General features: G+C 33.1%; 9 protein-coding genes, 1 long non-coding RNA gene, 2 other non-coding genes and 2 pseudogenes across 14 annotated transcripts; 4 read left to right on the top strand and 10 right to left on the bottom strand.

Moving 5' to 3' along the window:
- Window positions 1–9,033: 9,033 nt before the first annotated feature.
- Window positions 9,034–9,366, bottom strand: LOC125839220 (uncharacterized). The gene has a single exon (XM_049518189.1). It carries the CDS (start codon window positions 9,364–9,366, stop codon window positions 9,034–9,036), a length of 333 nt encoding a protein of 110 aa, XP_049374146.1.
- Window positions 9,367–11,390: 2,024 nt separating this feature from the next.
- LOC125839219 (uncharacterized) lies at window positions 11,391–13,581 on the bottom strand. Its single transcript, XM_049518188.1, has 2 exons — window positions 13,146–13,581; window positions 11,391–11,623 (listed from the first exon to the last, which is right to left on the bottom strand). Exons 1-2 carry the CDS (start codon window positions 13,579–13,581, stop codon window positions 11,391–11,393), a joined length of 669 nt encoding a protein of 222 aa, XP_049374145.1.
- An 8,678-nt stretch (window positions 13,582–22,259) lies between these two features.
- Window positions 22,260–22,736, bottom strand: LOC125839218 (uncharacterized). Its single transcript, XM_049518187.1, has one exon. The coding sequence runs from the start codon at window positions 22,734–22,736 to the stop codon at window positions 22,260–22,262; it is 477 nt and encodes a 158-aa protein (XP_049374144.1).
- Window positions 22,737–44,305: 21,569 nt separating this feature from the next.
- On the bottom strand, window positions 44,306–44,617 carry LOC125839216 (uncharacterized). The gene has a single exon (XM_049518186.1). It carries the CDS (start codon window positions 44,615–44,617, stop codon window positions 44,306–44,308), a length of 312 nt encoding a protein of 103 aa, XP_049374143.1.
- Window positions 44,618–46,057: 1,440 nt separating this feature from the next.
- On the top strand, window positions 46,058–52,052 carry LOC125839215 (uncharacterized; annotated as a pseudogene).
- Window positions 52,053–55,036: 2,984 nt separating this feature from the next.
- LOC125839214 (uncharacterized) lies at window positions 55,037–55,402 on the bottom strand. Its single transcript, XM_049518185.1, has one exon. It carries the CDS (start codon window positions 55,400–55,402, stop codon window positions 55,037–55,039), a length of 366 nt encoding a protein of 121 aa, XP_049374142.1.
- Window positions 55,403–62,665: 7,263 nt separating this feature from the next.
- On the bottom strand, window positions 62,666–63,028 carry LOC125839213 (uncharacterized). Its single transcript, XM_049518184.1, has one exon. It carries the CDS (start codon window positions 63,026–63,028, stop codon window positions 62,666–62,668), a length of 363 nt encoding a protein of 120 aa, XP_049374141.1.
- Window positions 63,029–70,071: 7,043 nt separating this feature from the next.
- On the bottom strand, window positions 70,072–70,559 carry LOC125839339 (uncharacterized). The gene is made up of 2 exons (XR_007443672.1): window positions 70,465–70,559; window positions 70,072–70,392 (listed from the first exon to the last, which is right to left on the bottom strand). It is a non-coding gene; the product is annotated as an uncharacterized LOC125839339 (long non-coding RNA).
- A 7,109-nt stretch (window positions 70,560–77,668) lies between these two features.
- On the top strand, window positions 77,669–81,022 carry LOC125839321 (uncharacterized). 3 transcript variants are annotated; one of them, XM_049518316.1, is made up of 3 exons: window positions 77,669–77,871; window positions 80,348–80,399; window positions 80,482–81,022. In XM_049518316.1, exons 1-3 carry the CDS (start codon window positions 77,691–77,693, stop codon window positions 80,912–80,914), a joined length of 666 nt encoding a protein of 221 aa, XP_049374273.1. In that variant the 5' UTR covers window positions 77,669–77,690; the 3' UTR covers window positions 80,915–81,022. The 3 variants fall into 3 exon arrangements, with proteins under 3 accessions (XP_049374273.1, XP_049374272.1, XP_049374271.1); XM_049518315.1 differs by lacking the exons at window positions 80,348–80,399; window positions 80,482–81,022 and adding an exon at window positions 78,223–78,816 and having other exon boundaries at window positions 77,669–77,923; XM_049518314.1 differs by lacking the exon at window positions 77,669–77,871 and having other exon boundaries at window positions 80,100–80,399.
- Window positions 81,023–81,304: 282 nt separating this feature from the next.
- Window positions 81,305–90,386, bottom strand: LOC125839301 (ubiquitin carboxyl-terminal hydrolase 15). Its single transcript, XM_049518290.1, has 14 exons — window positions 90,265–90,386; window positions 88,135–88,571; window positions 86,210–86,600; window positions 85,653–86,073; window positions 85,425–85,576; window positions 85,215–85,303; window positions 84,963–85,048; window positions 84,710–84,872; window positions 84,436–84,559; window positions 84,170–84,327; window positions 83,975–84,059; window positions 83,384–83,602; window positions 82,239–82,300; window positions 81,305–82,075 (listed from the first exon to the last, which is right to left on the bottom strand). The coding sequence occupies exons 2-14, from the start codon at window positions 88,425–88,427 to the stop codon at window positions 81,418–81,420; spliced, it is 2,901 nt and encodes a 966-aa protein (XP_049374247.1). The 5' UTR covers window positions 88,428–88,571; window positions 90,265–90,386; the 3' UTR covers window positions 81,305–81,417.
- A 2,938-nt stretch (window positions 90,387–93,324) lies between these two features.
- Window positions 93,325–118,011, bottom strand: LOC125839212 (ankyrin repeat-containing protein At5g02620-like). Its single transcript, XM_049518183.1, has 4 exons — window positions 117,899–118,011; window positions 100,489–100,908; window positions 99,752–100,281; window positions 93,325–93,948 (listed from the first exon to the last, which is right to left on the bottom strand). Exons 2-4 carry the CDS (start codon window positions 100,754–100,756, stop codon window positions 93,325–93,327), a joined length of 1,422 nt encoding a protein of 473 aa, XP_049374140.1. The 5' UTR covers window positions 100,757–100,908; window positions 117,899–118,011.
- On the top strand, window positions 109,268–109,428 carry LOC125839371 (U1 spliceosomal RNA). The gene has a single exon (XR_007443677.1). It is a non-coding gene; the product is annotated as a U1 spliceosomal RNA (small nuclear RNA).
- Window positions 118,012–121,576: 3,565 nt separating the features above from the next.
- Window positions 121,577–121,736, top strand: LOC125839372 (U1 spliceosomal RNA). The gene has a single exon (XR_007443678.1). It is a non-coding gene; the product is annotated as a U1 spliceosomal RNA (small nuclear RNA).
- A 17,300-nt stretch (window positions 121,737–139,036) lies between these two features.
- LOC125839211 (ankyrin repeat-containing protein At5g02620-like) lies at window positions 139,037–143,468 on the bottom strand (annotated as a pseudogene).
- Window positions 143,469–144,179: the final 711 nt, after the last annotated feature.

Here is a 144,179-nt window from a genome sequence, read left to right as displayed (position 1 = left end):
TAGCAAGTCCAAGTCGAACATTACGGGGTTCGGTTGCAAATGAAGGGTGAAGTTCATCGAATGATTTCCATGCCATTGAATCAGCTGGGTGCCTCATTATTCCATCATTAATTCTTTCATCCTTATGCCATGTCATTAGAGAAGATGTCTTTGTAGACATAAACAACCTTTGAAGCCTAGACTTTAATGGAAATAACGCAAACTCTTTGAGGCTATCTTTTTACCCTTTTTATCCCTTGTTTCCCCGGTATGTTTATTCATTTTCCATCTTGACGCACCACAAATTTTGCAAGAATCAAGTAAGCTATCCTCTTTCCAATATAACATGCAATCATTGGTACAAGCATCAATTTTGTTGTAAGAAAGCCCAAGATCGCGAATAATCTTCTTTGCCTCATAATATGAATTTGGCAAATCAGCCCCATTAGGCAATAACTCCTCTTTTAACATTTTTAATAACATGCTAAAAGACTCATTACTCCAATGGCCCATACTCTTGATGTGAAGCAATTTAATCAAAGATGAAAGCTTTGAAGCCTTTGAATTTTGGTATAGTGGCTGCTCCAAATCCTTCAATAAGTTGTAAAATCTTTTAGCTTCAACATTTGGCTCCTCCTCAACTACATCTTCATAACTAGTGTGGGTGGATGCTTCATCAACATTAGGATATAAATCTTTCAACAATTCATGTACTTCATCTTCACTCTCATAACCTTCTACTTCATCATCAGTTTCATCTTCAGAATTTGACACGAGCTCACCTAAATGTTCTCCGTGGTGATACCAAAAAGTATAATTTTGAATTATTCCATATACTTTCAAATGTGTATCAATAGTCTCACGAGTTCCTAATGTTGTATTACAACATTTGTAACATGGACATCGTATTTCATCCTATTTTCCTGATCTCTGAAAAGCATAATCCAAAAACTTTTTCACACAATCTAAATAGGCTTGGTCGACCCGATTATCAAGAGAAAGTTGCATCCATTGCTTACAAGGCGCCATAACCTTGGAGAATACATAAAAAGAGGTTAAGAAAATATGAACGATAAAAAAAAGCGTAAGATGCGCACAACTTGTGATTCTGTAACCAGTACCTTAAGGAATTAGTTGCAGGTACCTACACATTTGGATCAGTTTTAAAAATGCAACCACTTTCCAGCTTGCTCTATTAGCCTTAATAGTTAAACAATAGTTCACTTGTAATTTAGAATAGATTTCTTTAGTTGAATAACTCCCTCTATATTCTCTCTGAACATGGTCTTAATTCATAATCTGTGAGTGTCTATGTTTAATAATAGTTCACTGTTCAGTTTCTTTAGGACAAAAATAGTGATTCAGTTACACAAAAATGGAAGAATATATGGTGCAACTATTAGAATGTATCTTGAAAATTCTCGAGTTTGCAAAGTTTTGCAGCCCAAATGAAACTATTACTGTTTCAACATACTATAAACAGCATATACAAGAGTTAATTTGCATCAATTCTATTATACTTCTTTCATCTTTCATTAGCTCAAGTTAATTTCATTGTGAAAATATGATCGATTCTTTAGGCACACACTATACACTACTATGTAAGAAGGAAAGAATCAACAAATCAGATTTAGAGAAGAAAGAAACAACTCGCAAAAGAGGAGAAATAACTGAGATACATGTCTACAGAAATAAAAGATAGATCCCCTTTATTTTTGGGATCATAACACACTTGTTCTGTTAGGCTTAAAAGCTTAAAAACAATTCACTTGTAATTCATAATGGATTTTCAACTTGAACACAACTCTCTTGATATTGATCATATTGTTTTAGCTCGTCTAATTGTTAATGCCTCTTTTCAAGTTTAGTTCACTATTCTTGACCTTTAAGAACACTTAGTTCTTTAAGGATATACCCCCTTCATTTTTGGGAGCATAACACACTATAAAACTGAATCGTTTTTTAGAAATAATGATCAGCAGCTAGTGTGATCAGCGAACAAAAGTAACGTAAACAGGAATAGTTATAACTTGAACAAAACTAACAACAAATCGGTTTAATCGAAGGAAACAAATAAATTGGAAGAAGTGGAGTAATACCTGAGGTTCTAGTGAATAGAAGATAGAGATTGAGTTGAGATCGGAGCTAGGCAGACCTGTGCTTTCTTTGTCCTGAAAAACACAGATGAAACACTGAAACCAAGCTGCTGCGACTGCTTCTAGGCAGACCTGTGCTTTCTCTATTTCGATAAATAAAATATTTTCAGTTGAGAGCTACTCTTAGATTTAGAGAAGAAAAAAAAAACTCGCAAAGAAGAGAAATAACTGAGATACAACTAGAAAGAAATAAGTGAACCTGTTAGAAAAAATGGATTAATAATGCTTTAACAAACTGTTAGAATGCATCTTCTTGAAAGATATCAAGTTTTCCAAGTTTCAGACCCAAACGAAACTATCACTTTTTCAACCTTCTATGTGCATCACCACATGAGGTCATTTGCATCACTTCTATTTCGTTTTACATCTTTTATTAGTTTTTAGAACCAAACAAAACTTTGATTTTTTCACTTTTCCAATTGTAACATACAACAATAAGTTTTCTCACTTGCTCTGTTAGGCTTAAAAGCTTAAAAACGATTCACTTGTAATTCATAATGGATTTCTCAACTTGAACAAAACCCTCTCGATATTGATCATATTTTTTTAGCTCGTCTACTTGTTAGTTCCCCTTTTCAAGTTTTAGTTTATTGTTCTTAACCTTTAGGAACACTTAGTTCTTTAAGGATAGATCCCTTTCATTTTTGGGATCATAAAGCATGCACTATAAAGCTGAAACTTTTTTTACAAATAATGATCAGCAGCTAGCTAGTGTGATCAGCGAACAAAACTAACTTAAAGAAGAAGAGTTATGACTTGAACAAAACAAACAACAAATCGGCTTAATCGAAGGAAACAAATAAATCGGAAGAAGAGGAGTAATACCTGAGATTCTAGTGAATAGAAGATAGAGATTGAGTTGAGATCGGTGCTAGACGGACCTGTACTTTCTTTGTCCTGAAAAAACACAGATGAAACACTGAAACAAAGCTGTTACGGTTGCTTCTAGGCCGACTCGTGTTTTCTTTATTTTGAGAAATCAAAGATTTTCAGTTGAGAGCTACTCTTAGATTTAGAGAAGAAGAAAACAACTCGCAAAGAGGAGAAATAACTGAGATACAACTAGAAAGAAATAAGAGAACGTGTTAGAAAAATGGATTAATAATGTTTTAACAAACTGTTAGAATGCATCTTCTTGGAAGATATCAAGTTTTCCAAGTTTCAAACCCAAACAAAACTATCACTTTTTCAACCTTCTATGTGCATCACCACATGAGGCATTTGCATCAGTTCTATTTCGTTTTACATCTTTTATTAGTTTTTGGAACCAAACAAAACTACCAATTTTTCACTTTTCCAATAGTAACATACAACAATCAGTTTTCTCACTTGCTCTGTTAGGCTTAAAATCTTAAAAACGATTCACTTGTAATTCATAATGGATTTCTCAACTTGAACACAACTCTCTCGATATTGATCATATTGTTTTAGCTCTTCTACTTGTTAGTTCCCCTTTTCAAGTTTTGTTTATTGTTCTTAATCTTTAGGAACACTTAGTTCTTTAACGATAGATTCCCTTCATTTTTGGGATCATAAAGCACTACAAAACTGAATCTTTTTTTACAAATAATGATCAGCAGCTAGTGTGATCAGCGAACAAAACTAACTTAAACAAGAAGAGTTATAACTTGAACAAAACAAACAACAAATCAGCTTAATAGAAAGAAACAAATAAACAGAAAGAAGTGGAGTAATACCTCAGATTCGAGTGAATAGAAGATAGAGATTGAGATCGGTGCTAGACAGACCTGTACTTTCTTTGTTCTGAAAAATATAGATGAATGACTGAAACAAGCTGCTGCGTCTGCTTCTAGGCAGACTAGTGCTTTCTCTATTTTGAGAATACAAAGATTTTCAGTAGAGAGCTGCTCTTAGATCGCTGTATTGTGAAGATCGTTCTTAGGAAAAATCGCTGCTAGGGTTGTTCTATTTCACGTTAAGTTTTGAGAAACAAAGGTGTTTTATTTTTTTATCTCCTTTTACAATTTTAATAAGTAATGGACCTTTTGGCGCCAAGTTTTGGTGAAAATAGATTTTTTTTTAACATTTCAGTACTTTCCCTCCTTAATAAATTTCTCAAGACCCCTAAATTTTATATTGGGACCAGTTTATACTTTCTCTAGAGACCACATTTAGTACCTTCACAATAACACAAGAAATTAAAGACCGGATTAAAATCTCGTCCCAATACATTCACCTTTAAAGACGAGATTATTAACTCGTCTCTAAATATTGGTCTTAAATAAAGCTTTTTCTTGTAGTGATACTATAACATATATTTTCTGAATTAATAATCACATGCAACGCACGTGTCGAAAACTAGTATATATATATATATAGAAGCAGAGCTAATGAATTAACTTGGCAGTTACATTCAAGGTAGGGATTTTATATATATGCATACAATATATACCTTCTACTTCGATCATACTTGGCTACTAACACAACACTTACATTCAAGGTAGGACTAACTTCCACTATCCATACTAGGCACTAAGAATAATAGTATACATGCTAAAGAACAAGTAACTGATCTGACTAAAGCCTCATTTATTTTCATTAACATCAAGACGTTTAAAGCTGAAGTTGGTCTTCTAATAAACAACACAGTTGTCATAGTCACAACCATTATCACTGTCAACCACTATTGTTATTATCACCGCTACAAAACCATTGTAGCTATCGCTACACCACCTTCAAGAACAGCTCGTCCAGTGTCGGCCAAACCAACGATATTCCTCTCTCTTAATCCGCGGGCCCCACTACCTGCAGCCATTTCGACATCGCCTCCTCCTTTATCCTTATTATCTCGATGGCGTTTGTAGCGCCATATGGCGCACGAAATGATCGAAGTAGGCATCACTACAACGCAGAATACGATCGCAAAATTGGTTAAGTCTCCCATAGTACAAAATATGGTCGTCAACTATTTTAGAGGCTATTTATAGCCAGTCATCGACCAATTGCGATATTATATTTTCCTCCTTGACCAAGCTCATAGCCTATAGGATTAAATTTTTTATGTACTCAAGTTGTAATTTATATATAATCCTTAAATCAAATCATCAACGCTTACTTTGGAACTTATATTTTAATATATTTTTAGTTCCTTTGAAATTTAGTATCATGAATTTATATATTGATATCTGAGCTCATATTTTGTCCTAGTAGATACTTGACATAAAATCATCTAATTAATCTATAATTTAAGTACCTTTCTTTCCAATTCTAAAGGGTAACCTTGAATTCCAAATTGGATTGATTAGTTTATTCCAAAACTCAATTTCTTATAAGTTTGGTGTACTGCAATAACAATATATTCGATGTAATAATTCACAAAAGGTCTTCAATACAAATATAGAACAGTAGAAAATCAAAACAAAATATTCACAATTGAGTGATTTTTCAAAATTACAAATCAATTCGAGTTAACCACAACCACCTCCGCAACCGCCACAACCACCACAACCACCGCCGCCATCACCACCACCGCAACAACAACCATTGTACACAACAACATTTGTAGTAGTGCCGGTTCCAGTCGCTGCCACTGCACCACCGGCACCAGTCAAAGCAAGTAATTTCATTTCCCTGTCTCTTAATTTGCGGGCTTTTAATTCACGAGCTTTTAATTCGCTGGCCCAGTTATCCATTTCCACATCGACTCCTCCTTTTTCCTAATCCTTATTGCGCATGCGACGATAAATTTTGTAAGAAATAACCGAAATAGGTATCATAAGAACGCCAAATATGATCCCTAAAATGAGTCCGTTCATCGTAAATATGCTTAACAACTATTTTAATTAGAGGCTATTTATAAGAAGCCACCGACCGATTACGATATTATTATTTTTCCTCTTCATAGACCATATGATAAATTTTTTATATGTACTAAAGTTGCACATTTTTTGGCTCTTTATGGTACTTAAAACAAATCGCCAACGCTCCTTCATTCATTTTTAGTTCCTTTGAATCAAGGGGTATCATGAATTATTCTTTATAATTTAAGTAGCTTCCTTTTTAATTCGATTTGCGTGTCAGCCAAATAATTAATCTAGTTGGTGATGGTCGATGGAAGCCTAAAAATAGAATATGTTATCTCTAATTAGGATGTGTTTGGTATGAATGAAAATGTTTTGCACGGAAAATATTTTCTTGGAAAGTAAGTGAGTCCTCTTGGGCTCTTACTTATTTTATAGTGTTTGGTAAGTAAACAAGAAAATATATCATCCCAAGAGCATTTATATGTTATGTAGCAAAACGTTACAAAGGCGGATAGGAATGAGAAATGGGATTTTGGGGTGGCAGGGGATGATAGTTAAATGTGTGTGTGGGGAGGGGGCGACAATAATAAACTTGGAACTCACTTATGCAACTTGTTTTCCCTACTTCTATTAGAAAAGTCATTTTCCTCATTTTTAAGGAACTTGTTTTCCTAGAGAAATATTTTCCAAAAGTTTAAATCTAACTAGAAAAACTGAATAATGTTTGCCTCGGTGCCAAACACACCGTTAGTCATCGTACAATATCCAAGGAAAAAGGAAGACCTAATCTTTGATTTAATGGTACTGTTTGAATTTTCTAAGTCAATATTTATGGTTGACCTTGTTCTTGGATATATGAACAATTTTTTTTTTTTTGGAGTAATTACATAATCAAAATGATTACGTGCATACAGAGTGAAAGACTAAGTGAATATCAATGAATGACACGCATATGACTTAAAACCTTATCATAAATATTAACTATTAATAACAGCAAGTTTAATTTTACTTGAAAAGTTGTAAGAGTATTCTTTGATAATTGAGACATAATTTTTAACTTCTCGAAAATTTGACCAAACATATTATAGGATACATAAAATGAAAAGAAGACAATAGTATACATACCCACCTACATAAAGTTAATTATCGCTAAATATTTTTATAATGATATTAAAAGAAAATCATTATTACTAAATGTCTTTTTTTGTTATAGTAACTCTTCGCAAAGTTGTAAGCACGTCTTGATAGGGTCAAAGGCGGATATGGGTTATCTAAATCTATTACTTTTGGCGTGTAGTAATTAATATAATTCTATGTTGACAAATCACAAAAATTGAGATGATAAAAAATAGGAATATAAACTCATAACATTAAAAATATAAACCTATTACACATAGTACGAGATCAGAGAAAAGAAAGATTGCATATTTTATTTTAAGGCTATTTCATCACCGACTAGCTTAATTATTTTGCTGACATACACGAAATCTAATAGGAAAGAAAGGTACATACGTAGTACTTAAATGTACTTTAATAAACTAAATTTGATTAAGTACATTGATTGATAAATTAATCGCATGTCAAACATTTGCCATGTCAAATATGAGCTCGAATTCAGGAACTTAAAAAAAATGAAAAGTAAAATTCCGTGATAGCGCTGGTGATTTGATTTTAGGATTATATATGAGAACCAAAAAATATTACAACTTGAGTACATAAATAATTATTCCTATATATGGGCTATTGAAGAGGAAAAAATAATGTCGTAATAATTGGTCTGTTTGTCCAACTATTTTTTAGTTCGTTCAAAAGTTGATACATTTTTTTTAGTTTTGATAGCTTTTTAATTTCAATTTTTCATTGTAATATGTTTAATTAATATCATAAGATTAAGGGTAGTGAGACATTTGACATATCTTTATTTGAGGATTATGAGATTCAATTTTTTTTAGTTTCTTAAATTAACGTGTCAAATCAACAAATAAATTAAAATGGATTGGAGAAAAAACTACTCTACAAGCACCTACGATTTGTAAGTTTTTGAGATAAATTGATAATAACTCACTCAATATCATGCTTAAGGTAAGGAGAGGTGAAGTGAACCAGAATTTGAAGACTTTGGGTGTATTAATATTATCTTATATAATTTTAAAATAAAAATAATGATGTAGCGCTCAAGCTGGATGAAATTTAATTCATGTGTCGCACATTATATACATCCTAAAAAAAAGAAGATGTCCTAACACGGTAGGAAAAGAGACAATTAGTAATAATGTTTTTTTCTTTTATATTGTCGCAAAAATATTTAGCGGCAACTGAGTTAATATTAATGCATTCAAAATTACCAAATCGTCTACCGGCATTTATATAAACTGCAAAACCACGGTTTCTAGTGTGCCCGGTGGGTGTCGCCGTAGATTAACCACGATTTTAGTTTTTGTGGCAACATTTAGTAGCCACGATTAGTGCAAATTACCTACGGTCACTTCGTGGGTAAATCTGACTCTGAAAAAAAAACTAAAAATAACCTATGTTAATATTACATTTAAAAATATCCATCAAACGTCAACACGCGGTTACATATACTAGTATATACAGAGGGTGGAGCTAGGGTTAAGAGTTTGGGGGTTCTAAATTTCATTTTTTTGGGTTAAGAGTTTGGAGGTTCTAAATTTCATTTTTTTTTAAAAAGAGAGGGGATTTGAACCCACAACTCTAGCATAAGAAACATTTCCACAGTCCATCGTCTCATACCACCGGATTGTCCATCAATTTTGTTAAGGGTACACAAGTTATATATATATATATATATATTTAATTTTTTAGTACAAATGCAAGGTCTACATACATATATATATATATATATATATATATTTAATTTTTTAGTACAAATGCAAGGTCTACATACATATATATATATATATATATTTAATTTTTTAGTACAAATGCAAGGTCTACAGAAAAGCTACTAGCTAGGTTCGTCCAAACCTACAAATTAAACCCTCACTTCATAACAGTAGGGAAAAAAACTTCATACATATATATGATCTCACTATGGTTCCAAGAGTTTTACAAGTGATCAATCAACACTATGGGGTCACAAAAAGTTCACAACTACCCGTCAAGACTGCATATTAATCTCCACAACCACCACAGCCTCCACCATCATCACCGCCACCACCACAACAACTGCCACCGTCACAACCACCGCAACAGCAACCCTGGTAAGTCCCAGTTGCTCCTCCACCACTATTGTTATTATCAACCACTGTCGCTGCCGCTGCACCACCATTGCCACCGTCCAAAACAACCATATTCTCGTCTCTTAATCTGCTTGCACCACTACCTATTTCGACGTCGCTTTCGTTGTTCTCTTTATTGTGGTGGAAATAGCAGCAAGCCCCAATGACAATAAGGATAATGGGTATCTCACAAAGGCCGAATATGATCCAAAAAATGGAGTCCATAGTAATTATGCTTGTCAACAATTTCAGACAGTTATATATAGGAATTACTTTTCATATATTCAAGTAGTAATATTTTCTTGGCCTCTTATATATAAATCTGAGCTCATATTTGACATGGCAAATGTTTGACATGAGATAAGTATATTAATCTAAGTACTACTTCCTTTCCTTCCAATTCGATTTGCGTGTCAGCCAAACAATAAGCTAGTTGATGATGGAACCCTAAAAAAACATTACGCGGTGTGGTTTACTAGTTAATAATAGAGGTTGAGCATCATAAGGTCTCAGGTTCAATTTTCAATATAGATAAAAACACTGGATGATTTCTTCCTATTTCTTTTATCCTTAGTAGACATAGTTATGTTATATTTGTTGATTGTAGAAGGTATTGAATATCTCATAAAATTAATCAATCTCATATTTACAACTAAATTAATCCTATTCGCCATTTCTAATATACAACGACAACTTGGTTCACAACATAACTATCTTCCGGCCATATAATTAAAAAAAACAAACTAATTTCACAAACAAAACTTTATGATAATTAATAGCCGTCAAAAAGTGAACAAAAAATACTATTTGCGCTTCCCCCAACTCCTAAAAAAGGAGGGGGGGGGGGGGGAGAAGGGAAAATCAAGAAAGGAAGGGGGGAAAAGGGTCTATAATGCACATTAATTCATAATGGAGTTCTCAATAAGGTTATCAAACACTAAAATATCTAAACGAAAAATTCACAACTACAGTAATTCATAACTGAGTTCTCAATACGGATATCAATTTTGACGTTGTCATTTAACTTTTTTGCATGTGTAATTGTGTACTCACTTCGAAACGACCTCAATCGTATGACTTAGAAGTTAGTCTTCATAAAATTTAGCTTGTGTTTAAAGTTTCATATCAGACACAAATAGCTGAACTTTAGTATTATTACCTCACCTTTGTCATGTTTATCAAAAATTCATGCACTTATGATTAAGTTCAAATTTAAAAAATTTCCAGTTCAATTACCAGATGGGCAACAGTTGGTTCAAGCATTTTACATGTCCACAAGTCCTAACACCTTTTTCACCTGATAAATAACTATTTTTCTGCCGTACAATTAAAAAATCGACTATTTCACAAGTAAGTAAAATTTCATGATAAATAACATCAAAAAGTAATTTAGTGAACACTAGCTATTTTCGCTGTGCCCAAATCCTAGAATGAAAAAAAACTTATTTCCACATCCCCTCGTTCTCTATTCTTCTCTTGGCGCAGCATGCGCCGCACACAATAAACAAAATGGGGAACACAAAAATGAAGAGGAAGGGCACAACAATGATTGGGTCCATAGTAAATATGGTTATCAACTATTTTAGGGGTTATTTATAGGAAGCCACCGACCAGTATCGATATTTTTTTAAAAGGTATAAATTTCAAATTCATTATAATACCTACTCCAACCTTTTTTTATTGAGTTGACCATGATTAGGACTTAGGAGTATACATGAATTGTTCTATTGAAACTGAGCTCATGTTAGCCCTAGTGGATGCTTGCACTTAAAGATATTTTTGTTAATATATGATTTAAGTACCTCATTTCATTCCAAGTCAACAGAAAAAAATTGACATTATAAAATAAGAGAATCTAGTTTAATTTTTTTTTTTATCAAGTCGATGTAGGCATATATTAAAAGATTATGTTCCTACAAATTCTTTAGCCAAAAAAAATAGGCGTATTGTACTTAAATTCCAAATAATTTTTTTCATTATTTACGATTGAATTTGTCTTATTCACCAATTTTAATACAGACCCTTACAAAGTCATCAATATGAAGTTTCGTTTAAGTAGTGTTCGCTTTCAGTATTTCTATTCTACCTTCTATTTTTGTTATATTATTATTTAGATATGTATATCTAATAAAAAAAAATAATGAATCAACGTAACACTTCTCGTATTAAAATAAATTCGTGTTCAATATATGCACGATAGAAAATCGAAACAAAAAATTCACAACTAGTACCCTTATCAAAAGTGCAAATTAATCTCCACATCCACCACAACCCGCGCAACCACCCCCATCACCATCACCGCAACAACAACCCTGGTACGTACCAACAACTCTCGCGGTGGCTTCTCCGGCCCCAGCCAAAACAACGATATTCCCATCTCTTTGTTCTGAGGCCGGAGTAGCCATTTCGACATCACCTCCTCCTTCATCCGTATCTGTCTCGCGTTTGATTCTGCATATGAGACACAAAAACAACGAAATGACTATTGAAAGAAGCCCAAATGAGAACCACAAAAACGTTAAGTCCATACTAAATATAGTTGAAAACTATATGTTTTACATTTTAGAGGCTATTTATTGCAAGCCACTATTATTTTTTCCTCTCTGACGTATACTTCATAGGGCATATAGAAATATTTTTTATGTACTCAAGTTGTAATATTTTTTGTTTTTCATATATAATGTTTTAAATCAATTCACCAGCGCTTACTTTGGAACTTTAATTTATCATTTCATTTTTAGTTCCTTTCAAGTCTAGGAGTATCATGAATTGTTCTATGATGAATCTGAGTTAATATAATTGGCCTGGAAGATGTTTGACTTAACATCATTTAATTAATTTATGAATTTTAGTACCTTTCTTTCGACCAAAAAGATGTTAAGGAAATATGTGGATGAAATTTTATCTATGTGTCGCACACTATATATATCCTGCAAAAAAGATGTCCTAATTAACACGGTAGGAAAAGAGATATTTTGTGGCAATAAAATTTCTTTATATATATTGCTACATAAATATTTAGCGACAATTGAGTTAATGTTATTGCATTTAGAGTTGTTAAATGAAAGTCATTTAGTGACATTTGTATACTGTAAAATAAAAATAAAAATAGTGTTTATCATCCGAGCAACTCACTCTTGTCGTTTTATTTTGATGGTTGATACTTTTTCCTTTTAATTAAGTTTTGCTTCAATTTGGAAATATAATTTTAGGCTTGTGAGATTTATTTTCTAGTTCAAGGAGGATAAATATACATGGGCCTATATATTATTTATTTTATTATATTTTATGTGGCATAGATGAAATTTGAAGAGTCACTCAATTTTTTAATATATATTTTGTAAAAAAAATAATTTTCTAATTACTGTAACTTATAAAATTGACATAATTTTTAAATAATATGCTATTTTCTCTGTCCCAATTCATGTGGCACGGATAAAATTTGAAGAGTTTTATTTGTGGTACTTTTAATTTTTCAAATTCAATGACATGTTTTTTACTAATAATATTAACATTAGAAATAAAAAAGTGATTTACAGATAAAAGATAGAGAAATAAAATAGTTAAACGTATTACTTATTAAGCAGTACTTCTTTGGTATGTTTTTTTTATTTTTATATTTACCTATGTAAATAAGGTTTTTTTAAATAATAATAATATTTTTAACTATATAAAACAAAATATTTTTGATGACATTTAAAAATTAAAAATATTTTTATGTAAGAGTGAAGATGGAATAACTAAAATATGAATACGAAATATATTTACGTAATACAAAATAATTAACACTAAATTAGATAAATGATGAAACATATGTTGCTTGGGTTTGATCTTGGGACCATATGCATGAATTGTCATGCTGCAACCAGTAAGCCTAAGCAGCTAAATATGAGGAAGAGCACATAGCTGAAGCAAACATGTAGACGGCCGCTCTAGCCTCTTCTATATATTAAGTATTAGTAATATAGGTATATAACAATAAATTCACAACTAGCCGCAACCACCTCCACAACCGCCGCCACAACCGCCGCCATCACCATCACCACCACCGCTACAACAACAATCAGCGCCACCATTATCACCAACATCATCACCGCCACTGTCATCACCACCGCAAAAACAATCTATCAGCATCTCTAGTACTGCTGATTCCGGTTGCTGCTCCACTACCACCCCCTTGTTCCTATCCCCGCTACCAACCACTGTTGCTGCCGCTGCACCACCGGCGCCGACATCTTCTCCAGCGCCAGCCAAAACAACCAAGTTCCCGTCCTTCAATTCGCCGGCCCCACTACCCATTTCGACATCGCCTCCTCGAGCTTTATCCTTATGCTTCTGCCGTTTGGCACGGTGTTTGGCGCGGCAGTTGCCGCACAAAATGATCAAAATGGGGAACAGAATAACGCCGATTATGGGCGGAATAATGGAGATTAAGTCCATGCTTAATATGCTTGCTTCAAAACTATTTTAATTAGAGGCTATTTATAGCAAGCTAACGACCAATTATAATATTCTATCCGTTTCAATTTGTTTGTCTAAACTTCATGACTTGACACCAAATTTAAGAAAATAAAGTATACTTTTTTTATGTTAAATTATAGATATGTAGAATGTTTCAAAGTATCTTTAGTTTAAAATGAGTGTGGACAAGTAAACACTTAAACGTATATAAAGTTGTACAAATAGATACACGCATCTTATATGATAATTTGAGTTGTGGCGTCCTACGTGTATTATGTACGTAATTATAGGGCATAAATATGAAATAAAGCCAAATTAAAAGACATATTTATGTATTATGCATTTTTTTAACATAAGAAAAGCAAAAGTAAGATAAACCATATTAAGACGGGAGAGTATTATTTTTTCCTCTCTGACGAACTTCACAACCCATATGATTATTATTTTTATGTACTCAAGTTGTAATGTTTTTGTCTCTTCATAATCTTTAAAACAAATCACCAGCGCTTACTTTGGAGCTTTTCATTTTATATATTTTTAGTGCCTTTAGAAATCCAGGAGTATCATGATATATTTGATAATAAAAAATATTATATCGAGCAATATTTTATTTTGATAAAGACAATATTTGATGTCTCGATCTCTGTGAGATATTTGACTTGTCTCGCCAAAAAATTATAGTATCTCTTTTTATAAGCATGTTTAGAATAGAATAGTTTCCTAGTAGATCTTAGGGTTTAAAAAACTTTGTATTTGTATTAACATATTTATTGAATTAAAGAACATGTACAAAATATATTACTACTTGATTATTGTTTTTTTATGTAGTCACGTATTAAATTAAATCACCAGCATTTTCTCAGAACTTTTCTTTTCATTTAATTTCTAGTCCCTGAATCCGAGCTCATATCTGACATGACAAATGTTTGACATGAGATTAGTTTATTAATCTATGTACATAATTAAAAATATTACTAGTACTAGTTTATTAATCTAGTACTCCCTCCGTCCCTATTTAGTTGTCCATTTTAGAAATGACACACATATTAAAGCAACAATTAGCATAGTGAAGTTATAATTTTGCCCTTATTAATTATGATTACAAAATAAATTTATTCAAGATAACTAATCAATGTTGGGAGAAGTTTAAATTTTCAAGAAGTTTAAATGAGGGTATAATAGGAAAAAAAAATTGTCCTTTCTTGATTTGTCAAAATTGACAAGTAAATAGGGACATCTAAAAGAGGAAATATGGACAAGTAAATAGGGACGGAGGGAGTACAATTTAAGTATCTTTCTTTCTAATTCGATTTGCTTCAGTCAAATAATTAATTCTAGGGTTTAAATGAAGAACAAAACTACTATTGACTTGGCACATCCTTAAGAAACAATAAATAATAGGGGTAATATTACTATATTATCCTTTGACTTTAGCAAATTTAATGTTTTTAGAAATGTGTTAGATGATAAATAGTATTTAATAGCAAGGGTAAAATAAACACAAAAAGTAAATTATCTCTTGATTTTCAAAACTAGATAAGTATTATTGGACAACTATCATAGTATAGTAGACAACTATTGTTGAAGAGTAATAAAAAGTCATTGCGTGCAGACAAACTAAAAGAACATAACTTGAATATAGCTAGGGCGCAGGATACTTATATAGATAATTAATTAATATCTTGTTAATGTTAATAACATGTTTATTTTATTTCGAAAATTAGTTAGTGTAATACCCACAACTTAAGACTAATATATATTATCACAAAAAGTGCAAATTAATTAATATCACTACTAGCTTGTTATGCAATGCTTGTGTTGAACCAAACGTTGTGGAATACTACAATATTGTGTCTGAAGTTTTATATGGTAAATTTTGAGAAAATAGCCAAAAAAATCCTCAACCTATTAGCCAATTCTCAACTGCACACTTATTCTATACGGGGTTCTATTATCTTCCTGAATTATTTAAATATGGAATAATCACCTCCCTAAAAAGGCATAACCAATTTTATGTCAAAGCTGTGCAGCACACGCGATGAATCACTGTACATTCATTTTTTTATTCTTTTTCTTTTTTTTCCTAGTAAATTATAATCCTAATCAAAATAATAATTTAATAATCTCATGTAAAATTATATAAAGTATCCATTTTTATCAAACCTAGAAATTGAAATTTACAAAAAATGCTTTCAAATAGAGATTGTTTTTCCAAAATACTAATGATTTCTTTAGAGAATAATAAGAGAAAATGATGAAAAAATCTCTACACCAAATTAAAGAAGAAGAACAACTCCATAGCTAGTCTACATAAACTTTCAATTTGAAATCCAACCCAAAAACAAAATTTCACAAATAAGTATTCACAAATGTGGGAGTGAAAAACAAATTTGGTAAGAATGAAATTAGAAAGTGAAATTTCAAATTAACCATTGTTGGTTCATTGTGATTTGACTTCTTTTTATTTATTTATTTTGTTGAAATTATGAGGGATTTAAGAAAAAACTTGAACTCCATTTTTGAGCTTCATATATGAAAGTTTCTTATGAGTTAGGTGATTGACGTTGTAACTAAAAACGGTTGATGTATGATTAACTAAGCATAAATCAGTAGCTATAAACTGATTTGGAGCTCCTAGAGACGAAATATAGAAGACCACCATTGAAGGACTTTGAGAAAAACTTGAAGAAATCATGAATGAGTATAACAATTTTGTGATATAAAAAAAAGGGAAAGAATAAAAAAAAAATGAATTACTTATATAATCTCCAATGAGATACTGCCACATGGATTATTTAGTTCAATTTTAGTCATTTTGTTGAACCCTTACGCGCCTACAAGAGGTGTATTCACCTTCTTGGATAGGTCAGCGTTTAAAGGTCACAAAATATCGAAAATAAAAAGTTCAGGAGGTAATAGGACCCCGTGAAGTATAAGTGTGTAATTGAGAATTGACTAATAGGTTAGGGGGCATTTGACTATTTTCTCGTAAATTTTAGACCCAAATTAATGGCCAAACATTACTATTTTTGCTTGATGATTGAAATTCAGATGACACTCAAAAAACTTCAATTTTATTTTGTTGGCTAATTTTTTTTCTTTTTCTTTTAAAAGTTTTATTTCTACTTGAGAATATATAGATAGCTTTAGCCTTTAGAGATTTATTTCCTAGTTCAACTAGATAAAGTAGGGATTTTACATGTCCACACGTTCAGTTCTTCATCGTTCAACATCTTTTCCACGTGAATAATGCAAACTTATAATCAACTCTAAATTACAATATACAAATATACAAGAGAAATTCAAGAAAGAAAGGAGGAAAAGGGTCTATAATGCACATTAATTTATAACGGAGTTTTCAATACACTTACAATTATAGTGAACCTCAAGCGGCTTTAATTGATATTTCATGGTGCTCTAACCAATAGTTTGAGGCTTTTTAGAAGTTGAGTTGGATTCCATGATAGTGGTTAAAATGATCAATGGAATTTGTAAGCCTCCTTGGAGGATTCTAGCTAGATATCATTGATGAAATAAAACTCTTAATTAAACACAAAATTATAACAGCTAAACACTATTATAGAGAAGCAAATGAAGTGACGGATACTCTAGCAAAATATGTCACTCAAATTCATGTCCTGAAGATTTTTTTTGCAAGAAGTTGATCTTCCAGAAGTGGCTAAAGGTCTTCTTAAGATGAATAAATTGGATTTTTCCACTTTTTGAAGAAGAGACAAGAAGATTAATACCTGACAATTTGATCCACTTTGAATACTTTTCTTTATATGCATTAATAATTGTAGTTTGACTACATTAGTATAGTTGTTTCGTAAAGATCTATGGATCAGAATCTTAATAGGATAGGATCTTTCTTGTTCGAAGATATAGAAAAGGAGGTTAGGCTCTATGTCCCCTCCATTTGGTTGTTAAAATTATTTAAAATAAATTACTTATATAAAAGGATTTCAATGCAAAACTAATTATTCAGATTAATCTCCACATTCATAATATCACAACCATCATCATCACCACAACAACAACGTTGATATGTACCACAACCACAATGCGGATATTGCCGCCGCTGCATTGCCGGCAACTGCAGCTCCTCTAGCGTCGACGAAAACAATTTTTTTTTGATTGACTTGACCATGAATAAGAGTATCATGAATTATTCTACTGAGCTCATATTAGGCCTAGTGTATACTAGCTTGTACTTGAGATAATTTTGTTAATCTATGATTTAATTGTACCTCATTTCATTCCAAGTCAACAGAAAGAAAAGGACAATTTATAAATCTTTTTGGTATTTTAATCAAATTGATGTGGGCATCTATTATTAGAATATTATTTTGAAATTGATTGAGTACATGTACGAAAAAGTACTATATGTTCCTACAAATTCTTTCAACGAAAAAAAAAAGAAATAAAACATTACATGGGTGATCATGGAGAGCCTGTTTGGTCAAACTTCTTAGAGGTCAATAGCACTTTTTTATGGCTAAATTGTCAGTTCTTCATCGTCCAATACCCTTTTACACAGGATAAAATTCACAAATTATTAGTAGTATATTTTTTCTCGCAAGTTTTGCTTCTATTTGGAAATATAGTTTTAGCCTTGTGAGATTTTAGTTCCTAGTTGGTAGATATTTGTATAAGTTAATCATTGTGATATCAAAATCATTATTCACTAAACCTTTTAAAGAAAATTAAATAAAATTAACCTCTTTCTTAGGAGCTTTTACATTTTACTTTCTGACTCGAACTCACATCTATATATAGGTTATTTTGTTTTCTCTTAAATTTTTTTATCTCAAACAATAAGGCAAATCCAAGAACGGAGACTTGGCATTACCTTCGAATACAACACACGAATAATCCTTCACAGAAAAAAGAAGGAAGGAGATGCTAACATTGACAATTCAACCCTCACAAAAGGCCTAAAACCCACAATCTATAGGTTTGTGGTGAAATATGCCTAGTACTTACCATCTAAGCAATACCCTCTCGTCAGATTTACTACTTTAACATTCGAGGTTTGACCATTTATTTTGTGCACCCCCAACTCCTAAAAAAAAAAACAACCCTATTAATTTGCATTATCACGCACCCGAGCAATCTCCTTTCGTCTTAATAAAAAGTATAAATCACTTTAAATTATCCGCCACATCCACCGCAACCACCACAACCGTCACCATCACCACCACCGTCACCAGAACTTTCCTTTTCGTTGTTTCAGTTGAAAACATCCAAGCTCATATTTGACCTAGTAAATGCTACTCCCTCCGTCCATTTTTATATGTCATTTCTTTTTATAAATAGTTGATCCATAATATTTGTCATTTCATAAAGTCAACGCATAAATTATCATATTGTTCCTTTTTTATCCTTGTGAGTAAGCCTTGAAAATATACATTTGACCAACTTAGAAAAGGTAAGTAAATGATTCATGTTCATTGGTTAAATTAATTAATCAAAATAAATTAATTCATATTCATTGATTGAAAATTTGAGTTCCAAAAAAATTAAATAAGGATAAAAGGGTAAAATTATTTTATTTCTTCATGCAAGTGCAAAGTAAAAAGATGACATATAAAAAGAGACGGAGGAAGTAATAAGATTAATTAGTTTAATTTACATACCGGATCAAAGATTAGTTTATTAATGAATAAATTTAAGTAGCTAGCTTTCTTCCCAATTCGATTGCGTGTCAGCGAAATAATTAATCTAATTGGTGATGGAATACCAAATGTAGAATATGTAATCTCTGGGTCAATGTTGTCTTGATTTAATGTTACTGCTTAAATTTTTAAGTCAATATTATGGATTAACATAATCAAAAGGATTACGTTGCAGACAAACAAAAAGAATGTCACATGAATAGATAGTAATTAAATAAGTTAAATAATTTGGATTACAACATTATTACATGGATATAAGCTAATCTTTTTTCCTTTTTCATTTAAGTTCTACTTCTTTTGGTACTATAGCTTAAGTCTTGAGGCTTTGTGAAAATCCGATTTTTTATGGGATATTCGAGATGTCTAGAGAAATATGTGTCTTTTTTTATAAACGTAATCTACAATTCAGGATAAAGTAGCCTCCAGAAAATCTCAACGGGGTCTTAGGGTTTGAAAAACTTTGTATTTAATTTGTATTAAAATATTTATTAAATATAAACAAAGTATATTACTTCAATAATTTTTATATATACTCAAAGTTGTAATTAATCATATCACCAGCGCTTTCTCGGAACTTTTCTAATTCATTTTTTTTTTTAATTCCTTAATCCAAGCTCATATTTGACATGGCAAAATTATTAGTTTATTAATCTACAATTTTAGTACCATTCTTTCCAATTCGATTTGCATGTCAGCCAAACAAACCTAAAAATAGAAAATGTAATCTTGATTTAATGCTACAGCTTGAATTTTTAAGTCAATATTATGGTTGACCTTCTTTTAGGGTTTAAATAACAAAATTATCATAATAAAAAAGGATTACGTGCTGACAAACTAATTTAAAAACCATCACCCTGAGTATAGCAGGTACTAATATAAATTAAATTCTTGCGGATGTGAATAACATGTGTAATTGCCACAATTAGATTCAATATTACCACAAAAGAAGTGTAAATCAATTAATATCAGACTATATCAAAAATGATCTTTAACGACAATTAATTGATGATAATAGATAAATTATTGTTAAATATATATTTTTAAAGGCAATTAACACTCTTTGTAAACAATGGTGAATCCATAAATTTTATATCATGGGTGCTCAAATTTTTTTATCTCAGAAATTGCTACATTAAATGAGTGCTCAATTAATACATTTCAATGGAATACTAAATTTTATACATAAATAGCACTAATGTTTGTCACAAAAGGCAGTGGATGCTTAAGCACCCATATGCACAAGGTAGGACCGTCATGGATGGTAAATGTCCCTTAAGCCTATAACGACATTAAATCAAATGACAATTGACTAATACCAATAAAAATTTTAACTGTCTTTATTAATGTACATATATATTACTAAGACTTTTTTTGGGTTATAGTGTCACTACTAGCTTGTTATTCAATGCATATATATTGTGGATTTTTTATAGTCTATTGACATGATTAACTTGTCCCATTTTATAAACTTTTCTGCACGTATACTCACTCGATCAGGAAGTTTGACTTGTGTTTGAAGTTTAAAATACCCAAATTAGAAGTTTTATATAGGTGAAGTTTAAATATAAAATTTAATAAAACTTCAATATTTTTATCGAAATTTTATTATTTCTATCAGAAGTTCATGCTAAATTTCAACTTTATTTAAACGGCTAATTTTCTTTTTCCGGTTAAATTTTATTTCTCTACTTAAAAATAAAGCTTTAGCCGTGAGAGATTTATTTCCTATTCAACCAAATAAACTAGAAATTTTACATCGTCCTAACACCTTTTCCACATGATACTATTTTTCAGCCACACAAATTAGATAATTCCATAAATAAAATTTCATGATAAATAGCATAAAAAATAATAAAAAAGGAAAAACCTACTATCCACATTAATTTATACTCCATATACAAATACAAAACAGCGAGTAAAAAAAATTCAAAATTAATGGTTTCAAAACTACAAATTAATTCAAATTAACCGCCACATCCACCACAACCACCGCAACCAAAATCAAAATCAAACCAACTTAATCGGTTTTAAAATTATCAAAACCAAACCAACTTAATCGGTTTTAAAATTATCAAAACCAAACCAAACCAAATATAATATACATTTATCGGTTTGGTAGTTTTCGGTTTTGGTGTGGTTTGGTTCGGTTATTCGGTTATTAACCATACATAAAAATAAAAGAAACAATTCGTTCAAAACGTGAAAAAAGTGACAACAATCCATTCAAACGAAAAAATAGTTAGAATGACTGGCATTACAGAACTTTGGATTATTGAATTTACTGAATAAAACTTCAAAATTCACTATGTTGGCATAGAAGGAAGAGTCAATGACATTTTCAGTCCCACAATGAATTTCATAGACACTCATATACATGAAACCAATAAGAAAAATGTTCTCACCTTGGACATTTTTTCTTTCATAAGTAAATTATAAATAAATTTTGTTGAAACATATATAAAATCTTTAAAATTGTTTATGAATATAATATATTATGTATGTATAATAATAAAATTTATGTATATAATTTGTTGGTTCAGTTCGGTTATTTCTTCGATTTTTTTCGAACAAAATCATAACCAAACCAATAACTATCGGTTCTTAACAATCTAAAACCAAACCAAACCAAAACCCAAATTAAATCGGTTTGGTTTGATTTTCCGGTTTGGATCGGTTTTTATCCAAACCATGAACACCCCTAATCAGCATAAGAAAATTATTTACACCATAAAGTTACATTTTAAGAAGGTTTATATGTAAATATCATTCAAATATAACCTAATACCGTAAACAAAAAAACAGATACACACTAATATGTGTATAATTAACCTCAATCTTCAATACACAATAAATCATGTAACAAAAAAGAGAGGAAAGAAGAAAAGATTAACGGTGAGAAATATTGCACATATAATATGGATTGGAAGAAATTTAAAACTTCGATCAATCGAATGCATCGATCATGCATGTGATACTTTCTCATGCACTCTCATAGTCACCACCGCGGAAACTACTCCCACCATCTCCGCTATAGTTATCGTCTCCACCATCTTCCTCTCCTCCATTAGCACTAGCATATCCATCATCACCATCATCATCATTCTCATAGCCACCATCAACGGTTGGTGTACTATCAACCCCGTTAACACTATCATTAATGGAGTTATTCTCACCATTCCCATAATAAATATCTTCATCATGACTAATATATCCACTATCAGCACCACCACCACCATCATCATCATCATCATTTGTATAGACGACTTTAGTGGTGGACTCTCCTAAAGCAATTGTATGCGTTGCACTTTTTTGTGTGTACGTATAATATTTATCATCATCTTCAACATCAGATAAATCAGGATCTAACGGAGGGGAATGAGCAAAGCTCCAATCGCGCCTTATACTTCGATCTTTTTCGAAGCCTCCGCTACATAAACAAGAGAAAAGGGATGTCATGTTGAGTTCTAATTAATTGTTCGTATGAAGAAGGATGTATGACATTATTAAGTAGCACCAAGTAGGATTAAAATAATATTGGAACTTATCAAGTTGTTTAATTAAAATACTAATAAATGTGCAAATAATGGGGAGATTTTTTATTTTTATTTGGTAAACTAGTTAAGCCCCACGGAGTTTGTTTATAATTTTATGATTTATATAAAATTAGAGTGGTTGAAAGCTGAAAACTACTTCAGTAGAAAATAATATAATACCGAAGCTGGAAAATTTTATCCTATAGTCAACAAAAATAATATTAGTAAAATATATTGGCATATATATATCACATTAAATAAGTTCAACCACATTTTATCAGCAACTTGTCACCAATTTTTTGTCACATGATTTGGCATATGCTTCTTGGATATACTACAATTAAAGAATTTTAACTTATATGTATTTTGTAGTGTCAGCAATATATTTTATATCTTCATATTATGAAAAAATATTTATGTGTAATTTTTTACGTAAAAATGAGATTTATATATAATATTGAAAATAAAACAGGTTATTAGCTGCTATAACATGTATGTAAATGTCTTATAAATATAAAATATCATTATATTATATTGGCGGATATTAATTTTAATTAATTCAATAATCAAATAGAGGAGTACTAATTCTTTTATGGGGAAATAAGAAGAAGAAATTCAATTATAACATTTTGTACAAATCACATATCTAATTACATAAATTCTCACCAAAATAACATAATAAAATAGGGAAAAAAAACTAGCCACATGCATGTGGCACGTAAACATTATCCTTACAATATTAGTTTAATAGCTACGATTTTAACCAAGTCAACTTCCTCCACCACCACCACCATTACCACCATCACCATCTATAGCTATGCTCGTCAAAGCTGCTGACATGGCAGCAGCGCCGGCCACGAAGCCAGCACCACCGCCACTCGCGTCATTGCCATTATAATTTCCTCCTCCTATTCCATCAGAACCATAAGTTTGACCAGAAATTGACGCTCTATTTCTTCGCCTCCCATTAATCCCCGCAGGACGCTGCTTGTTATTGTTGCCTTTTTTATAACAAAAAGTGAAGAAAATAATAGATACAACAAGCGCAAAAAGAAATAATATGATTGCTATAAAATACCCCTCCATTATTATGATACAAAAAACTTTGAAGAAATGAAAAAAATGGAGGCTTTGGATTTTAGAAGGTCCTTGAACTTAATTGCATGTGAGTTCAATTAAATTTAAGTTTCGTCCAACTTGGGTTCGTTGACTTTAGATGACAACTGGGCTAATTTTTCATTAATAATTAATCAGGTTTGCTTGATTAGTGTGTATTTATTTTCTTGATCGACTATATATAGCTAATAGGCATTGATACATTTGTTACAAGTTACTCCCCCGTTCACTTTTACTTATTCCTTGTTCCTAAAATAGATTTTTTATTTTTACTCGTCATTTTTGACGTATCAAGAAAAGACAATTATTTTTTGCTATATGTTTTACCCTCAGCATTCTCCAAATCATTTTTTAATGTCTAATACTAAACATCATTTAATAGGGATAGTAGGGTAAAATACCTATATAAATAATTATTTTCTTAATGAACATGCTAAGTCAAACTATGACAAGTAAAAATAAACGGAGAAAGTAATTCCATCTGCTTTAGAGTTTGTCCAACTCTTGATTAAACTAAACTACTACTCCTTCCTTCTAGTTGTCTCAAATTATTTGTCATTTTAAAAATTCAAGGCAAAATGAATTCCCCCCCTCCCCCGCCATTTTATCCATAGTAGATTTCATAAACAGAGGAAACATTTAATGGAGACACTATAATTTAGATAAATAAGGATAAATTAATCAAATATATCTCCTAATTAACATTTCTCAAGGGTCATATAAAGAAAAGACAGAGGGGGTTAAGTCTCTGGATACATATAGAGAACCCACCCAAATTACGTGATGGAATCACTTTGAATGAAGGATTTTTAATATCAGGATAGATTTCAATACAGAACATTTTGTTTTTTTTTTGGTTTCCACCCGGTGTCCGGAACCCACATTGGATCCCCAACTAAATCCAGATCGCGCACTGCAGGACCCATTCAGGGGTGGCGCTCCCAACATAATTTTCTTCATACCCGAAGCTCGAACCCGAGACCTCTTATTAAGGGTGGAGCACCATAATCCATGTTGGTGAATACAAAACATCATGTTACAAAAGTATAACCAGAACAAAACATCAAAACAAATACAGTAGGAATTCAACTACTGTAATGACTCTCTTGCTGTAACACTCACTTTATGTGCTTCACCTCCACGTACACAAGAGTCAATTCTCTCTTTCAACAATACACCCGAATGCAAAATCTATGTCGAGAAACCAATTTGCCTTGTCACAGAAATCGCAATTACTTTTACCTGCAAGTGGTTGTTTCAAGGATGCCTTAGTACGGCTGAGAAAGTCCTAACATATGTCCATCCACACACCTCAAAGCAGCAACCTACAAGGACCATATACAGTATGCGATAGGTCAGTTTCATCAACATAAATGCCGAATGCAGAACAAAATTCTGAATCGATGTGTAAATAACGAGCATAAACCAATGCCGGTCAACAATTTTGAAAGCAACCTCAAGAAATTTCGGTTACCTTTCCATGGATTTCATATTTGATGGGGCCATCCAACTCGGCACCTAAAGCCAATAGTTTGGTCACAGAATTGTTTATATCATCAACTGTAAAGGATAGGAGGGATGAGTATCCCTTCTGCACAACAATGTCACTGTAAAACTAAAGTTAGCAGCTAACCAGTTGTATGACGTTCAATAACAACAACAACAAAAAACAGAATCACAAACTGAAACAAGTAACCAATTGATATGAAATAATCAGTAGGCAAAGACAGACAATTGTCATAGTTTATGCCTAATTGAGATGCAGACTAAAACTTGAAGCAACTGCACGCAACATTGGGAAGGCTATTAAATCAAGCAACGATAAAAAATGCAGCTAAATACAAACCACAGAATACAGTAAGCGAATAATATCAAGCTAGGCTTACCATATATCCGAAAGCAAATAAAACAGAACTCTAGACTAAGCAGCATATCTAGGACTGTGAAGATGATGCAGTAACAGTTAAGGTTTATAACAACTCGACCTAATCATGACAAGTACAAATTCTTTCAAACAACAAATCATCCTTGTATGCACTGAGCCGGCCTTAGTACATATACTAGATGGCTCATAGTTGCACTAAAAGGGATAAAATGTTCTAACACTTCAGCTCATATGGATGTAGTTAAAATATACATTTTCCTAGACTTTCTGAACACTCGTTACAGCTCAAGAATCTGATCCAAGATGTATCTTCTGTTTGATAGTCCACAAGTATCCAGCTTAATATCAGATACTCTTAAAGGAGCTTGAGTGAGCTGCTTTGCATCACTGTCTACAACGCCTATAAACTTTATCCTGCCAGAGCTGCCCAATTTGTAATTCCTCAACAGTAGACCAGCATAATATCAGATTGGTAATATGACACTCCGGAAATCTACAATGCCTAATTTTATTATTCCTCCTCACAAACAAATTTCGTACCAGAATTGTTCATTCCTTGATCTAAAACTAGCATAGCACATGTAACTCACTATGATGTAAAATAAAAAAGAGGATTTTCTATAATCCAATTTACTCTAACTACGGGAATAATTCATTTTTCTTAAAGTATATTAACCAATAATCTTAAAAGGCAAGCCACTGGCAAAATTATTAGCTTACAAGAGAAGGATCAAATACTCCTGATGTCCCAGGAAGTTTGCTATTTTTTAATTGAATATATTCCAAGGAGGTACACTATAGTAGCTTAACGAAGTTTTGTTCCTTCTATAGGTTGAAGATGTACATAAGCTCAGAAAAGACTCTTGAGACATATGTTCTTTATTTCCACCAAAACATCTACAATTTCTCTAACGCCAAATACTCCAAAATACGCATATAGAAACTGCTTCCCAAAGCTGCATTCAACTCTTAGCAATGAACTGTCCATTCCAATTCAAACTAAGAGAGCTTTTGACCAAAATTTTAAAATGTATATATTTTTACCATTTTGATATGAGGAGAAATGCAAATTATAATTCTCGAAAACCACTCTTTCAATACAGGACACTAAATCAACACAAACCAAAAGGAAGACATCATCACATGTTTATCATCAATCAGCTGCTTTTTTTTCCTCCCTAGGAACTCCCACCCTTTATACTCCCTTGGTGACTCGAACTTACAACATTCGGGTTGGAAGTGAGGGTGCCTACCATCCGAGCAACTCTCTCTTGTTAGGAGAGAAACACTAAAATATCCTGAAATTCTTAAATGCCACTAACTTTTAAATCCAAACACATTAAACTACCCAGCACCAAAACCCAAATTAAGAACTTCAACACATCTTTCTGAACAATAACATTTTAGATGAATATTCAAGAACAATGTAGGCAAGGGAAGAAACACATTTAATAAGCAAAAATCTTGAAAATCCAAAAAAAAAAAAAAAAACCAAATTTCAAATATAACCACACCAAATTACCAAACCCCAGAACCCAAAATGTGAACTTTAACACATCTTGATCCACAATCAACTATTTAGATGATGATTCAAAAAATTTGCGAAAAGAGAGAAAAGTACCTTGATGAATGCATGAGAGCAAGTTTGAGAGGCCAAGATTGGAGCTCTGCCCATCTATGAGTACAGACATTAATAGAGAAATCCAAACCCTCTGAGTAAAATCTTGCTGCTTTTGGTACATCCTTGTGTAGCTGTAGTACTATTGGAATTAGTTAACTGATGAGGTAGTTAGCTAGTAGTGTTAGTTAGATGATTAAATTCTGTTAGGATCTGTAACTAACAAAATGATGAGCTGGATATAATTGTATAGGAACTCTAGTATAAATACTAAGCTTGCATTGATTCACAATTTTTACACTGAATGAAACAATTTGATTTTCTTTCTCTTCTCTGAGTTACTTGAAAGATTTCTGCCATTGATGTGGCTCAGATTACGAAATTAACATGGTATCAGAGCAATCGTAACTGGGATCGTATTTCATCTTTGATCAGCTTGATCGTGTTCTTCAACAATGCCGGAGTCACGATCAGAAACAGTCGTCGCTGATCAGCAATCTCAATCAGTCGCTGAGAAAATCACAAATACACATCCATTGTATGTTCATCCCTCCGATACCCCTGGATCGGTGCTTATTCCGACGAAATTGACGGGATCGGAAAACTATGGTTTATGGCGACGCTCCATGACAATTGCGTTGCAAGCTAAACGAAAATTAGGTTTTGTTACAGGCACTTGCCGGAAGGATCAATTCAGTGATGAATTGCATGAAGATTGGGAAACCTGCAATGCAATCGTATTATCATGGATCATGAACACCGTCTCTCCTTCTCTCCTCAGTGGAATTGTGTATTCATCTAATTCACATCTCGTCTGGGAAGACCTCAAAGAGCGATTTGATAAAGTGAACAGAGTTCGGATTTTTCAATTGCACAGGGAAATTGCTACACTATCGCAGGGAACTGATTCTATTGCTGTATATTTCACCAAATTGAGGGAGCTCTGGGCTGAGTACGATGCTTTAGTTCCTACACCTGGATGTGATTGTGTAAAATCGAGGGAATACATGGAGCATTTGCAGAGGCAAAGGCTACTTCAATTTCTTAGCGGTTTGAATGAATCGTATGAACAGGTACGTCGTCAATTGTTATTGAAAACCATAGAGCCTTCCTTAAACCAAGCTTATGCCATGCTTAGTGAAGATGAGAGTCAGAGATCTAGTCCATTCCCAGCGTTACCAGGTAAGGGAGAACCACTGGCTATGCAGTTCAGTAGAAATCCTGCCTATAAAGGAAAAAAACCATTTATCAGATGTGATTATTGTGGTAAAGGTGGCCATGTTCAAGGTGATTGTTATTGGTTGGTAGGGCGTCCTGGTCAGTCTGATGACTCAAAGAAGAGCTCCACTGATGAAGTTAGGAAGAAGCAATATCCTCCAAATGCTGATAAAAAACCTTACCCCCAACAATTTGATAAGAAGCCATTTAATCTGCGTTTTGATAAGCAACGTAATTTCTCAGCTAACAATGTTACAAATGATCATCGAAGATCTGAGGTTGATGAATATACAGGGTCTAGTAAGGGTGCATCTGTAGATGACCAATACAAGTATCTCCAGCAATCATATGGGAGGACTGGACCTAAGTTCTCTGATGAGCAGTACAGACAGATGCAAGAGCTCTTGAATGAGAGAAATGATCATTTTTCTGATCATCACATCAATTTAGCAGGTACTGTTACTTCTTTGCTAACTGAATTTGGATCTCCAACTTGGATCATAGATTCCGGAGCTACTCATCATATAGCATCTTCAATCCATATGTTGCAAGATGTAGTTGAACTTTCCCGATCTAGTAATGAGCAGGTTCATATGCCAAATGGAGGGATTGCTGATATAACTCACATAGGTTCTGCAGATTTTTTAGCAGATTTGAGAGTGGATAATGTATTACATGTACCAAATTTCAAGTATAACTTGATTTCAGTCTCCAAATTAACCAAGAGCCTTTCTTGCTCTGTCACATTCTTTCCTGATTTTTGCATTTTTCAGGATCTTTACAATGGCAGGGTGAGGGGGATTGGTAAAGAAGTGGGAGGTCTTTACATTGTCAAGCAAATTTTCAAGGATACATGTTTCATTAATGGTGCACTAAGACCATCATTGTCAGTAGACCAGTCAAGAGCTACTGAGTTGTGGCATCAAAGACTAGGTCATCCTTCTTTACATGCTATGCACAAGCTTGGTTTAGTTCACAAGAATTCCTCAGATATTGCTGCAACTGCAGATTGTCCTATTTGCCCTCTAGCTAAACAGAGTAGACTAGTTTTTCCTCATAGTGTATCTAGAAGTGCTAAACCATTGGAGTTGATTCATCTTGATGTCTGGGGTCCCTATAGAACCCCTACTCATGATAGGAAGCATTTTTTTCTTACTATTGTTGATGACCACACTAGATACACTTGGGTCTATCTGTTGCAAATGAAAAGTGAGGTAATCACTGTATTAAAGTCTTTTTTGTGCCTAATAAAGACTCAGTTTAATGCTGTTTTGAAGACTATTAGATCAGACAATGGCACTGAATTTTTTAACAAACAGTGTTCTACCCTTTTTGATGCTTATGGTATTGTTCATCAAAGTAGTTGTGTTTACACTCCCCAACGAAATGGCATTGTTGAGAGGAAACATCGACATATTTTGAATGTGGCCAGGGCACTCAAATTTCAGGCCAACATTCCTGCTAGATATTTGGGTGAATGTATTCATGGTGCTGTATATCTCTTAAACAGGCTTCCCTCTGATGTACTGCAGGGTCACTCTCCTTATGAATTACTTTATCATAAAGTCCCTTCCATCACTCATTTGAGAGTTTTTGGTTGTCTTGGTTATGCCACCAACTTGGTGAAGTCTGATAAATTTGGTGTCAGGGCCAAACCTGTCATCTTGTTGGGGTATTCTTCTACTCAAAAGGGTTATAAGCTGCTTGATTGTGCGACTATGCAGTTTTTTGTGAGTAGGGATGTTATTTTTAAGGAACATTTGTTTCCTTTTACTTTTTCTTCTGGCAGTCGTTTGGTATGTTCCCCATCTCATGATAGGGAGGATAATATTTCACCACTGACAGATCATGAGATACTAGATCATAATCATGAAAGTATTGTGCAAAATGGTGCTGCTGCTGAAGGTTGTGTAGAGTCTGCAGATGCTGTTGAAGGTTGTGTGGAGTCTGCAGATACACATGAAGCTGAAAATCCTGATAGTACTGTGAGAAATGGTACTGGTGCTGAAGATTGTGTAGAGCATGCAGATGCACATGGAGATCAAAATGTGAGAAATGAAAGAGCTGAATATGTGGATGTTGAACCTCATCATGAAGACACACAAACAGCTCCAAGAAGATCTGGAAGAATCCCTAAACCACCATTGTGGCATGAGGACTATGTAACTTCAAAAGGAAAGTGCACATCGTTATATCCTATATCCAACTATGTGTCCTATCACAAGTTATCTACAAAATGCAGAAGAATATTGGCCAGTTTTTCAGAAATAGTTGAACCACATAGCTTTCAAGAAGCATCTAAGGATAGCAAGTGGGTGGAGGCAATGAAACAAGAAGTCAAAGCTTTAGAAGACAACAAGACATGGAATATAGTTGACCTTCCAAAAGGTAAACATGCCATTGGGTCTAAATGGGTTTACAAGATAAAATACCATGCAAATGGTAAGATAGAGAGATACAAAGCCAGACTAGTGGCAAAAGGATATAGTCAAAAGGAGGGACTTGACTATCATGAGACCTTCTCCCCTGTAACTAAAATGGTTACAGTTAGGTCCATTATAGCACTGGCAGCATCTAGGGGGTGGAACATATGTCAAATGGATGTGTATAATGCCTTCTTGCAAGGAGATCTAGATGAAGAAGTCTATATGGCACTCCCACAAGGCTTTGAGAGACAGGGGAAAAAAAAGGTATGCAAGCTGAACAAGTCTCTATATGGGCTGAAACAAGCTTCAAGGCAGTGGAACATCAAATTGACAGAAGCTCTAGTAGATGCAGGATATTGCCAAAGTAAATATGATTACTCTATGTTCACTAAAAGGATGGGCAGTGACATAGTAATTATACTGGTTTATGTAGATGACATGATGATCACAGGTAGCAGTGATGCTGTCATACATGAAACTAAAGAGGTTCTACACAGAAGTTTCAAAGTCAAAGACCTGGGAGAACTGAAATTTTTTCTTGGCATAGAGATTTTGAGATCCAAGCAAGGGATCATGCTAAACCAAAGGAAATATGCTCTTGAAGTTATATCAAAGTTGGGATTAGGAGGTTCAAAACCAGTAAATACCCCCATAGATGTGAACCAGAAATTCACTTCAGTAGAGCATGATGAATGCACTGGAAGTAAGGGTGATGAATTGTTGACAAATGTAACAGAATATCAAAGATTAATTGGAAAGCTATTGTATTTGACTATAACCAGGCCAGATATAAGCTTTGCTGTACAAACTCTTAGCCAATATATGCAAACACCAAAAAGGTCACATTGGGATGCAGCCTTAAGAGTGGTCAAGTACATAAAACAGGAACCAGGTTTAGGGATCTTGTTGAGCAGTAATGCAGATGATTCATTGAGTTGCTTTTGTGATGCAGACTGGGCTGCATGTCCAAATACAAGAAGGTCAGTCACAGGCTTCTTTATTAAGTTTGGACAGTCTTTGATATCCTGGAAATCAAAGAAACAGCATACTGTTTCCAGAAGTTCTGCAGAAGCAGAATATCGAAGCTTAGCTACTGCAACTTCTGAAGTGGTTTGGTTATTGGGGTTGTTTGATGAATTGGGAGTTCGAGTAAAGAAACCAGTCAGTGTGTATTGTGATAGTAAGGCTGCTTTGCAGATTGCAGCTAACCCCATCTTTCATGAAAGGACCAAACATATAGAGATAGATTGTCATTTTGTGAGGGACAAGATTAAAGAAGGGAAGATACGAACTCATCATATTGGAACCAAAGATCAAGAGGCAGATGTGCTAACAAAGGGACTTGGCAGAAGTCAACATGCATACCTGCTACACAAGCTTGGAATGCTTAATTTGTTACAGCATCCAGCTTGAGGGGGAGTATTGGAATTAGTTAACTGATGAGGTAGTTAGCTAGTAGTGTTAGTTAGATGATTAAATTCTGTTAGGATCTGTAACTAACAAAATGATGAGCTGGATATAATTGTATAGGAACTCTAGTATAAATACTAAGCTTGCATTGATTCACAATTTTTACACTGAATGAAACAATTTGATTTCCTTTCTCTTCTCTGAGTTACTTGAAAGATTTCTGCCATTGATGTGGCTCAGATTACGAAATTAACAAGTACCCATCTGCATGATGCTGCCATTTTCACCCAAAAGTGAGACGGACACTCTTAGTTTTGCTGCTCTATTGGGTCGGGTCGGAACTAATGGGTCACCTGGTTCAGTTAACACTACATTTCAAATTATGGATCCGAATTAAAAGGGAAGTGTTAGCACCTAAAAAGTCCATTAAAATTGGTTAACTTACACGACATGAATTAATAATAACTAGGCTTTGGTAAGTCGTTGTCTAAATCACTTCATCAAAATAATACATTATTTTGAAAATTTTCGAAAGTAAAATAAATGTATTTGATAGTATCTTATTATTTTATTTAATGGACAAAAAAATTAATATTAACAATGTTGATTATAAATATATTAGTTACTAGGAGTAACGTTTTATGCATAATTTATAGGGTTTTGATCGCATATTTCCCTCTCTACCTGAATTCAATCCATAAGAAAAGAAATATGGTGCAATTTATATCCACGTCTAATATAGAAGTCCCTCATTTAAGAGAACAAACTCATTTACTTTAAATTTGTTGGTCAGGATTGCGTGTTAACATGTATGTGTAACGATTTAATCCAAATATTCAAAACATCTTAAGAACCTAATGTTTCGATTTACATCGAAGAAACAACCTCGTCACAACTAGGGTATACATGATCGGATTGATTCGAATTTTTCAAATATCAAATAAAATAATTTGTGTCAAATTATTAAATTTATAAATCAAACCAAACTAATAAAATTCAAATGTTTCAACCTTGAATTTTTGAGTTTCAATTTTTTCTTCAATAAAGTATATCCTTATACATATCCACCCATAAACTCAATTATCCCACGTTAGCACCAATATTTTTTCTCTAAAAAGGATAAAAGAACATGTGGCCCCAAAAGGCATAACAACACACTATCACAGAACACATATCAAGTGAGGTAAAAGGTCTCTATATGCACACTAATTCACAACAGATCAATCTTTACTGTGGATATCTAACATTAAAAAATCAAAACAAAGATTCATAATGGTTCGATTTCCCATTTTCTCTTCTCCTATTCCAATTTTTTTTTTTTTAAAACTGCAATTTTATTCAAATTAATCTCCACAACCGTCAGAGACTCAAAGTCATCACCACCATCACTATCACCGCTACGAAACCAGTATAGCTATGGTTGCACCACCTTCTAGAACAGCTCGTCCGGCCTGGGCCAAGCCAATCATATTCCTGTCTCTCAATCCACGGGCCCCACTAGCCGCGGCCATTTCCACATCAGCTCTTCCTTTATCCTCATCCTTCTGGCGTTTGCAGAGCCATATGGCGCACAAAATGATCAAAATGGGCATCACAAAAATGCAGAATATGATCGCAAAAATGGTTAAGTCCATAATAAATATGATAACTATTTTAATTTGAGGCTATTTATAGCAAGCCATCGATCAATTACGATATTATGTTTTCCTTTTTATTCATATGATAAAATAATGTACTCAAGTTGTAATATTTTTTGGCTCTTCATATGTAATCCTTAAATCAAATCACTAGCGCTTACTTTGGAACTTTTCATTTTATACTATATTTTTAGTTCCTTTCAACTATAGGAGTATCATGAATTGTTCTACTGATATCTCTGAGCTCTTTTTTGGTCCGGTAGAATATGCTTTTGACTTAACATAATCTAATTAATCTATAAATTTTAGTATCTTTCTTTCCATTTCGATTTGCGTGTCACCTGAACAATTAAGCTATTTGTGATGGAAGCCTAAATAAAAAAAAGTAGGGTGTAATCGTTAAAATGAAGAAAATGACTTTCTGTAACCTAGAGGTTATTAAGATGGAGGCTCTCCCGTTAGTAGAGATCTCTAGCAGCAATATCTTTGTTCCTAACTACGTGCCCCCGTAGGATTATCTCAAGTAACTTAGCTAGTGGATCCACCTAAGCTAGAAGTTTAAGGTCCTTGCTTTGTCAAGTAAGTACTTCTCTTTTCAGAGTGGGAGCAAGACATCGGATTTCATGTTATAGCTCACATGGTCTATTTCGGTTAATAGTAAATATTTCACAAAATGAACCAAGTTGTTCTTAGAGATTTTATGAAGCTTTCCTTGTGATTTTAAGATGGATTGACCATGTTCACGACTTATGATCTTTCTTTATAGGTTTTACTATTTTTAGTTTGGTCATGCATATCATGTTTTCGATTATGTTCCCTTATGATCATGTTTCGTGTTTTTATGCATATACCTAATACTAATTAGTTTCATATACTAATGCATACGTGTGCCTATATTGTTTAATTAATGTAGGATTTGATGTTTCATCTCCTCCCACTCGTGGGTAGACATATCTCATATTCACCCTCACTCAAAGCCCCTATCCCCCAATCCCACCACCCTACATCTGATCTCTACCCTCACGTTCACACCCTTTTAAGATTTTCTTCTATTGGGAAATATAGTTTTAGCGTTGTGAGATTTATTTTCTAGTTCAAGGAGCATAAACATATATGGGCAAAAAGTAGGTGTTTGTAAAGTAAGAAGTAAGTAATACATAAAATTGCACCTTTTTGTGATTTTAGAGTAATTAGACTATATATAGTGTGCCATAAGTTTTTTGAAATTAACTGATTAAGTTTGAACATAACTTTTGAAATATATATTATGTTACAAAAATATAAACTTAGTTTATAATCTGTGATATGTTTTTAATGAGGATATAAATTAAAGAACAAAACAAAATCGCAGTTGAAATGCAAAAGTGATTCAAACATTTTAGAAGTCACAAGCTTTTCATCTTCCAACCCCTTCCACTCGAAGTAAAAATCACAAATAACTATTCTTCAATCATATAATTAAAAATTAGCTAATTTCACAAGTGAGACTTTATAATTACAGCAAATGCTATTTTCATTTCCCAAATTCCTAGAAGGGAAACGCCCTATAGTGCATATTAATTTACAAAAGGTCTTCAATACGAATATGAAACATTAGAAAATCAAAAAAAAATATTCACAGTTAAAGTGATCTTTCCAAATTCCAAATCAATTCAAATTAGCCACAACCACCTCCGCAACCGCCACCACAACCGCCACCACAACCACCACCACCATCACCACCACCACCACCGCAGCAACAACCATTGTACACAACAACATTTGTAGTAGTGCCGGTTCCAGTCGCTGCCACTGCACCACCGGCACCGGTCAAAGCAAGTATTTTCATTTTCCTATCTCTTAATTTGCGGGCTTTTAATTCACGAGCTTTTAATTCACGGGCCCAATTATCTATTTCCACATCGACTCCTCCTTTATCCTTATCCTTATCCTTATCGCGTATGCGAAGATATATTTTGTATGAAATAACCGAAATAGGTATCATAAGAACGCCAAATATGATCCCTAAAATGAGTCCGTTCATCGTAAATATGCTTAACAACTATTTTAATTAGAGGCCATTTATAAGAAGCCACCGACCGATTACGATATTATTTTTTTTCTCTTCTTAGACCATATGATAAAAAATTTATATGTACTAAAGTTGTACATTTTTTGGCTCTTCATGGTACTTAAAACAAATCACCAACGATCCTCAATTCATTTTTAGTTCCTTTGAATCAAGGGGTATCATGAATTGTTCTTTATAATTTAAGTAGCTTCCTTTTTAATTCGATTTCCGTGTCAGCCAAATAATTAATCTAGTTGGTGATGGAAGCCTAAAAATAGAATATGTTATCTCTAATTAGGGTGTGTTTGGACTTTGGTATGAACGAAAATGTTTTGCACGGAAAATGTTTTTCTGGAAAGTAAGTGAGTCTCTTACTTATTTTCTAGAGTTTGGTAAGTAAGCAAGAAAATATATTATTCGAAGAGCATTTATATGTAATGTAACAAAACATTACAGAGGCGGATAGGAATGAGGAGTGAGATTTGGGGGTGGCAAGGATGGGATGGTCAAGGGATGAGAGTTAAGTGCGTGAGGAGAAGATAATTAATAAATTTAGAATGTCACTTATGCAACTTATTTTCCTTACTTCCATTAAGAAAATCATTTTCCTCATATTTAAGGAGCTTGTTTTCCTAGAGAAAATAATTTTTTTCAAAAATTCCTATCAACTAAATAAAAAATTAAAAACATATTCTGGATAATGTTTTCCCCGTACCAAACACACCCTTAGTCATACAATATCCAAGGAAAAAGGAAGACAATCTTGATTTAATGGTACTGTTTGAGTTTTCTAAGTCAATACTTATGGTTGACCTTATTTTTGGATATCAATGAACAAAAAAACGGAGTAATTAACATAATCAAAAGGATTACGTGTATACAGAGTGAAAGACTAAGAAAATATCACATGAATGACACGCATATATATAAAAATCTTATCTTAGACGATATTAATACTAGTATGTTTAATCTTATTTAAAAAATTGTTAAGAGTATCTGTTGGTTAGATTTATGACAGCTAGGATTAGAGCAGTTCACAAGATAATTATTCTAGAATCAGTTAGAAGGTTAGAAAGTTGTTAGAGTTAGTTAGCACAGTAACTTTCCTTTATATAGACATAGCATTGTAAAGATATTTTCAAGATGCTTTCAGCTTAATAAGAATGAGTTCTCTTTCTTCTATAATTCTCTATGTATCTTCTTCTTCCTGATCCTTTTGCATCTTCTAGATGGTGATTACTCCATAAGTTTACATGGTATCAGAGCCTGAGTGTTCGAGCAGGAGTTCATCATCAATTTGTGGTTTTTTCAACGTGTAGTTGTTCATCTTTGTAGTGATTTTTTGTTGATTCGATTATTACGGTTCTTTTTAGAGCTTCGATCTATAATCCATGGCGATTGATGAGTCCAATGATGCAGCAGTTGTCCCACCTCATTCAATCGAGATTGATCATTATCATCCCCTGTATCTGCATCCATCAGATACCTCAGGAAGCTCTTTGGTTTCAATTCAGCTCACTGGTCCTGAAAACTATGCCATCTGGAGTAGATCTATGCGCCTTGCTTTACTGGGAAAAAGTAAGCTTGGTTTTGTTGATGGGAAGCATACCAGAGACACATTTCCTTCTTCTCTTCATGATCTATGGGAAAAGTGTAATGCCATTGTTCTCTCATGGATCATCAATTCAATCAGGAAAGAGCTCTTGAGCAGTGTGATTTATGCATCAAATGCATCAAAAGTTTGGAGTGACCTAAAGGAAAGGTTCGATAAGGTTGATGGATCTCGAATTCATTTTCTGCACAAGGAGATTCACTCTATGTCACAAGGTACACTCACTGTTTCCAATTACTTCTCTAGATTGCGTGAATACTGGGATGAATTCGATGCCATAATGCCCTGCCCAGGCTGTAACTGCCCTGAATCTAGGAATTACATGCAACATTTTGATTATCAACGTTTACTTCAGTTTCTCACTGGTCTAAATGAGTCATATGCCCCCAGTAGGAGTCAAATTCTTATGATGACTCCTACTCCCTCTATCAATCAAGCTTATTCTATGGTGATCTCAGAGGAGAGCCAAAGGTCTCTTGGAAAATCAGTCCAAAACCTTGATATTAATGAAGGAGCTGCTTTCTATACGAGCAAAGGAAATTTTAAGCCTAATCCCGGAGGAGGAGGAGTCCAATTTAGGCCAACTTCTAGTCAAGGTCATACTGGGAACACTAGGTCTGGTTACTATACAGGTTCAAGCTCTAACTCTGGATCAGGCAACTCAGGCAATGCCTCAAGCTCTGGCTCTAAAAACAGAAAAAATAGTCATCTACAGTGTGATTACTGTCACTACACTGGTCATACTAGCGATCGATGCTACCAGCTGCATGGATATCCTCCAGATTTTAGACTAAACTCAAAGAAGAAGTTTAACTCACACTCAGCTGCATCATCAGGACATGGAAACGCTGTCAACTTTGCTAGTGAACATGATACTTCATCAGATATGGATGGTTATTCAGGTAGCTCTAGTAATGCTTTGGGTGCAACTTCCTCCAATCCTACATTTGCTTATGTACAGCAGTCTAGATCTTCTCAGATCTCTCATCCTAGTGCTCCACACTTTACTCCTGAGCAATACCATCAAATTCTGCAGATGATTGGACAAAACAGTGAGACTAGTGGTACTGCTCTATCTGCAGGTATGGTTAATCCCTCTAACCAATGGATAGTAGACACAGGAGCAACCAATCATATGGTTAGTGATCCTAGTCTACTATCCAATACTAGATCTCTTCTTCATACAAGCAAAGGCAATGTTATGCTACCTACTGGAAACACAGCTAAAGTGAGTCACTTAGGTTCCTCTACAGTTTTGGGAAGACACGACATACATAATGTGATGTATATACCTGAGTTTCAACATAACTTGCTTTCTGTGTCAAAACTTACCAAGGAATTGAACTGTTCAGTTCATTTCTATCCTGATTTCTGTACTTTTCAGGATCTCTTCAGTGGAAAGGTGAAGGGGACTGGTAAACATGTTCAAGGTCTGTATGTGGTGGATTCTCCTTGCCTGAATGCAGGACATGACAAACCTGAGTACATCAAGACTAGGTGTCACTCTGTCTTAGTAGAGAAGTCTAAGAAGAAAACAGGCATTGATCTATGGCACAGAAGATTGGGCCATGCTCCCTTAAATACTTTGAAGAAGTTGAAAAATTTGAATTGCTATGTTGACAATGTAAATTTTGATCACAAACATTGTACTGTGTGCCCTTTGGCTAAGCAAACAAGAATTCCTTTTCCTCTGAGTACTTCACAGTCTGATGCTTGCTTTCATATTATTCATGGTGATGTATGGGGTCCCTATAGGGTACCTACTTATGATGGGAAGAAGTATTTTTTCACCTTGGTGGATGATTATTCTAGGTATACCTGGATATTTCTGTTAAATTCCAAGTCAGAAGTTATAGTTGCCTTGACTGATTTCTTGCTAATGATAAAAAATGTCCACTCTGCGGTCATTAAGATTTTGCGCACTGACAATGGTTGTGAGTTTTTTAACTCTCAAGTTTCCAGCTTGCTTCGATCCTTAGGGATATTGCATCAAAGTTCTTGTGTCTATACTCCTCAACAGAATGGAGTTGTTGAGAGAAGACATAGGTATATTTTAGACACTGCTCGAGCCATCAGATTTCAAGCCAGTGTTCCTCTCAGGTTTTGGGGAGATTGTGTGGCGACTGCAGTGTACTTGATCAACAGGTTGCCTTCTCATACTCTTCATGGTAAAGTACCAGTTGAGGTTCTCTCTAAGAACTCACCAGATTTATCTCACTTGAAGGTCTTTGGTTGTCTCGGTTATGTTACTTCCTTGAAGAAGTCTGATAAATTTGCCCCTAGGGCTGTTCCAGCTGTTTTCCTTGGTTACTCCTTAACTCAAAAAGGCTACAAGATGTATCTCCTTCAGGAAAAAACATTTACTACTAGTCGAGATGTGGTGTTTAATGAAGACATATTTCCTTTCAAACACTTGTCCAATTCATTTTCTCCTCTATTTTCTGCCCCTTTATGTTCTCCTCAGTACTGTCCAGCTGATCCTATCTATGTTTCTCCTGATCATGATTCCTCTCTAAGGGCTGATATAGTTGACTCTTCCCTACCTGATGTATCTGAGTTCACCTCATCATCTGAAGTTGCTCCTATGCTTGTGTCTCCATCTGTTGAACCAGTTAGAAAGTCCTGTAGGACTCCCAAACCTCCCATCTGGATGAAAGACTATATTGCTCCCACAAGAACAAAGGCCTCCTGTGTTTTTCCTATATCCAATTATGTGTCCTATGCTCATATCTCTCCTTCTTACAGCTCAGCATTAGCAGCTTTCTCAGCTGTTTTGGAGCCCACTTTCTACTCTGAAGCTGCTACAGATCCTAAATGGATTGCTGCCATGCAGTCTGAGATTGATGCTCTGCTGGATAATCACACATGGAGTATAGTTGATCTTCCGTCAGGCAAGTCTCCAATCGGGTGTAAGTGGGTGTACAAGATCAAGCACAAAGCTAATGGGGAGGTTGAAAGGTATAAGGCAAGGCTGGTAGCTAAAGGTTTTAGTCAGAAAGAAGGGCTAGACTACACAGAGACTTTCTCTCATGTTGCTAAGATGGTGACTGTCAGGTCTGTTGTGGCCATTGCTGCAGCTAAGAGGTGGTTTATCTATCAAATGGATGTGCATAATGCATTCCTCCAAGGTGATCTCTTTGAAGAAGTATACATGCAGATTCCTCAAGGGTTTGGCAGCCATAGGGGGAATGATAAAGTGTGTAGACTGCACAAATCCCTTTATGGCCTGAAACAAGCACCTAGGCAGTGGAACAAGAAACTTACTGAGGCTTTACTACAACTTGGTTTTAAACAAAGTCATTTTGACTATTCCTTATTTACCAAAAAGACTGAAATTCATCTAGTTGTGGTCTTAGTGTATGTAGATGATCTCTTGGTAACTGGTAGCTGTCCTGAATTGATTCTACAGACAAGGAATGATCTCAAGTTGAAGTTTAAAATGAAAGACTTGGGCCAGTTGAAATTCTTTTTGGGCTTGGAGTTTGCTAGATCACAAGAGGGGATCCATATAAGCCAAAGGAAGTATGCACTAGAGTTGATATCAGAAATGGGGCTTGGAGGTGCTAAACCTACTAGCACACCTCTAGAAGCCAATGTCAAGCTGACCTCGTTTGAGTATGACAGTCATGTAAAGGAGAAAACAATGGAATCTAGTGATCAGTTATTAGATGATGCTGGTCCATATCAGAGACTAATTGGAAGACTCTTGTATCTAACAATGACTAGAGTGGACATATCCTATGTTGTGCAGGTGTTGAGTCAGTTTATGCACAAGCCTAAGCAATCTCATATGGAGGCAGCTTTAAGGGTGGTCAGATATATCAAAGCTGAACCAGGTCTTGGACTGTTAATGCCTTCAGAAAGCTCAGGAAAACTAGTAGCCTATTGTGACTCTGACTGGGGTGGATATCTTGAGTCCAGGAGATCAGTTACAGGGTACACTGTGAAGTTTGGTGATGCCTTAGTATCCTGGAAGTCCAAGAAACAGGAGACAGTAGCAAGGAGCTCTGCAGAGGCTGAGTTCAGAGCCATGGCATCTACAGTTGCTGAAATAACCTGGCTGGAAGGGTTATACAAAGAGCTAGGAGTTAACATTAAGCAGCCTGTACATTTGTTTTGTGATAGCAAAGCTGCAATCCAAATTGCTGCTAATCCAATATTTCATGAAAGAACCAAACACATTGATATTGATTGTCATTTTGTAAGAGAAAAAATTGTTCAAGGGCTGGTTCAAACACTGCATGTATCGACAAAAGAACAACTAGCTGATCTGCTCACTAAGGGCTTGGGAAGACTGCCACATGAATACTTAGTTTCCAAGCTGGGATTGAAGAACCTGTTTCAACCATCAGCTTGAGGAGGGGTGTTGGTTAGATTTATGACAGCTAGGATTAGAGCAGTTCACAAGATAATTATTCTAGAATCAGTTAGAAGGTTAGAAAGTTGTTAGAGTTAGTTAGCATAGTAACTTTCCTTTATATAGACATAGCATTGTAAAGATATTTTCAAGATGCTTTCAGCTTAATAAGAATGAGTTCTCTTTCTTCTATAATTCTCTCTGTATCTTCTTCTTCCTGATCCTTTTGCATCTTCTAGATGGTGATTACTCCATAAGTTTACAGTATCCTTTGATAACTGAAACATACTTTTTAACTTCTCGAAAGTTTGATCAAACATATTATAAAATAAAATGAAGACAATAACATGAACTCAATTACCGCTAAATAAAAGAAAATTTTACTGCTACTAAAAGTCTTTTTTGTTAGAGTAACTCTTCACAAAGCTGTAAGCACGTCTTGATAGGCTCAAAGGCGGATATTCTAAATCTATTACTTTTGACGCTTAGTATAATTTTATGGGTACAAATCACAAAAATTGCGATAGTAAAAAAATAGGAATATAATTTCATAACTTTAAGAATATAAACCTTCTTTTTTCCATCTGAATGTCCGGTATCCACATTGGAGTCCGACTAAATTCAAATTCGCGCCAGAAAATCCTACATTAGAAATAAAACGTTATCTAATAAAGGCGACTCCGTACGAGGCTCGAATCGAGACCTATGAGAAGAATGATTATATATTTTATTTTTAAGCTTCCATCACCAACTAACTTAATTGTTTGGCTGACATACACGCAAATCTAATTGGAAAGAAAGGTACGTAGTACTTAAATTGTACTTTAATAAACTAAATTTTGATTAAGTACATTGATTGATACATTAATCTCATGTCAAACATTTGCCCATGTCAAATATGAGCTCGAATTCAGGAACTAAAAAAAATGAGAAGTAAAATTCCGTGATAGCGCTGGGATTTGATTTTAGGATTATATATATGAGAGCCAAAAAATATTACAACTTGAGTACATAAATAATTATTCCTATAAATGGGCTATTGAAGAGGTAAAAATAATGTCGTAATAATTGGTTTGTTTGTCCAACTATTCTTTTTAATTCGTTCAAAAAATAATATTTTTTTCATTGTGATATGTTAATTTCATAAGATTAAAGGATATTGGGATATTTGACATATCTTTATTTCAAGACCATAAGGTTCAATTTTTTTTTTCTTTCTTAATCTAATGTGTCAAATCAAAATAAAACAAACAAATTGAAACGGATTAGAGAAAAAACTACTCTACAAACACCTAAGGTTAGTCCATGTATATTAATACTCCTTGAACAAGAAAATAAATCTCACAAGGCTAAAACTATATTTCCAATAGAAGCAAAACTTAAAAGGAAAAAATATTAGCTATACGTGGACTAAGAATAGATGTTTGTAAAGTTTTGATGATAATAACTCACTATATATGGTTCAACCATTTTATTGGTCACAATTTTCAACCCTTCTTGTTGAGCAACGTCAATATCATGATTATGGTAAGGTCTATGAGGAGGCTAGAGTGACCTAGATTTGAAGTCATGATCGAACATGATGTTTGCGTGGTCAACTTAGTTAAGAAATAAAAGTTGTGTCATTGTGCTATTAACTATAGTTTTTGATATGATGATAAACGTTTGATCCTAACAATTCCACCCAAAAGTAAAATTCACAAATAACATGTAACAAATAAAAAAATAGACAACTCTTATTCAATACAATTGATTGTTCATATTGAACATTAAACTGGAATTACAAAGTAATTACCAATGATGGTAAGTAAATTCAAATCAGATGCTTATTATGCTAGATCTTAAATAAAATTCTTTAATATTTTATTTAATTCAATATTTACAATTGAATTTATTTTATTTACCATTTATAACCCATAGACCCTTACAAAGTAACATCGCACTCAATGCTAGAGCGCCTAATAACCACCAATCCAGTATAAAGCTTTGTTTACAAGTAGTGTTCTTTTTAGTATTTCTACCTTCTATTTTTGTTTTATAGAAGTAGTAGTATGACATGATACTCCTTAGGCCAAGATAAATCCACCAATGTTCAATGAAGATATCGGACATTAGAAAATCAAAACAAAAAATTCCACAAACTACCCTTGTCAAAAGTGCAAATTAATCTCCACATCCACCACAACCACCCCCATCACCATCACCATCACCAGCATCATCACCGCAACAACAACCCTGATACGTACCAACATCTGTAGTATTACCACTACCAACAACTCTCGCGGTGGCTTCTCCGGCCCCAGCCAAAACAACGATATTCCCATCTCTTTGTTCTGAGGCCGGAGCAGCCATTTCGACATCGCCTCCTCCTTCATTCGTATCTGGCTCGCGTATCTTTTTGCATATAAGACACAAAATCAACGAAATGGGTATTGAAAGAATGCCAAATGAGAACCACAAAAAGCTTAAGTCCATACTAAATATAGTTGACAACTATTTACGTTTTAGAGGCAATTTATAGCAAGCCACTATTATTTTTTCCTCTATATAGGAAAATAATATTATTTTATATACTCAAGTTGTAATATTTTTTTGTTCTTCATATATAATGTTTTAAATCAATTCACCAGCGCTTACTTTGGAACTTTAACTTATCATTTCATTTTTAGTTCCTTTCATCTCTAGGAGTATCATGAATTGTTCTACTGATGAATCTGAGTCTATTAGGCCTGGAAGATGTTTGACTTAATATCATTTAATTAGTTTATAAATTTTAGTACCTTTCTTTCCAATTCGATTTGCGTCTCACCCAAACTAAATGTGGATGAAATTTAATCTATGTGTCGCAGACTTATATATATATCCTGAAAAAAAGATGTCCTAACACAGTAGGAAAAGCGATATCGAGAGACAATAAATTTTTCTTATATATTGCTATAATTATATTTTGCGGCAATTAAGTTAATGCTATTACATTTAGAGTACTAAATAAAAATCTTTTAGCGATATTTATATTCACTACAAAAACAATGTTTATCATCTAATCAACTCATTCTTGTCGTTTTATTAAGATGGTTGATACGTTTTCCTTTTAATTAAGTTTTGCTTCTATTTGGAAATATAACTTTAGGCCTGTGAGATTTATAGGATAAATATACATGGGCCTATAATCATCATCATATATCTCTCTCTCTCTCTCTCTCTCACACACACACACACACATATATATAATATATATTATATTATATATATAAAAGTGGGAATAAAAAAGTTAAAAGTTAAATTACGATTTACCCCTATTATAAATTAAAATGTTATAAAATATTTAACTATTTAATTTAAATATTAAATTGTTTCATTGTAATTAATATATTGATGACTTTTGTACTTCCTTAGATTAATTCATAATTAAAATATCTAATTTTATAATACTTGTCATCTATAATCTATATGTATATAATAAGAAATTAATAATCATATATCATATATCAAATATCAAATCATATATATATATATTACCCTTGTTTAGAAGAGGGAGTTGTGAAGGACGAACACAACTCCAAAAAGTTGTTCCAAATTAATGTAATTTAAGTTGTACTATGTTAGGGCCTACTTTATTCAACAAGTATTGTACTAGCATTGATAAGTTGTGAAGGACGAACACAACTCCAAAAAGTTGTTCCAAATGTAATTTAAGTTGTACTATGTTAGGGCCCACTTTATTCAACAAGAATTGTACAAGCATTGATAATACATAAGTATTAATTATAACCTGGCGTGTAGTTTCTTTTAAGTCCCCACGTGTCTTTATAACCTGCCGTGTAATTTCTTTTAAGTCCCCACGTGTCTTTGTTTCCTTTACTTAACAAGGACAATTATGTAATTTTACCATTAAATTTAGGGGATTGCTACCGGATGAACAAGGGCACTTTTAGGGATCTGTACATTTGCTGTGTATCGAGTTTAACTCTTTCATTGTTTACATCGATTTCTCCTCAACAGTTGCTCTGAGACTCTTTTTTGATCAACATCTGCCATATTCATCTTCATTAATCTCTGTTTCTCCTCAGGTGCATTCATTAGCTACAGTAAGTTTTTCTTCTTCCTTTTCCCCAATTTCTCTTCCTAATCTGTCCAGCTCTTGAGAAAGGGCCTATGATGGTGGCTATTTTCATTCTTCTTTGGATATATATATTTAGGTCCGCATCTCCTTCAATTTAAGGATAATTTGCTTCTTATCTTCAAAGTTGTTTCCCTTTCATTGTTTTAGGTGTAGATAGATTTTAAGATTATCGATATCGAGCTTCAAAGTATTGATGAAAATCTGTCCTCTGCGGTTAATACAATTAGCTTTGATTAGTTAAACAATTGTGCTTACTAAGAAAACAAATTACACTATTCTGTTTGTATTATTTTCATTCTAATTCTTATTTTCCCGAACTGTTCAAATTGTACTGTCAAATGTAATAACTTTTTCTCTTTTTTTTGGCACAATTTCATTTGCTATCAAAACCCATAAAATTTCCAGAAGACACATCACTAAATAATTAGACGAAAGCCTGTTCAAATTTTACGATGTAATAATTTTTTCTCTTTTTTGGCACAATTTCATTGGCTACCAAAATCCCATCAATTTTTAAGAAGACACATGTACTTTTATATACTATAACGTGTCTTCTTTGTATTATATATATATATATATATATTTATTTATTACTCATAGAGCACAAATTTATTATGCTTCCATTGAAGAAAAACTTTTGCTCCCTTTCTCAGGTATTTTTTTCCCTTTTCATGTTTTTCCTCTTTCCATTTTCAATTTTTCTTGCAGATTTTGCTTGCCACCAAAGGAGAAAATCAAAATGGGACAAAATTAGAGTTATTATTTTCACTTAAAATTCCAATTTTATTACTCAGCATACAGATTTTGGGCATTTATTATATTTTCTAATGTTTCAGTAAGTTTGGGATAATTATGTTCTTGCATGTTCCGAATTTGATTCGAAATATTCATATTGTGTTTTCATTATCTGACTTTTAGTATGTGGAGGGCAATTATGTTCTTGCATGTTCCTAATTTAATCGCCCATGTTCACGCAACCACAAAAAAGAAAGGACTTTGACTCAATAGTGATGCTATCATGTAGATACTACTGTTTGGTTAAATATATTTCGTGCAAACATGGTACTAAGATTGTGTCACGCCCCGAGCCTACACCCTGGGCGGGACCGGCACTCGGAGACCATAGCTGGCCCCAAGCGAACCCTTGGCCTGACTTTCTTAACTCAGCGGAAACCTAACCCAACAGAATAACTCAATACAAAGAAAGGTCATAAAATAACTCAACTGATAAAATCTGGCAAAAAAGGCAACTCGAGTCTCAAAATAGAATATTTACATATATACATAGATGAGAGACTCAATACTAACTGACTGACTGACTGTCTATGAAGCTTCTAAAATACTGAGATGGATGTTGGGACAGACCCCGCAACATCCTAATAAAGCAAAACTAAGAGAACAAAATAACCGAGTCCTCCGGAAAACAAGGAGGCTTACCACTGACTCTGGAGTGCTCAGCTAGATCAACGGCGTGCTGGAGGTTTATCCTAGGTACCTGCGTCTGCATCATAATAAGATACATGCCAACTGGCATTAGTACATGGAATGTACGAGTATGCGAGCTGGAAAGCTAAACCACAACTCAAGCTTGAAAGGAGTACAAGAGAAAACTTACCTTGGCTCTGTTTGACTCATGAATAACCGAACTCAATATAAAGCAATAAGACACATGCAATATATATAAAACTTGTAAAATAGTGTAAACAACTTAGCTCGTTAATGATAAAACAATAACAAACTCAACTTTACTTATATAAAAGTACTATAACTTTTGTGGGAGATTCTTTAACCGACAACCACCACTATGAGCCCTAGTGGTGATACAACGTTTTACCTCACATTGCCCAAGGACCATCCTATACCTTTCCGTAATATATGACCTTACTTTAACTTAGTAGATCCACTAGCTTAATCTTATGTGATCATCTAAAAAGAATGACCCGTCAAGTCCCATGTTAGCTCATGGTTCTCATGGAGAGTTGAGTTAATATGAACTCGTGTCCCCAATTCGGTGATCAGTACTACTCCCAAAAATAATTTGGCTCTTAAGTGTTTTAAACACATCTTTCTTTAGTTTGAGATAATTGCTCAAAGATTAACTTAAAATCTCTTTTGGAATCGATGTTCCCTTTTCTTGAAAACTAGCCCAAAGGCTCTTTTGGAATCATAGTTCCTTTCTTACTTAAATGTAAAAACATTTATAAACTTCTTTGGGAATACTTAGTTCCCTAATAACTTTTGAGAAATGAACTCAACTTTATACTCTTGGCTTAACTTGAAACACTATACTTTTTACTTAACTTGAAACTTGAGCCTTAAAATGAAATTAAAACGTTTAACAAGGACTCTTGAAAAGCTTTAAAGACTTGCTTGGACTTAGTTCATAACTTCTAGACTTGACTTCTAACTTCACTTGACTTTGATCCTAACTCGCCTTGAATTGGATTATAGATTCAAGGTATATGATCACATGTTTATGGATGAGTTCTTGACGTTTAGACGAAGCTTGGAGTGTTGGAAACAACTATGAAACATAGGTACATTACCAAGGAACATGCATGAAAAAGTGGGGAAAGAATGGGAAAAGTTGGCGTCCTTGGCGCTCTGGGAGGCGCGGAGCGCCAGCCTTCAGACCTCAGAAGGACCTGCTAGGGGCTCTGCTAGGCGCACCGCCCCAAGGGCTGGACTTCAGAGTGCCTTTTGGGGCGCGCTGGCAGGCGCGACGCTCCACCCCTTTCCCCAGAAAACTCGACTTTTCTCCCTTGTTTTTCCAACTCTAAACCACCTTAACTTCAAAGGTTTTAGCCCCAAACACTTAGATTCATAAACCCCTCAACATACAATAGATTCAACTCGAAAACACAACCGAAAACATACCTCAAATTAACAAGAACTTCAACAACACAACCACAACCTCAACAATCACAACCTCAAGACTTCAACAAACACAACCAAATCTTTTCTTGGAAATTAAAACGAGTTTGGCGTGTTGGGGAAAGAACCAACCCAGCACTATGAACTCACATACCTTAGTAGGGATCACCCCCGACGATATCCACGACGAAATCCTTGCTTGCTCTTCTCTTTCTCCTCTTCTTCTCCTCTTCACTCACAAACCCTCACTCTCACTCTTTTAAAAAAAGGAAAACTGATCTAAAAATCAGTCTAAAACCTTAATATACCAAAAGAATTGGTTAGGAAAAAGACCAAAATACCCTTAAAACTTTCGGGCTGACTTCCCTATACCAACAATCTAACTTCCAAAGGGAATAACTCACTCATACGAACTCCTAATCGAGCAAACTCGGCGGCGTTGGAAAGTTCATTCCACGAGCTTCGAAAACATAACTGGAACTACACCTAACTCATCCTGAGCTAGGAGTTATGACTGTTCAAAGGTGACCAAAAACTCACTTTTTCCCACACTTAACCAAATTTCCAGATTTTTAAGTTCTTTCCAAAAATGACTATTTCCAATTCTAAGCCTCTTCATAGTTATTTCAAATTGTCGGATGTTACAGATTGAACATCGATCGAATAGCATTAGCAACATGAGATTGGATTTGCAAAGTTCAAATTGTGGAAATCGGACGTTCGCGAGAAAGTCCTGACAAGAAATGTAGATTCCAAAATTTGACTTTGGAAGACGAAGAGGTGAGCTCATTATATTTTATCTCATGAATATTCTTCTATTTCTTTTTACCTCATATGAACATTTTTCCTTGGTTTTACTGTTGCTAAGTAGTTAGAGTTAATCTTAGCTTTTTATAACTCTTACTTTCAGGAATGCCAGATTAAGGCAGTTATGTATGCCGATGAAATTGAACAGTATGCAGATAAGCTTAAACTCATGAATACCTATATCATCTTTACCGCAAGAGTTAAAGTCTCGCCAACTTCATACGGCAAGACAATACAAATTTTTTACTGGGTTCTTGACAAAGAAACAATAATTGAACATATCAAACTATCTAACGAACTTGAGAAACCACTTCCACCACCAACCAAGCTGAATATCATAACCTTTGACCGCATTTCTCATATGATGGTTGATTCTGCTGCTGAAATTGGTATATCAATCCTAATAGCTATTATCATGCTAAAATATACATGTTTATTGATACACACATTTACAACATTTCATTATATTATGTATTATATATGCAGGTCGCAGTCATCATAAGTGCCGAGAAATTACCATTTGTGACAATCAGTAAGTATAACATTTCACCTTATATATTCCTATTTTATGAAAAAATAAATTGAATAAGTAAACACTTTTTCTATTTGTTTGATCGGATCATCAGTTATTGGCTGATCGTTATCATGGTACTTAGTCTTCTCTCCTCACGTTCTTAGGAAAAATCAGTTTTCCCTCACTCTATGGGAGGATTTTGGAGAAATAGAAGGAAATGAAATTGAAGCTAAAATGGCAACAGAGGCAGATCTGATTGTAATCCTTGGAAGGAGTATAGAAATCTCTACTTATCAAGGTACATATGTGCTGAACTTTTTACCAACATAATTTTAGATAATAACAAAACATTATACAAGCTATGTGTTATACAGGGTTGTCACTGCAGAGTAGGTTCAATTCCATAATACGTGTGGATCCTAATTACCTACAGACAGTAGAACTCATCAACTGGTACTCACATTTCGTCATTATTCTCTAGATTTAATTTGCATTTAAAAAACCTATTAAACATATTATCTGTTGTAACAATAGGGCAAAAGAAATCAAAACAATGTTGTTAAGTCGTGCATCAGAGAAAACCTCAACAAGCTCATCTACCTCTCCTATGGTAGTGACTCCTGCCGGCCGACAAGGTATCTCTATTATAGAAATTTCATCACCAGCTGCTGTAAATCATACTTCAAGCTGATCATTTGAGAGTGCTTATTAATTTTCTGATTGTCTAGCTTTGGCTAAATAATAAAAACAAATTATATTTATTCATGAGTAATTTAACACGTATTATGTATATGATATTTTTCAACAGATGGGACTCTTCTATGTTGAGGCAGAAATGGCCATATCAGATGAATTACAAGAATTTTGTGTGTTTGAATGCTTAGGATGCAAACAGAAGAAGCGCACAAAGGATAGGAAGGATTTTGAATGTCCAAAATGCAATCAGAAAACAACATTAGTGCCTGGCTACTATGCTTTTGACTTGTAAAATATAGTTTGTACATAATATAGCGTATATTATACACAAATTTTAAACTTGCCATGATTTCAAGTGTATCTTTCAAATTGATCTTATTGATGGTACTGCTACAACCACAACATCTATCTCTGGTGAATTGAGAGAAAAATTACTCTCCATGACGGCGGACGACATATTTGACATAACTTGCGCTAAGGTGATCTCTCATTCCCGCTGGCTACTTCTACACATCTATTGTCACAACACTATATATCTTGATCAGAAATAGTTTAGCATATATGATAGTTCTAAAGAGTTTCTTGTGACTCTTTACAATTATAGAGGCAATCAATCATTGTCTGTTAATCATGTCCATGAGATGTTGTCAAACAAAATATTTCAAATTTAGCTAAGGAAGTCATCTTGGGGCAGCTCAAATAACACACATGCAACTTTGTCCATTCTTTCCTACATGGAAAAGGAACATACTCCGTCGAGCACTACTGATAAGAATTTCAAAAAGATAAGGCCTTTGGAAATAAGTGAGGTGGAGGTGATGGAAACAACTACTGTAGCTGGTTCTTCAAATGCGACACCGAAATTTGAACCACCCACACCAATAAAAAAGGTGTAAAAGGTCAGTCTACATCTGACTTTCACATTTATTTTTGGAAACCAAACTATAAGTCACAATGATTTACAATTCAAAATATTTAGAAGTATTTGAAAAAGTTATGGTAAAAAAAACTAAGAGAGTTTTAAAAAGTAAAGGTAGAATCATTGAGGTATTAGAAAAATGTCATTGATAATGTGATCAGTAAGTTATGCAAGTTTTTTGAAATCAAGGAAGTATACTACTGGAAGAATTTACAACCCACTACATTTTTCTTTCTTCAAAGTTATATTTCATTTGAGATTTCAATTTTTTTTAATTGTGTTGGATTTTGATGACTCTGAGTTGGATTACTGATGTAATTAAATTTCTTTATAGGAAAGAAAGTATGGAGAATCAAGAATCTGAATTACATTATTTTAGTTATAACAATTGAGCAGCTTGATTACTTCAGAGTTAGGACCACCTCTTTGGGCAGTGATCTGTGAGTGTTTGTCAAGTTATTAAGCATTCAAATGTCTTTTATTTTTATGAAAATGAATTGTGAACTATTACCATACCAACAATTGAATACACTTATGGAGCATCTATAATCAAAAACATTGATTCCAAGAATGATAAACCTCAATTATACTAATTAAAAAGCTGATCACAGAGAGATTCATACCTAATGGGCATATAAATTTACCTTGAAAGTTTTGCTCATTGTGGGTGGAAGTTTTGCTTCTTCTTTTTTTGTTGTTTTAAGTGTTGTTCTTACTGAAATTTACATTTGCTCTTTTCCAGTTTCTGTACTAAGAATGTGTCAGTCTGGAGGATAAAGTTTCAAACTTTATCTTCCATTTTGAGAGATTCTAATATTTAAATTGTTTTTCTATGTGTGCCATATTTTCAGTTTCTGACAGACTTTAAACTGTCTAATTACAAGAACTCCCTCACTTGATTTTGTGACTTTTTCTTAATGAAGTTTTTGAATTCTCAGTCGGTTCAAGTTAACTTAACTTTTTGGGATGTCTTAGTTATTTAGCTTTTCAGGTAATGTTTTATCCCACATTTTTGTGTCATATGTCACTTTTCAAACATTTTCACTTCCATCATCAACCAACTGAACTTTGTGAATTCACTAACACTACACAAATTTCTCAGGAACCCTCAACAACTCCATATGCTATGGTTTTTTTAATGAAGAAGATTAGCTACTAAGAAGCAAACTCCGGCGTCCTCTACATATGATAAATAGTGACATGCTAATCTTATATATCAAAACTGAAACATCTGCTATATTATTTTACTTGTATTACATTAGTTAGTATTTGCAGATCGTTCAAGTCGGCATCATACTGATGTATGTTGTACATATTCTGAATATTTCTAATAGTATATAATATATGATACTATCCATCTTCTGCAAAATCAATCACCCTTGATTCATTAATATTAATATTTTTACAAGCATAATATTTTGACTATTGGGCCCGTGCTTGTCACGGGCCTCCCCCATCTAGTATATATATATATATATATATATACTAAAAGTGGGAAGAATGTTAGGCAAAAGTTAGATTACCATTTTGTCCCTATATCAAATACATATACTATTAATCATCTAATAAATTGGTAATTAGATATTAAATAGTAAATTTTAATTACTACAAGGGAGAGTTACATACTATGCCAATATAAAATTTATCAAATTCTTTCGGTTACAATTTATTACGGTGAATTAATATTAAATTATTATAACTAATTATTATCAAGAAGACGAAAAGACTCCTAATTATATTGTTCAATGAATTATAGGTGAAGAGCAAATGTTACATGATTAAGTAGGAAATTGATGAGCCTCTTTTATTTTTTTCTTTCATCTCCCGGCACCTAAAGTTTTTCTATTTAAAGTCACGTAGAAAGGGAAATGAATTTACAAATCTTATATCTGATCTTCTTACTAAAGTATATTAATGTCAATTCTCTCTTATTATAAATTAAGATCTATTTTTTTTTTATCTTTGGTGTATCATTTCTTTCTTCTTTTTTTATTTCCTTTCTGGTCATAGTCATAGATCGCAGAAGAAAAGTTGTCATCGATCTTTGTAGAACTGTTAAGGGCAATAACATCATTGTTGTATTTGGATCGAGGACGTTAATATTGATGGATTGATTGTAAAGAATGTTTGGAAGGAAATAATACTCTCTTTTTTTTATCATGTTGTATGAATTACAACAAAATAATGAATTATTTGTAGTATTTTATGTAAAGTGCTTATAGTGATGACCATTTGTAAGTGATTTTTGTATTAGTTTTAAATGTTCTTTTATAATGTATTCTTTTCTTATTCCTTTTTAGTTAAATATGTTCTCTGCTTATATAAAGAAATTTGTGTCTAGATTACAATTAAATAGATATTACTTATTGTATGTTGTATAATTGTTCATAGATAATACTTATTTAGATTTTATATAATTATTGTCGTGGAACATGTACAATATTATATTTCTTATATCCAAATGAAATAAAAAATTATCTCAATGAAAAATTAGATATTTTATTATATGTCATATCATTTGTGTTTTACATGGATAATATGAAATATTTGGCAGATATGTTGAATGACTATACATGCATTTATAATTAGTTAATTATCTCATGAATTAGTATATGTCCTCTTTAATTAATAATAAAGAGATCTAAAAGTATAAAGTTTATTATCAATGATCCACATAGAATCAAATAACTATTTTAATTTTCAAACAAACACTCCTACTCTAACAATTATCTGTGTAACACTAATTGCTAAAAATTCTTTCTATATCCACCGTCATTTATACTTTTTAGTGCAACATAAATCCTATAAATACTTAACATTTACAAGTCAAACATTATAATAAGATGTCGACGGACTTATGTGGAGCACGATTGTCATTTGCTATAAGTTTATAGTAATGGGTACACTTGACTACACGCGCGACGCGCATACCAATATATATATATAACAAAAAATTCACAACTAGCCGCAACCACCTCCACATCGACCACTACCTCCGCCATCACTATCACCACCACCACCACCTCCACAACAACAATCACCACCACCACCATCACCACCATCATCACCGCCACCATCATCACCACCGCAAAAACAATCTATCAGCATCTCTAGTAGTGTTGGTTCCGGTAGCTTTTCCACTACCACCCCCTTGTCCCTATCCCCATTACCAACCACTGTTGCTGCCGCTGCACCACCGGTGCCGGCAACTTCTCCGGCGCCGGCCAAAACAACCAAATTCCCGTCCTTCAATTCGCCGGCCCCACTACCTAGTTCGACATCGCCTCCTCGAGCTTTATCCTTTGCTTCTGCCGTTTGGCGCGGCATTTGCCGCACAAAATGATCAAAATGGGGAACAGAATAACGCCGATTATGGGCGCAATAATCGAGATTAAGTCCATGCTAAATATGCTTGCTTCAAAACTATTTTAATTAGAGGCTATTTATAGCAAGCCACCGACCAATTAAGATATATTATCCGTTGCAATTTGTTTGTCTGAATTTTATGACTTGACATCAAATTTAAGAAAATAAAGTAGACTTTTTAATGTTAAATTAAAGATATGTAGACTGTTTCAAAATATCTTTTAGTTTAAACTTGTGTGTACAAGTAAACATTTAAACTTGTATAAAGTTGAACAAATAGATAGACGCATCTTATATGACAACTTAAGTCATATGTGGCGTCCTACGTGTATTATGTACGTAATTATAGGGCATAAATGTGAAATAAAGGCAAATTAAAAGATATATTTATGTATTATGCCTTTTTTTAAAATAAGAAAAGCAAAAGTAAGATAAACCATATTTAGAGCCCGTTTGGATTGACTTAAAAAAAGTAACTTTTAAAAAGTAACTTTTTAAAGTGCTGGAACTTATTTTTAAAATAAGTAATTATGTGTTTGGATAAAAGTGCTGCAGTTGAAAAAAAAGTTGTTGATGTGTTTGGCAAATAAGTGTTGGTAAACACTTTTTTTTATCAAAATGTCTGAAATACCCTTTAAGCTGTTAACATGATAAAAAGTTGATTAATTTAAGGTTTTTATACTTTAAAAAAAAATTAAAACAAAATTAATTTATGTTTTACATCCATAAGTAATAATATTTTTCTATCATTCACATATTTCTTTACCACCTTATAAGAGGAATATAAATTCATATTTCAGAAATAATAATAATAATAATAATAATATAATAATAATAATAATAGTAATAGTAATAATAATAAAATAATAAAATAATAATAATAAAATAATAATAGTAATACTAATAATAATATAATAATAATAATAAACATAATAATAATAATAATAATAGTAATAGTAATAGTAATAATAATAATAATAATAATAATTATTATTATTATAATTATAATTATAACTATTATAATAATAATAATAATAGTAATAGTAATAGTAATAGTAATAGTAATAATAATAATAATAATATAATAGTAATAGTAATAATAATATTATAATAATAATACACATAATAATAGTAATATAATAATAATAATAATATAATAATAAAATAATAATAATAATAATATAATAATAATAATAATATTATAAATAGTAATATAATAATAATAATAATTATTATTATTATTATAATTATAATTATTATTATAATAATAATAATAATAGTAATAGTAATAGTAATAGTAATAGTAATAATAATAATAATAATAATAATAATAATAATAATAATAATAATAATAGTAATAGTAATAGTAATAATAATTATAATTATAATAATACACATAATAATAATAATATAATAATAATAAACATAATAATAATAATTTAATAATAATAATACACATAATAATAATAATAATAATAATAATAATAATTATAATAATAGTAGTAATAGTAATAGTAGTAATAATAATAATAATAATAATTCAATATGGGCAATTTGGAAATTGTATAAAAGAATTAAGGGCAAAAAAGTAATATACTTGGTCAACATAAAAGGGCTTTTAAGTTAAAAAAAAAAAAAAAGCTCCCCTCCCCTAGCTTTTAGCTTTTGGCTTAAAATAAGTCATTTTTGACTTAAAATAAGTCACTTTGATAATTGTCAAACACTCTAATAAATCAAAAACTGGCTTTTAAGCTAGTTTGACCAGCTTAAAAGCCCATTCAAACAGGCTCTTAGACGGGAGAGTATTATTTTTTCCTCTCTGACGAACTTCACAACCCATATGATTATTATTTTTATGTACTCAAGTTGTAATGTTTTTGTCTCTTCATAATCTTTAAAACAAATCACGAGCGCTTACTTTGGAGCTTTTCATTTTATATATTTTTAGTGCCTTTAGAAATCCACGAGTATCATGATATATTTGATAATATAAAGTATTATATCGGGCAATGTTTTCTTTTGATAAAGATAATAGTTAATGTCTTGATCTCCGTGAGATATTGAGATGCCAATTCAAAAAATTGTAGTATCTGTTTTTATAAGCATGTTTAGAATAGAATAGTCTCCTAACATATTTTAGGGTTTAAAAAACTTTGTATTTATATTAACATATTTATTGAATTAAAGAACATGTACAAACTATATTACTACTTGATTATTGTTTTTTTTATGTACTCAAGTTGTAATAAATCAAATCACCAGCGTTTTCTCAGAACTTTTCTTTTCATTTTTAGTTCTTGAATCCTAGCTCATATCTGACATGACAAATGTTTGACATGAGATAATTATTTTATTAATCTATGTACATAATTAAACATAGTATTACCAGTACTAGTTTTTTAATCTAGTACAATTTAAGTACCTTTCTTTCTAATTGGATTTACGTGTCAGCCAAACAATTAATATGAAGAACAAAATTAACATAATAAAAAGGGATTGCGTGCAGACAAACAAAAAGAACATCACTTGAATATAGCTATGGCGCAGGAATCAGGATACTTATATAGGAGATTTAATATCTTGCAGATTCTTGCTGATGTTAATAACATGTTTATTTTATTTTGAAAATTATTTAGTGTAATACCCACAACTTAAGACTAATATATATTTCCACAAAAAGTGCAAATTAATTAATATCACTACTAAGTATTCATTAAATTTATTGTCAAAAGCTTGTCTTTCTACATGCAAATCGGAATAAGATCTAAAATTAGCCTCAGATGCTGGAGAGCTATTGACCCATCTACTTTTCTACTTGACTAATTATTACCCAGGCATTGCTTACAGTTATAATATTAGGAAAAGTGATCAGCCAATTTTTATATGGACAAGTCAATATATGACCTCAAATTTATGATTTTAAAGTTAATCTTGATAACGTTTAACTTGTGTCTGAAGTTTTATATGGTAAAATTTAACTTGTGTCTGAAGTTTTATATGGTAAAATTTTAGACACTAATTAATGGTCAAACATTAGTATTTTTGCTTGATGACTGAAATTCAAGTGACACTCAAAAAACTTCAATTTTATTTTGTTGGCTAATTTTTTTCACTCTCTTTTTTAAAAGTTTTATTTCTACTTGAATATATATATATATTTCCTAGTTCAACCAGATAAACTAGGGAATTCACACGTCCACACGTTCCGTTCGTCATCGTTCAGCACCTTTTCCACATGATAAATAACTATATTTCAACCACATAATTAAAATGACAATTCACAAGTAAAATTTCATGAAAAATAACTTATAATAAGTTTAAATTACAATATACAAATATACAAGAGAAAATCAAGAAAGGAAGGAGGAAAAGGGTCTATAATGCACATTTATTAACAATTATAGTGAAGCTCATGCGGCTTTAATTGATATTTCATGGTGCTCTAAAAAAAAATATAACAACTAAACATTGTTATAGCTTGAGAGGCAAATAAAGTGACAGATGCTCTAGCAAATATGTCACTCAAATTCAAATTCCAAGATATTTTTTGCAAGAAGTTGATCTTCCAAAAGTGGCTAAAGGTTTTCTTAGGATGAATAAATTGGATTTTCCCACCTTTTGAAGAAGAACCAAGAAGACTAATACCTGACAATTTGATCCACCTTGAATACTTTTCTTTATATGCATTCACAGTTGTCGTTTAAATGCATTAGTATAGTTGTTTTGTAAAGATCTTGGGATCAGAATCTTAATTAATAGGATAGAATCTTTCTTGTCGTAAGATGTAAAAGGAGGTTGGTCTCTATGCCCCCTTAATTTGGTTGTTAAAATTATTTAAAATAAATTATATAAAAAGGTTTTCAATGCAGATATCAGACATTAAAAATTCTAAATAAAAAATTCACAAATGCAAATTAATTCAAATTAATCTCCACATTCATAATATCACAACCATCATCATCACCACAACAACAACGTTGGTAAGTACCACAACCACATGTGGATATATATCCGCCGCTGCATCACCGGCAACAGCAGCTCCTCTAGCGTCGACCAAAACAACTTGTTTTGATTGACTTGACCATGATTAGGAGTATCATGAATTGTTCTACTGAGCTCATATTAGGCCTAGTGGATGCTTGTAATACTAAAGATAATTTTGTTAATCTATGATTTAAGTACCTCATTTCATTCCAAGTCAACAGAAAAAATAGACAATTTAATCTTTTTGGTTTTTTAATCAAATTGATGTGGGCATATATTAGAAGATTATTTTGAAATTGATTGAGTACATGTACGAATAAGTACTATATGTTCCTACAAATTCTTTCAACGAAAAAAAAACATTCAATGAGTAGTTGTTGAGAGTCTGTTTGACCATGCTTTGAGAAGATTAAATCACTTTTTTGTAGCCAAATTTTCAGTTCTTCATCGTCTAACACCTTTTAGATGGGATAAATTCACAAATTATTATATTTTTCTTTTAAGTTTTGCTTCTATTTGGAATTATAGTTAGTAGATAATTGTATATGTTAAGTCATTGTGATTTCAACATCATTATTCACGATACCCCTTTTAAAGAAAATTAATCTCTTTCTATTCTGCTTATTCTGCTTCTCTATGCAGTATATATAGAGATAATATCTCAGATGATCACTCAACTTTGAATAGTTCACTTAGAAAGTCACTCAACTTTGTTTTTTAACTCAAAAAGTCACTCAACTATTGATGTTTCACTTAGAAAGTCACCCAACTATTTATATTTCACTTAGAAAGTCACTTAATTAATTTAAATAATCTTTTCATAAATTTAATGAAAAAATTATTTAAATTGATTGAGTGACTTTCTAAGTGAAATATAAATAGTTGGGTGACTTTCTAAGTGATACATCAATCGTTGAATGACTTTTGAGTTATAAAACAAAGTTGAATGACTTTCTAAGTAAACAACTTAAAGTTGAGTGACTTTCTAAGTAAACAACTCAAAGTTGAGTGACCATCTGAGATATTAACTCAGTATATATATACAGCACAAAAAGAGCAAAAATGGAAACACAAAACTAAAGAATATAAGTATAATAATTCTTAAATCCATACTAAATATATATGCTTCTCAACTGGTCGGGTACTACTTTAGAGGCTATTTATAGTTGCAACATGAGGAAGTTCGATCATATCGATCATAGGGTGATGCATGTGAGTTGAAGTTTTATGTGCGGATAATAATTTGCTCACTCTGATAGCATGTTAAAGTGTGTGACTATCTCATTAAAAGCTTAAGGTGTTAAAGAGAGCACATTTTTGTTATATAGTTAATGATATTATCAACAACAACATGTAGTAATAGTGTGTTGCTTTGTTACTCGTCCACACTAATAGTTGTATTAATGCTTCTGTAGTTTCTTGTCTTACGATTTTTGTTACTATATCTGGTGTTTCTTTTACTTCAATTATTATTATTATTTTTTGTAGTTACTGTTCAGAATGTTTTGCTATATGCTTTCACTTCCGTTTAGTTCTTTTTTCTCTGGATTGCTTTGGATTGTTATTCCTTCATTCGAGGGTCTATAAGAAATGTAGTTTGTCTACCTTTGCACTAGGGATAAAATTTGCATCGGTTATCCTTTTTTTTGTTGTAGTTATTGTTGAGAATGTTTTGTTATGCTTTTACTATCGTTTATTCTTTTTCCTTCTGTCGAGGGTCTATAAGAAATGTATAGTCAATAAAATCTGTGTATACTTTGCCTTATACTATGAACTCAAAGTTGTTATAAAATCAAATCACCAGAGCTCTGTCGGAACTTTACTTTTCGTTGTTTTAGTTGAAAACATACAAGCTCATATTTGACTAGGTAAAAGCTAATGAGATTAGTTTATTAATCTACATACTTGATCAAATATTAGTTTATTAATTTATAAATTTAAGTAGCTTTCTTACCAAATCGATTTGCGCGTTAGCCAAACAATTAATCTAGTTGGTGATGGAAGACTATACTCAAAGTTGTAATTAATCAAATCACCAGCGCTTTCTCGGAACTTTTCTATTCATTTTTTTTTAATTCCTGAATCCAAGCTCATATTTGACATGGCAAATGTTTGACATGAGATTATTAGTTTATTAATCTATCTACTTAAGCAAAATTTAGTTTATTAATCTACAATTACAATTTTAGTACCTTTCTTTCCAAATCGATTTGCATGTCAGCCAAACAAGCTTAAAAATAGAAAATGTAATCTTTATTTAATGCTACTGCTTGAATTTTTAAGTCAACATTATGGTTGACCTTCTTTTAGGGTTTAAATGAAGAACAAAATTAACATAATAAAAAGTGCAAACAAACTAATTAAGAAAACGTCACTTTAATATAGCAGGTACTTATATAAATTAAAATCTTGAGGATGTGAATAACATGTGTAATAGCCACAACTTTAGATTTTATATTGCCATAAAAAAATGTTTAAATCAATTAATATATATCACACTATATAAAAAATGATCCTTATCGATAATCAATTATCATTAAATATGTAGTTTTAAAGGCAATTAACACTCTTTTTAAATGTTCCATATATAAGCTTACAACGACATTAGATCTAATAGCAATTAACTAATGTCGATAAAAGTTTTAACTATCTTTATTACTCCCTTCGTCCCATTTTATGTGAGATAGTTTGACCCGGTACGGAGTTTAAGAAAGAGAGGAAGACTTTTAAATTTTGTGGTCCAAAATGAATGATAGAAATTTGTGTGGCTGTAAATCATTTCATTAAGGATAAAATAGATATTTTATAATTAAATTGTTACTTAATCTTAAAATGTGTCATTCTTTTTTGGACTGACTCAAAAGAAAAGTAAGTCACATAAATTAGAACAGAGAAAGTAATATGTATATTTATGACCGCTAAAAACTATTTTTGTTACGGTATCACTAGCTACTAGCTTGTTATTCAATCAATGCTTTAGCCGTGAGAGATCTATTTCCTAGTTCAACTAAGAATTTTACATCGTCCTACACCTTTTCCACATGATACTATTTATCTGCCACACAAATTAGATAATTTCATAAATAAAATTTCATCATAAATAGCATTAAAAACAAAAAACAAAAAAAAGGAAAAAACTATCATCCACATTAATTTATATTTTATAATATACAAATACAAAACATCGAGTTAAAAAAAATAATCAAAACTAGTAGTGTCAAAACTACAAATTAATTCAAATTAACCGCCACATCCACCACAACCACCGCAACCACCACAACCACCGCCATCACCACCATCACCACCGCAACAACAACCCTGGGACGACGACGTACCAGCATCTGTAGCAGTGGTTGCTGCAGCACCACTGTTGTTATTATTACCCTTGTCCCTATCACCGCTACCAACCACTGCCGCTGTCGCTGCACCACCGGCGACGGCCAAAACAACCAAATTCCCGTCTCGTAATCCGCCGGCCCCACCGCCTATTTCCACATCACTTGCTTGAGGTTTTTTCTTATTCTTCAGGCATTTGGCGCACAAAATGACCAAAGTGGGTATCAGAATAACGCAGAGTATGGGCACAAGAAGGAGTAACTCCATAGTGAAAATATGGTTGTAAACTATTTTAATTACACCCTATTTATAGCAAGTCAATATTGTTGCAGTAAATTTTAAGGATCAGACATATATCACTACCATATATATTAATTTTATCTTTATTTTCAAACAATTACATATATCACCATTTTAAATTTTTTTTTACCATATATTATTGAAGATACAATCATAATCATATTCCTTAAAACTAGGATTAATTAATTATTTTTACATTTAAACTCCAAAATTAGTGTTTTAATAAAAAAAACAAATATCTTTATGTCAAAGAGTATGAGTTAGGGTCAAACTCTAACTCTTCCTCTTCCCTTAATCAGTTGAAATTTACAGCGAAGAAACATGATGTTCTACGTATAGCTTGTCAACACACATATTAAATTCTTAGTCTTTGATTTTCCCACTCTCAAATTGAACCCCCACGAATCAACCATTTTTTCTCGCAAGGGGAGACACCTCTAGCGCGCTGAGACAATGTGTATCGTTGTAAGCAGAGATTTCAAGCCCAAAAGATTTATCAAACCGATTGAATACCTTTTATACTATGGATCAGCCAAGAAAGTTCGTGTCACTTCTCCCGTCGGATCTAGGCGCAGTGATCAACACCGATGAATCAAAAGGTGAAGCAAACAGTGTGCGGTGAGATGCCTGACCACCCATGAATGTTATCGAAGGATTTAAGCATGTATTTGACACATTATTAATGTATCTAATATATTATTGAGATACAATTATATGTGTCTAGCTTTTATCAGTGTATCTGATTGACTGTGTATGTATCTAATGAATGTACTGGAGATTTACGCATTATTGGAAATTTACGCATGTATTTGACACAATTTGTTCCTGTATGACTCTCATGTATCTAAGTGTTTAGTTTGTTGGATACATTGTATATTGGTAATAGATACATCAAATTAATGAATTTATTATTTTAAGAGTAATAAAATGAAACTAATCAAATTAAATGACCAAGATATACATGTTTTTGTCTTTTATTAATAATATTAATGAATTTATTATATAAAAGAATAATAAAATAAAATAAATTAAACATAGATACACTCTTTGATTTCCGCCTTATATTAAGAAATTTTATTAATTTAAATTTCTAAAATTAATTGTCCATGCATTTTAAAAATCCTCAATTACTCTTCTAATTAAGGAAATCCATTACAACCAATTAATTTAAGCAAATAAAATATGTATCTCGATTTTAAAATCCAGATACATGTATCTCGATTTTAAAATCCATCAGATACATGTATCTCGTGGATTCAAAGTCATGTATCCTAAGCACGAAATATGATAGAGGGAGTAATATTTGAAACTATCGGGAATCTTAGTAATTAGGACCTAAACTAGTGGGATTTATGTAGTTTCCCCAAAATTTAAAGTGATGAAAAATAATTGTTATCACAAATAAAATATGATGATATAGTGATTTTATGATCATCCCTTGATTATTTTTCTTTACATTGTTAATGGTATATTTCTCAAATATAAGATGATATTGACTTTCGTATGATATATTTGTAACTGCCCAGAACATTGAGCAACAAGGCTTTGAGAAAGATAAAATTTAATGTTTTGATCTCTTTGTGAATATCTAACACTTCGTGAGATATTCCACATGCCTTCCAATGGATAAGTGTCTTTTTTTTCATAGGCTTGAACTAGGTTTAGGATAGAATAGTCTGACTCGAAGAATTTCTGTGAATAAAGTATTTATTATTTAAAAATATTTATTGAATATTTACCAAGTACATCACTTGACAAGTTTATTTGTGTACTCAAAGTCGTAATAAATAAAATCACCAGCAATTTCTCGGAACTTTACTTCTCATTTTTTTAGTTCCTAATTCCCAACTCATATTTGACCTGGTAAATGCTAATGAGATTAGTTTATTAATAAATATACTTGATCAAGGATTAGCTTATTAATCTACAATTTTATAGTACCTTCATTTGCAAGTAGATTTGCTTGTCAGCCAAACAATTAATATAATTGGTGATTAATACCTGAATATTCTCTGTCTGAGTCATACAATATCCAGAGTAAAGGAAGACCTAATTAACAATTATCTTAATAAACTCAATGTAATCTTGATTTAATGTTATTGTTTGAATTTTTAAGTCAATAGTATGGTTGCCCAACTTCTTGGACATATAAATGAAGAACAAAATTGACTTAATCAAAAGGATTACGTTGTAGATAAACTAATTAAAATAACATCAATACCAACTAAATAAATTAAAATCTTGCAGATGTGAATAACACGTTTAATCTATTTGAAAATTTGTTAAGTGTTATAACTAAACCTTGTTAGTGCAATACTTCTTGGTGGGTTGGGCCATTGTTACACCTTGGACCAACAAACCAGTCCATTTTAAAAGGCGCAAATTAGACAAAATGTCAATTAAGTTAAACTTTTTAGGAAAAACTAGGAAGAAGACATAAATTCCTCCTTGAACTTGTTTCGAAAAGTCAATTACAACTTAAACTATCATGACGATCTATTACACCCTCAATCTTGTTTAAAGTGATATTAATACCCCTTCCGAAGACAATCTCTGTTTTTATGTGAAAATGTGTTATACAGGCATTTTGACATGTAAATAATATTATTTTAACTTTTTTAAACCTTTTTTCCTTAATATTTTATTAGACTATTGCAAAAAGTAAAAGCCTAGACTTTCCCCCTCCTCTCACCATACATTTCTTTCATCTTTCTTCTTCATTATTCATAAATTGAAGGGAAATCAAGAAATTTGAATAGAGAGCAGAAGACAATGAGAAGATTATGAAGTTTAGTGATGTTGGTGGTTGCGATAGGCGGTGGGCAACACCATTGTTGTCGGTGAAACAAATAAAAATTTTCAGATCTGTAAATAATGATCTTTTGAAATCTTGATAATTATGGATCAAAGTCAAGCATTTCATTAGTATTCTTTGTGTGTAAAGTCAAATGTGATATTGATGGCTTGAGACAAAAATAATATTGTGATGATGGTAGGTGGTGCTCCGACGAGAATAAAGAAGACAGAGATAGAAAATCATTTTCTTCGATGGATTTTTGAAAAATTTAGGCAATGTAATCATGAATTTTATGAATAAATGTCATAGGATTTTCAATAGAAGCCATTATCTTTCTCATAATTTTTTCCGGTGATCTTCTCCAGTGAATCCTCCGGCAAGTTTGTGTAAAAATTATGAACTTTAAGTAAAAATTATTAACTTTCCGGTGGAAATCAACATCTTCCCCACTATTTTTTGTTTCTTTTTTAGAGTTCCTTTCTAAGGTAGAGTGATCGATATGCTTATATGAGGATAAATTAAAGAAATCATCAGTGGTGACAAAGAATTGTTGAAGAAGAAGAACTCAATTTATTTTTAAAACAATGTAAAAGCTTTAAAGAAATTGGGGTCACTAATAAAAAGATAACAAAGAAAAAAATGACATAATTAATATATTAGAAATTATAGTACTTAATTATATAATGACCAATGAAATAGTGGCACGTGTTTAAATTTGTTATTTTAATATAAATTTTCTTCTTCTCACGTACCTTAAGGAAGGTGAAGACACTTTCTCTGCCATGTCACCTTCTAAGGGGGTATTAATATCACTTTAAATAAGATTAGGTGTGTAATAGGTCACCACAATAGTTTATGCGTGTAACGGACTTTTCGGGACAAGTTCAGGTGGAAATTTATGTCTTCACTACCATATATACTATTATTACCTATACTTTCAAAATATTACATATATTACCACTAATTAAGAGTTTTCTACCATATATATTGAGGAAAATACACTTTGATACATGTATTTTTGCTATCGGATTCATAAAAATAGGGAGAGAGGCAAACGAGATTCGTATGTATACCAGATACATGCGAATCACATTAGTTACACACTAGATACATCATACATGTATATGTATGTATTTGGGATACCAGATAAGTGGGAAATTGGCGAGTGAGATTTGTTATGTATCCAACAGATACATGCGATTCCACTTGAGTACAATATATTTAGAACAAATTACACATGATTTTGACCCCATTGTATCCCCAGTTACATGTATCTGAACGTATCATAATGTATATGAACAACCCTAAATCATGTAAAATACATAATATTGCAAAATAGATTGTATCTAATTAAGTAATAAGCTCCAAACTAGTGAAATTTATAGAAGTTCCCCCAATTATTTATACAAAAAATAGCTCACTTAAAAAAATAAGCCACTTATTACAATATAATAAGTGGTCATTTGACATTTTTAATTTATCTTTCAAAATTTGGCCAGTCTTCTTCTTCATCCTTATTCTTCGTCTTCTTATTCTAGTGCCGCCTTCTTTGTCTTCTTCATTTTCTTCTCTTCTTCTCTTCTTTTTTTATTCGAGGTAAAATAAACGTGAATTGTTTCAAGCGAATTATATATCAAAAGACTCAAAATATCGAGAGGATTTCATATCTAAAATGTGAGGGTTGCTTACTGTTTAGAGGTGATTTTGGGTTGATCGAGATTAAATAATCAGTGTATACTTCATGTATAGTTAAGTTATATTCAAAAAGTTATATTCAATTTTTTGAGTGTATCATAATGTATAGTCATTGTATAGCTCATGTATAAATAAACAATTGTATAGTCCGTGTATATTTTATATGGTTCTTAGCAATATATATCGTACCGTTAGTGTATACTTTCTATGACTTTTAACTATTTTTAAGTAAAAAAAAGCACGATTATATTTATTGTAAAATAAATATTTTATTATATATATATATATATATATATATATATATATATATATATATTTATATTTGAACTAGCTGTTTAAAGAACTAGACTTACTCAACTTTCAAAGGGTGTACGCAAGAATGGCCCCAAAAAGGATTGGTCTCGAACTTTTGGCCTCACTCAATTAACCACCACATCCACCACAACCCCGCAACCACCTCCACCGCAACCACCACCACCACCACCGCAACAACAGCCCTGGGATGTAGCGCCGGCCAAAACAACCAAATTCCCATCTTGTAATCCGCGCCCTCCACCGCCTTTTTCCTCATCGCTTGCTCGAGCTTTATCTTTATCATGCTGGTGTTTTCCGAAGTATATGGCGCACAAAAGGAACGAAATCTGTATCACAAAAAAGCTTAGTATAGGCACAATAATTATTAAGTCCATAATAACTATGCTTGACAACTACTTTAATTAGAGACTATTTATAGCAAGTCAGCTGTTCCCAACAAAATTTAAAATAATGAAAATTGACCACAATCACCAATAAAAAATAATAATTCCTAATAAGCATCTGAGTACAATTCTATTTATCTCTTGATTCTTCTGTTTTAATTTTGTACAATATAGACTTCATTTTATTGCCAAGAACGTCAAGCAACAATATTTGATGTTATGGGGTATTCGACATAAAGAAATATGTGTTCCTTTTTATAGGCTTAAGCTATTTTTAGGATAAAGTAGCCTTCGAAAAATTCAGTTGGATCTTAAAATTTGAATATCTTTGTATTTGTATTAAAGAAAATTATTGAATATGTAGAAAGTATATTAGTTGATTGACTTTTCTATGTACTCAAAGTTGTAATAATCACATCACCAACACTTTCTCGGAGCTTTTCTTTTCAATTTTTTTTCAGTTCCTAAATCGAGCTCATTTTTTACCTAGGAAATGCTAATCATGTGATAAGTTAATTAATCCATATAGTACTTGATTAAATAATAGTTTATTAATCAATTAAGCTAGTTGATGATGGAAGACTAAAAGTAGAATATATAATCTTTGAGTCATATATACAATCAGGAACGGATCTAGTGAAGGGTTCATTCTCGAATCCTCCTAGCAATATATAACTCTTTCATTGATATCCATCTGATACAATTCTTTTAAAAAGACAATATTTGATGTTTTGATCTCTTTGTATTCCAAAATTTTGTAGAATATTTGAAATTTCTTTTCAAAGATAATAGGTGCACTCTTGAGCTAAATTTAAAGTAGAGTAGCCTCTAAAAAAATCAAATACCGGAGCTTAAGGTTTGAAGAGTTTTATATTTGTATTAAAAATAATTCATTGAATATATACAAAGTATATGCTTGATTAGTTTTTTTGTGTACTCAAAGTCGTAATAAATCAAATCACCAGCATTTTCTCTTAACTTTTCTTTTCATTTTTTTAGTTCCTTAATCCTAGCTCATATTTGACTTGGGAAATACTAATGAGATTAGTTGACCTACTTAGATATAAATGAAGATCAAAATTGACATAATCAAAAGGATTACATGTAAATAAACTAAAAGGCATCGCATGAATATCAATTAAGTAAATTAAAATTTTGCAGATGTTAATAACACGTTTAAACTATTTGTGAAGTGTATAAGCTATAACTTTAAGACTAATTTTACCACAAATTCATATTTTTTTGGTGGGTTGGGCCTTTGTTACACCTTGGGGCTTGGGCCAACAAACCAGTCCATTTCAGAAGAACCAACCTTACTACAACTCTCAAAGGGTGTTCTTGGCCCCGAGAAGGATTGGTCTTGAACTTTTGGCCTCACTTAAAAATGTTGTAATGGGCCTAATTAGTCTTACCTATGATGTCGGAGTTCAAAACATATCAACAAGTCAGAGATAGTGAACCTATTCAATTGACAACAAGTTCTGTCTCACATGCAAAGGTTGCAGCAAGTGTTGCTCCATTCACAAGTCGATACAATTGAAATTCTTGTTCAATAAACAATATATTATATTATCTTCATGATCTATTGCTTCTTGAAATGTTCTGACCTCCTACCTCGCGGTCCCAAGTAAGAAGAGTAGCAATGCTGGATAAAGTCATAATTATAACTAGAACATATAACTAATGGACAATATAGGTTATTTTTCAAAGACTTTGCTAAACATAACCAAAAGTTCAAGACTGCTCCTTATGTTGTTCTATTTTTGCACTTCCAAGACAAAGGTATGAACATTTGATCAGCATGACATGCCTGAGAAACATGAATAAAAATGAGTGTTTTGGAATGCAATCAATGACAACTTGGCAAAACTTAGCCTAAGAGTCAAGTTATAACAACCTTACAAGTATTATCATACTAACACCTAAGTAATATATATACTCAAACTCAACACTAACAATAAACATCATCATAAAAACATCTTACTCAGTATAAGCTTTTAGCAAAGTAACAAAAACTTCCATTGCAATGGCAAATGTTCAAAATTTCAACTTCCCCTACTTCCCTCCATTCCCACCTCATAACTATCCATTTCCTCCACCAAGTGTGTCACCACCCCACCAACCTAATACACCTCCTTTCCCTCCGAAAGTGGCCCCACCACGCCCACCGGTTGCACCATCACCACCACGGCCACCAGTCACACCATCATCACCTCCAAAAGTGGCCCCACAACGTCCACCGGTTACACCATCGCCACCAAAAGTGGCCCCACCACATCCACCGGTTACACCATCGCCACCAAAAGTGACACCACCACGTCCACCGGTTACACCATCGCCACCAAAAGTGACACCACCACGTCCACCGGTTAGACCACCTGCACCTCCACGTCCACGTCCAAGTCCACCTGTTACACCATCACCACCACATCATTATCCTAGTCCACCACCTCGTCCTTTTTATCCTCCACCGCCACCACACGTTGTTCCAACTCCACCACCATCTCCACCAGGACATCATTCACATACCATCATTATTATATTCGTCTCGCTTGGTGGTCTGTTCTTTCTAGCATTTCTGTCAGTTGCTCTGTGCTGCTTCCTTAAGAAGAAAAAGAAGAAAGCCTCTCAGGAAATTGATATCGTGAAAGTGGATGAACACAGGAAAGTCCATGAAGATGTCATAACCCGTCCAGATGGAACAAAAGCTGTAATTCTGACAATTGATGAAGATATACATATAGATGAAGAAATCGTGAAAAGGGAGAAAATCGAGAAGGGTGCACTAGGACAATTGGGAGGCGAACATTGTGATGCTACAAACACACAGCATCAACTTCTAGTTCCAATAATCACAATCATGACCATAAAGGCTGATAAAATTTGCAAAAGACAATCTCCGTTCATATCGTTCTTTGTATCAATGACACAATAATAATCATCACATTATAAAAATGAGAGAAAAATGTAACAGGGACATTACAAAAAGAGTAAGCAGAACAAGTTAATCAATTTGATGTTTGTTAAATAACCAAAACATGACTTCTTCATATGTTTTTCTAACTCTAGTGAATGTTGATGTATTTCTAACCTTCATGTATGTAATGCAATGCAACCTTCGGTCCTTGTTATGAACTGCTTTAAATAACTATAATCTGGTTCCTCCATTCTATTCACCAACTCAGCTCAGACAGCTACTTCAGTATGAACCTAAAGTCACTCAGCAATTCAAATTAGAAAACAGATAAAGACACATAGAAATGGTGGGAACATGATAAAAAATGGATCTTTGGCCTAACTCAACTAAAAAGCTAACTCGCGAGGTGAGAGTTGTCCTAAGACCATATAAAGAAGCACATAATTCCCATTCCCACACATGTAGAAGTCAACAGAACAAAGAAGATCTTTGACAGTTTAGCAATTGGAATAACATGCTTCTACTCACTACCTTCCAATTTGTTCAGCCTACTTTGTTTTCTAGTCCGTTTTAACAAAGAATGATTTTTTACCTTTTAGCAACTCTTTAATTTCAACTTTCCACCTGACATGTTTAGCCCATTTAGTAAGAGAGTAAAAAGGCACAAAATTTATAGCAAGATGATTAAAACAAAGGATAGAAAAGGAATCAGCAAGTATTTGATTAGATAATCAACCAGATTTATGTGTCCTAGAAGCTCAGCACAGCCAAATTAGCAGCACCAGGAGTACAATCTGGTCACAAATCCATCATAAGTACCTGCTATATTTCATCATTTTCCTCTTCTATATCCATGTTCAAATAAATTAAACTCATTTTTTAGTTGGAGAAGCAAAAAAGATTGCTCCTTTTTACCATAAAGTTCAAAACAATCCCCTCACTCATTTACATAAGATTAGAACAGAGACAGAAGCAGAAATAAAAACTGTAGGATTAGAACACAACAAAGAAGAAGCAGAGCAGAATCCACCAGAAAGAAAGAAAAAAAATACCAAAATCTAAGTACAGCCTCAGCAGCCAGAGTCCATATCAAGATTGAAACCCTAATCCATCTGCTACATACTTATTTAAAGTGAAATGACCAAATTTGACCCCTAGACAAGCAACGACTAGTTTTTTTAGTTTCCACTCCCTACATGGAGCTCGATTAAATATGAATTTTTTTCAGAAAAGTCTCGTATTACCTAACAAAGAGGGCTTCATATTTAGTGAATCTCTGAATAAGAATAAAAAGGTGTTTACCACTCTATGACAATTTTTATTGGTTACCAACAGTGGAAGCAATTTCTTTAAAATACCCTAGCATTTTAACTTTTTACCTTGTTATATTTTGTAGCAAAAAAAACCTTAAAAGGTTATTTAGTATAGGGTATAACTATGCTAAGGTATAAAAGAAAAAGTATAGGGTATATTATTTGATATTTGATTTGAGATATTAGCTAATTTTAATATTATTTTATCTCATTTTTATTAAAATGGTACATTATTATCTTATATAAAAGTAAATAATCTTAAGTCTTAACCCATTAGATATGATTATTCCATTTCGCGTATGATATATAATTGTATTAATGATTATAATGGTATTTTAGACAGAAAAATGAGACATCGCGTAATTTTTTTAAAGAAAAAACATAATTAATGTATGCTTTAGATACTAGTTTATGGGCACACGATTTGCGCATAACCCATATTAATAAGTATATAATATAATATAATATTTTAAATAAAGTTATTAGATTATGTCTTGAATAATAAACTAAAGTTGAAAAGAAAAATTGTCTTATCCTATCTTCCTAAAAGATAACGCTTTTTAAATGGAACAACTTCGAACAAAATTCAAATTCAAATTATTATATAAATGCATTTAATCGTTATTTCGAATTTGTAGCTTTTCTTCTTCTTCTTCTTTTTTGGCATACTACGAAAACTGCTTATTTCATACATTCATGTATTCTTATAATACATATAATGACAATTTGCTTTAGCTTTTTGTTTTCGCAATATATAGAGCTTAAAATGCCTTTTTATATGATTTTTATCAACAATTACATTGAATTAGTGGTCAAATTCTTCAAATCAATGACCCACATAATATTTTAAAATAATGACTTTTTCTACTTGATATTGATTCAACATATATGAATAGTGATATAGTCTCTTCATTTGCTTGAAACGGTAAATTATTTAAATTCCATTTAAGTACTTTTAATTAGATTCTTAGTCTACAGGGTATTATAATAAGAGGTAATGAAAAGACTCATTGCATTTATTATATGATTTTTATTTCTTGTGGTTTGCTTTTATATATATTTTTTTTATACATTATCCATAAAAATAAAAGAGTAAATTTAATAAGTACAACATAAATTTCTATTTCAATTTTTCACTTATACTTAACTTTTACATTAAAAATAATTGTAAACTTTTTTTTTGCAAAAAAATGTAACTGATAAATTAAATGGCATCAAATAGATACAAATTGTAGATCTCTTTGTAATAATTACTGATAAATGAAAGTAATTCAAAAGAGTAAATAGGTTGATACTAATGACTTTGTAATAAGTGTTTGGTAGATTAAGAACTTATTTTATAATTTAGTTGATTCATTAAGTAATTTAAATTTTACTTATTAATATTTAATTAATTAAATATTTAATTTATTATAGGGAGAAAATGGTAATACTTTTGCATCTGTTAGTGTGACATTTTAATATTATTATATATCATATGTCATATTATGTATCATGTTATGTCCATTGGTGGACATTACATTTGTGCCTCGTTACTCTCATCAATTGTGTAAGAATGTGGTCATTAGTTGTTGTAACTCTTGTAACCATCAACTTTTCATTTTAACCATTATTTTACCTAATTATTCTTGTAACTTATGTAACCTTTGAGTCATTTATTTGCCCAATTTACTACCAATTATCTTCTTATTTATTGTAAAGAAGAAATACTGATGGTTTTACTTTGTGAAAAGAAGAAGAAAAAAGATACAAGAGAAATAATGTAAGAAAAAATGAGAAGTTTTTATTGAGTTAGTGTAGTGAAAGAGAGAGAGAATTGAGACAAAGAAAATATTCTAGGTCTTCAAATACAAAGAAGAGAGTAATTATATATGTTGAAGAAGGTGTTCTTATGTGGACCTTTAGACTCTTCAACTAATCTGGAGTTGCTTGAGTTGTACGACGTTGTTGTACTGTTGTATCCTGGACAGACAAGTCAAGAGTATTATTGTTGGATTGGTGTAGATTATGCCGCAGTGAGCTTGAATATCCTTTAAGAGAGCGAGATATCCGCGCCTCAGTCTAAAAAATTATTTATTCATTTTTGTTCATTTTATTTCAACTGTAATTTATTGTATTTTTGGTATATTACACCAACAATTTTTTTTCTATATACTAATAATTAATAACTTTGTAATTAGTGTTGGGTAGACCAAGAACTTACTGTGATAACGTTGTGTGCTTGGTAGAGCAAGAACTTACATCGATAACTTTGTAATTAGTGTTTGGTAGACCAAAAACTTACAGTAATAACTTTTTAATAAGTGTTTGGTAGACCAAAAATTTACGTTACGACTTTGTATAAGTGTTTGGTAGACCAAGAACTTACGGTTATGACTTTGTAACAAGTGCTTGGAAGACCAAAAACTTACCGTGATGACTTTATAAAAAGTGTTTAGTAGACCAAGAACTTACAGTGATAACTTTGTAATTAGTGCTTGGTAGACCAAGTACCTTCATCGATAACTTTGTAATTGGTGTTTGGTAGACCAAAAAACTTACATCGATAACGTTGTAATTAGTGTTTGGTAGACCAAACACTTACGGTTATGACTTTGCAATTTTGGTAGACCAAGAACTTACGGTTACGACTTTGTAATAAGTGTTTGGTAGACCAAAAACTTACGGTTATGACTTTGTAATAAGTGTTTGGTAGACCAAGAACTAACTGTGATGACTTTGTAATAAGTGCTTAGTAAACTAAGAGTCAGTTTGGATTGACTTAAAAGTTTCAAACATTTTTATAAGTCATTTTTAGCTTGGAAATGTTTGAAAAAGTTAAAAATAACTTAAAATAAGTTATAAATGACTTAAAAAAGTTAAAAGCATGTACTTCCCTACTTCTCACTTTTTAACTTAAAAGTTACTTAAGTTTGACTTTTTAAAAATTAGTACTTTTAAAAAACTTTTTTTTTAAGTTAAGTCAAACGGGCTCTATTACAATAATGACTTTGTAAATAGTTGATTCATTCATTAATTTAAATTTTACTTTTTAGTATTTAATTAATTAAATATTTGATTTATATAGAAATAAAATGATAATCAAACTTTGCATCTACACATATTATATATGATTCATGTTATATGATATATGATGATAGGATGTATCTTTATTTTAGGGAGCATTTTATCCCCAATGTGGGACTTTCCAGCGCAAGTCCGAATTTGATCGGACTCCAATGTGAATACCTGACACCGGGTGGAAAATAAAAAAAATAAAAAAAAGTACCTTTTTTTTAGGGAAAATTATCAATTAAGTCATAATACCTAACATAATTAGTCAAAACAACAACACTTTAAAATATTTATTTAAAATGTCAGAATGACAATATTTTTAGAAAATAATATGTATTCAGATTTTATTATTTAAAATTAATTTTATTATGAAAACAGTCCTATATTGGACCAAATTCTAAATCAATAACTGTTTTAAATGGAAAAAAAATTAAACCAATACCCATTAACCTTCCTTCTTCACCTTTTACGTTTCCAGATTCTCTTTCTTCAAGATGCTCACAAATTGTTCATCAAAATATATTTTTTAATTCAAGAAATTTTCTCGATTATTAAACGAAATCTCTTTATTAATTCAAGAGATTTCTCGATTGGCAAGGTAATTTCCATTATTTAGTTAGATTTATTTTGATTTGTTGTTTAAAATCACCGATTATGATGTATATTCCGGATTCTATATATTACGGATTTCCAGTCAATTTTTTTTATTTTTATGTGATTTTGTTTAGATATTCATCAAATATTTATGTATTTCAGATTTTTATTCTTTTAAACAATTTTTTCAATATTTTTTGTGATTTTCTTTTAATTTCTCAGATTTTATAGAATCTAGAAATTCATTTATATGTTTATTTTGTTTGATATTTAATACATATATTTTGATAATATCGAAATTTTCTTTTAGGGTTTTAGATTTTGGGGAAAGCATCTGACTGTCTACAATGACGGAATCAATCAGAAATTTATTGGTATTCATTTTTTCATTTGAAATACAAATCATACTGAAATACAACTTGATATTTGAAATACAAACTTAGTAAGACATATTTTGTATTTTATTTGGCTAAAGCAATATGATTTTGATGAATACATAATATATAAAATTGCGACGAATACATCACAAGAAGGGGAATACAAAATTATTGGTATTCATTCTGCGTTTGATATACAAAATGATATTGAAATACAACTTCATATTTGAAATAAAAACTGAGCTAGAAAATACTTTCTGCAAATTTAAAGTGAAATAATAATATAACAAAACTGGATATTGAAATATAAATACAATTTTTTTGAATACAACTTATTCTATGTATTATGTATTCATCGCAACTGTATTTTTCATTATCATTTCGATTTACAACTAATTTGTATTTATATTTTGGTATATACTTCACAACTCCCTTTATTTTTGTACTTGAACTAGTATGCAAAAGAGTTGTATTCATCATAAATCAATACCAATAATTTTTGTATTTTAAGTTTGTTATACATATCATTAGGTATTCGAATACATTTCGGATGAACACATATTCAAAGAAGTTCAAACATTTAAATATCCAAAACAGAGGGCATTAGAATTTTTCCCAACACTTCCATATCCTCATATGAGATATAAAATACGAACTACTGTTTTCAAAATAAAAAAATTGAAATTCTTAAGAACAAAGGAAAAAAATGCTAGAAGGAAAAATGACAACATATGCTCTTTCAAAAACATAATTGATGTTAAATTTTAATTTTTTTTTACCTTTTTTGAAATTTTCTGTTCCATGATTTTCTCTATTATGTTATTAATTATTTGTATTCTCTCAAATTAATCAAAATAAAACAAATACATAACTCAGCCCTTAACAAACTACAATATTGACATTTTAAATAAATAGTGAAACTATTGCTAAGGAGTCCCATTAAAAGCTAAAATATTGTTGTTTTGAAAATTTTCCCTTATTTTTAATGGTCTAAATAAATAATAGTATACTCTAGAAGATATTGTTGCTTAGGACGTGGGCACGTGGCATAACCAAGGCCTCTAGCATCATAACTTTGGATTGACTTATAACTTTACTACTCCCAAATTTTTCCAATAAATTCACGTGTTTCATTCTCTATATTTTGTAGCACACCAAAAAGAAAGAAATACTCACTAGTAAAGATGAATTCTTTGATGATCAAAGTGTGTTTTTTTCTGGTCCTTATTTCCAATGGTTATTCAACAAAATTGGATTCTTATCCTCCAACTTGTCAAAGAATTGAGTGCCCAAATTATGATGTGATTGAATCTGGAAAAGACTATGAAATTCGTCGTTACAATTCCCCTATGTGGATGTCTACTGAACCAATCGATGATATATCATTTGTTTCCGCCACCAGAACTGGTTTCCTCAGGTATTTTTTTTTTTTGACCTTAGGTCATTAGGCTACACTCTACTAGGTGCTCTTTGTCTTATAAAAAAAAGTCATAGTCAATTTAATGTGAAAAAGTGTTATTCATATTATATACTTTTTTTCGTGTGTCTTGTCGATTCATTTTTCATTTACACCTCTTAAAAACCCAACATTTGTTTGTCTAGGCAAAACACTTCATTTCCAATGTCTTGAGATTCATATGTCAGTAGACTTGTTTGGAATTGAAGCGTAGTTATCTTTTTATGTAAATGTTAAGTGTATCGATTTGGCATTGGCAGGTTATTTATGTATATTCAAGGAAAGAATGATAAGTATGAGAAAATAGAGATGACAGCACCAGTTATGACTCAAGTGAAGCCAAGTGATGGACCATTATGTTCTACTTCATTTGTTGTGAGCTTTAATGTACCAAAGAAGAATCAGCCAAATCCTCCTTCAGCTGAAGGCCTACACCCCCAAAAATGGAACGAAAGTAGTTATGCCGCGGTCAGGCAATTCAGTGGATTTGTAGTTGATGCTGATATTCCGAAAGAAGCTGCTGCCCTGAGTGCCAGCATTGCTGGCACTAAATGGGCAGCAGCCATCGAAAAAAGCCGGAGTAAAGATAATAGTACGCTTTATACAGTTGCACAATACAACTCCCCGTTTGAGTTCAGGGGCAGAGTTAATGAGATGTGGTTTACTTTTGTTATGGACAGTGCAATTGCCATTTGAGAGGCTATTGTTCAAGAATAAAGTTAATTACTATCTCATTTTCTTGTTTTGTATTATCAAAAGTATAGTTGAGAAGTCCTAGTTATTATGTATGACCAGAATGTTACATTATATATTGCAAATAAGATAGGTTGTATAATACAATCTGATTCTGAAAATTTGATGTTTATGATACCTCTGTGTGTTGTCAAGATCTTTAACCATAATTCAATTTAGCAATAGTTGAAGAGGGGTCTAACAATAAAATTGTCTCGGTATGACATAATCGGTCAAAGTTCAAGTCATGAAATGAGTCACTGATGCTTGTGTTAAGATAGACTGCTTACATTACAATTCCTCGAGATATGATCCATTTTAAGATCTTGTGTGAATGTGAGATGCTTTGTACACTAAATTGTGTTACGTGAACATGAGATGCTTCGTGCATTGGATTGCTCCTTTGCAACAATTTAGCAAGTTAAATGATATTTCATGTGAAAATATAAAAAAGGATGATTTAATTTACTACCTTAGTGAGTACTCCCTCCGTTTAAAAAAAAAATGACCTCCTTTCATTTTTAGTCTGTTTAAAAAAGAATGACCTCTTTCTTTTTCTTGGTAACATTTTAATTTCAGCTTTTCACGTGGCATGTTTAAGGCCACAAGATTAAAGGGCAATTTTGTACATTTGACATAACTTTAATTTAGGACCACAAGATTCAAAAGTCTTCTTTATTTTCTTAAATTTCGTACCAAGTCAAACTATGTCATTCTTTATGAAACGGACGGAGTATAATTTAGGAAAATTAATCAAGATGCTGAAATACAATGGACTTTTTCCTATATCTTTTTATTCTTTTTTGGTTTTGGGGAATAGGGAGGGTGGCAACTATGCACTATGCAGAGTATATTACAACTTTTTTTTTTCCACCGTGCATCGGAAACCTAACTAAATCCGAATCGCGTAAGCAAGGCCTATTTGAGGTGACGCTATCCTAAAAAACTAGCAACTACCCTTTTAAACAAATTTTTTCCTTAAGAGTCTTTAGCATTAAAATTTTATTAAACACTTATATTTTTTTAATTAAACACTTACCTCACTTATTTTATACTCTATTTATTTCAATTTGTCTGTCTTAGTTTTACTCGGCATGAATTTTAATTTTTTAAGAAAATGATTTTTGAACTGAAGTTGCAGTAATGTATCAAAATACTCTTTAAATTTTGTGATCTTAAATATCAGGCGTAAAAAGTTAGTAAGGCTGAATATAGAAAATGACATATTTTTTCAGGTAAGACAAACAAATTGAAATAGAGTCGGTAAATGGGGTGAACTAATAGCCGTTTATCCTTGATGCTTTGTCTGGACTCTGGATTTTTGAGATAATGTTTGCCTAGGACGTGGCATAACCAAGACCTGTAACAACCTTTAACGTTTGTATTCATTTTGATATTTTACTCCCAAAATTCATTGCGACAAATTAAAACAGCAAAAAGAAATAAAGATGCTTAGTGTTGGTATGAATTTGTTGATGATGAGGCTGTGTTTGTTTCTGTTCCTTGTTTCCAAATTATGCAATGGTTATTCAACAAAGTTGAATTTCTATCCTCCAACTTGTCAAAGAATTGAATGCCCAAATTATGATTTGATTGAATCTGGAAAAGACTATGAAATTCGCCGTTATAGTTCTCCCATGTGGATGTCTACTGCTCCCATTGATGATATTTCATATGTTTCCGCCACCAGAACTGGTTTCCTCAGGTATTCTCCCACTCATACTTGCTTGGATTGAAGCGTAGTTGTTGTTGTTAAATCTTTCTACTTATAAAATGTGGTTTGGCAGGTTATTTGATTACATTCAAGGGAAGAACAATTACCATGAGACAGTAAAGATGACAGCTCCAGTTATCATTCAAGTGAAGCCAAGTGATGGACCTTTTTGTGCTTCTTCATTTGTTGTGAGTTTTTATGTACCTAAGAAGAACCAGCCAAATCCTCCTCCAGCTGAAGGCCTTCATCTCCAAAAATGGGGCAAAACTTATGTCGCGGTCAGGCAATTCAGTGGATTTATAGCTGATGATGACCTTCCTAGAGAAGCCGCTGCGCTGAGTGCCAGTATTGCTGGCACTAAATGGGCAGCAGCCGTCGACAAAAGCCATGCTGCAGACAATACTACGTTGTATACAGTGGCGGGATACAACTCCCCATTTGAGTTCAAGAACAGAGTTAATGAGATATGGTTTACTTTTGATTTGGACAAAGCACTTGCCATTTGAGAGGCTCTTGGTTACTACTTATCAAAGGATAGTTGATAAGTCCCTAGTAATTTTGTATGACCAGAATGCTACATTATATATATTGCAAATAAGATAGATTGTATAATACAATCTGATTCTGAGATTTTGGTGGTTGAAACACCTCTGTGTTGTCAATATCTTTCAACATAATTCAATTTAGCAAGTTATAAAGGGGAGCCTTTGAGCAGCGGTAAATTTGTTCCTGTGACTTTACATTCCCTTAGGATGCAACCCTTAATCTTGCATGAACACGAGATACTTCATGAAAGGGGCAACTATGCAGATTATTTAACATACAGATTGTCAAGATATTTAGCCACAGTAAGCATATTTACAACTGCAAATTAACAAAAAGGACCACTTGTTCCATTGAACTAGCAAATGATTGATGTGCTTCCATTCAATAAAATATTGATTAGCAAAACAGAAGCACAGCTTGTACCTAGCTAATTCGACATATAATGATTTGGAATTTCAAGAAACTAGACATTATATGGATAGTAAGTTTGTTCATATCTAGGCTCACTACCATATTCTACATGTACATGGGTACTACTATCACTATGAAAACCTTCAGAATAAGGAACAGTAACCTGTCTCGGTATGCTTGCCCCAGCAGTTGAATCCAAAACAGAACCCTTACTTTCTGAAAAGAATCTTGTATGTGGTTTACTACTTGAAAACATACTACACGCGACTGTTCTGTTAGATGAATGATCTGATGCACATAAGCTGTTGATGATGGAAGAGAATGGATCAGCAGCGCTTGCATCCCCATAGTCAACAGTACTAAAAGAGTCTCTGGTACTCTCAGTAGTAAATGATGCTTCATCTGAGCTTGTAAAGAGGGACCAATCACTTGATGTAGCATCAGAAAACTCTGCAGTCATTGACTCAGTATAGGTTCCCACAACCGGCGGTCTATTTCTATTAGCGTTCTTGACGAGTCCACCAGAGGTGCAATCAATTATGTCACTGTTCATTTCCGGCCTATGATTCGTATAAGGATCCACACCAACATAAAGATGCTCCGCTTTTGTCTGCTCTGGCCTAGAAGTCTTTGTTGATTTTGGTGGGCAGTGCTTGACAATTCCAGGAACTTGTCTTCGGCTAATCTTTCTTGCTGGTCGTGGAGATGATCTACAAAATTTCATACGAATTCAATATTGAGATCTTATAAAATTTCTAACAAGTCATGAAACAAGCTTCTGAAGGGATGACAAATATGAATTGGCCAAATTGATATCTAGATTATAATTTCTAACATGCCTTTGGTAAAGGTCAAAGCTCTCTAGTGCTTTACCTCTTATAAAATAAGATATATGCTCCTTCCGACATCACCTGGCTCATGGATACAGGGTGTACCTAGTATCAGAACATGCAACTTATGAGAACAGTATGACGAGATACGAAAGCAAAAACAAGTAGAAGCACAATAAGTCATAGAATTCACCTTTGACGGTTGCCTACTAGCATTGTCGCCAAAGGTGTGAAATTCCTCAACAAGAAAGTGACTCAAAAGAAATTAGCAAGCAAAGTGAATCTTACCTTTGATCCTTACAAGCATGGTTCCCAAAAGTGCAGTCAAGGACCAAACTGCTGTATATGTACTAATTCACTTTTCCTTTTCTTTTTATGGCATAGGTGTACCAGAGCAGCTTGTGCATCTAAGACTATTTCACTCGATACCTGCTATCTCCCACCAGCACAGGTATCGGGTAACTCTGTCCACAAGACTTAGGCAGATGGGAACCCAAAATCGAACTTGAGACCTCATGGTTCTCCTCCCACTTTATTGACCATTAGGTCATACCAGCTTTACCATTATTGTATGGCTTACTTCAATAAACATTTAAATATGCACGGGAGGTTAAGCTGAGAGTCCAGAAACCATGTTTTGTAGCAAGGCAACTAAAATACATAATAAATGGATATCATGGGTTTCCTCATTACAATACAAGTGATTCAAGAATAAACAAAACAGACATTTACTATTGCTCAATCAGCATGTATACATTGTCCCTTGCTCTACTACCTTTATTATCAGTAAAAATAATTGATCAGATACATCTGAAAGTAGCACGTCTCTTGCTATCTTAGCTATATTTCTCATGGGGGAACTGGTCAAGAAACATGCAACTAACTCTTAGGATTTCTATTTTCCTAGCACAAGTTAGCATATCGTAACCATTAGGTCTTAAGGACATGACTCATATGAAGGAAAAAGAAACACTTCCAAGTAAAGAAAGTCATTAACCACATCCTGTTTCTAACTAATGTGAAGCATACAAGACATTCAGATATTTATTCCTGATGTATTCCACGGCTAGCAACCTCCTACTAGCTTTGGAACCACAACACTCCAACTTCATATCTTTCCCATATCCTTCTTTCTGGGCATAAGCATAATAAAAACAAACATTTAAGAAGCTCCATGCATCAAATTACCTCAGTATCATCAATCCTGAACCAATTGCCTCGTAGGTGTAGATCCTTCACGTAGGATATGTAATGCCCAGAAAATGATGCATTTAAGGTATCCAAGTGCACAACAACAGCATAAAGCATGTAAAGTGGAGGAATGTCATCTGTCCCGGTCATAAATGGGATCATATCCAACATATCCGGAAATGTGATGCACTTATTTATCTTCCCATAACTTCCTTCCTGATAATTATAGAAGTGAGGTTTAAACAACAGCAATGAATAGAAAATAATATTGAAGTCAGCAAAATATAGAATTTAAGGCCCTTAAGTGCCTAGAACTTAAAAAAGGGTAAATTATTTTCATGAGTGATTTTCAATAGCATGTCTTTCAGAATGAGACATGAAAAGTAGATTCAATACTGTGACTTTCGGGAATAAGATATAAATGGAATTTCCAATATAACCAGAAATCAGGTTTGTTAGAATTAGAGGTATATTAGTTAGAGATTTGATTTGACATTTAAGACAGCTTCGGCAGTGTCTTTTAATCTAGTCAGAGAAGCAGCAAAAATCATTGAGCAAGTAACTAGTGACCTCTATAAAAAGCAGTACCTGAAATCTCTTCAAGACAATCGTTAAGATATTTGGAGCCTCCTGTATGCTCAACTGTTTTTGTGCACGGACATAACAAGCGCACCTTTTAAGGAAATATAAGCAGAAACATAAGTCTTTTCAGTATCAATAAACAATATGGATGTTCAGTTGGGATGAAATCTACATGTGGGATTCAAAACCAAGCTCACATACCTTCCGCATCTATACATATTTTCCCCATCAAGATCTTCCGGGCTTGTAAACTGTGTCAATGCATCTTCAAGTGACTCAACCCAACCGAAGATCTCCAATGAGAGATCCATGATATTTTCATAGCACGCCGACTCATGGTGGCATCTCAGACACTTGACCTGGTCATATTAAGACATAAAGTTACTAGGTAAAATTACAAAGAAAGCATAAAGTTCATTCAAATTTTCAATTCAAAATAAGCCGGAAATAAACTAGAAATCTTAGACCTTAGATCTAAGTCTTCCTCCGAAAGTGTGTTGTATAAAGGTTGTTTGCTGCAATCTTGGATCAACAGCATTTTCTCCACCTAATGCCTCCAAACATATAGATTGCATAGAAGCAACAATAAACCTGCACACATACAGAACAACCATTGAGAAACAAATAGTTAAAAAAAAAGAAATTCAAACTTTCCGCTGAAGTCGTAAAAGAAAACACACTGTTCCTATGTGTGCATTTTTTTTCTTCATTAAGATTAGCAAAATGTTATTTACTGCAGACCTTAAAAACTCATGAGCATCTTCCTGACTGCCATTTCCAATCTGGCCATTAATGCTCCGCATATGCAAAAGAATCCTGTTTGGTGACAGAGGACCTCCACATTCTCTTAACATCATCGCATGTTGCTCAAGTTCACACACAAGGCACCAATCTTTCCTGCAGTCTGATGTCCATGTAATAGGTGAATTTTGCAATTCGTTTTAAAATGAAACAGAATGGAAGTAATTAAAGGGGTTAAATCAGGTGAAATTACAAGTTCTAGAATGTGATCTGTGAAGTAGGTAGATTGTTAAAGGCTTTGTGTACATCAGACACTGCAAGACAGCATTGGCATAACAACTGCAAAATGAACGAACAACCGCTGTAACTAACTTGCTAATATATTCAGGCAAAATTACCTATAAGGCTAACTTCTGTTTAGGATGTTTTCAATTATTTTTAATAAACAAATATATCTCGATAGCAAAAGTAAATGAGATAAGAGTAAAGACATCTGCAATATTACCTATTCCCGCAATTTATGAGACCTCTAGGCAACAAAGTGAAGTCTTCATATTCAAATAACTTCACAAACTCTTCATAAGGAAACAGCATCTGTTCATTGGACGATTATTAATGACTCATGCCAAAGCCAAACAAGCCAATGACATCATGTTATTGTTTAATTTACGTTAAAAGATTCTCCAAACCTAAGTGATTCTTCATAAATACTGACCTTTAGTTTCTTTTGTTTGTCAGCCCTGGATTCTAAAGATTGATGTCCGATAACTTTTGATGATTTAGCCAGACCAAACATTCTCATAATTCCCAAGTTTGCAACCCCACTGCCTGCTTGTGGAGGGACTGCATCCTTTCTTCTAGCATTTTCTGCATTGTGAGGACTCAGTAAAATGAAAGCGCAACATGCAGATATTAGCATATCACAATCAACAAAGAAACATACTTGACTCATCAATATTCGGTCCCTTCCCTTCCAAACCTGAACACATTTCTTCTCTTGATGTTTTTGGCGTCCTATGGGACTTTGTTCCTGGAGAAGGTGATGCACTTTTAGCCCTACTGCTTCTCCTTGTTGAAGTCTTTCCAGAAGAACAGTTCAATGGAATTGCCGGAGTGCCGGTAACGACGCCTTCTCGTGTAAGGCTTTTTTCATCAATCAGCTCCTTCTGATTCTTGCATGCACTTGTTTCATGGCCTTCTAGATTCAATGAACTTGAAACATGACGATGATTTCTTGAGATGTGTTCTTTTTGCTTTTGTAACATATGGCATTCTCCCATTGTATTCATCACATCAGTATGTTCACTATTGAACCCATCCGCGATGCTATCATGTTCCGAAAGAATGGCATCACCATCTCTTGACTGTAAAAGAAGGCTAAGCTTAGGCAAATTAAGAAACAAACAAAACTTTCACACTTTCGATTGGAAAAGAAATAACCATCTGGTTCATAAAAAGTTCTTTTGAAGAGATAGTACAACATGAGGCAGAAGCACTAACCCTAGATTGAGAGGCTCGTTCAGAACTCTCAGACATGGTTCCGTCCCCTCTTCTTAATATGTCTCTGTTGCCTTTATGTACTCTCTTGTCTACAGATCGTCTCCCAACTTTTGGAGATCCGGATGTATCCGTTGCCACACTAACAGTAATAGGGGCAACTGGTGTGACAATGGGTGTTTCAGTGACACCATCTGGAGAAGTTTTGCCAAGCCACGACTGATTTAGGTTGTTGTCGTTGTACTGCGCTTCAACATAGCTATCAAATGACATTCGTCCCGGGAGTTCATCAGTCAACATAGGCTTAGAGAATGAGCTGTTGCAGTTATTACCCAATTGAAGACACTCTAGCTTGTGAACCTGTCTCCAATGGAGAATCTGACACTTCCCTGAGCTGCACAATCTTCATCATTAGATAAGAATAACAATTGGCTCACAAGTCTGATGAACAATAAAGAAAAAGCAGAAGTGTTGGAGACATTTTACTGTCCCAATCTTTCTTTCTTTTTTTGAGAAGGGAAAAGAAATAGGCTTTTACCTATAATTATGTAAAGAAAAAAATGTAGCAGGTTTATGCATGTCTAATTCATTTTTCTTCACACCCAAAAATTAACCAAATGCCCATTTCCCCCTTTTACCTATTTGTTTCTCACTATTTCTTTCATTTTTGCAGAATTTGTCTTTAAGGAGGGAAGAGGCTTGTGCTAATAATTAATCCGCTGACTGCTCCTAACAAGGAAAATTTAGAAACAAGATTATTGTGTTCCTATTATAGGCTTCTTACACTCACTAGTTTAGTTTCAATTCAAGGAGATGACGTGTCTCAAAAACCTATCCTCGTAACCTACGAAAGATCAGATATACCTGAAGTGAAGAGAGATAGATTACACACAGAGAGGTACATTCTTGCAACTCAGAATCTTCAGAGTGTGAAATAATTGTAGCATGGGCTTTTAAGTAGAGGGGTAAGACTGCAGTCCTCCCCCTTGAACGTTTGGAACCAAAAGTAAAAAGACCGAGGAAGTGGACAGTGGAATAATTTTATGAAGTAATTGTGAAGAAGATGGATGTTAAAAAAAAAAAAAAAACACTTTTCAAAGTTGATAACCTGACACTCGTTAAACATGCTACATCTATGTTTTAAATTTGTTACATCTCAATAGTGCAAAGGTCCATCTCTTCGTATGGTTGAAAAATGAATCATTATGAAAATTCTTAAATTACCATTTTGGATATGTGAAGAATGGCCGGATGGGTATATAGTTGTCACCTACGTTTCTAGAGAGAGTTTAGTCATCCTGTAGTGATTTAACATTGTACTGTTTTCACCTTGGGTAACACCTCAGAGTGCCTTTCGCACCATAAAAGGGGATGAGACAAAATATAACTATAAATTTACAACACAAGCCACCTTACCTTTCCAAGATGGAAAAAGAGAAAATTAAAAATGAAGGGAGAAGAGAATGAGATAGAGAAGACAGGCCATTTCACACTCTTAGACAATAAAACGTTCCTATTTTTGGTCCATTCCCCCGTCCTCTATTTACTATTTTTGTACACAACTAACTACATATAATTTAGTAGGTGTTTGGCCATAGATTCCAATTATTGTCACTTTACTTGGAGCTTATGGAGTTGAAATTGAAGATAGAGTTGCGATCAGTTATATCTTTTGCAAAAAACAAGTGGATGAATGTATTTAAATACAACTTCAAAAGGGAAAAGTGAGTCGTAAAATGGATTATAAGCTGTTCTTCAAATTTGAAATGAAACTTCTGAACTTCAAGTTGGATGTGGAATTTTCATGGCCAAACACTGATATAGTGATATTCAAATAAAGTGAAAAACTATTCCAGAAAAAGGTAAATAGTTTTTATGGCCAGAATGGGTCCTTAGAATCAAGTACACTAAAAGAACTTTTAACATACCAATATCGAACAGATTTGCATTGAGAGCAGCGAGTTGTGGCTGGACTGTGGCATCTTGCACACTGATGAGTTGCACTGCTTGGCAAAGGCACAAGAGGGATAGGGGTAATACTTACTGCAGACATAGTTCGTGTCTTATTTGCTTCTTCAGCAGCCCGTTGAGCCAGCAAACCAACTCTTTCTTTCTTTTTGGCTGCCTCATTCCATTTGCCTAGAAGAATATAAGAAACCAGGGGAAGCACAACCAAGACCAAAAATAAAGTCGGAATGTCGGTTTCCCTTGGCTCGAGCATGTTCTCACCAGCAAATTCATGTCCAACTATCTAACTAAACTTCAAGTTGCAGCCTGATCTACCAAGCTACAAAAGCTGAAGTAAACCAGCAGCACAATTTTGTAATGTTCTTGTTAGGTGATTCCAGCACCAGCACCACATTATCTGTAATATCAAGCAGGCGGTTATCATTGTAACCCAAATTGACAGAGAAAACAATTTATTAACAATTCAAATGTATAGCACCGGAAACTATTATAACCTATTAGCCCCGTTTCTCTTACATGAAGAAGTGTCTAATGTTGAATATTCTAGAAGCAGCAACCTTGTAAAATGATTTTATCTAATAAACCTTGGAGAATAAACAACCCCCCAAACATGTTTTCTACTGTTTAGAACTTCTAGGACATTTCCAAAAATCTGTTTAAACGCAACCTTCCGATTTTGCTTTTCTTTAAAGCATTCTTTGTGTGGACCAGTTCAGTAGAAGTTACTACAAAGGTCATGCTAGAGCATGGTCTCAGGCAGCTATGAAATAATCACAATCACAGGCTATTCAAATGCATTTAGTTGTAGATAGCTTTACACATATCCATATCACAATCACAGGCTATTCAAATGCATTTAGTTGTAGGCGGCTTTACACATATCCATATCAGCTATAATTTTGAACAAAGAAACACTCAGAAGTGCTTGGTGAATACAGATTAATATAACCCAAAACCCTTGCCCTATTATTTTCTTCCACGGCTTGAAATTATATCGCATAAAATCCATGGTGTTTCTTTGTCCTGATTGGGTATTTAGCATCAAAAGATTTAAGTTTTTTTTGTTTTCTCTCCTTCGCCCAATTTACATCAACTTCAAAATGCATTTGTATTTTCGCATTTGAAAGTTCTATTTACTAAAAGATTTTTAGCCAACATCAAGAAATCTGGTAGCAACTTTTTGGAGTAATGGTGTAATTAGCTCAACAGACTGAATATATACATCACAACAGTTTCCTAACTGCTTCCATGTGTCTTATGTTCAGAGTGCATTTACCCCAGTTTTAACAATTCAAGGACATCAATCATGCACAACTTCTTAGGGGCAAATATGTAGTGTTTTCCATAACGCTACATTTCATTGTTGTTATTGCTTTCATTTCCATGTTCTCTTTTTCAAACTTCTTTGAGATGCTTTACTTGAGGCGAAGGTCTATCGGAAACATCTTCTCCATCTTTATGATGTAGGGGTAAGGTTTGCATATAACCATACAAACATGTCATTCACTCAGAGAACAAATGATTTTAGAGAAGTTTCTTGCTCAGTCACTCGGAGAACAAACTACTAAATCACTATTATTACAATCTTTACGACGATATACTATAGGTGATAAATTTGAGTTGCTTCCAATATACGTCTACCCAAAATAGAGACAAATTAGACACGCAGAAACCAATTAAACAACTTCCTAGCAGCTTAATTTGCTATTTTGTACATAACAGGAAGAAATAAGAGCAACAATCTGAATCAAGAAAGAGAACTGCAAAAGTTGATTCCAGATTTACCGACCAATAACCCAAAGAGGAAACAATCTCAGCTTTTTCGAGTTCATATCAGAACTTAAATAAATACTCAGATAAGTGAACCCCAAAGAATACTGTAAATAAAATGGCACTAGTACAACGCAAATAAATGTACTTCCCAAAATGAAAACCTTTATCAAAACAATGTACTCAAAATCGAACCTTTAGCCCATTTTCATTCACAAAAATTAAACCCCAGATGGTAAAAATGAGGATTTAGGTAAAAGCAAAACAAAGGAAAACTGTAAAACTAAAGAAAGATTTGATTGGGTAGCTCTTCAACATACCTTTTAAATTTGATGGATAAAATCCAAAAGACTAATTTGACCACGCCACTCCGTTGTTTGATCCTGGTAGGTCTTCTTTTTCTTCTTCTTTCTCTACAAGCCTAAAACCCAACAAAGATACTTTGATTCCTTAGTTGGTAAGACATAACATAACATAACACAGCAGCTCATGATCTACGTATGCCTCGCATCACACCTAAACCCCCATCCCTCCACCCCAAACCTAATTCTGGCATTCTCCCACTTTAAGACCAAGGGAAAGTTAATGTACATACACTCACATCTCATTCTTGGTAATGTCCACACACGTGCTACGCTATTACTGGTTTCTTACATGGATATAATTTCAAGTGCAGACGGTAAAGATGATGCATTCAAGTGCCTATTTAAGTCGATTAAGCTAGCACCGTAAACTCTAGTAAGACACATACTAAACACCAAGACAACAATGTACATAATGAGAGCCGAGTCAGAAAAGAGTATATATTAATCTGTGGATATATACAAACATGTCATTCACTCATAGAACAAATGATTTTAGAGAAGATTTCTTTGCTCAGTCACTCAGAGCACAAACACCTAAGAAATCACTATTTTTATAACAATCTTGAAGATGCTATTCTATAGGTCATTAAATTTCAGTTGCTTCCCATATACGTCTACTAATATTTGCACCCAAAATGGAGACAAATTAATCAAGCAGCACCCAACTAAACAACTCCCTAGCAGCTTAATTAGCTGTTTTGTACATAACATCCACAAATAACAGCAACAATCTAAATCAAGAAATGGGGATTACAAAAGTTAATTCCAGTATTTACAAACCAATAACAACACAAACTGAAAACTCAAAGAGAAAAAAAAAATCTCAGCTTTTTCAAGAACCCCAAAAGAGGGCATTCTGAAAATAAAATGGTACTAGTACAACAACACAAATAAATGTACATCCCAAAGCAAAAAAACACAATCTTTATCAACACCATGTACTAAAAATCCAATCTTTAACCCATTTTCATCACAAAAAGCAAACCCCAGATGGAAAAAATGAGGATTTAGGTAAAACCCAACATGGGAAAACAGTAAAACTAAAGAAAGAATTGATTAGGTAGCTCTTCAACATACCTTTTTTTTCCTTTGATTGATAAAATCTAAAAGACCAGTTTAACCCTTATAGGTGTTTTTTTCTTCTTCTTGTTTCTCTACAAGTCTAAAACCCAACAAAGATTCTTTGATTCCTTAGTTGGTAAGAACATAACATAAACTAAAACAGCAGCTCATGCTCTACATTTGCCTCACTTCACACCTCAAAACCCCCTATTCTGGCATTCTCACACTTTAAGACCAAGGGAAAATTCATTTATAATCACTCACATATCAATTCTATGTATCTTCTTACACGTGGCGTGTTATTATTGGTAGGAAGCTGAATTATGATGGACCCACTTCAGTCTTAAGATAATCTTGACCGCTGAATAATGATGAGAGAGAGATAGAAAGGATAGAGACTTAGTAGTAAAAACTTAGGGATTTCCGCACAAATAGCTCGACAGATTTATTATTTATTTTTTCTGGTCAATATATATAAATTAGGTTGATTTTTGACCAAATTATTCCTTTGGTTTTATTTTATTTGTCTTATATTCCTTTTTCAATTTCGTAATGAATGTTTTTTTCCTTTTTTGTTTTTTGGCAATTTTCCAATTTTAAATTTCGGCATGATATATTTAAGAGCGTATGACTAAAGAACATTCCAGATATATTTTATGTACTTTTTGTCAACATAAAATTTTACAAATAAATATTTATTTAAAATTTTATTTCAAATTAAAATCAGACAAATATATTAATACGGATATTATAGTAAAGTAATGAAAGAGGACAAATAGGAATGAGTAATGGGGACATTATAATATGATGTTTTTAATGTATTTTGTAGGGTTAGAATAATATGTGGGACCCATTGGGTGTATTTGAGTTTCCAATAATGAAAATGAAAAGCCACGTGGACGGTTATGATTAGGTAATTAAGATGGATCTATTAATGAGGACTTTCCTCTTGATAAGATAGGTAAAGAAAGGGAAAGAAAAGATACCAAAGAGAATTTCAACTTTTTATATGCTTATAAAAATAGAGGAGAAAGTGAAATGAGATTAGGATTAGATAATCATCAATTAAACTAGTAAAATATTAAAATAGGTTTAACTATCTATGCAGAGTTCTCAAATTGAGGATCTATCAAAAATCATTTTTCTGTATTTCGAATAAAAATAAAATTTATGTACCCACTACGTTCTTCATACCTTACTTATGAAATTACATACAGAGAGTAAAAAACTAACAAAACACCTTAAATAAAGTATTTTCTTTGATTTATTATTTGTCATTTTTTTCTTTTCCATATCTTTAAGAAAATATTAATTTAATTAATTATCTTTATTTATCCTTCAATTTTATATCATTTTATTTTTACTATATTAATCTCTCTACATATATTTACAATAAGAGTAAAAGTTTTAAATTAATTATATTGTCCATAATAAGTTTTAAGTCATTAGTAATAAATAGCAAAACCCAAAAAAAAAAAAAGGTATTCCGCTACAAGTTATAATTACCAATGATGACAACAAAAAGTTATATTGTCTTCATGTACAAGTAAAAAATATTAATAAAAATGGACTACATTCATCAATAATTCAATATACTTTGGATCTAATTATCTGACGTTTTGGTACTTTTAGAGGTCATTTTATTAAGATATCTCTGATTAAAATTATATTTTTTAAATTGAAGGTATACATTTAATCTCAATTTTGATCCTAAATATTCCAGCTTAATCATCCAACTTGGTATTATTTAATTTCATCTTCTAGATGAAATAAATTATATAGTAATTTGGGGAGGATATGGAACAGTTACGATTTTACATAAGTTTAATAATTTTTTGTCCAAATATATAAATTAAATATTTGTAAATATTTTGTTAAGAAATCAATTCCTACTAACTTGAAATTTATGTAAAACTCATATATATATATATGAATTACATGTGATCCAATTAATTAGTCATTTCTACGAATACTAGTCCAATAGAAGATAAGAAAAAAAGTGGAAGAAATGACACAAACAGTAACAGCAAGAGCATGTGAATTTTCTAAAGTAGCATACATACCAGTTGCAAATGCAACTACAGCTGCATACAATGCCAAAAGTTGCAAAACATTTGCTATACGATACTTCATCCTCAAAACTCGAACGTTAGTATCTTCATTGTAGCCTCGACATCTATTTGCCATGGTAAAGTAGCTGCGTATAGCACTAGCTGAGAATGTAAATGCCAGGACATCCGAAATAGCAAATGCACGGAATGCTGTTTTCTTTATTAGAGTCGCCATCCCTTTATTAGGACTGTCATCGTTGTCGTCTAAACCTCCTGGCAATGTAAAACCAGCTGTGAACGAGACTGTCATTATTAGAGTAGCTACAACTACTTGTATTTCAGTTGACTTCATAATTTTTTCGATTTCTAGTTTTTCTTTCTTATCTTTGGCTTGATCATCATCATCCTTCACCGTCCCTAGTAGTAGTTTTGTCATACTCAATTTGTTTGTTTGACGTATTACCTCAAAGTCACAACGTTGTCCCAATCTTGCATTAATGCCGCACAAACCGAATGCCAATTTCACCTATATATTATATTTTATATATTAATAAAGAGCAAAAACAAACATATTTAAGAGTGAATACTACTAATCCTAACATGATTTTCTAATTTTCAATACATAACATTATTATTATTATTATTATTATTACCTACAAATGATGCAAACAAAACATAGCCTCAGTACAGAATCTAAATTTTGGAGACTAAATTGTATAATCATGGGGAAAAAATCATATATTATTATTTTTTATTTTATTTTATTATTATTATTATTATTTTATTTCTCTCAATACCTAACAAATACTAAAAAATAATATCTAATGCAATAAATTAACAATATCATTTTCTTTAAATATATTAGTTTGTAAGGATATCGTGTAACACCTCGGACTTCAAAAGAGCTAAATAGAGGTTCGTACAAGTTGTTTTAGTTTTGGATCAACTTCAAACAACTGTATCTTTTAGCACAACACATAAAGAATTAGGTAGCCCATGAACTATCAAATCGAAGGTCTTTGACTCCTCTTTCCAACGCTGCCAAGTTTGCTTAATTTTGAGCCCGGAGTAAAAAGTTATGCCCGTTTGAGTAAAGCCTCTCTATTTAAGGCATTTCATTCGCGTAACACCCCGAAAATTTCAAAGCTAAAGTCCGAACTATTATTTATTTGCATATAAGGACTTATAAGGTTATTCTTAAATTGCTCATATATGTAAAGATAAATCCTTTAGTGTGAGAATGATGTTGGATATCAATTAAGGTCACTAAAAACTCCTAGCACAAAGCTGAGTTGAAAGTTTTGATGTAAGAGTTTACTTGGGTGAACTTCGAACAACCATATCTCCTAGAATATAAAGAGTTATGTGACTCATAACCTATCAAATTAAAGGTATTTGGATCTTCTTTCCAACGCCACCAATTTCGCAATAATTCGAGGTTTTAGTAGAAAGTTATGATCATTTTAGTAACCTGATATAGTGTTGTGACGAATTTGCCGACGGGAAAAAATTAAAAAGGGTCGTTTTTGTCTTTTTACCTCTAAGAAAACCCTAAACAAATTTCTTGACTAATTAAAGACCCAAAATAATCAGATTTTCATCTCTTAATCCATCATTCTCTTCTCTCTCAAACCCTAAGGAAAAATCAAAGTAGAAGACTCCATTCAAGATTCTTCTTCAAGGTAAGTTTTTCTCCAAGAATTCCATTCTTTCCAACTCAAATTCCTCCATACAATTATGAATCACTAATGAAAATCATAATTCTTGACCATAGAGATTTCAAGAAACCAATTAAAGAATCTCAAGAAATATTTTCTTAATTGTTTACCTTCAAGCTAGGGTTTCAAGGCTTCTAATCAAGTTCTTCTTCAAGATTTTTCAAGAACCTTGTTCTTTCAGGTATGTAAGACTATCCTAGTGTTGGACTAGTTAGTCTTCACGCCCTACATGTACTTTCAAATCAATAAAAGAGTAATCATGGATTCTACCCCTAGTTACAAATGTTCAGCAATTGACTATAAATAACATTTACCTGATTGTATATTTTATCCCGTATTTCGATCACATCCCAAGAATCATGTCTCCCTATACTCGCATCTTTGTATCTTCGCTGTTTTAGTTGTCAATTGACTACAAACTCCCATTGATAATTGACATTCATGTCAACCCCTTAATTTATTATGTTTTTACTCGATAATGTTTTTAGCTATGGTTAACTCTAGCATATTCGCGCTTAACTCTTAATTCACAAAAATCGCTCTCTTGGGACTCGACCCCAGCCCATTCGGTTGGGTTATATTACTATTGTACGATCGTAGACACTTGAATCAGAAGTTGTGTCTTAATTACGCAAATATCACCAATCATGTTAATTTCAGCGTTAAATTCATTTTAGAGAGATGAAGGTTTAATATTCTTGAATTGTGTTCTTGAAATTGGCTTTCGTTCTTGAGTTACGATGAGATTGATGAATTCTTGAGGAAATCGAGTCGATTTTAGAGTTGTGTTTGATTAGATTCTTGAGTACATGTATTAGGTATCTGAATCTAAAAAGAAATTGAGAAAAAGAATCGAATTTAAGTGAATTGGGGTCAGAAAATGAGGAAGAAAAAGTCAGACAATGAACAGGTACAAGGTCTACGTCGCGGACCTGTTCCTTCAGTGTGAAAATTTTCTCTCCGCGTCGTGAAGAGATAGCGGACTCCACTGTTTCAAAAATTATTTCGACCAAACATTTTAATTCATCTCCGAGTCGCGGACTTGCTCCCCATACATTGTTTTTCAACTGTTTCTCATGTATAACTATCTAAAAACACTCATAAACATCACGAGATCTTTCCTATCACAATCACAACTTTGAATTCATAAATCAAATTCAAGGTAGAGTTGAGAGTCGAGTTTTGAGAGTTCTTCCAAACATTTTTTAGAAAGTCCCTTTGAATCTTTTTGAGGAGTCTTCTATAATTTCTAATAGCCTATTTCAAGACTCAAGCAAGTGAGTATGAGAGTGACAAGAATGTATTCATGAGTCTATTTTGTCATCATGATATCCTCCATATCATGAACCAAAACTGTTGAATTCATAATTCACATTCAAGAGAAAGTTAATAGTAGAGTTCAAGAAAAGCCTTTGAGTTCAATTGTGAATCCTTTGAGATTCATCAATGATTTGAACTAAGTTTTTAGGAAGTAAGTAAGAGAATGAGAAGAGTCGTATACATCAGTTCCATGTAGTTATGTAGACCTTCGAGTCGAGTCATTCATGCCCATAAATTTCGCATTCCGCATGGAATCCATAAATTGAGTATTATAGAGAGGAATAATATCTTCAAGTTCTAAATCTTGAGTATTAAGTTCATAATCCTCTTTGAGATTATATTTCTAATCATAGTACTATTACATGTTACCCTTGAAGCCCTTGAGTTGAATTTTTCATGCCCATAATTCCGCATAAATCCTATAAGTCGAACAGTCTTGAGATGAGAAGTATATTTGAGTCCTTGAGTTGAGTAGTTCATGCACATAATTCCGCATGAACCCTATGAGTTGAGTATTCTTGAGATGAGTAGTATCATTGAAGTTCTTGAGTTCCATCTATGGTTATTGAAAACCTTGCATTGAGTCATTCACGTCCATAATTTGGCTTGAACCATATTTAAAGAAGTCTTTTTTACAAATGTTTTAACTTTGTTTTAAGACTTAAGCTTTAAGTTGAGTAAAGAGTACGAGTAAATTTCATTTTCTTTAAAATGATATATGGGAACTAAGTATTCCCAAGAGTAAATGTTTTCACATTTAAGATGAGAGGAAACTGAGATTTCCAAAAGAATTTTGAGCAGTTTGAGTACCATCTCTTTTAAGAGAAAGATTTTTGAGTAATTATCTCAAATCAAAGTAAAAGTTATGTTTTTAAATATTTGAGCTGAGTATTTTGGGAGTAGTATTGAGCACCGATATGGGGACGAGTTTGAGTTCAGATAACTCACGTCTCCATAAACTATAACCATCATGGGTAGAAAAGATCATACTTTTTAGATGATTCCTTAGTGCTTTTTAGCATAGACTAGTGGATTCACTTAATTAAGGCGTTCTATATGACGGCAAAATATAAGACAGTTCTGGCAGTGTGAGCAAGACGTTGTGTCATTACTTAGGTTAATAGTGGTAGTTGTCGGTTAGAGAAACTCCCACAAAGTTATATTATATTTAATTATATATAAGTTGAGTTGTTATTGTATTCTTAAATACACTGAGTTGTTTTCTACTATTTTAAAAGCCTTCCATATATATATTGCATCTCTTATTGTTGCTTTATAATGAGTTGAGGATCCAGAGTTTGAGTACCAAGAGTCGAGTGTCTTATTATTGAGTTGAGCCTTATTTCATTGAGTTGAATATCTTATTATTGAGTTGAGCCTTATTTCATTGAGTTGAATATTTTATCTTTGAGTTGAGTATCTTATTCCTGAGTTTAGTTAGTTGAGTGAGTTGAGAAGAGGTAAGTATGTTTCCTTTTTATCAAGTTCAAGCTTATGTTGTGCTTTAGAATTCCCCTTACATGCTCGTACATTTCACGTACTGAGCCATTTGGCCTGCATTCTTTCATGATGCAGATTCAGGTAATTGGGATCATCAATAAGAGCTTAGTTGATACCACATGGAGTTCGAGTTAACTATGGTGAGCCTCCTTGCTTGCGGAGGATTTTATTTACTTTTCAATTTTGTTAGGATGTCGTGGGTCTTGTCCCGACTTCCATCTTTGTTAGTTAGAGGCTTCATAGATAGAAAGTAGAGTTTCAGAAGTCTGTTCATTTATTTTGTTGAATGTTTTAAAGACTTAAGTTGCCTATTTGTTGGCGAGTTGAATAATTTATATTATTCAGAGTTTTCTATTGAGTTAAAGCTTTGTATTTAAGTTTCATGAATTTTATTCAGTTTTTAAGCTTTGTATGCTTGAGTTAGTCTTCTGCTTGTAGTCAGCCAGGATGAGGGTTCACTAGGGGACCAGCAATGGTTCTCGAGTGCCGGCAACGTCTAGGGTGTAGACTCGGATCGTGACATCTTCGTCATCTCATTTCCCTTTTCTCCATCTTTCTCCAGAGAAGGAGAAAAAACAAAGGTTTTTCAATGAGATTTGTGGCTTTAAATTACAATATATTATAGTCACTAGATTCTTAAATTTTTCTTTTATGTAATTTAGTGATGTGTGTTTTTCTTTATGATTAACACTATATCTTCGTCATCTGGTCTGCCTTTTATCCATTTCTCTCTAGAGAAGGAGAGAAAGCAGAGACGTTTCAGTAAAATTTGTGATTATAAATTATATTATATTAATTATAAGTTTGAAAGTTTAGTAGTTGCACTCTATTCGAGTTTCACCTATAGAAATTTTTTAACAAAAGTTTCAAATTCCAATACAATACCATACTGATGTTTTTTTTAAAGCTTTTAGTACTAATGAATGAATGGGTTGATCTCTTCCTTAATGGAAATGATTGCACGTGAAAGTGAAGTGTCGCCAATCTTTCACATTAAAATGCAACTAAATATTGAATAGTTTTGAAGGGTTGACTAAATATTAATCTTGTTCCTCCTTTTTGATTTTTCATTTAATTTCTGGTATCCATATTGAAGTCCGATAAAATTTAATTTTGCCTCGAAAAGTTTCATACTAGGGGTAAAACGTTCCCTAACAAATGTGAATATGTACCTAGCTAGGAGAACTCGAATCCAAAATCTTTGTTTAAGAATGAAGTAGTATCTATTGTTTCACCACAACTCTTGTTGGTATAGTACACCTTTGTTTCCTTGGTAACTGGAACTTACAACTTTAAGGTTGGAAGTAATGAATGCTTATCATCCGAGTAACTCTCTCTTGTCGGAAAAAGTTAGGTCCTTGAATTGTTAGGAGTTTTTCGATATTTTGCATACTCGAACCCATAAGAAGTTTATTTAATCATTATATTCTATTATTACAAGAAAAAAAGAACCGAAGAGAGGAATCTTGAAAATTTAGATTTCAAAGGAGATTCACGAATTAACAATTCAACGAACCACATGAAATTGTAAAATAATTATTTAACATACTAAAATTATTTAAAATAATAAAAATATTTACTTAATATACTAAAACTACAAAAATAGAAAAGATATACTCATTACTATATATATATATATATATATATATATATATATATATATATATTTAAATGGTATAATTTTGATACATTATATCTTTAGTTAAGATGAGGAGATTCAAAAATCTTATTTACGTGTCAACTAGACAAACAAATTGAAAGAAATTAAATTTGCGGATTATTAAAATGTACCTTCGTTATTGTCCGTGTACGAGACATTACTATGTCAAGTGGAGTCTGATTTTGTTTGTTAAATGCCATCTTCTTTGCTCTAGGATGGTCTAATATTATTTGCGGCACATGGTCCCCAGAGGCAGCAAGCAAATGGAGTGGAGTATTGCCTTCATTATCTGCCTCATCAACAAGGCTATTACAAAATTCCCACTCAAGTAACAGCTCGACGAACACTTTACGATCGTTCAATATGGCAACATGAAGAGCATTTTGGCCATTGCTATTAAGCATTTCCCAACAATCTGGGCAGTGGCTTAATAACTGAAATATCATGAATAGATCACCTTCACTAGCAGCAATGTGAAATGTTGTCGTCCAGTCATTTTCACTGCCTGCCAGAAGGTAGGCTAAAGATTTCTTCCATCCCAACATATCGGAAACTATTTCTTTCAATCCTTGTTTAACAGCATAGTGCAGTGAATTCCAACCCCATTTATCAGGTTCTTCGCATAAAGGTTTATTCCATTGCCATAGTGATCTCGCGCATTCTGGATATATTAGTCAAATGTTATATATGATATATGCTGATAAATGAATGATTTTTTCGTTTAACAAGATCATAAAGTATGCCTGTAGGAGTATATTTATTGAATTTTTCTTAACCAAAGACAAATATAGCTTCTTTTTGTTAGTAGAGTGACAAATTTAATCATTTTCCATATATAATATGATGAAATCATCCAGGAGGTACTCACCCGTGTGTTCTTGAATTACAGCTGCATGTAGAGGTGTTCGATTGGATGGACCTGCAACATAAGTTGGTTCTTTGCAAACGTTCAAGATTTCAATCAAAGCATCATGAAAACCAGACTCTGCTGCCAAATAAAGTGGTGTCTCCCCTGCCTTATTGGCTGGGAAGTCGTGTTCAGGATCTAGTAATAATTTCACCAACATCCTGACAATGTCAATGTGTCCACCTCTCATGGCCTTGTGCAAGGCCGTATCTCCAATGTCATCCGTCATCCTCACAAGTGTCTCTTTTCCTTCTACGCTAAGTAGTTCACTCACCACTTCACTTTGTCCTGCACTAGCTGCAATGTGAAGCGCAGTTTCATTTTTCTTATTCTTATAGCATAATAATGCCGGAGTAATCTTAAGGACTTCTCCCACGAAACCTCGTTGGCCAAAGAGAGCTGCCACATAGAGGATTGTGTTTCCCTTTGGAGTGACTTGGTAACCATTTTCTAATTCCTCCCTTTTCAGATGATCAACAAGTGAAAAATCACCATTTTCCATAATCCCTTTCCTTGCAGCATAGTACATGTTTAGATCCATTATGTGTGGATATATCCAAGGTGTCACAAAAGTCTTCTTATTTCTCAAATTCTGTGCCCAACCAAACAATGTTAGACAAATGATTAAGTCAAAAGCATTGCATTTATCCAATTTTTTTAAAACTTACATACTCGTTCAAGTACACGTATAAAGCGCATATCCAAAAACTACTTGTTTGTGGAGAATCACAATCATGAAGAGGCTCTGTAATACTCTGGATTCATGCACTTAATTAAGAACATAAAATTTCCAACTTAAGCATATTGCTTATGAACAACTTTAAATTTTTTATTTTTCTTTCTAATGTACCAAAAGAAATTACGCATAACATCCAAAAATAAGAGCAGCAATCTGAATCAAGTAAGAGAAGGGCATTCTGAAAATAAAATGGTACCCTGTTTCAATTGATTTTTCTTTGAAGTCCATTTAAAAGAAAATATATTGTTATTTTTTTAGTTGTTCATTAATTCAAAATTAAGATTAAATGCTATTTTCATACATTCTACATCAATATGGATGTTTAGTTTAATAGCACAAGATTTAAAAGTCTTTATTTATTTTCTTAAATATCGACAAATTAAATCAGACAAATAAATCGGAAAAAGAGGAAATAGTACACGACAAAGATAAATATACACATGATTTTCTCACTCCAAGATAAAAACACAATCTTTATCAACAACATGTACTAAAAATCCAATCTTTAACTCATATTCATTCACAAAAAGCAAACCCCAAATGGAAAAAATGAGGATTTAGGTAAAACACAAACATGGGAAAACAGGAACACTAAAGAAAGATTTGATTAGGTAGGTAGCTCTTCAACATACCTTTTTTTTTCTTTGATGGATAAAATCATAAAGACCAGTTTAACACTTGTAGGTCTTTTATTCTTCTTGTTTCTCTACAAGTCTAAAACCCAACAAAGATTCTTTGACTCCTTAGTTGGTAAGAACATAATAACGTAAAGAGAGAACAATAATTTCTGATGCCATTCTCACACTTTATGACTCAAAAGGGAATTTTTATTCATGTTTGCACACGTCGCATACTATTATTGGCTAGGAAATTCATAGGATGGACCCAGAGAGACACAGAGGAAGTAAAGAATTAAAGCAATCAAAGAGGACAAAGAAAATCATGTAAGTTGAGAAACATATTTAAGTAATACACTCTTTCTTTTATTTGCAAAATCACATCGATAAAATATTTTACTTTGACAAAAATTAACGGGAGAAGGCACAAGTACCCTTCTAGACTATGACCAAAATTACAGATACACTTTAACTAAATTAAGGTCATATTATCCTCCTAAACTCATTTTATATATAATACTGTACACCTTTTGGCTTATGTGGCACACCCCGTGTATCTGTTGAGGCGCGTGGGATATATTTTGATGTCACGTAAGCCAAAAAGGTGTATAAAATTACAAAAAAAAAAATGAGTTCAGGCAATAATAGGACTTTAGTTTAGTTAAGGTGTGTCTCTAAGATTTGAGTCATAATCTAGGGAGATACTTCTACATTTTTCCAAAATTAAATAAACTATTAATATTAATTAAAAACTAAAGTATAAAGTACAACTATTCCAAATATATATATAATTTTTCTCATCCCCGTCCTTCTATATTTTCAAATTCTTTTATACCTCGCCCCCTCTCCACTTCTTCCAAAAAAGTTTGATATTACTTTTTTTTAAAAAATAAAATAAAGTTCTACCTCACCCCATCTCACCCTCTACTCCTAATCTATTATTAGTATTCTTTACATTTTTCTCATTTTGTGTTAGATGTGTATATATATTTTTAGAAAATATTATTTTCTATTAATGTACCAAAGGTAACAGAAATAAAAAAAAATTATTTTAAAAAAAGTCTTGCGACAAGTAAAAAATATATTTATCTAAAACAAAATGAGTAAAAAAAGTAGCGGAGGGTTATGTGGGATGGGTGGAATTTTTTTTTTTTTTTTTTTTTAAATAAAATAATATCTAAATTATTATTTGAAGGGATGGGGGAACGGGAATGAAACAAGAATTTTCTTAGAATTTTTTATAAAAGAATATCTTTTAAAAAAAAACTAAAAAATTGAGTTAGGGGTGGTACGGTGAGAGGAAGTCATGAGGTGGCGTAAAAAAATAAAATTACATTTTATTTTATAATTCTTTTTTGGGGGAATAGTAATACTTTAATCTTTAACTTTAACTTTAACTATAACTAATACTATTAATTTATGAGATAAGTGTCAAAAACACACCTAAATTATCCCCTAATCATACCTAAACTATTGAAAGTGTGAGTATCATACCTAAACTATTGAAAGTGTGAGTTTCATACCTAAACTATCATTTATTAGTTTGAGAAACACACCTCATTGGTGTGTGTAATGCACTCTCTCTTTTATTTGAAAAAACCTTGACACATGACATTCCATATGGATAAAATATTTCATCTTGACAAAAATTAAATAATAAATTATTAATATTAATTAATAATTAAATATTAAAGTATTCCTATCCCCGAAAAAAATATTATTTTTTTTAAAAAAATTAAATTGTTTTTCTTACCTCACTCCACCACCTCCTCCCCCCTGCCCACGATCCCCTGTCCTTTTATTTAAAAAAAAAAAATCTTTTATAAAGTATTTTTAAACAATTCATACCCCCCCCCCCCAATCCCCCCAAACCACCCACTTATTCCCCCCCCAAAAAAAGATATTATTTAGTTTTAAAAAAATAAAAATTCTAACCATCTTATTTAACCATTCGTTTCTAATTTATTTATTTATTTTATATTTTTCTCGTTTTGTATTAGATATATACATCTGTTTTTAGGAATTTTTCTCTACTTGTGTATCGAATATAACATAAATAAAAAATTTATTTTAAAAAAAGTCTTGCGGCGGCAAGTAAAAATATTTTGATATGTATATATCTAACGCTGTAACACCCTAGAAAATTTTTCGAACTAAGACTTGAACCATCCTTCGTTGTGAGTAGGATTTTATCGAGGAATTAAAATTTCTTTAAGTGTTAAGTTCACTAGATGTAGCACCTTGAGTTCGAAAAAGAACTAAATTGGAAATAGCAAAATCTGAAATTTTGCAAGTTATGCTTAAGTATGAGTTTTGGGTCGACTTCAAACGACCATAACTCCTAGCACAGGATGAGTTAGATGTGCTACAAGATACTGTAGGAAAGACCTTTGAATTATATTTCCAACGCTGCCGAGTTTGCTAAGTTTCAAGTTCGGATGAGTGAGATATGACCTTTTGAAGTTATGCTGCCCAGTTAAGGAAAGTTAGCCGGAAATAGTAAGGGGTATTTTGGTCTTTTCCTTACCCAATCAGATTTAATTCATTTTTAGTAATATTTTAAGGGTATAATCTGATTAGGTTCAGTTTTATAATCCTAGTTTACGCCTAGGGTTTGAGTTGAGAGAAAAGAAGAAGAGAAAAAAGGAGAAAAGAGGAGAGGATCAAGCGTTCGTCGAGATTCTTGCGTCTTATTGCGGATTTTCGCCATGGGTTTAATCCCTAAGAGGTATGTAAGCTTCCATAGTGTTGGGTTTGTTCACCCACACGCCAAACATGTTATTTTCAGCGCAAATTTCATTCTTGAAGTTGAAAGATTTGAGTTCTTGATAGGTTTTCTTGAAATTCATTCTAAATCTTGTTGTGTTGGGTTTTAGATGATTTCTTGATATCAAAGTGAGTGTTTTAAGGGATGTATTGAGTAGATTAGAGTGTACTTATGTTAAGTAATCAATTCTAAGTGATTGGGGAAGAAACCATTCGGGCCTGGCGCGATGCGCCTGCCAGAATGCCCCAAACCCACCTCTAAAGTTTAGGGGTTGGCGCCCCGCGCACCCATTGCGCCAGGGTCGCCTGCCCCATCCAGTTTGTCGTCGGTTGCCCCGTTTGAGTTCGTTTAAAATGCGCTTTCACTCCTTTTCGATTCTAACTACTCTAAGCTACTTCTAAACACCTAAAATCATTCCTAACATGATCATAACCTTGAATTCATAAATCAAATTCAAGGTAGAGTCGAGAGTCAAGTTTGAGAGTTCTTTCAAACCTTTTTTATAAGGTCCCTTAGAGTTTTTTTGAGGAGTCTTCTACAATTTCTAGTAACTTGTTTCAAGACTCGAGCAAGTGAGTATGAGGATCAGGAGAATGTATTCATGAATCTACTTTGTCATCATGAGATCCTTCATATCATGAACCAAAACTCTTGAATTCATAATTCACATTCAAGAGAGAGTTATGAGTAAAATTGAAGTAAGCCTTTGAGTTCAATTGTGAATCCTTTGAGATCAACTATCGATTTGAACTAAGTTCTGAGAAAGTAAGTAAGAGAATGAGAAGATTCGTATACATGAGTCATGTTGTTATGTAGACCATCGAGTCGAGTTGTTTCATGCCCATAATTCCGCATGAACTTCTTAAGTTGAGCATCTTTCAGAGAATTGGTATTTTCAAGTTTTAAGCCTTTAAGTGTTGAGTTCCTAAGCCCTTTTGAGAAGTATCTTTGAGTTCTTCAGTTAAAAAGTTCATGCTTATAATTCCGCATGAACCTTTTGAGTTGAGCATTCTTTAAATGAGTAGTATCATTGAAGTTCTTAAGTTCCAAGTATTGAGTTCTATCTATGGTTATTGAAAACCTTGCATTGAGTCACTCATGTCCCTAATTCGGCATGAACCATATTTTAAGGAGTCTTTTACAAATGTTTTAACTTTGTTTTAAGACTTAAACTTTGAAGTTAAGTAAAGAGTAAGAGTAAAGTCTTTTATAAATGTTTTAACTTCGTTTTAAGACTGAAAGTTTCAAGTTAAGCAAAGAGTGAAGAGTTGAGTTCATTTCTCAAAAGTTATAAGGGAACTAAGTATTCCCTAAGAGTTTATAAATGTTTTTAAACATTTAAGCAAGAAAAGGGAACATGATTCCAAGAGAGCCTTTGGGCTAAGCTTTCAGTAATTATTTCAAACTAAAGAAAGAAGTTGCTTTAAAAGCATGAGCTAAAGTATATTTTGGGAGTAGTATTGAGCACCGATGTGGGGATGCGAGTTCATATTAACTCAAGTCTCCATGAAAACCATGTAGCCATCATGGGTATTAACGGTCATACCTTTTAGATGATCATGTAAGTTAAGCTAGTGGATCCACTAAGTTAAGTAAGGTCCTATACCGATGGCAATGTATAGGATGGTCTTTGGCAGCGCGAGGTAAAGTGTTGTATTATCACTATAGCTCTTAAGTGATGGTTGTCGGTTAGAGAAACTCCCACAAAAGTTATTGTATTTTTATATACACAGTTATTTGTATTTCTACATACATTTCAGAGTTATGTTGTATCTTTGCATACACATAGAGTTGACATCATGTTTTTAAACAACTTTTCTTTATATTGTATTTGCTTCAAAAGTTGTTTTCTATTGAAATGAGTTCAGTTATGTTGAGTATTTCAAGTTGAGTACCTTAAGTTGAGTATCTTGAGTTGATTTGTGCTTCATTGAGTCGAGTATCATATCTTTGAAATTGAGTATCTTATTCTTAAGTTGAGTTGAGTTGAGTTCAGTGAGTTTGAAAAGAAGTAAGTATGTTTCCTTTTTATCGAGTTCAAGCTTATGTTATGTTTTAGAATTCCCCTTACATGCTCGTACATTCCACGTACTGAGCCATTTGGCCTGCATCTTCTGATCATGATGCAGACACAGGTATTTAGGATCATCAACAGGAGCTTCGTTGATACATCTGAGAGTTCAAGTTAGCTATGGTGAGCCTCATTGCTTCTGGAGGATTTCATTTACCTTTTAGTTATATCAATTGTTAGGATGTCGTGGGTCTTGTCCCGACTTCCATCTTTATCAGTTAGAGGCTTCATAGATAGTCAGTATAGTTGAAAAGTATGTATTATTCATTTATTTTGTTAAATGTTTTAAAGACTAGAGTTGCCTTTTTATGGCAAGTTGTATATATTTTGTTATACAGAGTTTTCTTTGGACTTAAAGTTTGTATTTAAGTTTTATGAACTTTTATTTAAGTTTTAATCTTTTGCATGCTTAAGTTAGTCTTCCGCTTGTAGTCAGTCAGGATGCGGGTTCGCTTGGGGACCAACAATGGTTCTTGAGTGCCGGTCACGTCCAGGGTGTAGACTCAGGTCATGACAAACGCAAAACGAGAAAAAAATTTGGAAGCGGAGGGTTAGGTGAAGTGGGTAGAATTATATATATTTTTAAAAATAAAATAATATCTAAATTAGTATTTGAGGGGGGGGGGGGGGGATGAAGTAAAATAAAATTAAATACTTTTATAAAAGAAATTTAAACAAAAAAAACTAAAAAAAAAATGGGTGGGGGAGGGGGGGATGGTGAGAGGAAGTGATGAGTGAGGTAAGAAAAATATTTTACATTTTGTTTTATAAAAAAATATTTTATTTTTGGGGGATAGTAATTTTTTAATCTTTAATTTTAACGAATACTAATAATTTATTTAATTTTTGTAAAGGTGGAATGTTTGTCCATGTTGAGTGTGATGTGACAATTTTTTAAAATAAAAGAGAGAGTGTAGTACACGCACCACGATGAGGTGTAATAAAAGAGAGAGATGTGTTTCTCAAACTAATACTCCCTCCGTTCGTATTTAGATGTCACCATTTTTATTCACATCCATTAAAAAATTAAGTAAGTTTACTATTCTACCCTTATTTAATTTTTTTGAAGTCAACTTTTCAATCAATGTATATGAATTAATTTATTTTTATTAACTAATTTGACCATTGAACATGAACTATTCACTTAGTTTTCTATGTTGGTCAAATGTATATTTTCAAGGCTAATAACTCATAAGGGTAAAATAAGAAGAGTATTGTAATTTATACATTGATTTTATGAAATGACAAATATTATGAACCAACTATTTATAGTAAAGATGACATATAAAAGGGAACGGAGGGAGTAATTGATAGTTTATGTATGAAACTCAAATAAATGGATAGTTTAGATGTGTTTTTGACCCTATCTCCTTTTTATATGATGGATTTTTATTTTTATATTTAAAATATCTAAAAATAATCATTTTTTTCTATTCAAAGTGTAATTGATCAAAAGAGATTATTTCCGCGTAAGAAAATGACTGTGATAAGAGATTACAAGTATTTGCTTGATGCCACCACGATAAATATCATCCATACCCGGGAGAAGCAAACAAATATGTAGGTTTTTTGTCAAATAAAGTCCATAAATGAAGAAGACTTGTTAATATAGGACGATGTGATTATAAATATCTAATTTACGATCAAACCTAAATTTTACATAATTTTAATTTTTAATTTATTTTTCTGGGCAAACCTTGACATTTTGACCTTTTATTTTAGTAGGTTTTATTTGAGGAAAAAAGAAAATTATAAACAAATAAAGAGTCTTGAATAGTTTGATTTCTAGAACATGAATAGTGAAGTTGTCAAAATAATATTTTTCATCTAGTCTAGTGTAAGTTAATATTCGAAAAGAGGAAATTTCATAAACAATACCAATCTGTATTCTTGCTTTGTTAATTCTTAAACAAAAGATAGTTGGTTTGCTGAAAATTAAGCAATCTCAATCTAAACATGTAGACTCTAGGGTGCTACAACAAAAAAAAAGATACTCCCTCTCTCCCTAATTATTTGTCCAAATTTCTTTTTTTAGTTATCTCTAATTACTTGTTCATTTTGACAAATCAAGAAAGGATAAAAAAAAAATTACCCATTATTATATCCTCAATTAATTACTTTGAAAAAGGTAGAACTTCTTGAAAATTTTAATCATTGACTTCGTAATTAATAGGGGTAAAATGATAAACTCAATATATCAATTTTATTTTTTTTAATAGGTATATCAATTTAAAAGTAGACAAGTAATTAGGGACAGAGGGAGTATCTAAGATAACCTCATAAACGGAGCTAAATAGCTTCAATTGGTGAATTTTTTCTTTTAATTCGAACCTTGTAATTTTTTCTGGTACCAAACTTGTCATTTTGGACCTTCTTAGCCTTTGTGTTTATAATGTAAAAAGGAGCTTACCAGTCAAATATTGAGTGGGCAGGTGGTTTTTGGTTAAAATGAATTTAGTTTAGTATTTTTTATTTCTGGCTTAAAAAATAAAGATAAGTGATATATTACATTAATAAAAAATGTCCTAGGTTGGTGACTTTCTACTGCACTTACTTGAACGAAGTCAATGGGCGATCAATAAGGCTAGTGGCTTAGGTTGGTAACTTCCATTGCAATTTGGAGGGGTGTCCCCCTAAAGTCGATCCAAGTTGTTGAACTTATGACATAATTTGTGACAGTGCAGGCCTTCATTGGCGTGGCCCTACCCAAAAAAAAGGGTAGGGCCGAGAAGGGAATAGAGATGATAGGACAAACAACCATGAGATGATGCAGGGCGGAAGCTAAAAGAGACGAGGAGGGTTAAAAGGGAACTAGAGGCCATTGTTTTTGGACAAAAAATTGTACAACGTAGCTTCTATGTTTAGAGCTCTGATATCATGTAAAATTACACGGTCCGAGAAGTGAATAGATCTATATCACTTGAAGATTTCATCATGCTTTACTTATTCACACAAGAGTCCTAAAGTTCTACCTACAATAGTACAATATAGACACTAAAGTAAATAGACTCATGGTACACTTTTTTAGACAAACACATGGCTACATACATTGCCTCCTAATGGAAATCAAGCTAATTATTGGATCTTGTTGAATAAATATAGACGTGTTGATAAATCACAAATCGATTTACTTCATTTCGAAACAATAACAGGAGGAATGGGAAAAATAAGTCTAGCAAATCATGCTAGAACAAATAGTATCATTCACAAATTACAATCACGTGTCTCTATACATGAAGGAAAAAATAGTATTAAGTTTGATCTCCCAGCTATTTTAGACAACAGAGAGTTCCTCGAATGGTAAGCACACCCGATCACCTCAAATTAAGGTTATGTACGTCGTTCGAGTACTACTAGTAAGCACACCTCTCCTAGCTATACCCAAATGACAATCGAAAAGTACATAAGGAAAGAGATAGAACCAATGACACAAACAGTAACAGCAAGACCAAGTGAATTTGCTAAAGTAGCATACATACCAGTTACAAATGCAACCACAACTGCACCCATTGCCAAACCTTGCAAAGTACTTGCTATACTATAGCTCCTCCGAAACTTTTTGAACCAGTCCCATTTAGGTTCTTCATCGTAGTCTACATCCATATCTGCCATGAAGAAATAGATGAATAAAGCACCAACTGAACATGAAAATGCCAGGACATCCGAAATAACAAATGCACGGAACGCTGCTCTCTTTAATAGAATCGCCATCCCTCTATTAGGACCGTCATCGCTGTCTAAACCTCCTGGTAATGTGAAACCAGCTGCGAACGTGACTGTCATTATTAGAGTAGCTACAACTACTTGTATTTGAGTTGACTTCAGAAATTTTTCGATTTCTATTTTGACTCTCTTAGCTTTGTCATGATCATCCTCCTTCATCTGTTGTATGTTCCCGATTGTTTCCGTTTTCCGTTTCACCTTGAAGTCACGTTGTCCCAATTGTCCATTTATGCTGCAAAAATCGCCTACCAATTTCTCCTAATATATGTGACAAGTAGTAATAAAATTGATCAGATACCTGGTGAAAGATATAGTATAATATAATAGTCCTTGAGAAAAAGTGGAATTAATAACTACTCCCTTCAGTTTATTTTATTTTCGTCCTTACTAAAAATAGATGGTCCAAAATAGCTGTCATTTTAGAAAACACAACATATAATTCATTGTTACTCTAGTTTTTATCTTTACCAACAACAAGAAGACTATACTCAGTGTAATCCCTACTCCGGAGGTAGTTCATGTATGCTGACCTTATCTCTACCCTAGAGGTAGAAATGTTGTTTCCGATAGACCCTCGACTCGATGAAAAATGGATCAAAGTAGTTCAATAACAGAAATGAAGGAATCATGACAAAGCACCCTTACTCAATAAACATCACTACTAAAGCAACCACGTGCACCCTTCAATATTACAGAATATAATCGGTGATATTCGATACAAAATGAAACAGAAGATGTCACAATTAGTCATTATTATAGAGAAAGTAATGGAGTTGCAGATGCTCTTGCGAAGCATGCCACCACCCTTCAAGAAGATAAAGTTTTCCTACATAAAAAAGACCTTCCTAAGGAGGCTATTAAATCCCTTTGAATGGATAAGATGCAGCTCCTGCCTCTCGAAGACGTGCAAAAAAAACACTCTTCTTGGCACTACGAGCTCCCATGATTCTCCTTCTTTTGTAGATGCCAGTATGTTTAGGCTAAAGATACTGGTTACTTCTATATTAGTCTAGGTTTATAGCACTTCAATGTGCAAGAACTTTTAGTTTTAGACAAGATCTCTTAGGAGTATTAACTCCACTTAGGTTGCCATATGTACCACTTAGGTTAATTTTTCAAAAGAAAAAAAACAAAGGAAACGGACGGACTGAGTTGGTCCAAAGAAGTGAGGGAAAACCGATCCAGTCCGTCATGGACAAGAGGGAGTACCTTCTTTATTGTCCATGTAACAGACAATGCTATGTCAGGTGGAGTCTGATTTTGTTTGTTAAATGTCATCTTCTTTGCGCTAGGATGGTCTAATATCATTTGAGGCACATGGTTTCCAGAGGCAGCAAACAAATGGAGTGGAGTATTTCCCTCATTATCTGCCTCATCAACAAGGCTATCACAAATTCCATACCCATAGAAGGCATAGACGAACATTTCGTGACCGTTCAATAAGGCAACATGAAGTGCATTTTGGCCATTGCTATTAAGCATTTCCCAACAATCTGGGCAGTGGTTTAATAACTCATATATCATCAATACATCACCTTCACTAGATGCGATGTGAAATGCCGTCGTCCAGTCATTTTCATTGCCTGCCGGAAGGTAGGCTAAAGATTTCTTCCATCCCAACATATCGGAAACTATTTCTGCCAATCCTTGTTTAACAGCATAGTGTAGTGAATTCCAACCCCATTTATCAAGTTCTTTGCATAAAGTTTTATTCCATTCCCATAGTGATCTCGCACATTCTGGATATATATGTCAAATATTATATATGATGATGATAAATGGATGATTTTTTCGTTCAACAAGATCATAAAGTATGACTGTAGGAGTGTATTTATTGAAATAAACTTAACCAAAGGCAAATATAGCTTCTTTTTATTAGTAGAGGGACAAATTTAATCATTTTCCATATTAGATATGATGAAATCATCCAGAAGGTACTTACCCGTGTGTTCTTGAATTACGGCTGCATGTAGAGGTGTTCGATTGGATGGACCTGCAACATAAGTTGGTCCTTGCAAATGTTCAAGATTTCAATCAAAGCATCATGAAAACCAGACTCCACTGCCAAATAAAGTGGTGTCTCCCCTGCCTTATTGGCTGGGAAGTCGTGTTCAGGATCTACTAATAATTTCACCAACATCCTGACAATGTCAATGTGTTCACTTCTAATGGCCTTGTGCAAGGCCGTATCTCCAATGTCATCCGTCATCCTCACAAGTGTCTCCTTTCCTTCTATGCTAAGTAGTTCACTCACCACTTCACTTTGTCCTAAATTAGCTGCAATGTGAAGCACAATTTCATTTTTCTTATTCTTATAGCATAATAACGCCGGGGTAATCTTAAAGGACTTCTCCCACGAAACCTCGTTGGCCAAAGTGAGCTGCCACATGGAGGATTGTATTTCCCTTTGGGGTAACCACTTTCTTCCTTCCTTTTCAGACGATCAACAAGTGAAAAATCACCCTCTTCCATACTCCCTTCCCTTGCAGCAATGTACATTCTTGGATCCATTATGTGTGGATATCCAAGGTGTCACAAAAGTCTTATTTCTTAAACTCTGTGCTCAATTAAACAATGTCACATAAATTGAGACAAATGAAGTATCTAGTTAAGTCAAAAGCATTGTTATATTGCATTTATTCAATTTTTTAAAACTAACATACTCATTAATATGTTCAGGTACACATACAAAGCACGTATCCACTTCTCAAAAAAACAAAGCACGTATCCGGAGACTACTTGTTTATGGAGAATCACAATCATGAAGAGGCCCTTTAATACTATTAAGATTTAAGAACAGAAAGTTTCTTCTCCTAGCGAACTTAAGCATATTGCTTATGAACAACTTTAAATTTTTTTATGTACTCCCTCCGTCCCATTTTATGTGGCACTTTTTGAATTTCGAGATCCAAACAAGTCTATCTTTGACCGTAAATTGTTCATAGATCTCTTAAGCATTTTGAATAATCAATTATTGTGACTTATAGTGCTTTTTACGTAGTATACATATAAATTTTATTTCAAAAAAATCGAACATTCAAAGCACAAATTCCCGGTCAAATTTAAATTGTTTGACTCTCAAAAAACGAAAAGTGTCACATAAATTGGGATAGGGGGAGTAGTTTATTTTTGTTTCCAATGTACCAAAAGAAATTATGCATAACATCCAAAAATAAGATCAACAATCCAAATTAAGAAAGGGGATTGCAAAAGTTGAGTCCAGTAGTTACCAACCAATGACTCAAACTGAAAATTCAAAGGGGAAAAAACCTCAGCTTTCAAGTAAGAGAAATTAAATGACATTTTTGTACATTCTACAACATTAATAACACAAGATTCAAAAGTCTTGTTTATTTTCTTAAACTTCGACAAATTAAAGTAACACAAACAAATTAGAAAAGAGGAAATAGTATACAACAAAGATAAATACACATTTTCTCACTCCAAGATAAAAACACAATCTTTTTTCAACACTATGTACTAAAAATCCCATCTTTAACTCATATTCATTCACAAAAAGTAAACCCCAGATGGAAAAAATGAGTATTTAGGTAAAACCCAACATGGGAAAACTGTAAAACTAAAGAAAGATTTGATTAGGTAGCTCTTCAACATACCTTCTTTTTTTTTCTTTGGTTGATAAAATCTAAAAGACCAGTTTAACCCTTAAGGTGTTTTTTCTTCTTCTTGTTTCTTTTCAAGTCTAAAACCCAACAAAGATTCTTTGATTCCTTAGTGGGTAAGAACATAACATGATACAACAATTTCTTATGGCATTCTCACACTTTATGACTCAATTGGGGAATTTTGATGTTTAATTATCACATGTTCATACATGTGGCATACTATTATTGGCTAGGAAATTGCTAGGATGGACCTACTTCAAGTCTCAAGGATAACAACCATTGGTGTATGATGATAGAGAAAGGGAGTGAGACAGAGAGGAAGTAAATAATTAAAGAAATCAAAGAGGACAAAGAAAATGTGCAAAATTTGTTTTTAGTTTTATGTCTTTTTATACTATGGATCTTTATTTTTATATTTAAAATATCTAAAAATGATCATTTTTTTAATATTCAAATTGTAAGTGGTTAGAAGAGATTATTTCCGCGTTAAAGAATGGACGTCACAAGAGATTGCAAGTATTTGCTTAATGCCATCGAGATGAATATCATCCATATCCGGAGAGAAGCAAACAAATATGTAGGTTTTCTGGCAAATGAAGAAAACTTGTTAATATAGGACAATGTGATTATGAATATTTAATTTTTCATGGAACCCAAGTTTTACAAAATATATTTTCCGGTCTAATCTTGACATTTTATTTTTGAGGAAAAAACAAAATTATAAACAACAAAAAAAAGTTTTGAATTAAAACATCAATAGTAAAGTTCTTGAAATAATGTTTTTCATCTAGTCTAGTTTAAGTTAAAGAGTCTTTAATACCATAGTTTGAAGAATAATCACCATTCTAGATTTTTCAAAGCTCAATAAAAAGTCACTAAATAATCTTGAACATACAAAGAAGTACTTATTTAGCACTCAATATTTATACTAGATCATATAATCTAACCATAATTTAATACATATTTGGGCCAAGTATTTGGTGGCAACTTGGGCATGACTACAAAGTATGTTTGTTGGCTCAATAGGCCTAAAAAGCAAGAGCTCTTAAGAGTTTCTTCTTAGCTTTCTACCCAAAAGATAATCCAAAAGTACATAAGAAAAGAGACACAACCGATGACACAAACACTAACAGCAAGATCCAGTGAATTTGCTAAAGTAGCATACATACCAGTTACAAATGCAATTACAACAGCACCCATTGCCAAACCTTGCAAAATACCTGCTATAATATAATAACTCTTTAAAACTTTGAACCAGTCCCGTTCATATTCTTCATCTTCGGCTACATCACAATTTGCCATGAAGAAGTAGATGAATATAGCACCAGCTGAGAATGCAAATGCCAGGACATCTGAAATAACAAATGCACGAAAAGCTGCTTTTCTTAATAGAATCGCCATCCCTTTATTAGGACTGTCATCGCTGTATAAACCTCCTGGCAATGTGAAGCCAGCTGCGAAAGTGACTGTCATTAGGAGAGTAGCTACAACTACTTGTATTTCAGCTGCCTTCATAATTTTTTCTATTTCTATTTTGTCTCTCTTAGCTTTGTCATCATCATCCCCCTTTCTCCTCATCTGTTGTATGTTACCAATCGTTTCTGTTTTCCGTTTTACCTTGAAGTCACGTTGTCCCAATAGTCCATTTATGCTGTACAAATCGCCTACCAATTTCTCCTAAGATGTGACATGTAGTAATAAAATTGATCAGCTGATGAAAATATAATAGTACTTGAGAAAAAGATGAATTAATAACTACTTTCTCTGGTTCATTTAATTTTCGTCCTTACCAAAAATAGATAGTCCAAAATAGTTGTCATTTTCAAAAACACAAAATATAATTCATTGTTACTCTAGTTTTTATCTTTATCAACAACAAGAATATACTCAGTGTAATCCCTACTCCGGAGGTAGGTGTACGTAGACCTTATAATCCCTACCCCGGAGGTAGAGAAGTTGTTACTGATAGAACCCTCGGCTCAATGAAAAACAGATCAAAGCAGTTCAATAACAGAAATAAAGGAATCATGACTAAGCATACTGATGAACAGTTTTCATCTTTACGCTTAATAAATATCACTACTAAAGCAGTGCAAAAACCAATCAAAGGAAACCACCCTTTCAAGATTGCAAAATATAATCGATGATATGCAACACAAAATGCAACAGAAGATGTCACGAATAGTCACTACTATAGAGAAAGTAATGGAGTTGCAGATGCTCTTGCGAAGCATGCCACCACCCTTAAGAAGATAAAATTTTCCTACATAAAGAAGACCTTCCTAAGGAGGCTATTGGATAAGATCCAGCTCCCGTCCTCTTGAAAACAAGCAAAAAAGCACTCTTCTTGGCGCTACGATCCCCCATGATTCTCTTACTTTTGTAGATGCCAGTATGTTTAGGCTAAAGCTACTGATTACTTCTATAGCAATTCAATGTGCCAGAACCCTTAGTCTTAGACAAGATCTCTTAGGAGCATTAAATCCTCTGTATGCTCTCTTTTTGTGTCTAGAGGTTAGGTTGCCATGTCCCCCTCTAATTCTATAATTTTTGCTAATCTTATTTACATTGTTGATTAAAAAAAAAAAAAAAAAAAGGAAACCAACGGACTGAGTCAGTTCAAAGAAATGGGGAAAACCGATCCAGTCCGTCATGGACAAGAGGGAGTACCTTCTTTATTGTCCATGTACGAGACAATGCTATGTCAAGTGGAGTCTGATTTTGTTTGTTAAATGTCATCTTCTTTGCGATAGGATGGTATAATATCATTCGAGGCACACGGTTCCCAGAGGCAGCAAGCAAATGGAGTGGAGTATTGCCCTCATTATCTGCCTCATCAACAAGACTATTACAAAATTCCCACTCAAGTAACACCATGACGAACATTTCGTGACCGTTCAATAAGGCAACATGAAGTGCATTTTGACCATTGCTATTAAGCATTTCCCAACAATCTGGGCAGTGGTTTAATAACTCAATTATCATGAATATATCACCTTCACTAGCAGCAATGTGAAATGTTGTCGTCCAGTCATTTTCACTGCCTGCCGGAAGGTAGGCTAAAGATTTCTTCCATCCCAACATATCGGAAACTATTTCTTTCAATCCTTGTTTAACAGCATAGTGTAGAGAATTCCAACCCCATTTATCAGATGCTTCACATAAAGGTTTATTCCATTGCCATAGTGATCTCGCGCATTCTGGATATATTAGTCAAATATTATATATATATATATATATATATGATATATGATGATAAATGAATGATTTTTTCGTTTAACAAGATCATAAAGTATGCCTGTAGGAGTATATTTAGAGACAAATATAGCTTCTTTCTATTAGTAGAGGGACAAATTTAATCATTTTCCATATTATATATGATGAAATCATCCAGAAGGTACTTACCCGTGTGTTCTTGAATTACGGCTGCATGTAGAGGTGTTCGATTGGATGGACCTGCAACATAAGTTGGTTCTTTGCAAACGTTCAAGATTTCAATCAAAGCATCATGAAAACCAGACTCTGCTGCCAAATAAAGTGGTGTCTCCCCAGCCTTATTGGCTGGGAGGTCGTGTTCAGGATCTAGTAATAATTTCACCAACATCCTGACAATGTCAATGTGTCCACCTCTCACGGCCTTGTGCAAGGCCGTATCTCCAATGTCATCCGTCATCCTAACGAGTATTGTCTCCTCTCCTCCTAAGCTAAGTAGTTCACTCACCACTTCACTTCGTCCTAAATTAGCTGCAATGTGAAGCGCAGTTTCATTTTTCTTATTCTTATAGCATAATAATACCGGGGTAATCTTAAGGACTTTTCCCACGAAACCTCGTTGGCCAAAGAGAGCTGCCACATGGAGGATTGTATTTCCCTTTGGAGTGACTTGGTAACCATTTTCTTCCTCCCTTTTCAGATAATCAACAAGTGAAAAATCACCATCTTCCATAGTACTCCCTGTCTTTGCAGCATTGTACATTCTTGGATCCATTATGTGTGGATATCCAAGGTGTCACAAAAGTTCCTTGTTTCTTTTATGTGAGATAAATGAAGTATCTAGTTAAGTCAAAAGCATTGTTATATTGCATTTATGCAATTTTTTAAAAGAGAAAAGACATAAATTCACTATTTAACTTGTCCCGAATTTTCAAAACGATATCTTAACTTTGCAACCGTCTTATTACCCTACTAAACAATTTTGAACAGATATTATTATATTATTTTTCGATTAGCCTCAGATTTTAAGAAGCAAGTGTGTTCACACACCAATCATTACATGACACGTGTTAATTTAATTAAAAATATTTTTTTTTCATTTTAAGTTTTTTCTTTACCTTTTCTCTCTCTCTTACTTTTGACTTATTTTAATTTTGATTTCATCTTAAATTTCACTTCATCTTTCATCCCCTGCCCCACCCCCGCCCCCCCCCCCCCCCCACACACACACTTTCAAGCGATCCATTCATCCATTTTCTTTCTTTTTCTTCACCTCTCACCGTCACCCCACCCCCCACGTCAAGTTGAACCCTCTTTCATTTTTTATTTTTTTTTCTTCTTCTCCAGTCAAATTCTTTATTTCAGTGATTTTTAAAATCATACTATTTTCTAGACTTTATTGAATTATTGATAACAAAACTAATTATTTTTCTAAGAAAATTTAAAATTTTGAAGGTATCATCAATTACTCCTTTTCATATAACTTCAAATTATAAATTATAATTTTAAAAGAATCAATGAATTTTCCGAAAATTGAAAGAACTTAATTGGAATCGGACAAAAAAAATTATATGATATTTCCTAATCATCTTGAAATTTAATGGGTTTATCAAATTGTTCGAAATGTAAGAAAATATTTAGATAAAGTTTTAAAATTAAAGAGAGTAAAACTAATAGTAGTAAAAAACAAAAGAAAGGTGAAGTTGTGGTAAAAATGGTGACATTGAAAGTGAGAAGCTTCAATAAAAATGACAATGAATTTTTGAAGAAGAAAGAAGAAAGAAAGAGAAAAAATAAAAAGGAAAAAAAGTTAAAATAATAAGAAAAATAAGAAAACATATTTTATAATAAAATACTTGTAAAAATAAAATTATATTAGTTATTTTAGATTGCTCACTCTCTTTGAGAGAGTGCACACGCTCTCTATGTGAAGTGGACAATGTAATAATATCAGTTCAACATATTTTATAATAAAATACTTGTAAAAATAAAATTATATTAGTTATTTTAGATTTCTCACCCTCTTTGAGAGAGTTCACACGCTCTCTATGTGAAGTGGACAATGTAATAATATCAGTTCAAGATTGTTTAGTGGGTAATAGGACGCTCGCATAATTAAGGTATCTTTTTGAAAATTCGAAACAAGTTCAAGTGTCACTTTATATACTCATTAATATGTATATCCAGAGACTACTTGTTTATGGAGAATCACAATCATGAAGAGGCCCTGTAATACTATTAAGAACATAAAGTTTCTTCTCCTAGCGAACTTAAGCATATTGGTTATGAACAACTTTAAAAAAAATTTATGTAGTCTATTTTTCTTTCCAATGTACCAAAAGAAATTATGCATAACATCCAAAAATAAGATCAACAATCTAAATTAAGAGTCCAGTAGTTACCAACCAATGACTCAAACTGAAATTTCAAAGGGGAAAAAACCTCAGCTTTTTTTCAAGTAAGAGAAATTAAATGACATTTTCATACGTTCTACAACATTAATAACACAAGATTCAAACGTCTTATTAATTTTCTTAAACTTCGACAAATTAAAGTAACACAAACAAATTAGAAAAGAGGAAATAGCACTCAGCAAAGATAAATACACATTTTCTCACTCCAAGATAAAAACACAATCTTTTTTCAACACTATGTACTAAAAATCCCATCTTTAACTCATATTCATTCACAAAAAGTAAACCCCAGATGGAAAAAATGAGTATTTAGGTAAAACCCAACATGGGAAAACTGTAAAACTAAAGAAAGATTTGATTAGGTAGCTCTTCAACATACCTTTTTTTTCTTTGATTGATAAAATCTAAAAGACCAGTTTAACCCTTATAGGTGTTTTTTTTTCTTCTTCTTGTTTCTCTACAACGCTAAAACCCAACAAAGATTCTTTGATTCCTTAGTTGGTAAGAACATAACATAATACAATAATTTCTTATGGCATTCTCACACTTTATGACTAAATTAGGGAATTTTGATGTTGCCTTAATTATCACATGTTCATACACGTGGCATATTATTATTGGCTAGGAAATTGATAGGATGGACCCACTTCAAGTCTCAAGGATAACAATTAACAACCATTGGATTATGATGATAGATAAATGGAGTGAGACAGAGAGGAAGTAAAATATTAAGCAATAAAAAAGGACAAAGAAAATAGTCCAAAATTTGTTTTTAGTTTTATGTTTCTTTTGTGATGGATCTTTATTTTCTATATATAAAATATCTAAATGCGGTCATTTTTTTCTATCCAAATTGTAATTGGTCAGAAGAGAGTATTTCCGCATAAAAGAATGGACATCATAAGAGATTGCAAGTATTTACTTGATGCCACCAAGATGAATATCATCCATATTCGGAGAGAAGCAAACAAATAGGTAGGTTATCTGACAAATGAAGTCCATAAATGAAGAAGACTTGTTAATATAGGTCGATATGATTATGAACATCTAATTTTCGATTGAACCTAAGTTTTAAACTATTTCAATGTATCTTTCAGGTCTTATCTTGACATTTGACCTTTTATTTTAGTAGGTATAATTTGGTGGAAAAGGAAAGTCTTGAATAGTTTGATTTCTTAAACATGAATAGTAGAAGTTCTCAAAATAAACAATCATATTTTGGAGAATAACTAACATTCTAGATTTTTTCAAGTTCAACACAAATTCACTAAATAATCTTGAACATACAAAAAAGTTGTACTTATTTTGCTCTCAATATATTTATACTAAATCATATAATCTACCATAATTTAATATATATATTTGGGCCAAGTATTTGGTGGCTACTTGGGCATGACTACAAAGTATGTTTATTGGGTCAATGAGCCCAAAAGGCAAGAGCTTTTAAGAGTTTCTTCTTGGTTTGCTCTGGTTCATCGGAGATTGGGAATACAATACCAATGTATACTACTCCCTTTACAAGTGGAGTTTGATATGGTGCATACGTAGTCTTACTCCTATTTTATGAACGAAGAGAGGATGTTTTTATAGACCCTCGGGCTTTGGCTCAAGTAAAGCATATAAAAAATCAAACATGTAAATCAAATATAGTATCAAAAAATCATGTTGGAATAATTAAGAAGAGAACAAGTAGTGAGCGGGGCAGGTGATTTTTGGTTGAAATGAATTAAGTTTAATATTTTTTATTTTTGGCTTAAAAAATAAGGTAAAGTGGCTGAACATATCAATTTCCTCCTTTAATGCCCTTTTTTAAAAAATGAATAAAAGATAAGTGATATATTATATTATTAAAAAATATCCTAGGTTGGTGACTTCTATTGCACTTACTGAACTAAGTCAATGGGGGTTCAATAAGGGTCATGGTTTACGTTGGTAACTACCATTGCAATTTGGAGGGTTGCCCGCCGAAACCCGACCCAGATGGTTGAACTTATATCATAATTTATGACAGTGCGGGCCTGCATTGGTGCGGCCCTACCAAAAAAAAAGGAGGGAAAAAGACTTTGTTCATTTATTTTAAATAACTTTGTTAACTATTCAAGCAGTGAACTCTTTTTGTATATTTCATTGTTTCTTCAATTGGATTTATTTTATATATTGGTTCGAGACATGAAAATAGCCTGTTGGAAAATGCAGGACAAGATTTGGAGTTTGGAACCTAAATAAGCAATAAAAAGATAAAAGTGACCAAAATAAGTCACTATTCTAGTAAGTAACTAAAATAGGCTTAGTGGAAGAAAAAAATATGTTTTATGCAATATTCCAAATGTTTTCCGTTAGTCTCATAATGTGTATATTTTAATACATAATGGAACTATTTTTTACACCTTGTAAAACGAAATTATTTCTTACACTTTCTAAAGTGGAAGTTTTTCTTACACTTTATAAAGTGGGAGAAATTTTACACTTTAAGAAAAGTTACTTTACCTTATCACTTTCTTCGTCTCCCCTTTCACTTTCATGGTTCACTTTCATCTTCCAAACGTTTTTTCACTTCGAAGATGTTAATTTGATGGTCCCAATCCGACAACTAAAGCGACCCCACACTAAAAAATCAAAATCTTGAAAGATTGGAATAGCACAACCGGACAACACAACAATCCGACCCTACAAATTGCATAAATTAGATATTAGAAAAATTGGTAGATTGAGTTATTGAAAATCCATCAACGCTATTACGATTTTCTAATCATGGATGGACATCGACCGATAAAAGAGAACGTTGTTGACTAGTCTTAGGCTCCTTTCTAACATAGATTTTAAGTATTGTTAACTTGATTTGATCTATATAGTCATTTGGAACCCTCAAAAAATGGGTCAACGATTCATCATTATAGATAACTCACTCTCCAAAATTTACTTGTCCTTGTGATAAAAATGAAATAGGGTATTTTCCGACTATAATCAATATTGATATTGAATGCAATGTTGTGGCAAGTCAGTATATTGAAAGTAATTTTAATTGATTTAACTAATTGCTCCCTACGCTCGTGATTGAAAATTTGCATTAAAGGAGTTTAAGTTATGAACATCATGCTCTACTTATACACAACAAGAATGGTAGATCGGTTTAAGTAAAACAGGAGAGACAACCATGAGATGATGCAGAGGAGGGTGAAAGGGAACAATGTATTAATTACAACAATACAGTACGATATATTATGAAACAATATGTTACAACCATCCAAACAAAGTGAAAGTAAGTAGACTCATGGTACACTTTTTTAGACAAACACATGGCTACCTTTATTGAGTCCTAAAGAAATCAAACATTGGGTTTTGTTGAAATATATTAGAGATTATAACAAAGAGATTGCAAACAGCTGACTGAAGATTGTTATTAGTCTATTATTAGTCAGTTAACTTGACGTGAAAGTTAGTTAGGCTGTTAAGAATATTCTAGAAGATGACTTTACTGTAAATAAGTCAATTAGTACATGTATATATATAATATGATCCATCTGAAGTTAGTTAGAAAATATACAGTGTAAAACTATGTAAATCTTTGAGGCGTTGATATGAAATTGAGATCTATTCTTCTGCTGTGATTCAATTATGATTGAGTGATCAGGTGTCAGTTTGTAACATGGTATCAGAGCTTACGGGTTGAGAATCGTCGTTCTAATTTCTATTTCTGTAGCTTAAAATTCCTGATCAATATCGAAGAAGATCAATCATGATCATCCTCTATTTTTGGCTTCTTCCGATGTACTAGGAACTGTGCAGATTGGGATACAACTTACCGATGTAAGTTTTAAGTTCATTAGTAATAAAAATAGCAAAACCCAAAAAAATAAAAAGTATCCTGCTACAAGTTAAGTTTTAAGTTCATTAGTAATAAAAATAGTAAAACCCAAAGAAAATAAAAAGTATCCTGCTACAAGTTATAATATCCAATGATGACAACAAAAAGTTATATTGTCTATCTATATAAGTAAAAAATATAATAAAAATGAACTATACTCATCAATAATTCAATATACTTTGGATCTAATTATCTGACGTTTTGGTACTTTTAAAGATCATTTGTTAAGATGTCTCATAATTTAAATTATATTTTTTGGTTGAAGGTATAAATTTAATCTCAATTTTGATCCTAAATATTCCATCTTAGTCATCCAACTTGGTATTATTTAATTTCATCTCCTACATGAAATAAATTATATAGTAATTTGGGGAGAATATGAGGGAGAATGGGTGAAATCGTTTATGGAAAATAATGAAATGAGGGGAAAAAAAGAGTAATTAGGATTTAGGGATTTAGTTTATGTGGCAGTGGAAAAAAAGAGTAATTAATATTGGCATGCAATGTGGCATCCACATGGCATTTAACAACTTCCGTTAATAAGAAGGGTACTTTTGACCCAATAGTTTCACGTGAAGGGTAGTTTTGAGCCGAAATATAGTTTAAGGGTAAATATGAGCTATTTCAGATAGTTTAAGGGTATTTTTGACCCTTTTCCGTTTGCAAAATTTTACCACATAGACATAGCATTTCACTTTGATAAAAATTAAATAAACTATCAATATTAGTTAAAAACTAAATTATAAAGTATAACTATTCCAAATGCATATATATATATATATATATATAGATAGATAGATAGATAGATATAAAATATTATCAATCCACTCCACCATCTCCTACACCCCCCCCCTCCCGGTAATCCCCCGTCCTTCGATTTTTTCAATTTTATTTATAAAATACTTTTAAAAAATTCAGAATATATATATATATATATATCTAAAAAAAATATTATCAATCCACTCCACCATCTCCTACTCCCCCCCACCCCCACCCCCTCCCGATAATCCCCCGTCCTTTGATTTTTTCAATTTTATTTATAAAATACTTTAAAAAAATTTACCTCGCCCCCTCTCCACTCCTTCCAAAATGTTTGATATTACTTTTTTAAAAAAAGTATCCTGCTACAAGTTATAATATCTAATGATGACAACAAAAAGTTATATTGTCTCTATATATATAAGTAAAAAATATTAATAAAAATGAACTACACTCATCAATAATTCAATATGCTTTGGATCTAATTATCTTAAGATATCTCATGATTAAAATTATATTTTTTGATTGAAGGTATACATTTAATCTCAATGTTGATCCTAAATATTCCATCTTAATCATCCAATTTGGTATTACTTAATTTCATCTCCTAGATTAAATAGATTATATAGTAATTTGGGGAGGATATGGAAGCTCAGTTACTATTTCACATAAACTTAATAATTTCTGTACAAATACATAAATTAAATATTTATAAGTATTTAATTAAGAAATCAATTATTATTGTGATACTAACCTGAAATTTATGTAAAGCTCATAAACTTTTGAATCTTAAATTGATCTTCACATCATAGCAGTTCCAACATAATTTAGTACTAGTATTATTTTAGTATTACTTTTACTATTTTTATCTTTATTTAATATAATTTAAACTATAAAATTTAATGCGACACTCCGTCAACAACATAAAAAAAAAGAGAAATTTTTTACTACTTGGTGATCTCAAACTTATATAGATTGATATGAACTATTATATCAGAAAAATTCAACAATATTGATATTGAACACAATGTCGTGGTAATTTTGATCTGACTGTGATGTAATCGTTTTAACTAATTGCTCCCTACGCTCGTTAATGAAAATTAGGGAATATGCATAAAAAGGAGAATTATTTATATGTATCTATCTTATTCACAAGTGGTGTTGTTATATAGGCCTAGAACAAGAACGCGGGAAGGAAAATTAATTGGGAATTACGATAATTAAAAAGTTTACAAGGATATGGTACACATTTATAATGTATCTGAATTTGAATTAGGTCTCATGTATATCTCACGAGCAAGGGGAAAACTGACCAACTTTGCTTTCAAGAGCTCGTTTTTCATGTGTGCGGGCTTATGTCTTTTTACAAACATTTTACGCGTCCAATAAAAAAAAAAAAAAAAGATGAATAGAAAGAGTTTTGTCTTTCACAGAAGAGGCAGATGTGAGAAAAGAAAACGGATCAACAAAAGTTGTTTATATTAGTATAAAATTACAAGAGGAATTAATCATGGTACAGAATAAATAGTAGTAGCAAATCGTCTACCAATTTCTCCTAATACATTATTATATTCAACATGTAGTAATTAATAAATAGAACAATTTAATAGTGAATATTACTAATTCTAACATATTTACATAGATGTTCAAAGATATATGGGTCAAATTAAAATTATGTGTAATTTGTTCTAGATACACTATATCCAAATGGATTTGCATGTATCTCGAATACATAACAAGTCTCGTTCGTCGCCCTCCCTATTTTAGTGTATCTAGTAGCAAAAATACATGTATCTTCCGCAATATATGATACGAAACTCTTAATTAGCTAGTGGTAAGATACATAATTATTTAAAAGTATACATAACAATACTAGAAAGTTATCGTATATTGTTCCTCTTGTCTTATATTCTTCTTGTCTTCATCTTTGTATTGTTCTTTTGTTCTTAAGTTTTACAACACGTTATTAGCACAAGTTACTTATTCTCCCAGAATCAGTGGTAGGTATTTCTTGATTTTTATGAATTATCCTAGTAATCTTCGGCTGCAAGGTATACTTCATATCCTATATATTATGTATACTAACAAAACTTTTGATCTAGCTATGATGCAATCGTTTTATCTAATTGCTCTCTACGCTAGTTAATGAAAATTGGGAAATTTACATAAAAAGGAGAAATTTTTTATATGTATCTTATTCACAAGTGGTGTGCTTTTATAGGCCTAGAACAAGAATGCACAAAGAAAATTAATTGGAAATTACGACAATTAAAAAGTTTACAAGGATATGGCACACATTTAGAATGCATATGAATTTGAATTAAGCCTCGTGTATATCTCACGAGCAAGGGGGAAACAACCAATTTTGCCTTCAAGAGCTCGTTTTCATGTGTGCGAGCTCATGTCTTTTTACAAATTTTTTACACATTCAATAAAAAAATAAAATCAATATAAAGAGTTTTGTCTTTCACACAAGAGGCAGATGTAAGAAAAGAAAACGGACCAACAAAAGTTGTTTATATTACTATCAAAACACAGGTTAAATGACTACATTATTATCTAAAGCCAAAAATAAAGACATGAATATCATGTTTTACTTATACACACAAAAATGATAGAGTTTGAGTTTAAACCATGAGATGATGCAGGGAGGCCATTGTTGCCAGAGTCCGAGTAAGCGACAATACTGCGAGGGATCCCTCTTTACAAAAATTTTAACAAAAAGTAGAAGTGTTTACTTATTTAAACACTTGAACTTTTCTTTGATTATCAATAAAAGAGAAATAACTTTTTTCACTAAAGCATATATAGGAGAACTATTAATATTGAGCAAGTGTTGAAAGAAGATACTTTATTAATGAACATAAAGGAGTATTAAAATGAATTACGAAGAGAATAAGAAGACTCCTAAACAAGCACTTATAACGTAATATAAATAAACAATGACTGATTTATGCAGTATCCTAAGCAAACTGAACTAACAGGGCTGAGTCGTTCTAAGCCTAACTTGAATAGATTTTGCTGGAAAGCAGGTTTATGCAGTGTCTTGATGAGAGTGTTAGCGATTTGATAAGCACCATGGACATGAACAGCCTGCTTTTTTTGTGTGTATACATGGTGGCAAACAAAGTGAAATTCGACTGCAACGTGCTTCACACTCCTATGGAGGATAGGATTTTGCTCAGGAATGTGGCCCCAAGATTGTCACAATAAATGGTAGGCAACTGATGAACTGAAAAACGCAGTTTAGTGAGAAGATTGGTAATCCACAGGGTTTCAGGAAGGGCATTAGCCACTGCCATATACTCAGATTCAATGGAGGAGCGAGAGATATTATTTTGCGTCTTCGAGGACTAGCTAATCGGATTGACACCAACACTATAACAAAAGACGCTTTTAGTGGCATTTATTTAGTGGCAATAAGTAAATTGCCACTAATACATTATATAATCTAATACTATTTCCGGCATTCAAATTTTAGCCAGTAAAAGAAGTACTTTTTAGTGACAATTAAAAATAAAAAGTAATAGAATGAAAATCAATTGTAATATTTTTTACTTCCCCCAATTCCTTTTTACTTCGAATTTTCCTCCATCTTCACCCTTCAATGAAATCAGCACAACGGCGATGGAAATCAACGCGATGGCGATGGAAATTTGCACAACTACAGTGGAGTTAGGCACACTGACAGTGTAATCCGGCACAATGACGGTGGAATCCGGCACAACGATGGTGGAGTTCAGCACAATGGTAGTGAAATTCAGCACATCGGTGCTATTGATGAGAAGAAAGAGGAATCAAAGCCGCCGACGTCTCTTCACAAGCTCACCGTCAGCAGTCCATATTCGTATAGGCAAATTCATCATCGCCATTGCCTCATATTCGATCAGATCGAATTTGAACTGTAGGACGATGGCGTTTGGTGACTACTAATATCCATTTTATTCAGTTGTTGGGTCATGTATGAGTGTATGTTCTAGAGTTTTATTTGAACTGATGCATGTGTTTTCTATATCACACAACCTGATCTTGTGTCCAATAAAATGGTGCAGAATTGCAGATAGCAATCAAACTAGCTATTGTGGAGTTCGATTTTTGATCTCCTATTTGAAGGTAAACAACTAAACTTAGTAGGTAATTGAAACCTTATTCATTCATATAAAATTCAAATTGTTAGTTACTAGGCTAAATATTTTCGAGATCTCTGCATCCGAAATCAGGTTAGTAAATCAATAGTGTACTTTTACATTTTTATGCCTTGAACTTGAGACTTTGCGCACTTATGCAAAATCTGATATTCACGTTCCTAATGTACCTACAAACAATTGTGGTGTTCGGGTTTATTGTCTGATGTTCAAGTTTAGGATATTGTGGGCATTCTTCTGGGAGAGTTCCATAACATGATTGATTTCTTATACAAGCAGCCATCTGCAATTCTGCTGGTATTTTTCTTTTAATTGGAGTTAGAATTTGGTGGATGTGAACTTGTACTATCAAAGCTTGGTTCATTGTTTACTGCTAAAACTCTATGACACATACAGTTACTAGTTCCTGTTAATTCTGATAAGCTAGGCATATTCCTAGAGTCCAACTGAGCTTTTTATCTGCGAGAGATGGCTGCAAAGACAGAATGCCTCATTCTTGTTTTTCTCGATTTCTTTATTTCTGAAGCTAGTTGTGTGTTGTTTGCGTGGTTCCTGATATTTCACTGCTTGATTATTCTTAAGATAGAATATCTCTTGATTCCATCTTGTCAACTTTGAGTGCAAAATTATCGATAATGAGTTTTGAAGAGGGTCCACAGCCAATTTATTTTCTTGCCTGTGGAATGATCCTCCTCACCCCATCTTTAATTAATTATTGCTTTTCCTTTTAGTTCTTATCTTCAATTTTCAATGATTTTTAGGTATATGGCCTATATTATGGATACAAATGAAGAAGAGAGGGTGAAGGTATTGCTTTATTTATTACTTAAATTGGTATATTACCTCTTTTTTTGGGCTGGGATTGCGGAGAAGCTTACGAGTGATTGTGTGTTTCTTGGTTGCCACTTCCTTTTCAGGGAATAACTGTTGAAGTAGGAAGAGCACCTTTTGAAATAGAGACGACGAGATTTACAATTCTTGGTGCCCCGGTAACCTTTTATCCTCATTCTTTCTCTGGTTTACCTTGTACACGGGAGGAACAGGTGTGAGTATTAAGTGACAAATTTATGTGCACGAGAGGTGTTGTTTGCCCCATGGTTGAGAATATCTATAGAAAGTTTTCCTTAATCTAAAGTTGTGAGTCTCTATATCATATTAGTGTTTTTGGTACCATCTATTTTCTATCAATTAACATTGTTGGAAGAAACAGTGCTTTAGTAAGGGAATGTCCTAGTGGTGACTGAAGTCGCATGTTCTAATCCAACGGAGACAAAAACACTAGGTAGTTTCTTCCCATCTGTCCAAGCCTTAATGGATGAAATACACATTACATGTGTTGGTGGGAGGTAGCAGGTACCTCGTTTTATTAGCCTAGGTGTGTGCAAACTAGCACGAACACCATAATTATTTAAAAAAACTAGCACAATTAATGTTCCCATTTCTGTTGAAATTCCAATATCGACTGATTCCTGACGCTGCTTGAGTGATATTTCAGGGAACTGAAATTCAATTAGGTTTGGCTCTTGAAAGTCAAAATGCTACTTTATCAGTGAAGAGGAGGCTGGCATGTGAAGCAGTAAGTACTATGCACGGGTACTTGAAATCTTATCAATGTTAATCTATCTGCTAGAAATTACTCCCAAGTCAACTTGACAATTTCTTAGTCTTAGTTTGCCTTTTGCATCATATGATTGTATATCTAACTTCTTTTTTTCTCATTCAGACTCTATGCTGCTTGTCTGGAGACAATAATTTCCATGGTACAGCGAAAAAGCATCTGTTGTTCATCAAATGGAAGTATCTTGAAGCGAAGGTTTTTCTTCCTACCAAAATTGTTGATCTCTAGTTATGCTTAACTCTGTGATCTTGCATATGTCACATATTATCCAGTTAAACGTAGTGGCACAATATACCTCTAGATCCGTTTATACCAATTTTTTAATCAATTAGAGTATTTTATCAAGACGAACAAATCGATTTGTCCATACTAATATGCGAGACTGATAACTTTACTTTTTTTTAGGTTAATAGTGAACATTCATTTGCCGAGGCAATTGTTTGATATGCTAAAAAGTTTTAGAGAGCATGAGAAGAACTCTAAGTGGACAGAAATTCGAGGATTTGAATCTATAACCAGCCAAGGTGACAAAGGTTTTAACTGAAATGAATTAGGAAATTTATAATTTGAAACAAGAGCCTGATGTTGGATCAAAACAGATCTATTCCAGTTGATGATGAATTGTTAGCAGAAACAGAATAATTGGCACATACTGCAGATGCTCGTGATCCCGAAAAATGCCACAATTTATCTAGTGTAAATATTTGTTGATCAATTTCTTTGTTTTTACATTGTTTAATGCATTCTTTTCTTTTTTATAATTATTTTCTTTTTTTACCATGGGAAGACAAAGAAGTGGATGTATTGAGTTTGAATATTGTCAAGTGAATGACATTGTTTGAGTTTGGTAAGTTTGTTTATTATTACCTTTGAACTTATTTCTCTTGTGAATTTCATTTTGTTGTTTTAAAAGTGTTTGATTAAATATGTGGATCAAGGCGAATTTATGGCTAATTTTATTTGCCATGGCAAATGCCACTAAACCAAGTTTCCTTTACTGGCAATTGTTGTATATTTACCGGCAATTACAAAAGCCACAAAATATGCTTGATATTACATTTTCTAAGGTAGTTTTAATGGCAATAGTAATTGCCTCTGAATAAATGCCGCAAACAGTAATTACTTTTAGTGGCAATAATATTGGTCTTTACCGGCAGTCCATATAAATGCCACTAAAGGCTTTAGCGACATTGGATGCAATGGCATTTGATTAAATGCCGCTAAATGTTTTTGCGGCAATACTTATTGCCACTAAAGGCCTCTTTTGGTGTAGTGCAAGAAACATGATGTACCCAGATGTGGAAACTCTGTCAGAGATGTTCCAACCTCAATCTGCATCAGAGTATACATGCATTGAATATCTCAATGGGGGCTACATATAGGCCCAGCTGGATAGTTCCACACAAGTAACGGAGAACACGCTTTACAACTTTCCAATGAAGTTCTAATGATGCTTTCAGAAATTGGGATAACTTATTCATCGCATAGGCGATGTCTGGTCTAGTAAAAGACAGGTATTGAGGCATGCCCAAGACCCGATGATAACGTGTTGTATTAGTAAGCTGGTGAGTGCCATCAGACAATGTATGTAGCTCAGATGCACTCATTGTGTGTGGACACTTTTGCAATCGGTCATTAGCTCCTCATTCACATAGTTTAATTGGATGAAAATTAAGTTGTCAGAGATGCGTATAACTTAAACACCAAGAAAATAGTGAAGATTTCCTAAGTCTTTCATAGAGAATTGAGAAGCAACTGAAGCGATAACTTGATCGACACGAAAAATGTTGCTTCCAGTGACAGTAATGTCGTTGACCTAGACAAGGACGAATATTGTCTCACCTAGACCTTGTCTGACAAGTAGTGAAGCATCTGATTTCGTCTGAAAAAAACTTGTGGATGAAAGATAACCTGTGAAGGAATTGTACCATGCCCGAGAGGCTTGTTTCAATCCATAGATTGTCATGCACAGCCGACATATGTGAGTTGGTTTATCATTATTAGTGAACCCTGGAGGTTGTGCCATGTACACCTTGTTAGTTTAATAAGGATTTTAAAGTCTGACAAAGCAAATAAGGAACGAGTCATGAAGAATCTGTCAAAGTGATGAACGAGTCATAAAGAATCAGTCGAAGTGTTTCCATAATTTATACGTCCTAAGTGAAGCAGGAATACTAGTAGAAACGGCGTGAATAAGCAAAAAATAAATTAATCATAGCCAAGTCGAGGAAGGAGTTCTAAACGAAGCAGGAATACTACGCGTGAGCTTCTAAGTTTCAAGAGGAAAAAGGAAGCAGAGCACAAATAGGATTTCTAGTTGAAATAGGTTTTGGATTCAAGTCCAAATCTATAAATAGGGCAATAGTTTCTTCGGAGAAAGTTGCGCACTTACGTAGAGAGTTCATCAAAACGCTGTCAAAGAGTATTTGAGAGGGTTTTGTATATTACTTGGGGAGTGTTGCGAGTTTATGAGAAAAAGTTGTAAGATTGTAGTTAAGAGTTTTGATTACAATCGAGTGTCGTGTGTAGGATACGTCTAGCAAGTTTGAGAACCTTGAAAGACGTAGTTAGGAATCAGAGTTTATAATTACGTAGATTACATAATTATGTAATCGTTGTGTTGTTTGGAGTTGAGATAAATGATACAAAGTTGTGAACCAATTGTTATTTTACGAAATTATTTACTACAACTCGCAAATAGTAAGGAACAAGTATTCAGTACGTGTTCCTTTACAGAATTAAGGAGGTCATAATTCCAACACACCTCCTCTTTCAGGTTTTTCTAGAGAAACCATTGTTAACATCAAGCTGACAGAAGTGTCAATTATGGCGAAGTACCACTGAGAGGATATGTCACGACCCAAGCCAATATCCTGGACGTGGTCGGCACTCGAGAACCAGTCAAATCACAAGATAACAAGAAGATCAAGGCAAATCACACTATGATCTTGGAAGATTAAACTGCAATTCAAATCAAGCAATCAAAATCCAAACCAGACTCTGTTTCAAGGCAGAGGAAACAACGATGCAACCTGATCAAAGAAAAATCATTCTCAATCAAGGAAATGTTACAAATCCTTGATTGAAAGAAACTCCTTTGGGTTTTCGTGTTAGAGCAAAGATCACCGCACTACTCAACATATAAATAAGGCCCCAGGATCAACAGATAAAAGTGCGCAACTTCACTTGAACTTATATTGTAATATTCTTTCATCTTTCATAAAGCTTTAGTGAACAATTGAAAAAGAAAAAGAGAAGGACAGATACTGATTGTAAGTTATACAAGTAGAGGTTGTGTCAAAATAGGAACTCGATTTGTGTTGGGAAAAACGGATAAGCACAAAAATATATATGGTAAAAGCAATGGAAATAAAATGGGAAAATAATGACACAAAGAATTTTACGTGGAAACCCTTCTAAATAAGGGAAAAACCACGGGCCAAGAGGATCAACTGATATCACGAATACAATACTTAAAGTGACTACTACACACTCAAAAGGAATAACACTCTTTTGATTTCCACCTTACTAAAATATCGCTCACACTCTATTTTTCTTCACAGACTATTTTCTTATATAGTCTATGGAAACCTCACAACTCTCAAAATATTTTTACTCTCTCTGTGAATTGGTGTATTTAGAAATGAGCAAAATGGCTCCTTTTATAGAAGAAATCAACAACATTTTTTCAACATCCACCGATATGTTTCTCAACATTTGCTGCCAACTATTGACAATTGCATGCAGCAATTGTTGAAAAACAATAATTGTCAAAGGTGCAGCAAATGTTGAAAACACTTATAATTGAATAATAGGGATGGACCCCACAAATCTCCCCCTCCAGTCCCATTCACTGGAAGGAGGTATCTTTATCTTCTTTAGAGAGAGCTCATACCCACAAGTTCTTTGCATAACTCAAATTTGTCTTTCGGTATCATCTTAGTCAGCATATCTGCAGGATTTTCACTTGTGTGGATCTTTTTGACGTGAAATGATCCATTCTCCACTTCATCACGAATCCAATGATATCTGACGTCAATGTGTTTTGTTCTTGCGTGGTACATGGAGTTCTTGCTCAAGTCTATTGCACTCTGACTGTCACAATAGATAACATACTCCATCTGTTGCAATTCAAGTTCTTGAAGAAATCGCTTTAGCCATATCATCTCCTTGCCGGCTTCAGTAGCCGCAATATACTTAGCTTCAGTTGTAGATAGTGCAACACACTTCTGCAACTTTGACTGCCATGATATAGCTCCCCCTGAAAAAGTAAACAAATATCCAGTAGTGGATTTTCTGTTATCAAGGTCACCTGCCATATCAACATCTGTATAGCCCTTCAAGATTGGATCTAATGCTCCAAAACACAAGCATTCATCTGAGCTTCCTCTAAGATACCTAAGTATCCACTTCACAGCTTCCCAATGCTCTTTTCCTGGATTGTCGAGAAATCTGCTGACAACACCAACTGCGTGAGCAATATCAGGTCTAGTGCATACCATTGCATACATTAGACTTCCGACGACGGAGGAATATGGAACTTTGGCCATGTTCTCTTTTTCCTCCCTAGTTGTAGGACACATCTTCTTGCTCAACTTCATATGACCAGCAAGAGGTGTACTAACAGACTTAGCATTCTTCATATTGAAGCGCTCTAGTACACGTTCAATGTACTTTTTCTGTGACAAAAAAATCTTTATTTCATCTCTGAGACGAGTAATTCTCATGCCCAAAATTTGCTTGGCATGACCCAAGTCTTTCATAGCAAAAGACTTACGCAGCTCTTTCTTCAACTCGTCAATCTTGGAAGTATTCTTGCCCACAATCAACATATCATCCACATACAACAAGAGGATGATAAAATCATTGTCTGAAAATTTTTGTACAAATACACAATGATCTGAAAAAGTCTTCTTATAGCCTTGCTCCCCCATAACAGATTCAAATTTCTTGTACCACTGTCTAGGAGCTTGCTTTAGGCCATAAAGACTCTTTTTGAGTTTGCACACAAAATTTTCTTTACCTACTACTTTGAAGCCCTCAGGTTGTTCCATATAAATCTCTTCTTCTAGGTCACCGTGAAGGAAAGCCGTCTTCACATCCATCTGCTCAATCTCTAAATTAAGACTAGCAGCCAAACCCAGAACTGTGCGAATCGAGGACATTTTGACAACAGGAGAAAATATTTCGTCAAAGTCAATACCCTTCCTTTGACCAAATCCCTTAACAACCAATCTAGCTTTGTACCTGGGGTTCAAGTTGTGTTCTTCAACTTTAACTTTGAACACCCACTTGTTCTTCAAAGCTCTCATGCCCTTGGGCAATTTTACCAACTCATAAGTGTGGTTCTCATGCAGAGATTTCATCTCATCTTGCATGGCTTCAATCCATTGATCCTTGTGCTCATCTTCCATGGCCTCCTCGTAACATTCAGGTTCTCCCCCGTCAGTGAGTAACACATACTCATTGGGTGAATAACGAGATGAAGGAACCCGTTGTCTTGTGGACCTCCTAAATGGAATATTTGATTCGTCCACAACTTCATGAGCAGGAGGATCATCAATAACAATATCATTGTTATTATCAACATCAATATGTTGATTCGATACATGATTATGGGCGTCACCATGATCATCAAGCCCAATAACATCATGCATACTTGTGTGAGGAACTTCATTTGGATGAACTATGCCATCAAAACTTGAAGATTCTAGCTTCTCCGCTTTGTCAATATCTTCAATTGTTTGATTCTCCATGAAAATAATATCACGGTTTCTCACAAGTTTCTTCTCAATTGGATCATATAGCCTATAACCAAATTCATCAAGGCCATATCCAACAAAGATGCACTGCCTTGTCTTGGCATCTAACTTTGACCTCTCATCTTTCGGCACATGTACAAAAGCTTTGCAACCAAATACTCTCAAATGGTCATAGGAAACATCCTTTCCATACCAAACACTATTTGGTACATCACTTTGCAAAGCAACAGCAGGAGATAGATTAATAACATGTGCAGCGGTCAATAAAGCCTCACCCCAAAATGAGCTCGGCAATTTTGCTTCAGAAAGCAAACATCTAACTCTTTCCATCAAGGTCCTGTTCATCCTCTCAGCCAAACCATTTAGCTGAGGAGTCTTATGAGGAGTCTTCTGGTGTCTAATGCCTTGATGCTTGCAGTATTCGTCAAATGGTCCACAATATTCACCACCATTATCAGTACGAATACATTTCAATTTCTTTCAACTGAAGCCTGAAACTGTTTGAAGACACCTAACACTTGGTCTTTAGTCTTCAAGACATAGACCCAAAGTTTTCTCGAGCAGTCATCAATAAAAGTGACAAAGTAGAGTGCACCACCCAATGTCCTTGTCTTCATTGAACCACATAAATCAGAGTGCACCAATTCAAGCAACTCTGTCTTTCTTGAAGGAGGGTAAGACTTAAAGGAAACTCTATTTTGTTTACCAGCCAAGCAGTGCTCACACTTTTCTAATTTAGCACTTTTGAAATTTGACAATAATTTCTTCTTGGCTAGAACATTAAGTCCTTTCTCGCTGATGTGGCTAAGCCTCTTGTGCCATAACGTTGAAGAGTTATCGCTTTCAACCACATTCACCATATCAACACAAGCAGAGGCCGTAGTCCAGTATAGACCACGACGTTTGTTACCACGAGCCACAACCAAGGAACCCTTAATGAGTTTCCATTTTCCATCACCGTTGGTACTAACATATCCTTCATCATCCAAAACACCAACAGAAATAAGGTGTAGACGAACATCAGGAGCATGTTTCACATTGTTCAAAACTAGTTTAGTTCCACCACTAGTTTTCAAACAAATTGTACCAATACCAACCACCCTAGAAACAGTCTCATTACCCATACTCAAGGTTCCAAAATCACCAGGAGTATAGGAAGAGAAAAAATCCTTCCTTGATGTCACGTGAGATGCGGCACCAGTGTCCACAACCCAGCTTGACTCATCACAAGCAATATTTATCATATCCGTATCAAGGACAGTAACAAGATCTTCGGTGGTGACGGTGGCTAGGCAATTTTCATTGCCATCTTCTTAGCCTCCTCTTTTTTTTTATTCTCCCTCTTCAACTTTCTGCAGAACTTCTTTGTGTGCCCTTTCATGCCACAATGATAGCACTCAATATCCTTAAGCCTGCCTTTGGATTTGCTCCTATTTTGTTCTCTATTTTGAGAACCACGAGTTTTGTTTCTCCCCCTGAAGCCAGTTATCAGGACATCCGACGAAGAGGAACCTTGGGATTTTCTTCTCATCTCTTCGTTCAAGACACTACTCTTGGCGGAATCCATTGAGATCACACCATTCGGAGCAGAATTTGACAATGAAGTTCTAAATGTTTCCCAAGAGTCTGGTAGGGAACCAAGTAGAAGCAAGCCTTGAATTTCTTCATCAAATTTGATGCCCATAGCAGATAATTGGTTCATGATCCCCTGAAAATTATTCAGATGGTCTGTCATCGGAAAACCATCATGATACTTTAAACTCAACATCTGCTTTATCAAGAACATTTTGTTGTTGCCAGTCTTCCGAGCATACAAACTTTCAAGATGCTCCCATAGGGTTCGAGCATGTGTCTCCCCAGAAATATGGTTCAACACATTATCGTCAACCCATTGCCTAATGAATCCACAAACCTGTCTGTGCAACAGATTCCACTCTTCATCTGTTTTATTATCAGGCTTTACAGTGGTAAAGACTGGTTGATAAAAATTCTTGACATAAAGTAGATCTTCCATTTTCCCCTTCCAAATGGCATAATTAACACCATTCAAAGTGACCATTCTACTTGTGTTGGCTTCCATCGTTTTCCCCCCCAAAAATAGTTATTGCAAACCAACGTAAATCTTTTCTGATGTGGAGGTTCAGACTGTGCTGCAACCACAGAGCATACTCAGATAAAACCTTGGCTCTGATACCAGTTTGTTGGGAAAAACGGATAAGCACAAAAATATATATGGTAAAAGCAATGGAAATAAAATGGGAAAATAATGACACAAAGAATTTTACGTGGAAACCCTTCTAAATAAGGGAAAAACCACGGGCCAAGAGGAGCAACTGATATCACTATAGTAAGGAATTTTACACTGTGTAGTCACGAATACAATACTTAAAGTGACTACTACACACTCAAAAGGAATAACACTCTTTTGATTTCCACCTTACTAAAATATCGCTCACACTCTATTTTTCTTCACAGACTATTTTCTTATATAGTCTATGGAAACCTCACAACTCTCAAAATATTTTTACTCTCTCTGTGAATTGGTGTATTTAGAAATGAGCAAAATGGCTCCTTTTATAGAAGAAATCAACAACATTTTTTCAACATCCACCGATATGTTTCTCAACATTTGCTGCCAACTATTGACAATTGCATGCAGCAATTGTTGAAAAACAATAATTGTCAAAGGTGCAGCAAATGTTGAAAACACTTATAATTGAATAATGGGGATGGACCCCACAATTTGCACATCAGATTGGATTTAAAGATCAAACTCTCTGTACAACCGCAAATCCATTCAAGCTCTAAAGGAAACCCAAGGGGACTGGATGTAGGCACCACATCAGTGTTTAGAATCAGTATAAAGCATTCTGTGTTATTTACATTCTGCCTTTATATATTGTGTTATTAACTTGCAGGTGAGTCGACTGCTCCATACATGAAATCGACTGAAGGAATTTTCAATTCATCCCCCCCCCCCCTTAACTTTCAACATCGAACTCTAAAGAAATGATCAAGCATTGGGTCTTGTTGAATAAATATAGACGTATTGATAAATCACAAATCGATTTACTTCATTTGGAAACAATTATAATTAACAAGAGGAGTAGGAAAAATCATGGTATATAGAACAAATAGTAGTAGCATTCACGTCTTTGAATTACATGAAGGAAATAAGTTTCATCTCCTATTAGTAGTTCAGGTTATCTTCACCATTAATAGCGCTATTCCACCCGTAGATTCCAAAAAAGTAGCAACCAATGACACAAACAGTAACAACAAGAGCAAGTGAATTTGCTAAAGTAGCATACGTACCAGTTACAAATGCAATTACAACTGCACCCATTGCCAAAAGTTCCAAAACACGTGCTAGACAATAATTCTTCCATAAAACGTCAACCAAGTCGATCTTAATTTCTTCATCAACGTCTACATCGCTCTCTGCCATGGTAAAGTAGAGGAATATAGCAGCAGCAGAGCATGTAAATGCCAGGACATCAGAAATAACAAATACACGGAATGCTGCTTTCTTAATTAGAATCGCCATCCCTTTATTAGGACCGTCATCGTTGTCTAAACCTCCTGGCAATGTAAAACCAGCTGTGAACGTGATTGTCATTATTAGAGTAGCTACAACAACTTGAATTTGAGTTGACTTCATAATTTTATCGATTTCTAATTTTTCTCTCTTAGTTTTGCGTTTGCCTTCATCATCATCCTTCCTCGTCTCATGTATCTTTGATATGCTATATTTTGTTTGACGTTTTACCTCGAAGTGACGACGCCGTTGTCCCAATCGTGCATTATTGCCGCGCAAATCGGCTACCAATTTCTCCTAAGTAATTCAAAAATCTTCTTTATTTTATAAACTCTGTGTCAAGTAAAAGGAAACATAGAGATTATTAAAATGTACGTACGTACCTTCCTCATTGTCCGAGTGCGAGATGATGCTATGTCAAGTGGAGTCTGATTTTGTTTGTTAAATGTCATCTTCTTTGCTCTAGGATGGTCTAATATTGATTCAGGAACATGGTTCCCATAGGCAGCAAGCAAATGGAGTGGAGTATTGCCCTCATTATCTGCCTTATCAACAAGGCTATTACAAAATCTCAACTTAAATAACGCCTGGACAAACCTTTCGTGATCGTTCAATAATATGGCAACATGAAGAACATTTTGGCCATTGCTATTAACCATATCCCAACAATCTGGGCAGTGTTTTAATAACTCAGGCATCATCGATTTATGACCTTCACTAGCTGCAATGTGAAATGCCGTCGTCCAAACATTTTCACTGCCTGCCCGATCGTAGGCTAAGGATTTCTTCCACTTCAACATATCGGAAACGAGTTTTCTCAATCCTTGTTTAACAGCGTAGTGCAGTGAATTTCAACCACAATCATCAGGTTGTTCGCATAAAGGTTTATTATTCCATTCCCATAGTTCTCTCGCGCATTCTGGTTATATAAATATGTCAAATATTACAATTATCATGATATATTTTCGTTCAACAAGAGCTTATGCATGTGACTTTCTAAAGCTGAAAATGAAGTTTCAACAGGATAGGAGTAAATATAGCTAATGTTAACGGGTGAGGGGTAAATGTAACTTTAAAGTATTATTGTAAAGGTATATTTGTTGAAAAGTATAACAACTGAAAAATAGTATTGACTTATTTTCAATAATAGAGAAGCAAATATAACTTCTTCTTTTTTGTATTATATCGCATATTTGAAAAAGTAATATTTTGTAATTGGATTTGGATGTAAACGAAGTTTAGCATGTATGACCAAGTCACCTATGTGTTATACATTTTTCACAAGTGTTTATATTTATAATTGACTTAACAAATATCTAAAGGTATTATAAATATTTTTATGAAAAAAAAAGTTACTGTATAAGATTAACCATTTGTATTTTGTAGATGATGTTATATATTTACAAGCCACACAAGAAAATCCTTAAAGAAGATGATGATGAGAACTCTAAGAGCTTATGAAGATGTTTCTGGCCAACAAATTAACAAACACAAAAGCTCCATTATTCATCACTCTAAAGCCAGTTTAAAAAGGACCAACAAAGCTAAACTTATTACTGGCATGAAGAAAGAGTCCTTCCCCATAAACTATCTTGGTTTTCCTCTATATACGAGAAAGAAAATAACTTCTCATAAAACATGTTCTTCCAGCCATGTCATACCACCTCTTGGTTGTTATGCAACCTCCAGAAACAATCTATAATATCATTGAAAAAGCTTTGAATAGATTTTTTTGGAATGGTTCAGATAGTACTAAAAGACATCATTGGGTTTCTTGGAACAACCTCTCCTTCCCATTCATAGTGGTGGAGCTAACTTAGCGACATTTGTAAAGCTTTCCGTGTTAAACAATGGTGGAGATTTAGGACTGTAAATTCTCTTTGGACTTTGTTTATGAAGGCCAAGTATTGTGCTAAGTTCCACCCTGTGATCATGAATAGTACCAAGGCTCACTCTCGCAACTAAAAAAATCTATGCTCCATAAATTCAATATCTCCTAGAAAATAGGAAGAAGACAAATCTCATTTGGTATGATATAGTTGGAGTGAATTAGGTGCACTTTACAAATTCTTACCTGAAGGATCTAAGCCTAGCAGAATTGGTATCAAAGATATGTTTCATGATCATAACCGGAATTGGAATTCATGTGGAGAAGTTTCAGATGCTATTAAAAACAGTATCATTAGCCTTCATATATGTCAACTTAAAGAGGAAGATGACCTTCCTATTTGGAAACTCACCACTTCAAAATCCTTTAATGTTGCAGTGTCTGGAACTTCTTCAGATCTACTAGACAGGAAAGATCACCCTTGACCAAAATATGGCTCAAAGAGGTTTCTTTCAAAGTTTCCTTTTCGGATTCAACAATCAGAAGACACGCACTGATCATGTTTTCTATAATGGTACACTGGTAAAGGCTTTATGGAATCACTATTGATCCACCTTTGGAATTAGAAGAAATGCTAACTCCCTGATATCTCTCTTATCCAATTGGTGGAGTCATCACTTTTGTAATAGCATTACAACTATTATTATTAAAATCATCCCAAACCATATTATTTGGGAAGAGCAGATGCAACAATGTGTATGGTAGCAAAACATTGTTTCTCCCTAAAATAATGCATCTAATTTGTCAGAATGTTTTGTTGTCTGTGAAGCAGCAGTTCAGAAACTCTCTCCTAGAATGATTTTGTTGGCTACAGATAAGAAAATTGTGAATAAAGTCTGTAAACTTGTCTCCTGGACACCGCCCATCACTCGTGTCTATAAGCTCAATAGTAATGGAAGCGGATAAATGTGGTTTTGGAGGCATAGTCATAAATTGGGAAGGCAAACTCATTATAGCATTCTTTGTACAATTTATGGGGGCAGAGACAAAGGCACTATTATATGGCGTTCATTGGTGCAAGCTTAATGGAGTTTCTCGACCTCAACTGGAATAATGCTACTATCTTGCATTAAAGACGTCTATAAAATTTCTTGGTATATATTTGAATTTCCCCTGTAAATTTAAATTCATGCCAATAGCAAGATGTTGATATTAAACTACATAATTATGGACATGTCTATAACATTCTAATCTTTTTGGAGAGGTTAGACATCATATCTCTCTTGCTCATGTATTTTGTTATGTCCTCCTAATTTATTCAATATACAAGGTAGGGCTCATGCCTAACCCCCCCACCCTAAAGATGGCTTTTGATTAAAAAAATAATATTGTCTTTTTCTTTCTAACATATATACACAAATTTTATCAGGATTTGACTAACACCGATTACTTTTCAGCTTGATCTCTTCATATAACATATTACATATTCACGAGTCCGGAGCCTAAACGGCAAAAAAAATTGCCAAAAATTTCAAAAGGGTACATCAACTTTTTTTAATCAAAAGAGAAAAATTGCTCCTGACATAGCGATTTTTTTCTAACGCCGTTACTCCGTTAAAAAAAAAATTGAAAATCACTCCAAAGTAGCGATTTTAGAGAAAAAAAAAATCTTAAAAATCGCTGCCAAATTTCAGTAAAAATAATAATTTAAAAGGCAACGATTTCAGTAAAAAAATAAAAGAAAAATTTACTGGAATTGAGATTTTTCTTTTACTAAAATGGTTACTTTGGAGAGATATTTTAATTTTTTAAAATAAAAACGCTGTCATAGCAGCGATTTTATTTTATTTTAAAAAAAATCGCTGCCTCTTCTTAATTTTTCTAACGGCTTCAGAAGAAAATCACATATTCACACCCTTGTTCTTGTAGGAAATTCAAGTTATTGCTAAATTTGGAAATGGGTTGACTTTGTAAATACAAAATCTTGGGGAATTCTAACACAAAACTCATACAGCAAATATATATGGGACTTAAATTCTTTTAAGGACAAATAACGTACTGACCTGTGTGTTCTTGAATTACGGCTGCATGTAGAGGTGTTCGATTGAGTGGACCTGTAACATAAGTTGGTTCTTTGTAAACGTTCAAGATTTCGATCAAAGCATCATGAAAACCAGACTCTGCGGCCAGATAAAGTGGTGTCTCCCCAACCTTATTGGCTGGGAAGTCGTGTTCAGGATTTCGTAATAAATCCATCAAACTCCTGACAATGTCAACGAGTCCACTTCTCACGGCCTTGTGCAAGGCCGTATCTCCAATGCCATCCGTCATCCTCACAAGTGTCTCCACTCCTTCAAAGCTAAGTAGTTTTCTCACCACTTCACTTTGTCCTAAATCAGCTGCAATGTGAAGCGCAGTTTCATTTTTCATATTCTTATAACATAATAATGTTGTGCTAATCTGAAGGACTTTTCCGACGAAATTCTGTTGGCCAAAGAGAGCTGTCACATGGAGGATTGTGTTTCCGTTTGGAGTGACTTGGTATCCATTTTCCACTCTTCTCAGATGATCAGCAAGTGAAAAAATTTTATATACCATTTTGCCTTTCATTGCAGCATTGTACATGTCTGGATCCATAATGTGTGATCCAACTGCATCACAAAAATCTTTCCTTATTTCTTAAACTTTGTGCTTAGTCAAACATTACCACATAAATTGAGATATAGAAAATATCTAATTAAGTCAAAAGCATTGTTATAATATATATTTATGTAATTTTTAAAAATTTATATGTACTCATTAATTAATACGATTAGGCGCGTATCTAGATACTACTTAAGTTTTTTTCTCTCAAGTGATATTTCTTATGAACGATTTCAATTTTTTTATTTAGTTTATTTTTCTCTCCGATCTGAATCAAGAAAGGGAATTGCAAAAGTAAAGTCAAGTATTTACCAACCAATAACT

This window comes from Solanum verrucosum, unplaced genomic scaffold (assembly GCF_900185275.1).
Source record: "Solanum verrucosum unplaced genomic scaffold, falcon-dt-bn FXZP01000170.1, whole genome shotgun sequence".
NCBI classification, from domain to species: domain Eukaryota; kingdom Viridiplantae; phylum Streptophyta; class Magnoliopsida; order Solanales; family Solanaceae; genus Solanum; species Solanum verrucosum.
The sequence above is the reverse complement of the archived record's forward strand: the minus strand, read 5'-3'. Positions and strand labels throughout refer to the sequence as shown.

Coding starts and splice junctions, on each gene's coding strand:
- LOC125839214 (XM_049518185.1), bottom strand. CDS start 55,402: ATGCCGCGCCAAACGGCAGAAGCAAAGGATAAAGCTCGAGGAGGCGAT.
- LOC125839212 (XM_049518183.1), bottom strand. CDS start 100,756: ATGACGGATGACATTGGAGATACGGCCTTGCACAAGGCCATGAGAGGT. Junction 100,282..100,488: donor TGTAATTCAAGAACACACGG/GTGAGTACCTCC, acceptor TAATATATCCAG/AATGCGCGAGATCACTATGG. Junction 93,949..99,751: donor GTACACGGACAATAACGAAG/GTACATTTTAAT, acceptor TATAATATATAG/GTGAAATTGGCATTCGGTTT.
- LOC125839321 (XM_049518314.1), top strand. CDS start 80,143: ATGCTTAGTGTTGGTATGAATTTGTTGATGATGAGGCTGTGTTTGTTT. Junction 80,400..80,481: donor ACCAGAACTGGTTTCCTCAG/GTATTCTCCCAC, acceptor GTGGTTTGGCAG/GTTATTTGATTACATTCAAG.
- LOC125839219 (XM_049518188.1), bottom strand. CDS start 13,581: ATGGACTTAATCTCCATTATTCCGCCCATAATCGGCGTTATTCTGTTC. Junction 11,624..13,145: donor TTGTGGCGGCGGTTGTGGAG/GTGGTTGCGGCT, acceptor TTCTTTCAATAG/TCATTTCGTTGTTTTTGTGT.
- LOC125839213 (XM_049518184.1), bottom strand. CDS start 63,028: ATGGAGTTACTCCTTCTTGTGCCCATACTCTGCGTTATTCTGATACCC.
- LOC125839220 (XM_049518189.1), bottom strand. CDS start 9,366: ATGGACTCCATTTTTTGGATCATATTCGGCCTTTGTGAGATACCCATT.
- LOC125839301 (XM_049518290.1), bottom strand. CDS start 88,427: ATGCTCGAGCCAAGGGAAACCGACATTCCGACTTTATTTTTGGTCTTG. Junction 86,074..86,209: donor AACGAGCCTCTCAATCTAGG/GTTAGTGCTTCT, acceptor CTTCTTTTACAG/TCAAGAGATGGTGATGCCAT. Junction 84,560..84,709: donor GATGCTCATGAGTTTTTAAG/GTCTGCAGTAAA, acceptor GTATGTGTGCAG/GTTTATTGTTGCTTCTATGC.
- LOC125839218 (XM_049518187.1), bottom strand. CDS start 22,736: ATGACATCCCTTTTCTCTTGTTTATGTAGCGGAGGCTTCGAAAAAGAT.
- LOC125839216 (XM_049518186.1), bottom strand. CDS start 44,617: ATGGACTTAAGCTTTTTGTGGTTCTCATTTGGCATTCTTTCAATACCC.